Consider the following 120,002-nt stretch of genomic DNA (forward strand, 5'->3'; position numbering starts at 1 on the left):
TAAATAATTAGTTGGATCATGGTCCTAAGATTCATGGGATTTATATTAGAACATGTCACATCCATAAAATAACTAGTTATCATCGTTTAGGATCTCTTTGATGAATTAGAGGCGTCCCAAAACATGTATGAGCTCTTACTATAGCATATATTTGATAGAAAAGTACATAATCCTCTAATTTAAAATGACCATACTCAAAAAATTATCTCTCTTCTTGCAAAATAGTATACCATCTAATACATTGTTTGGAGACAGAGTTTAGTCCAATTCCTAGCCTGTCCATTTTTTGGTTGGCAAAGGCTAGGAGGCCAAAAATTTTGGCTCAAAGAAAGGGTGTCAGAGCTAGCAATCTACACCTTTATATTGAAGAGGCAAGGATTCTCAGCCCAAGGCTAGGTCCTGAGTTTGATCCCTAGTCTACCCAATTTTGAAATACATCAAGGAGTTATCTCATGTTGCAAATCAAAGACATATCAGATAAGGACCAAATATTCCACTTTATGATTATTGAAATCAATGACACATAATGAACTGTCAAGACAAGGAGTTAAGACTCTTACAATAGCTACCATGGAAGCATATAAACTCCTATATTCCAAGAGTGAAGCTAAGGGTGGACTAAGGGGTAATTGTGAGTATGCCAATACACTAGATGTAGCAAAAAGAGAAGAAGTTGCACCATGTTGGATCTGCGTGAAAGCGAAATATGCAAAGAATTGCATGTTCACACAGAGGATGGATTCCATTGAGAAAGTGGACAACCCATTGGTGGGAGTGATGTAGGTTTTGAGTATTATCGTGGAGTCAAGTTTGGTAACAACACAAAATGAAGATGTGATGAAACTAAGCTTTGTGCAGGAAAATGTCAACAAAGGGCCTTTCTTGTAATATTGGACAGTGGTTCGATGCATAAATTCATGAAGGAAGATGCAACAAGGAGACTCAGGTTGCATATTCAGTCAATCTCTTCATTTTCAAGGTATTCAGTTTCAATAAGAAGAAGGTTATGTTCAAGCTCTATACAAGGTTCATATTCGAAGTATGAACTCTTTAGTTGGTCCAAGCTGCCAATTAGTTAATTGTCCATTTTCCAATGTGTAATATCACTGGTATGAGTTATTCATAGTTTTTCCAATCTGAATGTTATGATCCTTCACAAAACATTGACCAAAGGAATTGCCCAAGGCTATAGCAGGTCTGAGTTTCAATGAGTCTCTAGTCTTCCTAACAAATCTGAGCTCTTCAATAGGAAACTGATCACATGAATTCAGGTTAACATCTAAGCTTATATACCTTCCACTATCTGAGATATGTAACATTTCTACAATTCCACAGTCCAAGCTTGATTAGGACTATCCGAGGGTACCACAGTGGCTTATCAAAACTTCTATTTCTCTTGCCAATCCAGGCTTCTCGTGGATTTTGATCTTGAGATTCGGGCCTATAAAACTGATTTCTCTCAAGGTTATGAGGCTCACATATATTATTTCAATTCTATATCCGAGCTTCTAACAACAAGTCCTAGTTTGAAAGGATCATAATAGTATTTTCCCAAAAAAGTATTCGCTTTTATCTCCTCAGCTTATGTCATGCTTGAATCCCTCTTATCTATCTTCTTGTGATGTTCGCTCTTGAGGTTGATGGGAGGAATGACCAATTCCAACTTATATTTATACTAGTTTTTTTACCTTTAATGAAATGACACGTCACTTGGCCAAGGAACATGATCCTACACAATTCATTTTACCAATATTGATTTTTTTAATTTATAAATTCAATTTCTCTCAATCTAAGAGGAGTTAGAAAGCGAGTAATAGCTCATTCAAAAGGGGAAAGTGTCCTCTACAAGATGGTGTCATTTTCATCCTTAACTAAGATCAGTATTCCATCAGTAAAATTATAGTTTGTGAACTGTAATCATTATTTTATCTGTGGCAGACTTTAGGATTTTATCATGATGTTTTCGACAATGTTTAGGGACTCCATATTTTTAATCTCTTAGGCAATTTTGAAAGATGAGCGTTTCTTCACTTGTGTTCTTTATTTATTAGGATTAGGGCATCTTCAAAGGAATCATGGGAATGTAGGGCTTCATTGATATATGCGTGCATTGCATCATTCTAGGGCAAACCATGTACCTAAGAAAATTCACTTCATACTAGGTTAGAGTTTGTCATTATTATGCATCAATGTTCTTAGGAGGGTTTCATGGTATGAGCTTCTTCATCTCACATTACATCATGCATCAACTATTTAGGGCTTGTCATCATATAGATATGGATATAGCTAGGGTTTACATCAGAAATGACTTATACTTCTTAAATGTTGTGAAAACCAACAAACCAGATGTAAATAACCCTATTTTGTTACTTTCATTTATTCCCATGGCATCCATCCAGGTGGAAATCAAGACGGTATTAAAGAGGCAGCATCTGAAACTTGAAATTAAAATGAAATTCAAACGGAGCTACAATAATCTTGGTTGAACCACTAGTAGGTTAAGAATAATTAGTTCACCTCAAATATAATGTATATAATTGAACACATGAATTCAGTTATAACATGAGTAGACATTTAAGGTGAATGATATTACAAAAAAAAAAGGAAAAAAAGTACATCAATAGGTTCTTTACTGAAAGAACCACTGTATGAGAATCCCAAGAAAAATGACAACCATGGTGTATACACAGAGTCGAGACCTATACTGATGCTGATCAATGTTTTCCAGTGGAATGAATGGTGATCCTAAATCATCTCTGGCACCTACATCTACACTTGAGATTGCTCCAACCATTAGATCAATAGACATTTTATGGATCTCCACAAGGTGCTTTATCATAAAAGAATTAAATCGAGCACTCCATATTTTTGCCTCTCTGTAGAGGGGCTTCAAATTGTCTACGCAAACATTGTAGATGCTTTCCATGTGATTACAGATTAAATTTGAGTTTGTCAGTACTGTTATGTAATTCACCCCATTGTGTTTTGCCTCTTTTAACCCTGTAACAAGTGTAATGTAGTATGCTTCATTATTGGTTGTCTTTCCCTGCACTTCCCATATTCTATAAACCACATGATTTTTTGCCCCATTGTGAAGGACAAATTTTAAATATGCTCGACCCGGATTTGGGCGACATGATACTTCAATACACAGTGTCCACTTTTCCACCATTCTGTGAGCTTAGAAGCACTGCATAGTGACAACAACAAAATAGATTCATGTTAGAATACTTTAATATGATAAAATATCCTGATTGAAATTGATTATTTTTATTCTACCTCAAGTTTGAATGCACATCCTTGAAAAATAATAGAAAATCAAATATCAGTGATAAGACTTTGGGCATAAAGAGAGCATATTTATTTTTCTATTAGCATAAAGAGTTAATAATGCATGCTCATGTTAATAATGCATGCATGCTCATGAAAATGAGGATGTAGCATGACAAGAAGAAATGAACCATTTAAAGCAAACCTTGTCATGCTATCAAGGATTCTAAGGATTTCAAAATATCATCTTTTAGTAAGATTGACTAAAGAAACCCTGGAAAATGGTTTTTCCTATTACATTTTCAAAAACATTGCTATATTCAGCGATTCCGATTGCAATTCACTGTTGGTGTTTTCCAGAGCTACTGCTCACATCTTGAAGGAGAGATTGCATTGGGTGGAGGGTTCCGAATAGAGAGAACACTCCTATGCTTATCCAGATCTCCATCAACAAGAGGCAATATCCAGGAAGTCAAATCATGTGTGCTAAATGTTTCCTACTATGGCCACACAGTGTGAATCATCAACTGGTATACTTATTTGACAGGATTGCATCTATGATTTCAACAAACATTTTTGGTTGAAGTGATTCTAATGTCTCCACAAATAGTTAAAACAACTTTCTCTTCTTCCTTTTGATTCTAGCCATTCCAACCTATGGATGGTCTCCATATTTTTTAATTCTAGCCATTCCAACTTACCAGCGCTCCTTCTGCTAGCTAATGCTCTTATGTGATGGACGACAAATAGTAATCCTTCTGCTCCAGGGTGTTGAACCAACATCTCTTGCAACAACCCTAAACCCAAGTGAGTTTAGTTGATTGTGTTTTTCAAAATGCCCTCTAGTATGTTGGAATCTCATGCTTATAACCTCTACTTTTCATGGAATTGGTAAGAATTTTCTTATTTCTTCCATCTAGTTAATCAGAATAAGATCTCTATTGGATCCAAGTAATAATGTCTCAACAATCAATTTGATTTGAGGAGTCAGTGTGATCAATCAATGAGATCTAAGATGGAATGAGTTACATTTATTTAATGTATAAATCTGTGATTCTGAATTAATAAAAAATGAGAGTGTGTGTTTGGTGTTCTCCATTTTTAAACTCTGTCCTTCAGTATTCATGTTTTTGTTTTTCAGCTCTTCATTTTTACATCGTATCAGTGCATATTCTGACCATGCTTCCACTACAATGGTGGTACCAACATTAGCAAAATTAACATCAATTTCTCCTTTTATCTTTTTTTTGGATGAGTGAGCATCTATGGTTAGAAGTATGTCCAACTCATACATGTTTGCTGCAGCTTTTTGGAGGTGATGCTTTCAGCTTATGAAGCTACAAGCTGTCAATGTTGCTCAAGGAGAATGGGTCATGGAGCATTGCAAGTAGTACTAAGCCCAAGCCTTTACCACCACAAGATGTTGTAGAAACTGAAAGGTTAAGAAGTGAAAAGCCCATGCAACTACTGTATTGAATATTGAAAATTCGATTGTAGCTCAAGTAAAAGGGCAAAAGCAGCATATGAAAAATTGAAAACTTTCTATGAGAACAAAGATTGGCCCGTTAATTTTTCAAGTAAAAATGGTAGTAGAGAGCATGTTAGCAGATGTCATTGAGAAACTAGTAGATGATGGGTCCAAATATGAGCAACTAGTAGATGATGGGACCAAATATGAGAAGGAATATAAAATTTGTAAGAATTTTCTTATTTCTTTCATCTAGTTAATCAGAATAATATTTCTATTGGATCTAAGTAATAAGGTCTCAACAATCAATTTGATTTGAGGAGTCAGTGTGATCAATCAATGAGATTTAAGATGGAATGAGTTACATTTATTTAATGTATAAATCTGTGATTCTGAATTAATAAAAAATGAGAGTGTGTGTTTAGTGTTCTCCATTTTTAATCTCCGTCCTTCAGTATTCATGTTTTTTTTTCTTCATGTCTTCATTTTTACATCATATCAGTGCATATTCTGACCATGCTTCCACTACATTGGTGGTAGCAACATTAGAAACATTAAAATCAATTTCTCCTTTTATCTTTTTTTTAGATGAGTAAGCATCTACGGTTGGAAGTATGTCCAACTCATACAAGTCTGTTGCAGCTTTTTGGAGGTGATGCTTTCAGCTTATGAAGCTACAAGCAGTCAATGTTACTCAAGGAAAATGGGTCATGGAGCATTGCAAGTAGTACTAATCCCAAGCCTTTACCACCACAAGATGTTGTAAAAATTGAAAGGTTAAGAAGTGAAAAGCCCATGCAACTACTGTATTGAATATTGAAAAATCGATTGTAGCTCAAGTAAAAGGGAAAAAGAAGCATATGACAAATTGAAAACTTTCTATGAGAACAAAGATTGGCCCGTTAATTTTTCAAGTAAAAATGCTAGTATAGAGCATGTTGGTAGATGTCATTAAGCGACTAGTAGATGATGGGTCCAAATATGAGCAACTAGTAGATGTTGGGTCCAAATATGAGAAGGAATATAAAATTTTAATCCTCCCAGATAGTCCAATACATACAAAGCGAAAGAATGGATATCAAATGCAACACATACAATGAATTGGGAATCTAGTATTGGCAGTTACAATCTCACAAGAATGTAAAATGCAATAATTTTGTCATATTAAGTCGACATCTAGACAAGGATTGTATGAAAAAGTGTACATGAGAAGTAATGCCAAAGCGAATCAAATTAAAATGCGAATTTTACTCAACTCATGGAAAGAACTTTCCCTTTTGCTGGATGCATTGGAACCTATAAAAGCTATACTGTTCTATAGGTTCTTTTAATGCTAAAGTATTCTTTATGTATGATTACTAATTAGCAAGGCATCAAGTTTTGTATCGCGACTCTGTTCCCGAGTGCCATTCTGCCCTTGTAGCTGATTTCTTTCCTGTTACAAAATCCCCCTTGAATTGACCCTTAGCTGATGATGCGTTGAACTTGTTGAGTGAAAAACTCGCAGACTAAACAAAGAACGGAAGCCGCACTCTAGAGGCAATAACAAGAAATATGTTGATAGTTGATCGTAGGCCAAAGTGATTTAGAAATCTATTAGTTCGTAAATGGTAAACAAAATTCTTTTTGTGTGAGTTTTGACAAAAACATTAAATTATTTACAGTGGAGGGCCTCCATTCAGTGAAATATTTGAATTTCTGAACATTTGATTTGGCTCAAAAGTTTGGCACCATTTCGTTTGCAACTATCTTAACCTCAAGCCCATGCCTGGGCAACGATTCTTCTCCCAGCGCACAACAAAACTTTCTTTGTTTCTACCATGGCTTCTTCACCCTTTTGGTCCAAATCAATCAGCTGAAGCTCCGAGGAAAACGCGCGAGTCTGTCGAATATCGATTAGCATCACCCTCAAACATATCTCTAATTGTGGTCTGGCTAAGAAACCATGTATTTAAGAAATATGTTTATTTCTTTTAGTAAAATAAATTTGATATAATAGGTTATGATTTTTTTGGAGTTTACCAATAAAAAATTGGTGGCTAAATCTTGATTTGTGGTTGGAAAATCTAAAATCTAAAATCTGATCATGGTATGCGTAATAGATTAATGCACATTGTCACAGTTTTTCGAATGGTTCAACAGTTCAAGTCTCATAAGCCGAAGGGTTCTTTTGTTCGATGCATAAATTCATAAATTCAGACGAATTTAATTTAAGCACAGAGGTTAATTTACCTTACGCCTGAGGATGCACAGCCTGTCGAGATTGAGCATCGTGAGCGGACCTGCAAGGTGAGCCAACACCGTGAGCAGGAGCGATGTATGCTCGAGAGGGGTTGTAGAGGAGCTTCTTTGATGGGAGCGCGAATGGAGCAAATGGCTCTTTTGGCACGAGCGCTGGTTTGAAAATGCGCCGGCACAACGGGTGCCAGCTTGGAGGTGGTGGGTCAACCCTTCCCGGAAAAGGTATGATGCAATGGGCTATCCCGCTGCTGGATAAACGATGGATGCGGGTATGAAAGGCATGGGCATGCATGGTAAAGGGGGTCTCCATAAGGGCATTTAATGCCCTATGGTAGGCTAGTTAGCTCTTGCCCTTAACAGGCACACACTTAACACTCTGAAAACTTACAGGCGTGCCTTTCACACCACTGTTGCGTCGTAGATGATGTCCTTCAGTCTTATCAGTCACAAACCTAACACTATGAAAACTTGAAATCTGTTAATCCAACAGTGTATAGTCACATCAAATACAATAGGGTACTTCACCAATTGTCAATACAATACAGTGTACAGTCACATCAAATACAATAGGGTACTTCACCAATTGTCAATACAATACAGTGTATAGTGACATCAAATCATGTTATAAAACTCAGTACAGTGCCAGCATTAAATATTTTAGAGCCACCACTGATTGTCCTTGGGTCGGCCCAATTCAAGTTATTCTGAATTATGGAGGTTTCTCGGCCATTTGTGTAACGACCTGCAGTTCGGTTGATATGCGACCGCAGGTGAAGGCTGAAGGAGCGCGCGGGTGAAGGCTAAACGAGCTGCAGTTCAGTGAAAGGTGCAAGCTCCTTGGGTGTGCGATAGTATGTTATGCGCATATGAGGAGTGGGCGAGCATGTATATATGCGTGGAAACATGGGCTTGAACGTATGGAGGCCGACCTACGAACATGAGCAAGGCCGACACATAATAGAGGCATCTGCGATGGAGTAGGGGCGTTGGGGAAGTCAATTGGGTAGCCAAGACTTCGCCCTGCCTTGCATATATATTGAGGAGCGTTGAAGCTCATTTGATCATCACACAACCATCGCTCAACATGTGAGAAGTGCGCAGAACAAGGTGAGGACACAGCAAGAAGAAGGAAAGGCGCAGTTTGGGTAATGCGCCTGTTCTTGGGCGAGGCCGCACGGAGGTGAACGCGTTTCTTGGTTTGGGTAAAGGGTGTGGGTAGAGGAGCGCCCGCCGGTTGGAGTAGGGCGTGCATGGGTGTGTGGTGCCCGGGTTATGCGACGGAGCGCCCGACGGTGAAACGTTGGTGGGCGCCCGGTTTGTGCGACGACTTGGCACGGGTTCTCGGGTGACTCGGGTGAGCGCCCGCCTGTCGTGCAAGTGTGCACGGTGTGACTTTTGGTGAAGTGTTGAGATTGTGAACGGAGGTGTGTCTCGGGCAGAGGCGCTCATGTGTGGAGACTTGGAGGTGCGCCTGAGTTGGGCAAACAACACGATTGTGCGACAAGGTGAACGAAGGGTTGGTGAGTCGTGCGGCGACCGTGTGGAGGTGCCGACGAGCTGGGCAACCGAGTTTGCCGAAGTTGTGAAAATTGGCTGTGTAAATTTGGGGTTTCCCAAGATTTAACTTGTAAAGCTTTGTAACATTGAAGATTGTATAATATATTGATTCGGGCAGACTCATATTGCAGGGAGTTTCCCCTACCTTTATACTGTTATGCATTTCTCTTATATAATGATGTTTATGTGAATGTTATGGGCTTTCACTTATATAAAGGAACACATTAATAATACTTGGTAACAAGAAATAAAACTAAGTATGGAATGTTAGGCGTAGTCTACAATCTAAGTATTGGTGAAAAGGAAACGATTGGTAGTGCCGCACCTCGCTATAAGCGGTTGAAAGACTACCGCAGATGTAGGGGCCTGACAGGTGGTATCAGAGCAGGTTCACAGTGGGTGAATTCGGTGCATGACGAAGAGCTAGTGTCGAGGAGCTGGTGTTGGTGTTGAAGCGGTGAAGCTGATACACACCTGCACTTTGTGACAGTTGGTATCAGAGCTGGTGAACTAAATCAAGGAGTTGATTCTACGAAGACCGAAGACTTGGCAGGGAGCTCAAGTTTTGCAGGTAACAGGTGGAATATCAGGGTGATTCAGGTGAATGGTGAAACAGGTTTAGCAGAGGAGAAGCTTAGTGCTTGGACCAAGTTGAACGACAAGGCATGGCAAGTTTGGAAGAATGCGAAGGGAATCTCTTTCTTACCTTATACAGGTTGAAGCGGATGAAAGAAGAGAACCCCCGGATTCGAAAGGAACTTGAAGTCTTGGAAAAGAATGTTGAAGACGAACTTCTTCAACTTGGTTGGACAATGGAGCAGGATGAAGTTGCAGATTGTGCTGACAAGGAAGAGGAAGTCGTGATGACCAAGGATGTTGCAGATGTGACAACGATGGAGGATGAAATTGAGATTGATCAAGTTGAACTAGGATCATGCAGTTTGCAGACATGGATGGATGAGGATACTCACATGGAGGAACCTCATGATGATGATGTAAGTATTGTTGATACTTGTGTTTCACTTGAGCATTTGGTAGATGGACCATATGCAGGGAAGGGCAAAGTCAGTTTGCCAATGCAGGGGAGCATCTTACCATGGATGCCTATGATGAGACCTTGTATGGAGAAGCAAGGGTTGTTGATTGTTGCAGGACTTGTTGGGGTTGTTTGTGACCTTATGCTAGAAGGTGCAAAGGCCCGTGACAAGGGAGGAACATGATGATCATTGTGGAGGATTGGGTCATGCTTTAGCCACATAGAGAATTGGCTAAGTGTCTGGCATGACTCATGAGCAGATTGAAGGGCACACACTCGAGGTATGATGATACTTGGGTGGACTTCTCATGGCCGAGACCAAGAGAGATAGTCTTGGTGGAACCTTTAGTGGGGGAACTATGATGGAGAAACTCATGTGATGATGATATGGTTGGGTGACCGAGTTCACTAGACCGAAGATTGCAGACTTGGATGGGGATGACCGATTGTTGTGATGGGTCTACTTGGTTGGACTACATGGGCAACTTAGTCATGGACATCAGGTTGGAGACATGGAGCATGGCAGTCTTATGCAGGGACATTGTGCAGGAGCACTTGTAGAGGTGTCACTTATGGGCATCAAATGAGAAGTGCCAAGGCAGGGATGTTGTGCAGGTAGATTTGCTGATGTGACATGGAGATGTTTACTTATGAGCCGATCGAGAGGTTGTGCACTCTTTTACAACAAGTCCATGGACTTGGATGGAGTTGTGAGCAGACTATGGAGCATTCCTGCTACATGGAGAGTAGAGGCATCTTGCAGAGACCTTTGGGCCGATACTTGTATGCTTGCTGAGATGTTGGTTGGAGATGACTCATGGAGCTCATGATGACATGAGGTTGTGACTTCCAGTGAGACTCCATATATGGTGGAATTAGAGGATCTGATGCATTGAGGAGCTGAGGTCAGAGACTTTGATGTAGGATGGGGTGCATACTTTCAAGTACATGTATGGGTATGGCTTGAAAGAGTGACTTGATGTGGAGGATCGATATGAGACACTTTGGAGTAATGGAGTTACAACGATGATGATGCATTGGTGGCAACACTTGGGCATGGGTTGAGCCGAGACTTAACCACTTTTGGACACATGGGAGCTAATTGATCTATGATTAGGGACAACACATGGATAGATGAGACAGGTGTATACTTGTTTCTATGGCAGACTTGAGGGGTGGCACATTGCAGATATGATGGAGGTTGCTTCATGGACTTGGATGTGGCACAACGAGAGTCGAGAGATGATCTCTTCACTTTGAGGAGATGGATGTTTTGCAGATGGAAGATGATGTTGGGGTAGATGTAGCTGATTTCATGCAACACATTAGTACCAGACATCATGGACAACATGTTGCAGATGAGATGAGGACTACTTCATGGACCTGAGCATGGATCACACTTATATGGAGATGGATTCTTCATCGAGTTGAGGATGTGATGGGATGTTCTGAGAAACAACTGATGGTGGCATGAGGATGTGCATTCTCATGGTTTGAGTGTGACAGTTGGACTGATCACCCGACTAGTTCATACATGGGGGTCGACAATGTGCAGAGATGTGTTAGCATTATGTTGGAGTATCATAGCAGCAGTTCACATGAGGACAACACATGATGAGGTCGACACGGGAGGTTGCAGGAAGCATGTAGCTTGGAGATGGAGGGGCCAGCCTTCCACGATGGAGAGCAGCATGTGGAGATTGTGACAGGGTGGTCGATGGTCATGGATTGAGATGATTTCCGATGTATGACATACCGATGGAGTGTATACCTTGGTATGGTGATATTGGTGACAGATGGTTTCCGGGACGAGACATGATGGAGACAGTGGTTCTACATATGATGCAGAGATGTTTGTAGTATGTGGAGGAGTTGACATCATGGATGAGACAGACATTGATGTTGATCTTGGTGGATGGCTACCAGGATGGTATGTTGTCGAGGACGACAACGATTTCAGGTGGAGGAGGATGTAACGACCTGCAGTTCAGTTGATATGCGACCGCGGGTGAAGGCTGAACGAGCGCGCGGGTGAAGGCTGAACGAGCTGCGGTTCGGTGAAAGGTGCGAGCTCCTTGGGTGTGCGATAGTATGTTATGCGCATATGAGGAGTGGGCGAGCATGTATATATGCGTGGAAACATGGGTTTGAACGTATGGAGCCTGACCTACGAACATGAGCAAGGCCAACACATAATAGAGGCATTTTCGATGGAGTAGGGGCGTTGGGAAAGTCGGCTGGGTAGCCAAGACTTCGCCCTGCCTTGCATATATATTGAGGAGCGTTGAATCTCATTCGATCATCACACAACCATCGCCCAACATGTGAGAAGTGCGCAGAACAAGGTGAGGACGCAGCAAGAAGAAGGAAAGGCGCAGTTTGGGTAATGCGCCCGTTCTTGGGCGAGGCCGCACTGAGGTGAACGCGTTTCTTGGTTTGGGTGAAGGGCGCGGGTAGAGGAGCGCCCATCGGTTGGAGTAGGGCGTGCATGGGTGTGTGGCGCTCGGGTTATGCGATGGAGCGCCCGACGGTGAAACGTTGGTGGGCGCCCGGTTTGTGCGACGACTTGGCACGGGTTCTCGGGTGACTCGGGTGAGCGCCCTCCCGTCGTGCAAGTGTGCACGGTGTGACTTTTGGTGAAGTGTTGAGATTGTGAACGGAGGTGTGTCTCGGGCAGAGGCGCCCGTGTGTGGCGACTTGGAGGCGCACCGGAGTTGGGAAAAGAACACAATTGTGCGACGAGGTGAACGAAGGGTTGGTGAGTCATGCGGCGACCATCCGGAGGTGCCGACGAGCTGGGAAACCGAGTTTTCCGAAGTTGTGAAAATTGGCTAAGTGTAAATTTGGGGTTTCCCAAGATTTAACTTGTAAAGCTTTGTAACATTGAAGATTGTATAATATATTGATTCGGGCAGACTCATATTGCAGGGAGTTACCCGTCCCTTTATACTGTTATGCATTTCTCTTGTATAATGTTGTTTATGTGAATGTTATGGGCTTTCACTTGTATAAAGGAACACATTAATAATACTTGGTAACAAGAAATAAAACTAAGTATGGAATGTTAGGCGTAGTCTACAATCATAAGTATTGGTGAAAAGAAAACGATTGGTAGTGCCACACCTCGCTATAAGCGGTTGAAAGACTACCGCAGATGTAGGGGCGTGACAATTTTTGTCTACAATATGTGTCATTTTGTTTTTTGTGTCCCCCGCCCTGCGAAATCCCTTACTAATGTGACATGCACTCTTGAGTGCAGGGGCCACGAGGTCGAGCTCAACAACATGATCTTCAAAGCGAATTTAGTGTCAAGGTTCTTGGTATTGATGTATGGTATCAAAGATTGCAACTAATATTTATATTTGTGTGTAGTTCTAGTTCCATTAATGTCTTGGATGTGGTATATTGGATTTTATATTTGGTTAAATTTAATAGATAATATATATTGTTTTAGTATATTAATAGAATTATATGTTCATTAATATTGATAGTTATTTTTATTTTTTAACTCATAGTTGTACTTTTATTAAACAATAGCTGGCATGCACTACCTTGGACATATATATATATATATATATATATATAAGGGTTTTGCACGCATTTTGTCTGGATTTTGAAAATGGAGTATGACTATGCAGAGGCTTACCATGGGAGACCCTTTGTTCGTGTTTAGATTGTTTTATGTGGATGATAATACAATTTATAACTAATAAAATTAAAATTAATAATATTTAATTTCCTTTTTTGGGTTGCGTTTGAGTTTAAATTAAGATTTGATATTTGGAATGAAGCTGCTGTTAAATACTTATTAAACAAACAAATGATCTTATTTAAGGTTGAGATATTAGCATTACCTAAATATTATTTAAGTTTTTACTATCTCAATTTTTTGTTGCATTTATCACTGTGAAAATTTATTTTTTGTTGTTGTTTTTTTTTTACAGATATAATAATACTTATTTTACATAAGTAATATAAGTATATTGTTAATATTGTCAATATTTATTATATCTATCGATAAAATTAAATTTGAATAGAAAGAATCTCATTGCTTTCTTTCCAATCACTTAAAATAACCCAAACTAATTTATTTATTTACACACTAATAATATTTTTTTTAAATAATATATATTTTTTATAACAATAATAAATTAATCCATATTTATAATAATTACCATAAATTATAATAAATTTTACTATTTCCCAATAATTTAAACAAATCACTTATAAATTAAAACTAACGCATTATATATTCTTCTAAGTTTATAAAAACATCATTTATGCCCTAACAATTTTAATATGTGATTTACAAATCATTCAGACTTTCTATTTTATAAGGTTTGACCATTCTAATTACCATAAACAACCATTCGGAAGCTTTGTAACCAAGCATTTAACTCGGCAATGATCACGGAACGGAAACTGTTTGAATGCCACCCGTGACCCAAGTGCTTACGTATGTGATCAACTTCATTCATTCCTTACAATTTTAATTATAAGAAACCTTCCAAGCACAGATGCCACATGGATGAGGATGACACGTATAGTTTCACGTTCTAATTTAATATTCACGGTATATCTGCCCATTCCATTGAGCCAAGTCCTTTCTTTCAATAATTTTTTGTTTGAAAATATATAAATGAAATTTGCATTATATATGAAAGGTTATCAACCTCAAATCAAATTATTTTTAAACAAACTTTAAAAAACACTAATTCCCTCGAATTTACAATATCAACTTAAAAAGGAGCCCCACTAAAATGAAGAAGGAATTTTCATTTTTAATTTATGGAAATTTATGATTCGCTATGTTAATAAATCCAAAACATTGTTAATGTAAATACACATTTAGATGAAAAGGATTTACATTAAGAATGTTTTGGATTTATTAACATAGTGAATCATAAGTTTCCATAAATTAAAAATGAAAATTTCTTCTTCATTTTAGTGGCGCTTCTTCTTAAGTTGATGTTGTAAATTTGAGGGAGTTAGTGTTTTTTTCAGGTTTGTTTAAAAATAATTTGATTTGAGGTTGATAACCTTTCATATATAATGCAAATTTCATTATATAATTTCAAATAAAAAATTATATTAAGTCAAATTGTGAAAGGCACATGTTTTTAAATAAAAAAAACCACATTAACATGAACAAAACAACCATGATAATTAACAATCTTACATATGTAGGACATTTATACAAAGAACAAAACAACCATGATAATTAACAATCTTACACATGTAGGATATCTATACAACTAGTGTTCACAAATTCTAGTAAGTGATGATACTTACCATGATATTACACCAAGTAAATGATGTCATAAATTTCCAAATGATCATTACCAATTGTAATAGGGTGTATTGTAAATCATTAAATAATCATCGTCAGTTGTATTACGGTATATTGCAACTCATTTTAATTTATGAGTAAAGTGCTCAATATTTATTACAAAATGGGACTAGATTTATGTCATTAAACTTAGAAATCCCTCTCATCTATATTTTAGTAATTCACAAAACTAAAAAAATTCCTTCTCATCTATATTTAAGTAATTCATCCAGTCGAAGAAAACAAGGTTTTCCACAAACCAATTAAGCCTTTAAACATTTTCTTATATCAAACATTTGTGCAGGGTTTCAACCAATTAACATTTCATTGAGTATATATCTACAAATCAGTGATTTTGGGATCAAATCCCACAAAGCAATTCTATACCTGCTCTTCAAATTCCTTCAAGCTTTTGAAAGTAAAACCAATGAATTATCAATATAATTTTACAATAATAAAAAGCAATCATCCGTTAGGCTTGAACCAACATCTCTTCTAGAGAAATTCAACAATTCTAATTTAATAATCCTATCGGCCTCTCTTTGTACCTTTTGGGACAATTGCTAGTATTTATTTGTTCAATTCTATTGTGGATGATAGTTTACATAATCCAACTCTACTTTAGAAGACAACCACAACCATGATATTTTTGAATGTGAATTCCTTTCGATGTATTTTCTTTGGAGTAGGAAGATTCCAAACCTCCAAATGTATAATTAATGTTAGATATAATTCCATCAATTACTTATTTATATAATAAAATATATTTTTATAAACATAAAATGGTTTAGAATTATAATTATAATTGTATACAATACATTTGAATTTTTTATACATTTAATAAATACATTAAACAATCAGTGTTTTGCAATTTTGAATCTTTCATAATCTATTTTTTCTAGTTTTAATTTAACTTTAAATAACTTTCTACAAACATTTAAAATATAAAACAAAAATAAAATAGATTAACTATCTTAATTCAAATAGCTACATATAAGCTTAGAATATTAATAATAATGATCCAATAACCAATTAGTTATTGATTTAATCGAAAGTGTAATGTTCTTATTCTCACACTGAGAGTACAAAAAACCAAAGGAATTCTCTGCTAATCCACTAATTGATTTGTTTACTGTTCCAAAATGTAAGTTTAATTTAAATTCATACTCCCCGGAAATATACACTGAGTACTCAATATTTGGAGTTCAGTGCACTTGAATTCCATCTTTGGAAGGGCTTGGGTTGAATTACACTTGAATTTTTGTGTTTACTGGTGATAACTATATTTTCAGTTTCTATTCATACTTCCTTAAAACACACACTGAGTATTCTACAATTGGAGATTATTACACTTGAATTACAATTGGATATTATTACAATTGAATTTCAATTTTGACAGGGTTTGGGTTGAATTACGCTTAAACTATAGAGCTTAATGGGAGACTTCCAAGAGCGTTACCATTTGCATGTTGTGATAGGCACATGCCACTATGGAAGGGTTTTTTTTGTTTTGCACCCTCAGCAAAATAGTGAAAAAAATATGGAGGGAGAGATGGCCAAATGGAAAACATGAACCCTAACTTTATGTACTAAAAGCATAATACCTAGACCTTGGCTACTCTATAAGGTTGAAAGCAAACATAAGTTCAAGAACGAACCAACAAAACCATAAGTGCACAATCCCACCCTGTAACATAAATGATAAAGAAATATCTTCTAAGCTCTGATTCTCCATATGGCCACTTTTTTGAGACTCAAATAACTCCCTCATGTCTCCATCAATGGACTCTGAATTAGAACTTGGCTTCAGTCCCACATTATCCTCAGAAACAGGGCAAGAATTTGGGTCTGGATCAATGGTGTCACAATGTTGCAAGCCTTGAGCCACATCTAGTCCTTGATGATCCCTTGCAGCCTACACAATAGTCATTCAGGTAATATCTTTTGATAACGTACATGAAAAATATGCCCTCAACCTGCACAAGTCAAGATTGTTCTCTAAAAGAAGACCTACTAAAGACCGATGGCTTCTTACCATGTGCTTCCTTGGCTTCGGGACCTTCTATAGAAGGATCATTACCTTACCCATAAAGCCTTCAACAACATGCCCAATCCCCGAGACTGGTCTCAACTTCGATTAGACCAGGAGCTTGTTCGAGGATGGGGAAGCCATAATGACCCAACTCACCTTATGAAAGGCCACACACTAAGTAGCAGCTCATTGCCTTAATTTATTTTTTCTTAAGCTAGATTGAACCTAGACCAAGGGCATAACTTCTTTTTTTCCAATGTGAAAACATAGGAATAACCATGTAATAACCAAAAATATCACAATCTTCAATTCATCCTTTTTCAAAATTTCCAACCTTAAGTTCATTTTTTTCCATTTTAAAATGTTAATGTTACAACCATCAATAAAGTGGATATTCCTTTACCCAAAAGCGTAAGAGGGCAGATCAATCATATTTAAATTAAATTCTCGTGTAATTTGTATAATTCACGTGTTTACACAACCTTGAGTAATGAAATACAAGTTGTAACAAGCAAACCCTAATGGTGGAAGAAAACCAAAACAAAAATGTGACTTTTACTTCACATGCAGATGGTATGGCCATGCTACTTTATGTTAATTATATAGGAGCCATGATCTCTGAGAATATGGCCCAACTTTAAAGCAGCATGAAGGGTCATGATTTTCCACTTACAGTTAGGTCATGTTTTTCCATTCTACCACTACTGCAAATTATGATTTTGTTCTCCAAAAGAATGCCCCCTGGATCACGGGGCATGTGTTAAGTAGAAGGAACTCTTATCAGTAGATATTTTTGTTGTTTATGAGATTAATTTCACAATCCACCTCCCATTTTGTGGGGTGTGGTACCAGGGAAACAAATTTTACACCATCCAGAAATGTAGGTTACTCAACCATGTTATCCCTTTTTCATTAATGTTCTCATATCTATTTCATATCCACTGGCAAGCAGGTAGCCATAAAGAAGATGATTTCATGTATCCGAGACACCGAGTAGACACCAATGGTTGCAATCTTTCTTGTGGAGTGGATCTAGTCCATGCCCATTCCCCAAATAGTCTAATGAGGAATGACCATCCTTTCTGAATTCGATCAAATATGTTATGTTTAATGATTGCACATTCTTCTTGCCATTGAGTTGTCTGATTGCTTCAAACATGATCTGGTTACTTACAGGCTCCCATTGAAACCAAATAGAAATAAACTCTATCCAAGTTTCCTTATGACACTTCCCTCTAGTTTTCCAGGACCCTCCTATGAATTTTAAGATGTTGAAAGACACATATATGAGATTAAGCTTTTAAATACAATTATACCCTTAAAAATCTTCAAATCCTACCATTTAAGAGGAAAGCATGTTGCAATATTTGAGTCATGAGCTTGTGACCAATTCAAAATAAAAATCACATAGAAGAATTGTTCTATTTTCTTTTCTCACATCTAGTACATAGATGTTTCATCCTATGAATGGAAAGCATTTGTCATGGACTAGTGAGGCCAAAATTATTTGTAGTGAATAGGAGCATAGCTACGCAAAATAGATGGGTTTTCTCAGATTTGAATTGTTGGAGAAACCATTCAACCCATGTCTTCATTACTCTCTGGAATGTGGTTTCGACATCCATCTTCATGTCCACTATATTTCCCTCTTGGAAATAACAACCCCTACAAAAAACTTTTGTCAAAACATTACATTCCTTAAACTTACATGGTTTTTTATCCTAAAAAATGAAATATCAAAAACCATACATACCCTTTAATTATATTTCCATAGTTCCACCAGTGTCCTATGTTGAAAATGAGCACATCCCCATTAGACCATAAATGTAAATTATAATCTAGGGTGTCGACTATCAGCGTGGTTTATACCTCATAAGGAACTCCTCTAGGTGAGCGGCCATGGAAAACTAGAAATGGCGCCCTGTAATACTCTATTGTACAATTGTAATCTACAAATCTGAAGGACAGAAATCCCATGTGTTTTTTTTATGGGATTTCCATTGACTTCATAAATATGTTTCTTGTTCGGAATTGCTTCTACAAGCATGCAAATCAGAGACTCCCATTGGTTCCTCCCAGTGGAATCACCCACAAAAACCACATGTATGTTGTATATCCTCTTCAAGAAACCGCTTATATTGAACCTGAAGTTCAATTCAAAGTGGACATTAAATATATTTAATGAATGTTTAGAAGAATATACGTCCAAAAAAATACAGATACAAACAAATCAATGTTTTCAAACTTATAACCACTCAACATTTATCAACATTGTATATCGGTGCTAAACCTTTTTTCCCATTGAGCATTTTATGAACAATTATCAGATCAATGGCAATTGGTAAACTGGGTGGAAATTTGATGAACGCGCATGAACTCTTGATGACAATGGAATCTAAAAAACATCATATTATTTGCAAAATTCTATTGCTCTCAATGGGGTTGGAGTTTGACGATCAAGGCGGTGGGATGTGATGCCACCCACCAAGGTTCAATTCCCATAGAGAAAGGAATAACCATTGAGATTGGGTGCAAGTTCTGGGTGATTTCAATGGAATAGTGCACTCTATTCTAAAAGCTTAGCTAAATGAAAGCTAAACAGAAGATCCTTGTGTTCAGTGGTTTGTTTCACTTCAAAAACAAAAAGAATCATTTGTCCATAACTTCTAAAATCACCTATATCCTAGAAAGAAAAAAAAATGATACTTTTACTTTGATCTAGCAAAACTCAGAGCTCCAACCAACAAAGCCTGCCTTGCTAAACATCCTTAAATCCCAAGAGAAGCTTAGTCAATCCTAAAATCCTTGGATTATCAAAATATTCACATTTTTCGTTCAGTGGGAAGGAAAATAACCACGTTATCACAGTGGCAGACAAAGCTTAGGGTTCAAATAAAACACCCACAATAGTTCGATGGCTTAGCAGGTCACACCAGTGACTTACAAATAAAAGGGCTACAGTAAGATTATTTCAATCTAGAATTTCATTGAATTGGTAATTTTCGTAGAAATCAAACACGAGAAGGAAAGATTGTTATAATTGGTGTTGGCCTAATAGGGTTTTATAAGCACTAGAGGTCTCTTAGGTGGATGAAAGTGGTCCATTGTTGTGGGTTTAGTATGCAAGGAAAATGGCCATTGGGTCACTCTGTAAATCTATGTAACATGAATAAATAGAACAAATGGACATATGTGTCACAAATTTAATAGAGTCCCTATGGAGAGTGGATCCAAGGACAATTTAATGTTCAGAAAAGGGTATTAGAGGGTGGTTGATACATTGTTGCATAGAAAACAATAATTTCATTTTTTTCCAAAATTACAATTTTTTTTAAATTGCAATTTTGAAAAGTTCATAAAAGCAGAATGTTAAGCCTTAGTTACTAGATTTTGAATTGGATTTTAATCTAAGGCTAACTGCGAGAAGCTCTACACTGAGCATGGTAGTCATCTATGGTCGTGAATTTTATAGACAATCAAATTAACATGCTCAAATTCTTCGAGTCAGTTTCAAGTACTTATGGGATCAATTGCTCATGTCTAGAATACATTTACCTAATGAAAAACTTCATAGAAACAACTAGAGGTGTTGTAATAATTACGAGAAAGAACCCACAAAAATGTGTGAGCGAACAATTATGTGATTTCTAGTGATGTTGCAGGCGAGAAAATAAACTGCCATGATTATTGTTATAACATTGAAAGTAGAGAAGCTTTGAGCTTCTTCTATTTCTTCTCTTTCATCGATGGAACAACGAATAGGGTGTAGGAATATCATGGAAGTCATGCACACGATGCCCGGGGTGAGCATGAGCACAAAAGATGTGATGAAAATTGCCCTGACCATTTTCAAGAAGAGAAGCCTATCAGTTTAATTATTGAAATTATATTTTTATATAAATAAATATAATGTTTAAATCTTTTGAAATATTAATATTAAAATTACAATTATAAAAAAAAAATTGCAAGGTGATAATTTTATAGTCAGTGCAACCAACATTGCCTCTCCAATGATCCTCGAGAGCAAGGGAGGTCAATTCGGCATTAAATTCCATTCCGTGGATCTAAAGTTTTTTCTCTCTTCCATTGTAAACTTTTGTACAAAAAAGTGGTCATCTGGACAGGCAAAAAGAACAGGCCAGTGTCATGGACTACAAAATTGGTTTTCAATAGGATAAAAATTTGGTGCTAAAAGGTGAGGACGAATTCTTTATTTGGTCTATAAATGTTACAATCATTTACCGCGTGATGTTAAGTTCCAAGGGGAATCTCTTGATATATAATCGAATTGGCGGGCTACTCTGACAGAGTTTTGTGTTATATACCTAGGGGGGATAATATGGGGTACCAAGGGAGGTACCCAAGGTAACAATGTAATAATGGGATGGGCAATAGTAATAAATCAGGTGGTTAACCCATATCATGTAAGGGACCACAAGTAGTTAATAATAATGTAATGGGCCCATGGTATTAGTTGATGGTATGAGGGAACCATGGTAATGACCCATGGTATTGTATGTATGAGGCCTATATAGAGGCTAGAGGCTCCAAGTCAAGAAATATAGTGAAGGAATATTGTATGAACAGGCATATCGCTTGTGGAGTGTTCTCCTTCCTTAAGGAGTGAATGTATGGTGTTGCCCTACCTTAAGGGTTTGATCAATAAAGAAGCATTTCTATCTATTTCAATCTTATTATTCTTGAGTTTATTTCTATTCTCATATATTTTGGGTTAGATCTACAACAAGTGGTATCAGATCACTTTCGTGGGCAAACCGTGGAAATTTTTTTTTATTTTTTGCAAGGTTTCGGGGGCGGCGAGTTTGGAGATCAGATCTGTATTTTTTGGTAAAATATCTGCAAAATATAATTTTAGATCTGTATTCTTTGTGAAAAAATAGCCGATTTCAAAAAAAAAATCGGTTGAATCGGAGTCCGGATGAAGGAGATATCGCTGATTTAAAAATCAGTGGGGTTGCAGACAATTTTTCAGGGCAGCGAGTTTGCGGCGCAGATCTGGAAGTTCTGGTGCACGATCTGAAAAATATAATTGTAGATCTGGATTCTTTGAGAAAAATTACCCAATTTCAAAAAAAAAAATCAGTCGAATCGGAGTCCGGATGAGGGAGATATCGCTGATTTAAAATCAGCTCTTTTTTGCAGAAATTTTGGTGACGGCGGGAGAGTTGCAGCACAGATATGAAATTCTAGTGTCTGGATCAAGATTTCTGTCACATGGGTAGATGCAGAATGATTGTTCCATTTATGAAAATAGGTCATAATAGGGATTCTGAGCAATATTGACATAATTGTGACAAATTCAAATTTTCACCATTTTTTTTCAAAACCCTCTTCATGGCTTCTAACAAGGTTCTATTATTTACAGGAAAAGATAATGGTCCTACTATTGAAGAATACATAAAAAAACAGAAGTGGTTATGGAACAACAATTGGAAATGGTGGATAGTGCAGAACTTTAGAGATGAGGCAACCACATGGTGGGGATTACTTAACCAAAAGACGTGTTCCAACCTGTCCGATGAAGAATTTGAAAAATTACTTTTAGACAGATGGTCTCATGCCAGAAAGCAAGATAAGGAGAAACATGTGGGGATATTTCCTACTGGTATATCCTTATTGCAGGTTCATGGATTGATTCAGAAAGAGAAGATCATTGTTTCTATAAATCCTAGTTGCAAGCATAATTTTATCAATGTTAATTTGGTAAAAAAATTGCAAGTTCCAGAAAAACACATTGAAAACACACAGGTGGATGATGAGGATGTTCAATTGTATAAGGATTTGAAGATTTCTATGGATAAGTATGTGTTGCATGGTGATTTTTATGCTTCAGATATGGATAACATGGATGTTGTTTTGGGATACCCTTGGATGGAATTAGTGGGTACTATCAATATTAATGTACAGAAGAAATTCCTGAAGCTCTGGTATAAAAAGAAGAAAATTACATTACAGGATATTTCCATTAATAAACAGGTAGAGTGCAAGGAGGCTGAAGCAGAAGATGTTCCAAGGTCTGACATATTAGATGATGAGCCAGTGATGATAGACAGTCAAACACAAACAGAGGCAGAAGCAGAAAAGGTTACAGGTGCTGATACATCAGAGGAGGGCTCAGTGGTTGAAGTCATATTGGAAAAGAAGACACCACAACAGGCACCACAGCAAGGTGAATTAAAGAAAAAGACATCGTGGGTTAAAACTTCAACATATCATCACCCACATCACCCCGCAAGAAAACAGCCAACAAGATGGCAACCAATTAGCCACAAGGACAACAACCCCCGTATGACGGATAGCGAGGAGCTAAGATCCACCTACTACACATCAACACAGAAGAGCTGCCATGGTCAACTTCCATCTCAAGTGAGCGAGGCACCAGCGAGATCGAGGGTTCACCTTTCTCTTGGATGGCTAGATGCACGTGCATGGTACCAGTGGACTACTCTTTTGAGTAGATCTTATTATTTGTGTTCTTCCCATGTTTCGGGGACGAAACATGCTAAGGGGGGTGGAGTGTTATATACCTAAGGGGGATAATATGGGGTACCAAGGGAGGTACCCAAGGTAACAATGTAATAATGGGATGGGCAATAGTAATAAATAAGGTGGTTAAACCATATCATGTAAGGGACCACAAGTAGTTAATAATAATGTAATGGGCCCATGGTATTAGTTGATGGTATGAGGGAACCATGGTAATGACCCATGGTATTGTATGTATGAGGCCTATATAGAGGCTAGAGACTCCAAGTCAAGGAATATAGTGAAGGAATATTGTATGAACATGCATATGGCTTGTGGAGTGTTCTCCTTCCTTAAGGAGTGAATGTATGGTGTTGCCCTACCTTAAGGGTTTGATCAATAAAGAAGCATTTCTATCTATTTCAATCTTATTATTCTTGGGTTTATTTCTATTCTCTGTTGGAAATAATACTGAGAGGGAGGGGGTGAATTAGTATTATCAAATTCTTATCAATCTATCTTCCTTATTTATACTTTGAATAATTCTTCAAATATTGATCATTACTTTGTATGTCAGTATCATAAAATAATGAGCAGGAATAAGAAAAGCAAATAGTCACACAAAAGAACACCAGATATAAGGTGGAAACCCAATGTGGGTGAAAACCACCTGCTGCAATATGTCTCTATCTTCTTTCAATTAGAAACTCCTTTTACAATGATTTTGTACTGGTGCAGTCCTTTACCAGTACGCAGGCTACAACCTGCAGAGAGCTACAACCCTCTCTCGTTCTCCAGCTTCTCCTGGAAGGGAGCTACAACCCCCTTAGCTCTTGTACTAGCCAAGATACTAGTACGTAGGTGCTGGCCTACTGAAGGCTACAACCTTCTCTTTCTTCCAGGGACCACGTTTCATAAATTTTTAGACTGGATCCATGAACATCAATCAATCATCAAGTATATTTGCATCAAACAATCTCCTTTTCCCAATTAGCACTGAATCAAGTAAACACTTCTCCGACAGCTGTACCCAGAACACAGTAACAGTAACCACACACCAAATTCTGAACCCATAATACTGCAGCAATAGACAGAGGTAGCTAGATCATAATTTAAAGATATATGCTACTTCAACAACCTGAAACCTGCGTGCAGATCTATAAAGGATAATTCCTTCTTTCAAATATTCAGACAATAATTAACCCAGATTGTCAGATTTATAGATCAAGCATGCGCCTCATATAACAGATCAAAATCATGCAAAGATACTATTATTCAAGCATAAAGATTATGACCCATCAAAAGAACTTATCCTTCTTTATGCGCTAAGGTTCCTCCTACATTCAGATCCAGATCTGCACCATAACCCAATCACAAATATTTCAGATCTAGCACTTATTAGATATTCAATTCATTCGATGATGCTTTGCCAAATGATCTCCTTCCTCTTTTATAGTCTTAGGCCTTCCACAATACCACGGTCCAAAACCATAGGATCAAAAAATTGTTGGACTAATACCATGAACCAACCATGAAAGTGCGTGAGATCAACACTTGTGGATGCAATACCACGAGCCAAAACCATAGGATCAAAAACTATAGGACTAATACCATGAACCAACCATGAAAGTGCGTGAGATCAACACTTTTGGATGCAATACCATGGACCAAAACCATAGGATCAAAAAATGTCGGACTAATACCATGAGCCAACCATGAAAGTGCGTGAACTTTCTTCTTCATGAAAGGGACTTTTCTCTGCATGAAAGTGCGTGAACTTTTCTCTACATGAAATAAACTTTTCTCTGCATAAAAGTGTGTGAACTTTTCTCTACATGAAATAAAATTTTCTCTGCATATAAGTGCGTGAACTTTTCTCTACATGAAAGAAACTTTTCTCTGCATAAAAGTGCGTGAACTTTTCTCTACATGAAATAAACGTTTCTCTGCATAAAAGTGCGTGAACTTTTTTTTCTACATGAAATAAACTTTTCTCTGCATATAAGTGCGTGAACTTTGCTGCACTATAATTTATCATCTGAGATGAGTGGGTTGCCATCAAGTACAACATATGTATCATAATGCCAACAATCTCCCCCTTTGGACTTAATGGCAACAACAACCAATCACTCTCCCCCTTTGACATCAAGGGCAAAGGGTTATGCTCCCCCTAAGAACATGCTCCCCCTGACTATAAACCATATCTGTAAAGAAGAACCATAATCCATCAAACACCATAAATGACCATGAAAGAGATAGAGACGTATTGCAGCAATATTCAGACCAGCATCTATGATCTCCTTTTGTACTTCCTCCATAATGCCAACAATGCATGATATGCTCCCCCTGAACCTGTGCCATTCGATCTTTGACCAATCCGCAACCCAGCACATGTACGCATATACTTCAGATGAACCTTGCGTACAACCAACAATCAGAAGAGATTCAACAACAAGATGATGCATCAACAACCCCCAGCTTTTGCCTGAGGTATTCAAAGGTCTCCCTAGGCAATGGTTTGGTGAGTATATTAGCAACCTATTCCTTAGAAGGAACATACTCCAACTTGACCTTTTGTTCAAGCACTTGTTCCCAGAGAAAGTGATACTTGATTGGTATGTGCTTGGTTTTTGAATGCATGACTGGGTTCTTTGAAATGTTGATTGCACTTGTATTATCACATAAGATGGAGATAGGTGGTGTACAAGTGATTTGAAAATCCTGCAAGGTCTGCATCATCCAAAGGAGTTGAGTGCAGCAAGATGCAGCAGCAACATATTCTGCTTCAGCTGTAGACAAGGCAATCGAACTCTGTTTCTTGCTGAACCAAGATACTAATCTAGAACCCATAAAGAATGCACCACCACTTGTGCTCTTCCTGTCATCCACGCTTTCGGCCCAATCTGCATTAGTATAAGCATGAAGTGTGAGATCTGTATCTCTAGGATACCATAAGCCATAATTTTGAGTCCCTTGAAGATATTTGAAGATTCTCTTTACTGCCTGAAGATGAGTTTCCTTTGGATTTTCCTGAAATCTTCCAACTATTCCCACTGCATGCATGATGTTTGGTCGGGTACCTGTAAAATAAAGTAGACTTCCAATCATAGATCTGTAGGTTGGTTGATGTACTGCTGCTGATTCATCATTTTCACTGAGGCTACATCCTGTGACTATGGGTGTACATACTGGTTTTGCATCTTCCATGCCATATTTCTTCAAAATCTGCTTGAGATACTTGGTTTGAGACAAGAAGATCCCTCCTTCCTTTTGTTGGATTTGCAGGCCAAGAAAATATGTCAATTCTCCAAGCAAGGACATTTTGAATTCTTTCTGCATCACCAAGGAAAAGCTTTGACTCATAGATTCTTCATTGCTGCCAAAGATAATGTCATCTACATACACAACAAGTATTAGCAATTTGTCATTTTCAATTTTTATATAAAGATTGCTATCTGATGATCCTTTTGAAAAACCTTGTTGATGAAGATATTTGTCCAAACGATAGTACCAAGCCCTTGGAGCTTGTTTAAGACCATAGAGAGCATTTTTCAATCTGCATACAAGATTTGGATCATTTCCAAGAATGAAACCATCTGGCTGCTCAATTTATACTTCTTCTTCTAAGTCTCCATTCAGAAAGGCTGATTTCACGTCCATTTGAAATACTTTGAACTTTTGAAAGGTTGAGAGAGCAAGGAACATTCGGATGGCCTCAAGTCTTGCAACAGGAGCAAAAGTTTCCTCAAAATCTATTCCTTCTTGCTGCGCATACCCTTTACAAACAAGTCTTGCCTTGTTTCTAATTACTTCCCCATTTTCATTCAACTTATTTTTGAAGACCCATTTTGTCCCTATAACATTCTTATCCTTTGGTCTAGGAACCAACTCCCAAGTGTTGTTCTTTTCGATATGCTCAAGTTCTTCATCCATTGCTTTGACCCAACATTCATCTTTGCATGCCTCTTTTACATTTTGTGGTTCAGTGGAGGAGAGTAATGCCAAATAGCTTGAAGCTTCCGCAATTGTTCTTCTTGTTTGTACACCTGCTTCTTTCTGCCCCAAAATCTGAGATTCTGGATGATTCTTCTGAACGTACCGGGATGGAGTCTTCTCTTCTATCCTTATCTGTTCCTCTGGTGCTTCTTGAGGTTCTTCTTCTTCATCATTCTGTCTTTGAGGGTAGTCTTCATCTTCTTCGATATTTTCATGATTTACTTGCCTAGGAATGTATCCCTTTTCATCAACCACAACATCAATGTTGTCAACAATTCTTCCAAGTCTTTTATTGTAGCACTTATATGCTTTGCTGTGTGGAGAATAACCAGGAAGAATGCCTTCATTTTCTCTAGGTTCAAGTTTGCCAAGTTGCTCATCAGTATTCTTAATATAGCATTTGCTCCCAAAGATTTTGAAGTGCTTTAGCGAAGGAGTCTCACCATACCAGAGCTCATGAGGAGTTTGAGTGCTGTTCACTCGGACATTTGTTTTGTTGAGAATAACAACCGCAACATATGCAGCTTCACCCTAGAACGTTGTGGTAGTTCCAGACTCATCCAGCATAGCACGAGCCATTTGTTGGACTGTTCTATTCATCCTTTCCACCACTCCATTTTGCTGAGGAGTTCTAGCTGTAGAGAATTCTATTCTTATCCCATGTTCTTCACAGAAATCGAAAAATTCATTTGAGGTAAACTCCCCACCTCTGTCAGACCTGAGGCACTTAATTTTGTAACCTGATTCATTTTCAACCAAGGCTGTGAAGGATTTGAATTTCTCGAATGCTTCGTCTTTGTGCTTCATAAGTCCTAACCAAACAAACCTGGAGAAATCGTCAGTGAATAATATCAAGTATTCTTCTCCTCGAGGTGTCCTTTTCCTAAATGGACCACATACATCTGTATGTACTAGCTCAAGAGGCATGTTAGCTGATCCTTCCTTCTCTGGAAAGTTAGTTCTGGTTTGCTTTCCAAACTGACATGATTTGCATATGGTGTTGTCTGAAATTTTGATATCTGGAAGACCACGAACTGCCTGATATTTGCATGCTTTCCTTATTTGTGAAAAACTTAGATGCCCCAACCTCCAGTGCCATAACCAGTGTTCATCATCCTTGCTCAAATAGCATTGTTGTTGTCCTTCTTCAAATATGTATAGATTATTTGGAGTTCTTCTACCTTTGATCATTGTTTCACCTGTATCAAGATCACGAACACGACATCCGTTTGATCTAAATATCACCTCGGTTCCTTGATCACACATATGGCTGACACTTAGAAGATTATGCTTCAATCCATCAACATACAAAACATTTCCAGCTTTGACCTTTTCTTTTAACTGAGCAGTGCCTTTTCCTTTTATAGCTGCAGGAGTATCATTTCCAAAAGAGACTTTCTTTCCCTTTTCTAAAGCAGAATATGATTCAAGTTTTTCTTTATCACCTGTCATATGTTTCGAACATCCACTGTCAATGTACCATAGATTTTCTTGTCCTTCTACATATAATGCTATCCCACATCTTTCTGTTTGTGGTTCCTGTATTCTCCATGTTCTGATGCTTGAGGCTTGTTCCTTTGTCTGCTGAAACCTGCTCCTGCATTCAGAATCTTCATGACCAAAGTTATTGCAAATAGAACATTCAACTTCATTTTCAAGAGCCGAAAAGTTGTTATAGGTCTTTTTTGTAATCCCGATCATACTTCTTTGTTTTTGAGCTTCTCTAGTCATGATTGTTTTATATGCAACACATTGAGATGCTTTGTAACTAAAGTTATGGCAAGAGAAACATTGCCCATTGAAGAAACTTTTGCGATTATCAAATCTACCGGCCAAATGATTGTAATTTCTATTGTCATCCATTCTTGAAGCAAATTGAGAAGATTTTACCTGTGGCTGGTTGTAGCTTTTGTTCATCCTTAAGACAGATTGCCCCTGGTTTACCTGATAGTCTTTGTTCGTTCTTGATGTAATTCGTCCCTGCTTTACCTGGTGATCTCCATTGTGCTTTTGCTCATTCCTTCTTGCTGCATCAAGATAACTCTTTGAGGTGGATGCTTGAGATGTTTCTCCATTATACCCCAGACCTGTCTTGTTTAGCGGAGAACGCTGTACATTGATGATCTCATCCAGAGTTTCAGATCCTTTGACAAACTTAAGATTAATAGCCTTTGTTTTCTCAATTTCTTTTCTAAGGCCAACAATTTCACCTTCTGACTTTTCAAGATATTTTTCTTTTTCATCAATTTGAAATTGTAGAGTATCAATGATCATATTCTTTTCTTCTATACATGTCTTAAGTCTAGAAATCTCTTCATAAAAACTATCCACATCTATAGCATCCATGTAATCATCATCTTCAAATGCCATTAAAAGTTTATAGTCATTACCTCGTTCATCTTCATCACTATTTGAAAGACCATCATTGTCTTCATGAGTGTAGTAGCTTTTCTTATTTGCATTCTGTTTCTTGTTCCATCTGGCAGGTTCCTTTCCTTTGTCAATCTTATCCTTATGAGGACATTTGGCAACATAATGACCTACTCTTCCACAAGCAAAACATTTAAAAGGTAGCTTACCTCTGAACCTTCCAGTACCCCGTTGAAGATTTCTGACAAAATTTGATTCTTCTTCTTCTTCTGGCACGTGACTTGATTCATAGTAGTCTCCTTTGCCTGAAGCCTTAAAAGCAACTTCTCTCCTGTCTGATGGACCTCCTTTTCTCATTTCATGAGCAGTTAGAATTTCGTGTAGCTGAGACATAGTAAGAGTTCGTAGATTTTCCTTTTCTTCTATTGCAGACACTTTAGATTCAAACTTGGGGGACAATGATCTTAGGACTTTTTCAACCACAACAGCCTCTTTTATTTCTTCACCCAAGTTTTTCATACAATTAACAATCTCATCTACCCGAAGGAAATAGTTAGCCACACTTTCATCATTATACATTCTGAGATTCTCATACTGAATCCTGAGGGTTTGAAGTTTTGCACGTTTTACCTGTTCATCTCCTTCGTAGCTCAAAACAATCTTGTCCCATATTTCTTTTGCGGATTTATATTGCATAAACTTCACGAATTCAGATTGAGATAGACATCCTAGAAGAGTATTAACCACCTTTGCATTTGTTTCATATTTCTTCTTCTCAACTGAATCTGTAGGAGTAGCTGATGGAAAAGTATACCCTGTTTCTATAATGTCCCATACTTCTGTACCCAAAGATTGAAGATAAGCAGTAACTCTTACCTTCCAATATACGAAGTTTGTTCCATCAAAAATCGGTGGCCTGATTGATGCTTCCCTCTCGTAGTTGCTCATGATGTTAGATCTTCCTTCAAGCGATCAAGCTTCTTCATAAGGACCTGCTCTGATACCAATTGTTGGAAATAATACTGAGAGGGGGGGGGGTGAATCAGTATTATCAAATTCTTATCAATCTATCTTCCTTATTTATACTTTGAATAATTCTTCAAATATTGATCATTACTTTGTATGTCAGTATCATAAAATAATGAGCAGGAACAAGAAAAGCAAATAGTCACACAAAAGAACATTAGATATAAGGTGGAAACCCAATGTGGGTGAAAACCACCTGCTGCAATATGTCTCTATCTTCTTTCAATTAGAAACTCCTTTTACAATGATTTTGTACTGGTGCAGTCCTTTACCAGTATGCAGGCTACAACCTGCAGAGAGCTACAACCCTCTCTCGTTCTCCAGCTTCTCCTGGAAGGGAGCTACAACCCCCTTAGCTCTTGTACTAGCCAAGATACTAGTATGTAGGTGCTGGCCTACTGAAGGCTACAACCTTCTCTTTCTTCCAGGGACCACGTTTCATAAATTTTCAAGCTGGATCCATGAACATCAAACAATCTCCTTTTCCCAATTAGCACTGAATCAAGTAAACACTTCTCTGACAGTTGTACCCATAACACAGTAATAGTAACCACACACCAAATTCTGAACCCAGAATACTGCAGCAATAGACAAAGGCAGCTAGATCATAATTTAAAGATATACGCTACTTCAACAACCTGAAACCTGTGTGCAGATCTATAAAGGATAATTCCTTCTTTCAAATATTCAGACACTAATTAACCCAGATTGTCAGATTTATAGATCAAGCATGCGCCTCATATAACAGATAAAAATCATGCAAAGATACTATTATTCAAGCATAAAGATTATGACCCATCAAAAGAACTTATCCTTCTTTATGCGCTAAGGTTCCTCCTTCATTCAGATCCAGATCTGCACCATAACCCAATCAAAAATATTTCAGATCTAGCACTTATTAGATATTCAATTCATTCGATGATGCTTTGCCAAATGATCTCCTTCCTCTTTTATAGTCTTAGGCCTTCCACAATACCACGGTCCAAAACCATAGGATCAAAAAAATGTTGGACTAATACCATGAACCAACCATGAAAGTGCGTGAGATCAACACTTTTGGATGCAATACCACGAGCCAAAACCATAGGATCAAAAACTATAGGACTAATACCATGAACCAACCATGAAAGTGCATGAGATCAACACTTTCGGATGCAATACCACGGACCAAAACCATAGGATCAAAAACTGTCGGACTAATACCATGAGCCAACCATGAAAGTGCGTGAACTTTCTTCTTCATGAAAGGGACTTTTCTCTGCATGAATGTGCGTGAACTTTTCTCTACATGAAATAAACTTTTCTCTGCATAAAAGTGCGTGAACTTTTCTCTACATGAAATAAACTTTTCTCTGCATATAAGTGCGTGAACTTTTCTCTACATGAAAGAAACTTTTCTCTGCATAAAAGTGCGTGAACTTTTCTCTACATGAAATAAACTTTTCTCTGCATAAAAGTGCGTGAACTCTTTTTTCTACATGAAATAAACTTTTCTCTGCATATAAGTGCGTGAACTTTGCTGCACTATAATTTATCATCTGAGATGAGTGGGTTGCCATCAAGTACAACATATGTATCATAATGCCAACATTCTCATATATTTTGGGTTAGATCTACAACATTTTGAGAATCGCCTGGATACACTTGTGTCGCAGCTTTTACCATATGTGTTTTGGAGCTTAATATGTTTAGGAAATATAACGATAGGTGTTTATTAAATCAATGGAATTGGGTGTTATGATTTTTTGGGGGGAATTTTTTGGATTTTAATTTTAAATTAAATATTTTAATCTATAATTAGATTTAATTATTTAAATTCATTGTTTTGGAAGAATTCGTACAATATTTAAATCATATAATATTAATAGTTAATGATTAATTTTTTTATCAACTTACTTAGAAAATAATATATATATATATATATATATATATGGAACATTTAATTTGAATTTTACAATTTTAATGATGATCAACATGACAAATGTTTATTCAACCTCACAATTTTAGTTATAATCATACAATTTAGCTTACACTAATTCTAGAAGGGTCCAACAACTCAAACTATGGATTGTTATGCAAATTGTTGTTCAAATCCCGATCAAAGAAAAATAGAACACAAAAATTCATGAGAAAAACCTGAAGCAATCTTTGTCATCAACATAACTTGATTGTAGGTTATATTCAAGTCAATGGAAAGATAAGCACCCAAGGTCAACCATTGAATTTGAAATTGGACCCTATGATCCAACGAAACCTGGCCCTGTATGGCGATGTTGTACGAGTTCTCGATCATGGTTTTATCCAATTTCCAGAAGGCTTCCGATATATCATAATGGAGCTCAACGCGAACATAAAGCTTTATTTGCATACCTCGTTGAGATTGACAGTAGAAAATAATTTCTTCATCGATTTCTTCAATGGTATATGTTTCTTTCCCAACTACTGTGTCCCTTATGATATTGATGCAGCTACGAGGAATCAATTATTTTTCAAGCAGGTATTTGTGTCTGCCACAAGCAAGCTTGGATGAATGCAAGAGCCTCTGCGTGTCCAACTACTATTATGTAGCTGAGTTTTATTGGCAATCTTCTGGATCTTTTTTGCGTTACGAAGAGATCTTATCTATGAGAATCATCTAGGATCGAACCTAGGTAGCGTTCATAAAGGTCATGGATGATTTAGCCTAGCCAATAGAAAAACTTGGAGGTATTATTTCTGGAAGCAGGCACGGAACATCGTCCGCATCAGTTTGGGGGCTCGTCTGTTGTATATAATAATTTTTTATTTTCTCTTTTCCCTACTGTGACACAAGCAAAGGATGAGAAAGGCGGCGACACCCAAAGGCGATGACGGATTGTTGAAGACACTAGAAATATATTGGCGTAGAAATATGTGGAGACCACGATCATGCAGCATGGGGAAAGTTCACAACTGAGATTAAATGTCTTTCACACACCACGGGACATATGTCATCACAGGAAAAAAAGGGTAGATGAAGGTTGGGCTCACCATTTTCAAGAAGAAGCACCTATCAACGTAAATATAATTTTGTATATAAATGTATAATGAATGTTTGATATAATTTTATCAATAATCAAGTTGTGTATAAAATCAATCAAACAATAGATCTCATTGACAATGACTTTTCACATAGCTTGTGCCACATTAATAAGTTAATTGGACAAACACGATTACCATACCACATATGAACGTAACTACATGTTGTTGATAATATCTTTAATAATCATCTCATTGCAAAGTAGAGTGTTATTAATGTGTACATTAATAATTATTCTTGCATATATGTATATGAAATATTACTTATAGAAGAAGTCGTCTTTTTGGGACATTTTTCTATTTAATTTTAACTAAAATCCAACATAGATTTTTAAAAACTTAGGTTTAAGTTGTTTAATATGTAGAATTTGAGTGTGACGAGGGTGTTGAATCTATTTATGCATTCAAAAAAACATTTTAAATAACAAAAATCACATTCTTTATTGAAATTATTTTGTCAAATTTCAGTGAAAAAATCTATTCCATCCATAAGTTAGACTACACATATATATAAACTAAGAACGCGTAAAAGTGCAAGCATGTCGCATTATATAATGCAATGGTCAATTTTCTTGCTATTTTAATTGTGAGTAGTTTTTAAGTGCGACTTTTTGAAAAGTTTTTCGATCTGATTTGTTTAGAATCTGGGAGGGATTCATTGAATCAAAAGTTTTACTGCTGAATTCTTCACAATCGAAGTGTCTGAGGGTTTTTTGAGGGCTTGAAACGATATATCCAGTAAAAAATCTAGTTTAAACAACACAAATAAAGATTTGGACGCAATTTGTTTTGCCGAATTCCGACCAAAAATCCACCGAAAACTCCAAAAAGTTGCACTTAAAGACAACTTCTAATTGTAATTTTTATTAATATAAAGTTGTATTTTTTTTATTGCTTTTGACTCTAATTTTAATTATATTTAAACTAAGCAAGAGTAGGTACATTGTATCCCTTGTTAAAATTTGATGGCTAGTTCATATCTTTCATAGTTTATTAATTAAACTAAGCAGCAACGAACGCTAGCTAGCCGGCCTTGTTGTGAGGCTGCGAGGGTGCTCTCTAAATTTGAAAATGATGTTGAATAGATTAGTTTAACTATTCGATGGTTTTTGTTTGTGGATTTTGTTTAAATTTATGAGAAAATTGTTGAAATTATAATTTTGAATTGTACTCAAGTATAATTTGAGCGTTTTTAAAGAGTGAAAATATATATATATATATATATTAAAATTATATTATAAATACTTTAAAAATACATTTTTTATAAAATTTTATTATAAACAATAGAAAAAAACAATTTTTTTATTGAAAATTATATTTTCAAATGAAAAAAGTAAAATCAAATAACTAAATTGGGCATATAGACAAATATAGATCTCATTAAAACACAGTGAGTTGATACCTTGAGATCATGTAAGAATTAAAACACAACCAACTCAGACCCCAAGATCGTGTCAAATTGGAATATAATTTTCAAATTAAAAAAAAAAAAATCAAAAAGCTAAGTTGGGAAAATACACAAATCTAGATCTCTTTAAAACATAGCTAGTTGAGACCCAAGCTCATGTAAGAATTAAAACACAGCAAGCTCAGACCCCGATATCATGTCATATTGCAATGTAATTAAGGACATCTTGTTGTAGAAACTCAAAAGAACAAATGCACATAAGTTTTCATAGCATAAGCGATATAAAACCCACCAAAAGATGGGAAAACTCAAACAAGAAGCCATATATGAAAGCAATTCTAAAGGGTGGTGCACTAATCCAATCATTAGCTTAATGCATGGACATGGTGATGTATACCATGGATGAAGCTTTTACATTCCCCAATTACTTCAGTGAATTTTCGGTGTCTAGATTTCTGACGGATGTGACTTGCTAGTTGTAGATGGGATGACGGGACGGCGACTAGTTGTTCGAGGGATGGGGAACAATGTTCAATTAAGCCAAGTTTTTTTCAGAGAAGTTCAATTAAGCCAAGTTACTGTTGAATTAACTCACCCATCTAACCTTTTGTATCTCGATGACACCTCGACTCTCATCCATGTCAAGTAGTAACTGGAGCGTGCCCTGTTGAGCAGAGAGTAGGAGTGTAATTCATTGTGAACGAAAATTTAATACCAACATAAAAGATTCGTAGAGGGAATTAGTGGAAATTTCTTGTGTTAGTCTATCCAATACTTCGCACGCCCAAGTCACAAGTAATTTTCTCACAAACTAACCATTAAGAAAAGCTTCCATTTTTTATGTGGTCATGCCTGCTTATTTGTGCAAGACCTTGAGAGTTAGTAAACAATAAACACTAAATAACAAAGCATTAAGATCACATTTTTTGTGTGCATACATTTAAGGTTGTCAGTTAATTCATATTTTTATATTGTTGTTCACATGGTTTTCCATATCCCATGCAAAATACTCGAATGGTTAGCCATATTAATGATGATAAATTAGTAATGTAGTGTAACCGTTGGCATATTTTCTTGGTATATTTATTGGTTCAATTTTTCTAGAAATCAAACAATAATTTTTTTGAAAATGTGTTAAATTATTATTATTTTTAATTTTTTTAGTGCAATAAATTAATACATAGGGCCAAATTAATGAACATTGGTATTTATTTACAAAACGAACTTTCAATAATCCAATATAGGTGTTTCGAACTCATTGTGCATCAGAATTTGGGAGAAGTTGAATTATTGGATAAAATAACCACATTCAAAAATCTTAATTGAAAACTTTATTGCCTCTCGAAAATGTTAAACCTTACCAATAATCTATTTCTTTGTCCCTATATGTATTTCAACTCTTGTATATTCTAATTGTTGTGTATGTATTACAAACTCCTCAATTCTACCCTTATTTCTCCTCAAGATTTTTTTTTTTATTGTCGCACATATCAAAGCCATTTTTACTAGTTTTACTTGCCATCCTTCAAATTTGGGAACATGGAAACTCTTCATGAAAACAATTTCAGGGTCATACACGGCACGATCTTATTTTTATAATGTCTTAGTAATTACAAAAAGAAAAGAAACAACAAATTATACACAGTGGTGAAAGTATTAACAAGGTGTATTTCCATATCGGAGTACATATAATTTTAAAAAAAAAAATATTGAAGTCGAGGTTTACCATGATCACAGTCAGTTGAATTTTCAAGCATTCTAAAATTGCAATTCCTAGTAATATTACGATAAGTATAATTGTTACAGTTGCCAAGTTGTCATAATAATTGTCCATAACTACATTTCTCACCTTCAATAATATTATTCTTTTACATATGTAAATGTGTATCTAAATCATTTGCATTAATAGAAACTAAAATTATAGAAAGAAGGGTTTACCATGAATATTTTCATATTTATAAATGGTTTAAACTTTCCTTTGTTGCGCTCATATATTTTTTTAGTAAGTCGTGGGACATAATGTCCTGTATAAACAAACAAATTAAGATTTTTTAACATGAATTTTACAGTTGAAAACATAATGGGAAGTGTGAATTATTGTTCCCAATTATCTCAGATAAATCCAATCAAAATTTTGTGTTTTCCACTCGCACTTTAAAATTCTGTCATACACTTTAATTTGATGATTAAAGACTAAGGTAGACAACATTTTACAATAATTAAATTTGTATTATTTCAAGATTTTACATTTTAATTCAGAATTTCAAGATTTTTGTCTATTGTCACCCGTATCAAAGCCATGCCCCGCTCCTAATTTAGAGCGACTCCTCACCCGTATAGCTCTCTAGTAAAATACAATTTCATGTTTATACTGAGGAAACCTTTCAAACTAAATGATTGGAAAAGGAGGAAAAGATATAATTATGATCAATGTATTTTTGCAATAACTTTATATAATTAAGGAGATGGATAAAAATACCAGTTCGTTTGTCTCCAATGTCTTTTAAATTTGAGCTCGTGTTTGTATAAGAATATCCCACTCTTGCACGTGAGTGTATGTTGCAACGGTCGGGGCGGTTGGTTCGCTCACCCCCCCGTCGTGATCGAATCCGTGGAGCTGCAAGCTGCAGCATATTCAGACCCATGGAAAATTATCAAAAAATGATATGACGGTTGTCAGCTGAGTTCTGACACGTATTTGTAATATATGTATAAAAAAAGAGGGCCCATAATGCTTCTGTAGGGAACTAGCCCCGCCCATTTGAAAAAAAAAAAAAAAATATCCCACTCCAACAAGAGACTCCAAAAAAAAGTAAATTAGCCACTGCTAATTTTTTAATTTACCCAAACGAATGGTTATGTGAACAAACAATATAACAAGGTGAAGATTATCCAAGCAAAATTTTATTGGGGATCTTGGGAACATTTAGAATTTGATGAAAATGAGTGAAGTTAATTGTTTGACTTTGTTTTTTATTTTATCTATTGAATTTTGAAACATTACTTTTGATTTTATCTATTTAAGTTTGAAATATTCTTGAAACTTAGAAAAGTTAATTATTTGATGTTGACTTTGCCTTTGTTGTTATATATTTAATTTTGAAATATTTTACTTTTATATATTTAATTCTGAAATATTCTTAAAATCTATGATCAAAAAATTAATATTTATAATATTCATAATTCCATAGTACTCATCATTCAAAAAAGTGGGTCAATTTCCTAACATAATTTCAATAACTTCCATTTATTTCATGTAAAAGGATTCAAGTGCAAACCAACGCTTCTCTTATTTAATCAAAATGGGCCTATCTCTTTCGATTCTCCATAGGCTATTGATGAGCATTTTGGACCTACAATTAAACAATATTATAATTATTATTGTCATACTTTAATAACTCATGCTATGTTTGCATGCTAATCATTTTTGGATCAAAAAAAAAAAAATTATACATGGCTCATGAAACAACATGTTTTATTTTTTAAATTTCCATTGTAAATATTAGGAACAACATGGATCATTTATAATTAACAAGAAAGAAATAGATATGAATATTGATTCTTATTTGAAAATGTTTTTATGATGGTTTTAACATCACTATTGTTTACATGTCAATTTATAATGGATACAAGATATGCTTTTGGAAACCCTTTCGGGAGAAAACCCACCTAGAGAGTGAGGTTGCTTCACTCTCTTCCTCTGTCTATAAATTTGCTGCAAGTACAAAGAAGTTAGTCTTGTGGCTCGTGGGCTTCTACGGTGCACAAACCCTCCCTGTGTTCTCTACCTACTATCCCTCTTGGCTACCTTTGCTCAGTTATGGAACAAAATGTTCTCGAAAGGATGTAATGCATCTTCCTCCTAGTGGCCCGATTATAAGACAACCTGATAGCCTACTAATGGTTAAGTTTGACTACATTAACTCTTAACGAGAGTTATAATATAGACTCTTCTAGAGTCTTTTACATCACAAACACCTGGCTAGTCCCTTTTCTATGAATAATGGGGGTTGACATGGCATCCTCCCGAATTATAGGTGTGAAAACTGGAAGGTCAACTTCTAATTGGCATAACCTTTGCATACAGACTCTGACTCATGTGCTTCTTGCGTCATTGGAAATATTTGTGTGTAGAATAGCATGAAAACGTTTGGGGCTAAAGTGACAAAGTTTTAAACCCCAAAAAATGTTGTTTGATGCCTCAAAACGCTCCTGGAAGGTTTTAGACACTGTTTCGCCAAAATGGATCTCGCCGGTAAAAACAGTCGCATGAGCTAATTCCTCCACTTTTTCCACTTCGAATGCATCGAGATGGATGAAAAACAATATAATGTCCAATCTAGATCATTTATATTGTTATAATTTTATCATATTTTTACATTTAATTCTATTTGAGTCACATACTTATATCTATGTATAATCTAACGTTCAGAGTAATGAATATACATCTCCCAAAAGACCTTTGCACATATATGTCGGTGGACGTGATAATCAATGTGTGTGTGAGGTTATTTTGTTGTTATCTATTTTTCTGCATAATTTTCATTTGCATGCATACACTAATTAAAGTTAAATTTACAAATCTAGAGTTTTAATAAAACTGTAATAGTATAGAAATTCATAATTTTAATATATTATTATCATATATGTTGTGACGAACTGTCTAGCGGAATATCCATGACAATTTAAGAATCAATATATAAATATAAACTTATTTTGCAATATGACATTAGATGTGAAGGTGGTTGTAGCATTTGAACCATTTCATTTCCATCTTTCTTAAGACTTTGACCATCTTGTGGGGTTTTCATTGATTCCACTGGTTCAAAAGGCAACACCTGCACCATAAATAAGAAACGACATATAGATTTAAAAAAATTAAATATGTATAATCAAAACAAATCAAAGATAACTATATAAAATATAGAACATCCATTTCTCATCCCATCGTTATAGTAAAACATACCAATTTATATATTAATGCTTTTGTGGAATAAGCTATATGGATTAAAAAATTACTAGCCCAATAACCCCTTGAAATCTTGGTCAGCGTCATAATGGTTGGTAGCTGGAAGTTTGTTGTATATTCAAGTCTATGGATCTATATTTAGCAACCAAACTATGTGGAGATCTCTCTAGGGAATTTTGTTGATTAGGCTATGCATATCAATAACAATGGGAAATTAGTATACAATTTATAATAAAAGTAAATATGATTTAATGTTAAAATGTCTTGAAAAGTAATACATGCAAAAAAATGCATTGAACTATGTAGTCATTGTTATTATTAGTTTCATCAAGGTTTAATATATGGGTATGACCATCTAATCCTTCTTCCCCTACATCATCAAGAACCTTCGTCCTTACTTTCCGTTTTAAAACATTATCTATGCACTTCATTGTGGCATACGTCTACGAGGTAGACTCTGATCCCAACAATGAATTTTTTCACAAAGTTTTTGCTTTGAAGTATCACTGAGTTGATCAAATGTAGCAACTGACTGTGAAAACAAGTTTCAAGGAATTTAGACCATAACAATAAATTTATATTATTAAAAAGCATATGCACATAAATACCAATAAATACTTACAACTAAAACAATTTACATTGACAAATGTTTTATATGCTTGTTGGCGTGCACGACATAACCTTGCATCTAAATCATATTGTATTTTTTCATCTTTCATTTTAACTGCACTTGTTGATTTGGCAGCACATTTAGCATTTGCATCTCTTACCCAACATCTTTGACATGGAGGAATTGGAGGGATATTGTGTATGATAGCACGATAGTGATTAAGGCCAGATAATTTATATTGGATCAGGATCCCAACACAATCATCAACACGACAAGTGAACACTTTCTTGGTGCCTTTGATAGCTACATCCCATTCATGTCTATTGTCCTCCATTTTCTAAATTCCTTGGGTGAAAATGTGAAGTTGGGTTACAATTTTTATGTTTAGAATTTCATTTTTACAATAAAAAGAAACTTGTCAAAAATTTTAGCTTTCTATTACTTATTGGAAATTTTTTATTCACATTTGATATGTCAACTTAGCAATTCTTTACTGTGTGTTCTTTAAAAACCAAGGGATTCATAAAAATTCATGTTTTTTGGCACTAGTGTATTTTTTGTTAACTTGGCATTTTTGAAAAAAAAAGTGTTGCAACAATCTAGACAGACTCTACTTTGATATTGTTATATTTACAAAACTAACTAATGCACATCATAATTACTAGAAATTTTTGAATTGAACCAATACGAAAAACTGCATATTTTGAAGATGTTTAGCATGGTGTCAAGTTTCTCAACATATTAGTTAAAAACTAAAAATCTAAAAATTAGCAGAAATTTTTGGGGACTTCTTGCATAAATTGAATTATATTGGGGTCCATGCTCATAGAGAAAAAAATTGTACATTATTGGTCAATTCCATTTTGATGCCTCTGTTGTCATGGCACGGGACCTTTGATGACATACTGAGCAAATAGCCACTCAAGAGCGGCTCGATATCTGGACTCCACCTATGTTTTTGGGAGATGAGAATACATTCTGGCTCATTCCACTATTCTAAATGATAGGATGAATACTCTCCCTTTTGCAAATATCAATTCAAATGTCTCTCTCCATCCAAAATCCCCTCCTCTAAGAAGCAATCCCATTACACTCTCCGCCTCACCACTAAACAATCACTCCTCTCAACCTTCCCCCAATAATAACATTCTAACGATACCTTGCCCCACACCCTCTATTACATGCCTCATCTCGAACAACATCCATAGCTTTATCTCAAACCCCCAAACTATACCCCCAATTACACGTCGTAACCCAATCATCAAATCTTCCTCATCAATCATACATAAGCCCTTATCAGCACCCTCAAACACAATACCATGCACCCCCCCCCCAGCCCCATATAGTGAATCTTGAAAGGAAATATGTGTCCCCAACAATGACTTAATCACCCGTTGATCAATTTTTCTCTTCCCCTATCAAATTTGGGGCTCCCTCTGGTCGAACATTCTCCCCTTTCTCAGAAGACACGGAGCTAGAAGTCCTAGTTCGGGAGACGCAATTTTCTCTAGAACCACTAACAATTAAAAAATATTTCTTTGATTTGGATGACTCCCATCCCTAGCGTGCTGCCCATAAAAATGTCACCATTCGATGGAAGAAAGGTTCCAAACTCAAAAAAATATCAAACTACACCATTGCCCCATTCAATCTGTTGGAACAATTTCAACAGTCTCTAGTCAACATTGCATAAATCAGTGCCCCTTCATCCTCCCAGACTAGTCACTGGGATCTTATTACCCGAAAAATTCGGGTCCTTGAGCAGATCCCCCCGAACATGACCTTCCATAATGACCATAATGTCACTGAATGTTAGGGGTCTGGGGTCATAGCAAAAATGAAGATCCTTGAAAAGACGATTCCTGAAAATCCTAATTGGCATTCACAATCTTGATATTGTTCTACTACAAGAACAATGAATAACAAAGATAGGATGTGGGGATACTTACTGCAGGATTGTCCAAATTGGAATATATGTGCAATCACTGCAACTAGATTATCTAGGTGAATGGACACAATGTGAAATCCATAAACCTAGAAATTTAAGGCATTCAACATAATAGTGGGTTTACTCATCACGAGGGGTTGAAGAGGCTCCAAAATCCACTTCAAATCATCAATATATATGCACCCTACTCAAATAGAAAGGTGTTATGGAACAACATGGATCACAATGGTTTCCTTGAGCTCAACTCATTGATGCTAGTTGGGGATTTCAACTTCACGGATTCTTCAGAAATATGGGGTTCCCACTATAGCCCTGACTCATTGGGGACATTCTTCAAGAAATTATTCAATCAGAAAAGCCTCCAAGACATCAAACCAGACCCTATTGGACCCACATGGAAAAATTTGCAATGGGGCCCACAAGAAATTGCAAAACAACTTCACTGATTCTATGTACAATAATTGACTGTCAAAAAATTACAGGAATTGAATTTGATGATCCTCTAAATCAAAATCTCAGATCATTTTCCCATTTTGCTAAAATGATCTTGGGGGACAACAACCAAAAACTCAACCTTTCAAATTTAAGCACTTATGGCTGAATAAGTTGGACTTCATCGTCCTTGTCCAGACCTTATGGTAGACACCTTTTGGAGACCATGGCTCCCAGGAAATGGATAAGATCAATTGTAAATTGAGAGCTCTAAAAGAAAGGGTCAGACGATGGGCTCAGAAGAAGAAAAGGGATCTGACTAGAGAGTTAATCTAGATTTAACATCAGGTTAAAAAACTGGAGGACACTTCTAACCTAGCTTACTTCTCTGAACCCATAAAGCAAGAGGTCCTACAACTGGAGATTCGCAGATCATAAATCTTGATAAGACATAGTGAAGAAATGCAACAAAATAGTCATATTATGTGGGTAGAGGAAGGAGATAAGAACAACAAGTTTTTCCATAAACAAATCAAAATGAGGCAACAAAGAAACTCTATATGGAGCATCAAATCAGAATCAAGTGAACAAATTTCAACACAGTAGGAAATCGAAAGGGAGGCAATGAGACACTTTTGCAACATATTCCGCTCCCAAGAACAAGTCCCACTAAACAAGCAGCGGGAAACATGCGACCTATTTCCTTTTTCGCCTAGCATGGGGGACATTAGGAAAATGGACCACCCCATTACACAAGATGAAGTTCTTTCAATCTTAAAATAAATTTCGCAAGGAAAAAGTCCATGTCCAAATGGCTAGACAATGCAACTGTTCATTCGTTTTCAAGAGATCATGATTATTGATCTCACTGAGATGGTGGAGGAATCATGTAGCCTTGGTTTGGTCTCCAATTTTACAAACACTATGTTCATCACCCTGATCCTGAAGGTCCCTCACTCTAGCACCTTCTCTGATTATCGTCCCATCTCTTTGTGCAACACTATCTACAAACTGATCTTGAAAACCATCGCGAACCGACTCAATTTGTTTTTGTCAAAACATATTTATTCTTAATAGTTTGGCTTCCTATAGCATTGACATATCCATGATGTTGTAGTAATCGCACAGGAATGAATTCATTCTATCAAGACCTACCATCTAGACTCCTACCTCATGAATATTGATCTTACCAAGGCTTTTGACTGTGCCGATTGGGAACTACTCTAAATGATCCTACAAAAAAATTGTCTTGGGTTCACTATGATAAATTGGATAAAAGCATGCATCAAGACTACCTTCCTTGCAATAATAATAAATGACTCACCCACATATTTTTTCACAATCTCCATAGGACTCAGACAAGGCTGCAATTTGTCTCCTTTAATGTTCCTCGTCATTATTGATGGTTTGTCTAGAAAACTCGCACATGCTCATGATGATGGTATCATATATGGATGCATAATCATTGATAGGGTCTCCCTATCCCATCTAATGTTTGTGGACGAACTGCTTACAATTGGAAAATCAGAGTCTTTTGAATGGAAGGTTCTCTTCAATACCCTCTCTGATTTTGGACTCACCTCGGGCCTTCTCACGAACCAATTAAAGTCCAATCTGATCTCGAGTGAACCTGATGCAGACCGGACCAAGGAGATTGGCAATATCTTCGAGGGTAAAAGTCACTCACTTGGATAATGGTTTCACTTACTTGGGCTTCTTCCTAAAGCCGGATGGATATAAAAGCAAGGATTGGGATTGGCTTCTTAACAAAATTGGTAAGTGACTAAAAGAGTGGTCTCATCGTTGTATCTCTTTGGGAGGGCGTCTCATTCTTATCAAGTTTGTACTACACAACATTCCCATCTACTGGATGCACATATTCAGACCTCCAAAAGGAGTTATTTGTAATCTCAACGCTAGCATCTCAAGTTTTACATGGGTTGGCACACAACCGAAACACAAATTTCATCTTTCCAATTCAGAGATCCTCAACCTTACGATCAAAAAAGGTTGTTGGGGACTCTTAAGCAAAACCTCTTTCAACTTGGCTTTGCTTCTTAAAAACCTTTGGAGAGTATTTTGCAATGAGTATTTTGGAAACAAATTATCAAGTCAAAATACCTCTAGAACAAAGATCTCATTGAATGGCTTCGCGTTGGTGCCCTGGACCCTCCCAACTACTCGATTTCATGGTGCAACCTCCTACTCACTAATCACTGGTTTTTTGGGAACCTAAAATGGGATGTTGGTATGGGATCCACTCCAAAGATTGGCTTGGACCCCCTATCAGGCTTAACAGGTCCACATATATTATCCCCTGCTCTCATTATTTTTTTGCACAATCAAGGCCTTTTGTGATGAATGACATAGAAAATGAATATCTCTCTTGTGCTACAAATACACATTGGAAAGACACTACATAGCTAGAAATTTTAGTCCCTGTGATTCGGGAATGGTCAACATACATTTCAAATCTTAAACTCTCTAGGATTATGCTATCCACAAAAGCAGACAATTTTATCTAGTTTAGTGGCTAAGAACAGAGAAATGTAATCATAAATGAAGCATATCGGATAATCTTCCAACCTTCAAGGAATATATCACTCCTCTCTTCATTGGCTCAGTGTTGGAAATGGAATTTTTCTCTCAAAAACAAGTGTTTCTCCTGGTTGGTGGCACACAACTAGATTATAACCTAGGAAATACTCTGTAAGAGAGGCTACCGGGGCCCGAGAATATGATTCCTTTTCTTATCAGCTGGAGAGGACATCAACCACCTCTTCCTCCATTGCCCATTTTCCTCTTCTATCTGGACACATGCACTACAACTGACAAACTCCCCTACAGACTGGGACTCCTTTGACATTGCCTCTTGTCTTGGCAGTTGGACTGTGGATCACCCTCAACACAAAACGCTAGCCTTCTTTGTCATCTGAGGTATTTGGCGCTCTATAAATTCTCTCATATTTAAGCATATGAATCCCAACATCTTGAAAACCAGTTGTAAAATCTTCTCTTTCTATCTTCATTACTCTCCATTTAAGTCATCAGTATCTAAATATCCCTCTCCTCCTCAAAACATCTGGCCCTCTTACCTAGTCTACTTCTTTGACGGGGCCTCCTCTTTTGACATTTGTGGTTGTGGCATGGCCATCCATTTAGGACCTGTGAGTTTCTATAGGTTTCACTAGCACTGTGGAATTGGAACTAATATGTGTGTTGAATTACTAGCTCTTTGGAGGGTCCTACACTCCGCTTCTTGGCTTGACATTAGAATTTATATAGTTTTTGGAGACTCCAAATCTATCATCAACTGGGAAAACGACCGAGGCTCCCTAGACTCTCCTAACCTCAACACCCGAAAATGCATAATCAAAACCCTGCTCATGGAGTTCCACTCTATCTCCATAACACACATTTATTGGAGTGAAAATGGTGAAGTGGATCGCTTCTCCAAAGAAGGATGAAACTCGAACACTTCTAAGATAAAATTCAAGTTTTTTGCCTCTGGAACTTATCATAGGTCGGGGTATATTTTGATCTAACTTCTGGAATTTTATTGTATAGCTTGCACTCTGTTCCCTTTCTGTGCAAAATACCTCTATTTTATGATCATTGTAACCAGATAACTCTCTACAGTTTTCATCTCTCTATAATGTATCCTATTACATATTAGAGATCAAATGCATTAGACACAGTGCTTGGTTGTTGATTTATCTTTCACAAGCGATCAGTGAGATTTCCTCTCTGTCAATGTACTTTCTCTTATTATCAATAGAAAGCCTTTTTTTTTGAAAAATAAAATATTAATATGAAATAAAATCAACAATCATTACATTATTTAAAAACTAATTTTAATAATTGAAAATTAATTACAATAATAAAATAAATTAGATAATATTTAGTTTGATTTAAATAATCTAATATTGATTTATTAGTTTCTTTTCTTTTTTTTTGTATATCTTCGATTTACTAGCTATCCTTTTATAAATTTTGAATTAAATTATTTCATTTTTTTTCTCTCCTAATTTTTCATACATTTTATTTTGAATTTTTTGTTTTTTTTTTCAATCCTAATTAAAATTGTCTTGCCACCAAATTAGAATTGTCCTATATAAATTGGTTTGCCTTAAAAAAAATAATTTAAAGTTATATTGTTTTAGGAATATTTAATATAAGGTTATTTCTAAAACTATGATTTAGTTAGTGTATACGATCTTTATTTTGTACATGATAGTATTTTTCTTTCATTTAAATCTTTTGGAGTTGATATTGATCATAGATTTAACTTGACTTATAGTATTGGAAAAAAATAATGGAAGATGGAAAACTTAGTTTGCTCTTAGAAAACAACTTAGTTTTGTCATAATTACCTGCATAATAACTTACTTATGGCTTATGAAGATCGATAAAAGATCAAGATATAAAATCTTATGATTTTCTTTTTATTATGGTAATTTAATAAGGATGAATTGTTAGATATTTAAAGATGACATGTTCGATATCTAAAGATGATGTGCTTGATGCTTAAGGATAACTTGTTTGATATTTGCATGATATGGTTGTGTTAATTGTTAATTGTTGCATTAGAAATTAAGGCAATATAAGTACATCAACAAATTTGAAATATACAAAAAAATTAACAATAATAAATTAAAAAAATATTTATAATAAAAGTTGGACCAATTCAATTTGATTTTTGCGTTAAGATAGTTTGTGTTACGAGTGACAAAACTTTCTAGAGCAACCCCCTTTGTTTCTTATCACAATTACAACACTCACCATTATATTTATCCTCAAGTTCAAAAGAAAAAAATCAAATAAATTCTAGAGCTACCACTTACCATGCATGTTTTGTGTTTTTACATGTGTACATTTTCTTTGGTGCACTCTCACTATGCATGCATATTTATTTTTTGTATTCTCACCATACATACTTTTTGGGTTCTTACTCTCTTATTCCCACCATAGATAAATAAAAGAATTTTAAAATATATATAAAAGAAAACGAAAAAGAAATATATAGATATATATACATATATATATATATATATATATATATATATATATATATATATATATATATATTGGAGCAACTTACCAAATAAAGTTTCGTCCTTAAATGTTAGTATTGAAATGGTAAGGCTCAAACCTTTATCTATTTTTGCAAATTTTATTATAAGACATGTATATTGTACTTTAGAACTTTAGTCATCTTTTTGATAAATTCAAAATTAAAATAAATCTAAATTTACACACACACACACATATATACACTTCATGTACATGAGACATCTATTTTTATCACTAAGAAAAGTTCCATGGTAATGATATGTTAGTCCATGCATGCAACATCGAGTAAGATATAAATATATAGGTAACTTGTAGATTTGATAATCTGTAAATAAAAATAAATAAATCCATTCTCACTACATTTATCAAAAGTAATGTAACATTTATAGAATATAATATCAAATCCACATCATGAATTTAAAAGTCAATTAAGACATTGTCATATACACAAGTCCAAATTCATGTATTTGTATTCAAAATTGGTTCAACTATAAATTTTGCTTTTCTGCAAAATGGATCTCCATTCCCAACATGGATAATGAAAGTTCTGCCAATATAGATGACATAATGGAAAAATGGCATCATCATTGATCTAGAAAATGGGTCTACAAGTCACTCTTGCCACTCTTAGCACTCCTAAGTGCATTTCCAAATTGAAATTGCTGCAACAATTACATTATAGCAAATATCATGGGTATCCTTATTTTGGCTATGAGCTTAATAATCATCGTTACTCTTTTCATCAGGCACACTATCTTCATTTGAGATTTGGTTAACTCTACACTTGAATGAATTCAATTGTTCCTCAATTTTTCTGGGTCGTACAAAACCAACTTCTTTAAAATGTTGCATATGATTGTAATATAATACAACATTTGTTAACAACACATAAATTAACCAATCAACCCATCTATGGCATGCATTGTTCTTCTCACTTAGGTACATTTCCTTGATATACCAATGGTAAGATTTAATTGCATTGTTCATATCTTAATTGGAGCGTGGAAAATTTATGTATGCTTTTGCTCACATATCTGTAGAAAGAAATTTATTAGTTATGCATTAACAACCATACATATGACATTAAAAATAGAGTCATTAAAACCACTTACAAGAAACTTGCATATTTTGATGTTGACTAACCAAGTGGTTTTAAAATATTCCAAAAACTCTTTATGTTCACTGAATTCTTAAAAGAAATTTTCAAATGTCTTTCTTACAAATTCATCATTTTGACATGTGCGCATAACTTCTCTTAAAGCACAAAAAAAAGCAGATTTGGTTTTCCCTTAAACTTTATTTCTAACATTCTCCAACCATGCACGACAAACATGCCACACACATAATAATATTATACACTTGATTGAAGACTTGGAATAACATAAATTTTAGAGAGAATATACATTAATAATATTTTTTCTCTTATAAAAAGAATAAACACATCATCTTAACGGTTCAATTTCACCAGTAGCATCATCTATCATGAAGGCTTGAACATGCCAATTTGGCCGCTCTTTCTTTCCAATGACAAGTTTGGTCGACATCCATTTCGAAATATTAGTTATCGTATTGTGCGATGATATCAACCAAGCTATTGAATAAAGCTCAAAAAGAGGAAATAAAAAATAATAACTTATTCATGAGTAGAAAGGTTAAATTTCTTCTCTATATGATAAGTTAGAGGCAATTTTCTATTGACAATGTCACTCAAGCTAAGAGATGACAGGGGGATAAAGCATTGGAATTGATCTTTCTTTCTATGCTTGGGTGATTGTTATGCCATCACTTCAACAAGTTATAAATGAACCCATCCACCTAATGGAGTGAATGAATAACATTGACCCCAACTCAACAAACATAATATATTTTCTTCTCAACCATCCAATTAACATTCAACTGCTTTATACAATGAATGGGAGAAACGAAATCAAGCCCATAAACTAATTTTTTGAGGTCAAAGAAGCCCTCTAGTGAAATGATAAAGGTCAAAGAAGGCACAACCAATAAGATTTTTCGTCAAGTGCATAAATGTGAGGGAACAACAGTTAAATCTAGTCAAGTAGTCTTAAGAGGGATTGATCTCTCATCACTTTTGATTGAGTGAGAAGTTCCCAATGGGGGGGACTTATTTTTAACCTATCCAACTAACCATATTAGTTAACATCTATTGGAGAAAAGAGAAAAAAAATTAAAAAGACCCACACAATACCATCCGTATTTGCCTATTTTATTAAAACAACAATAAGTTGAAGCATCCTTCATTTAAAAACAATTTCAATCAAGATAGTACTAAGAACTCAAAATATTTTGAAGAGAATGATTACCTCAATGCTAGGGTTGTCAAGGAAAAGGGGAGAATCTCAATGATGTGGTTGGTCATTTGTGGTTTGCTAACAACAATAGACCCCTTGTTCACACTCAATTGTTGTTATTCTTGTGTCATAGCTCTAGAACAAATCAATGCAATGGACTAATGAGAATGGCGGGTTTTAAATAATAAAGAAGGCAGAGAGAAAAGAAGAAAACAGAAAGACGCTCAATCAAGTTTCGGCTAAAAAGAATGTCAAATAATATTACATGTTTTATATGGCTTATTCATTGGCTACCCACCACCCACAAATACCTATTTAAATACTAACCACTAAAAACACTAAACGTTTTTACCATACAACATATATTTTCCTATATTATTCCTTTTTAATTAATCCTTATAAATAAACATTATAATACCATTAAAAATGTAAATTTCAAAAGCATCAAAATTATTTATTATAACCATAAAATCTATAACCTCATTTTTCTTTCTATACAAGGACAAACATCATTTAGAATCCTCCTTAGAGGACCAACAACTACCAACCAAAGTTACAGACAACCCAATAAAACACAATACCATCTTTGAAAATGGTTGACTTGAAATAAAAAAACCTTATTGGTCCTAGTCTTCGCCTAAGACCAATACAATAAGCTAGCTTGTGTTAAGATTGAAAAAAACAAAAATTGTTATTGTCCCTTTTTCCATTATTTTTATCTAAGCTATTTTTCTTAAATGCAACTTATTTTTTTAGCAAAAGGGATACTTCCTTCGGTTAATTCAAATGCAATGTAATTCATTTGCCACAAAGGTTGAATAATACATTGTGCGAGGGATATATACCCTACAAAACTATGGATTGGTGAAAATTGTAAGGGATGGATTGAACTCTTTATAAACCATTTTTCTAATAGTTTTCCTTTGGAGATCGAGTTTTTTACTCAAATTGCTCTGATGGACGGAAGGTTAAAATCAATTCATGGGCCCTCTGACTCATAGCTCAGTTCACTATAGGAATTGAAAAAATTGAATATTGGAGCAAAACAATCCTCCAACATATTGTTCATTGGCATATATTATGGAAACAATTTACAAATCTCTACCACTCAAATAACAAAATTTGAGGAAGCTACCAATTCTTAAATATTGGGATCTCTATTTCAACTACTTGGATGTGGACAAGACAAATTCCATCTAATTTAGTTGATTTAAAAACAAAGGCACTTCAATTTCCGTATGATATATAATAAACATATAGAGTTCACCCTAATCTTTGGAGTTCGAAAATGTAGTAGCCATGTTTGTTGTTCACTCGGTTTTTACAGATCCTCTGTGCCAAATTCCTTAGATTTGGTCGATGCTTTATGCTTTTACGAGTAATTTAACTATACAATCTTCGATTATAATGGATCATGTTGACTATATACTCACTCACATTTATGCAAATTCTACCTTTCATTTTATAAAGAACACTTGATGAAGCGTTTTTAAAATGAGAAACTAACTTTGCCTTACTTGATCAAGCTAAACCTTAAACTAGATCTAGTTGCTTAGGTTTTCATATGGAACATGGTAACTAAGCCCACAATGCCCCTTTTCCTTCTACCGCAAGACAACTACTCACACAATGCCCCTTATCTACACTCAAATGTTGCCATTCTTATGTCATAACTTTGAAACAAATCAATGCATGTACCAGTAAGGTGGGTTTTTAGTAGTGAAAATGGCAAAGAAAAAGAAAGCTCCAAGTAAAATTTTGAATAATAATAGGTATTTCAACACAAATTGGGAAGTGGAAGCAAAAATCACATCACATAATATTATATATTTTATATCCCTTATGCATTCCCTACCCACCTTCTCACTCACAAATACCTATATAGATGCTAACTAAAAACACTACATTTTTAACATACAATAAATATTTTCCTATATTTTTCCTTTTGAATTACTCCTTTCTAAATAAACAAAAAAAAAAAATTTGAGTAATAATGAGTGTTCCAACACAAATTGGAAGGTAGAAGAAAAAAACACATTAAAGGCCAATTGTAAGAATTCAATCGACCACTATTTTTAGAGGCCCAACTCATCTCAGGGCCGACGATGACCAACCAACTTGCTGACCCAATAAGACGTACATAATAGCATCTTTGAAAATTGTTGACTCGAAACGAAACACCCTACCAAATTGTTTTGGTATTGGCCTAGAACTAATCCAGTAAGCTAGCTCAGAAATCATGGTCTCCCATGAAGATTGGCTCAAAATTCATGGTCTCAAGTTACGATTGAAAAATGTCTTGTTATCTTGTTATTGTCCTATTGTCCTTTTTTTAACATTATTTTTATCTAAGAGATTCTTTTGAAATGCAACTATATTTTGTGAGAAAAAATAAACAAAAAAATATTTCCTTAAGTTAATTTGTATGTAATGTACTCCATTAACTACAAAGGTTGAATACATTGTACGAGGGATATGTTGGATTATTGTGTGAATCTCACTCCTTATAAACCATTTTTCTAGCTGCTTACCTTCCCAGATCGGTTTATTGCCTCAAGTTGCTCTAATGGACTGAAGGCTAAAATCAATTCATGGGTTCTCTGCCTCATAGCTTGGTTCACTAAATGAATTGAAAATATTGAATATTGGAGCAAAACAATCCTCTAGCAGCTTCTTCCATTGACCTAAATCAATTTTCCAATCTTTATCACTCAAACAACAAATTTTCAAGGCTTAATTCTACAGATCTAGGAAGCTACCAATCCTTTCATATTTGGATCTCTATTTCAACTCCTTGGATGTTGAGAAGATAAATTCCATCTGATTTGGATGATCTATTGATTTACTAATAAAAATGAAAAAAAAGGCACTTCCAATTTGTGTTTGATATATAACCAAACTATAGAATGCACCCTAATTTTGGTAGTTGCTTTTTTTTTATCCAATGCTTTGTTGTTCACCCGTTTTTTTTTAAATCCATTGTACCAATTTCCCTATATTTGGCTGACTCTTTATGCTTTTGCGAATAATTAACAATGAATCCTATGAGCTACTTATAAATATACGTTGTTGAGAAGGTCCTACGATGGGCAAAGTATAGTTTCTACAGAGAATAGAATACTCTAGAAGCACAGGATCTGGTAGAATTCACCAGGGACTTCCAAATATAGCAATTTTATATTCAAATGGCGATTCAACACATGTTTGAGTTACAATGGTTGTATGACTATTTCTGCAGTTTTTAAAGAGCGGAAATACAATTTCATATGAAAGTGAGTGCTTAGATTTTTGAATCGAACATAATAACTGGGACCCCAATATGCCCATTTTTCCTTGTGAGGCAAGGCAACTACTCACACAATTGGTGACTTATATACACTAATATTACATAGTTTGCAGAAATAATGGTTCCTTCATAGATTTTCACAAGACCATGGTGATTCGACAAAATATTCGGTCAAAAACTATTTTTGAAACTCCCAAGTCAGCAACGACAAAGATTTTAAATGACCATTCATTGTCTTCTCACAAAATATTTACATGAAAACGTAGAACGACCATTCATTCTACCTTCCATTCAGTGGTTTTTTTCTTAATCTCTAGAAAAAAGTGTAAACATGGTAGATAAACACATTTTTTTTTAATCTGTAGAAAGAAGTGTAAACATGGGTAGATAAACACATACCGTTGTGTTTTTTTCTTTTCAATTCTACCCATTCCATTCACAGCTTTGTATTGTGCAGTTTCCAATATTTTGGCCTCCACTAACTGTTCAACGATAATAAATATCTAATACACAAAAGGCTGATAGAACAACTAATTTTTCTATGAGAAAACACTCTAGGTTTCCTTACCTGAATCCCAAAAGTCCCTGGTGAAAATCGCCACGGCGCCATGGATTTCAAAAATGGAACGGTGAAGAGCTTTTACTTTGAAACCTGTAAAAGTCACTCACTTGGATGATGGTTTCACTTACTTGGGCTTCTTCCTAAAGCCAAATGGCTACAAAAGCAAGGATTGGGATTGGCTTCTTAACAAAATTGGTAAGCGACTAAAACAGTGCTCTCACCATTGGATCTCTTTGGGAGGGCATCTCATTCTTATCAAGTCTGTACTACACAACATTCCCATCTACTGGATGCACATATTCAGACTTCCCAAAGGAGTTTCTTGTAATCTCAATGCTAGTGTCTCAAGTTTCATATGGGTTGGCACACAACCAAAACACAAAGTTCATCTTGCCAATATAGAGATCCTCAACGTTACAGTCAAAAAACGCTATCAGGGACTCATAGACATAACCTCTTTCAACTTGGCTTTGCTTCTTAAAAACCTTTGGAGAATAGTGTGCAATTATGGTCTATGGAACCAAATTATGAAGTCAAAATACCTCTAGAACAGAGATCTTATCAAATGGCTTCGTGTTGGTGCTCTGAACCCTCCCAACTTTTCGATTTCATGGCCAACCTCCTCCTCACTAAGCATTGGTTTTTTGGGACCCTGAAATGGGATGTTGGTATGGGATCCACTTCAAATATTGGCCTGGACCCCCTCTCAAGCATAACAAGTCCACATCTATTATCTCAACTCCTCATTATTTTTTTTCAAAATCAAGGCATTTTTGTGATGAATGACAAAGAAAATGAAAATCTATCCTCTCCTACCACTGAACGTTAGAGAGACGCTGCAAAGCTAGAAATTTCAGTCCCTCTGATTCGTGAATGGTCAGCATACATTTCAAATCTTAAACTCTCTGGGATTGTCCTATCCACAAAAGCAAACAAGTTTATCTAGTTCCTTGGCTCACAACAGAGAAAGGTAATTGTAAATGAAGCATATCAGATAATCTTCCAACTTGCAAGCAATATATCACTCCTCTCTTCATTGGCCTTTCCTTATCAGCTGGAGAGGACATCAACCACCTCTTCCTCCACTACCCATTTGGCTCTTCTATCTGGACACATGCACTACAACTGACAAAATCCTCTGCAGATTGGGACTCCTTTGACATTCATCTGGATCACCCTCAACAGAAAACACTAGCCTTCTTTATCATCCTGAGGGATTTTGCGCCCCAGAAAGTTTCTCATCTTTAAGCATGTGAAGCTCGACATCTCAAAAACCAGTTGTAGAATCTTCTCTTTCTATCTTTAGTACTCTCCATTGAAGTCATTGGTCTCTAAATGTCCCTCTCCACCTCAAAAAAGTTGGTCCTCTTACCCAGTTGGCGTCTTTGACAAGGCCTCCTCTTTTGACCTTTGTGGTTGTGGCATGGTCATCCATTCAGGACCTTGGACTTTCTGTAGGTTTCATTGGCACTGTGGAATTGGAACTAATACTTGCGTTGAATTACCAACTCTTTGTGGGTCTCACACTAAGCTTCTTGGCTTGACATTAGAGTTTTTACAATTTTTGGAAACTCAAAATCTATCATCAACTAGGCAAATGATTGAGGCTCCCTAGAATCTCCTAACCTCCACACCTTGAAATGCATAATCAACAACCCGCTCATGGAGTTCCACTATGTCTCCATCACACTCCTTTATCGGAGTGAAAATGGTGAAGTGGATCGCCTCTCCAAGGAAGAACGAATTTCGAACACTCTTGAGATAAAATTCCATTTTTTTTTGCCTTTGAAACTTATCATAGGTCTCGGTATATTTTGATCTAACTTTTGGCATTTTATTGTACATCTTGCGCTCTGTTCCCTTTTTGTGCAAAATACCTCTATGTTATGATCATTGTAACCAAACAACTCTCTACATTTTTCATCTCTCTATAATGTATCCTATTACATATTAGAGATCAAATGTATTAGATACAGTCCTTGATTGTTGCTTTAGCTTTCACAAAGCCATCAATGAGATTTCCTCTCCGTCAATGTACGTTCTCAAAATACCTCTATGTTATGATCATTGTAACCAGACAACTCTCTATAGTTTTCATCTCTCTATAATGTATCCTATTACATATTAGAGATCAAATGTATTAGATACAGTTCTTGATTGTTGATTTAGCTGTCACAAAGCCATTAATGAGATTTCCTCTTTGTCAATGTACGTTCTCTGATTATTAATACAATGTTTTTTTTCTTTTGAAAAAAATACAGTATATTTTGATCTAACTTTTGGCATTTTATTGTACATCTTGCACTATGTTCCCTTTTTGTGCAAAATACCTCTATGTTATGATCATTGTAACCAGACAACTCTCTACAATTTTCATCTCTCTATAATGTATCCTATTACATATTAGAGATCAAATGTACTAGATACAGTTCTTGATTGTTTTAGCTTTCACAAAGCCATCAATGAGATTTCCTCTCTGTCAATGTATGTTCTCTGATTATTAATAATATGAAAGAAAATCAACCATCATTACATTACTTAAAAACTAATTTAATAATTGAAAATTAATTACAATAATAAAATAAATTAGATAATATTTGCTTTGATTTAAATAATCTAATATTTTTATTTTTTATTTTTATTTTATAATCTTTGTTTTATTGTCACCAAATTAGAATTTTCCTATATAAATTAGTTTACCTTAATTTTTTTTAAAGTCATATTGTTTTAAGAAAATTTGATATAGGATTATTTATGAAACTATTATTTAGTTTAGTGCATATGATCTTTATTGTGTACATGATTGTATTTTTCTTTCATATAAATATTTTTGAGTCGACATTAATCATAGATTTAACTTGACTTTTAGTATTTGAAAAAATATAATAGAATATGGAAAACCTAGTTTGCTCTCAAAAAACAACTTAGTTTTGTCATAATTACTTGCCCAATATCTTACTTATGACTTTAGTTTTGTCATAATTACTTGCCCAATATCTTACTTATGGCTTATGAAGGTAGATAAAAGATCAAGATATAGAATCTTCCGATTATTTTTTTATTACAGTAATTTAATAAGGATGATTTGTTAGATATTTAAAGATTAGCACGTTCGATAAAGATGATGTGCTTGATACTTAAGGATAAGGTGTTTGATATTGCATGATATGGTTGTGTTAAATGTTAATTGTTGTATTAACACTTAAGGCAAAAGAAGTACATCCATAAATTTGAAATATACAAAAAAAAAAAAAAAAATTAACAATGATAAACAAAAAATTATTTATAATAAAATTTGGACCAATTCAATTTGATTTTATGTTAAGATAGTTTGTGTTATGAGTGAAAAAACTTACTAAGCAACCCCTTTTGTTTCTTATCACAATTAAAACACTTTAACATTATATTTATGCTCAAGTTCGAAAGAAAAAAATCAAATAAATTATAAAGCTACCACACTTAAATGCATGTTTTGTGTTTTTACAATAGATAAATAAAGGAATGTTAGTATTGAAATGGTAAAAGCTCAAATCTTTATCTATTTTTGCAAATTTTATTATAAGACATGTATATTGTACTTTAAAACTTTAGTCCTTTTTTGATAAATTCAATATATATATATATACACACACACACACACACACAAAATTCATGTACTTCATCTATTATTATAACTACACAAAGTTCCATGGTAATGATATGTTAGTCCATGCATGCAACATCCAATAAGATATAAATATATAGTTACCTTAACTTGCAGATTTGATAATTTATAAATAAAAATAAATAAATCCATTCTCACTACATTTATAAAAAATAATGTAACATTAATAGAATATAACATCAAATCCACATCATGAATTTAAAAGTCAATTAAAACATTGTCATATACACAATTCCAAATTCATGTATTTGTATTCAAAATTGGTTCAACTATAAATTTTTCTTTTCTACAAAATGGATCTTCATTCCCAACATAGATAATGAGAATTCATGCCCATAGAGATGACATAATGGAAAAATAGCATCATCGTTGATCTAGAAAATTGGTCTACAAGTCACTTTTAGCACTCCCAAGTGCATTTCCAAATTGAAATTGCTACAAAAATTACATTATAGAAAATATCATGGGTATCCTTATTTTGGCTATGAACCCAATAATCATCATTACTCTTTTCATCAGGCACACAATCTTCATTTGAGATTTGGTTAGCTCTACACTTGAATGAATTCAGTTGTTCCTCAATTTTTCTGGGTCGTACAAAACCAGCTTCTTTTAAATGTTGCATACACAATCTTCATTTGAGATTTGGTTAGCTCTACACTTGAATGAATTCAATTGTTCCTCAATTTTTCTAGGTCGTACAAAACCAACTTCTTTTAAATGTTGCATATGATTGTAATATAATACCACTTTTGTTAACAACACATAAATTAACCAATCAACCCATCTATGGCATGCATTGTTCTTTTCACTTAGGTACCTTTCCTTGATATGCCAATGGTAAGATTCAATTGCATTGACGCTTTTGCTCACATATCTGTAGAAAGAAATTTATTAGTTATGCATTAGCAACCATACATATGACATGAAAAATAGTCATTAAATCACCTTACAAGAAACTTGCATATTTTGTTGTTGACTAACCAAGTGGTTTTAAAATATTCCAAAAACTCTTTATGTTCATTGAATTCTTAAAAGAACTTTTCAACTTTCTTACAAATTCATTATCTTGACATGTGCACATAATTTCTCTTAAAACACAAAAAATGTGGATTGGGTTTTCCCTTACTTGGACTTTATTTCTAACATTCTCCAACCATGCACGCAATACATGCCACAGATAATAATCTTATACACTTGATTGAAGACCTAGAATAACATAATTTTTAGAGAGGAGATACATTAACAATATTTTTTGTCTCTTACAAAAATAATAAACACATCATCTTAATGCTTCAATTTCGGCAATAGCATCATCTATGATGAAGGCTTGAACATGCCAATATGGTCGCTCTTTCTTTCCAATGGCAAGTTTGGTCGACATCCATTTAGAAATGATAGCTATAGTATTGTGGGATGATATCAACCAAGCTATTGAATAAAGCTCAAAAAGGGGGAATAAAAAATAATATCTTATTCATGAGTAGAAAGGTTAAATTTCTTCTCTATATGATAAGTTAGAGGCAATTTTCTATTGACAATGTCACTCAAGCTAAGAGATGAGTGAGATGACTGGGGGATAAAACATTGGAATTGATCGTTCTTTCTATGGATTGAGTGGATGAATGACATTGACCCCCAACTCAACCAACGTAGTATATTTGCTTCTCAAACATCCAATTAACATTCAACAACTTTATACAATGAATGGGAGGAACGAGGTCAAGCCCATCAACTAATTTTTTGAGGTGAAAGAAGCCTTTTAGTGAAATGACAAAGGTTAAAGAAGGCACAACCAATAAGATTTTTCGTCAAGTGCATAAATGTGAGGGAATAATAGTTAAATCTAGTCAAGTAGTCTTAAGCGGGATTTATCTCTCATGACTTTTGATTGAATGAGAAATTCCCAATGGGGGGACCTTATTTTTAACCTATCCCACTAACCAAATTAGTTAACATCTATTGGAGAAAAGAGAAAAAAAATTAAAAATACCCACACAATACCATCCGTATTTGCCTATTTTATTAAAACAACAATAGGTTGAAGCATCCTTCATTTAAAAAAACTTTCAATCAAGATAATAATAAGAACTCAAAATATTTTAAAGAGAATGATTACCTCAATGCTAGGGTTATCAATGAAGAGGGGAGAATCTCAATGATGTGGTTGGTCATTTGTGGTTCACTAACAACAATAGACCCTTGTTCACACTAAATTGTTGTTATTCTTGTGTCATAGCTTTAGAACAAATCAATGCAATGGACCAATGAGAATGGTGGGTTTTCAATAATAAAGAAGGTAAAGAGAAAAGAAGAAAAAAGAAAAACACTCAATAAAGTTTCGGTTAAAAAAAATGTCAAATAATATTACATGTTTTATATGGCTTATTCATTGGCTACCCACCACCCACAAATGCCTATTTAAATACTAACCACTAAAAACACTAAAACTTTTTACCATACAACATATATTTTCCTATATTATTCCCTTTTTTAATTACTCCTTACAAATAAACATTATAATACCATTAAAAATGTAAATTTCAAAAGCATCAAAATTCTTTATTATAACCATAAAATCTATAACCTCATTTTTCTTTCTATACAAGGAAAAACATCATTTATAATCCTCCTTACAGGACCAACCAAAGTTATGGAAAACCCAATAAAACACAATACCATCTTTGAAAATGGTTGACTCGACAAAAAAAAAAAAAAAAAAAAACCTCACTGGTCCTAGTCTTGGCCTACGACCAATTCAATAAGCTAGCTCGCGCTAAGATTGAAAAAAATATATATTGTTATCGTCCCTTTTTCCATTATTTTAATCTAAGATATTTTTTTAAATGCAACTTATTTTGTTAGCAAAAGGGATACTTCCTTCGGTTAATTCAAATGCAATGTGATTCATTTGACACAAAAGTTGAATAATACATTGTGCGAGGGATATATTCCCTACAAAACTTTCGATTGGTGAAAATGGTAAGGGATGGATTGAACTCCTTATAAACCATTTTTCTAACAATTTTCCTTCGGAGATTGAGTTGTTTACTCAAATTTCTCTAATGGACGAAAGGTTAAAATCAATTCATGGGCCCTCTGCCTCGTAGCCTAGTTCACTAAATGAATTGAAAAAAATTGAATATTGGAGCAAAACAATCCTCTAACATATTGTTTATTGGCATATATTATGGAAACAATTTACAAATCTCTACCACTCAAAGAAGAATACTCTAGAGAAAGCTCTGAATCACAAGAAATTGGGCAAAAAAGAAACAACTCTCAAGACAAGCAGGGAGAAAGTCTCGCCCAACAAATCAATAGTTATGACGATTTGAATACTGCACAAAATAAATCTTCATTTAATAGCAAAGCAGATCTCCTAGACCAAACTTCTTCTCTGACTATCTTCAAAAGGACAAACACAATAGATCGTGAAGCTAAGACACCAATGTCCCAAGAACCAGAAGAGATGAAGGAGATGCAAGATAAAGGAAGTTGGAAGACCGTAGAGAAAAAAAAGAGAGCTACAGAACCAATCTCGCCAACAAAGACGAGGAGCCAGATAATTAAAAACTAAGAAAATTGTAGGTCCGATAGACCAATTTGGTCTCAGTGGACATTAACCATCATCATCATCATCATCATCAACAAAATTTGAGGAAGCTACCAATTCTTGCATATTTGGATCTCTATTTCAACTACTTTGTGGACAAGACAAATTCCATCTAATTTAGGTGATTTAAAAACGAAGGCACTTCAATTTCCGTATGATATATAATTAACATATAGAGTTCACCCTAATCTTTGGAGTTCGAAAAGCTAGTAGCCATGTTTGTTGTTCACTTGGTTTTTGACATACCCATTGTACCAAATTCCTTAGATTTGGTCGATGCTTTATGCTTTCGCTAGCAATTTAACTATACAATCTTCGATTAGAATGGATCCTGTGGACTACTTATAACTATAAGCTATTGCAAAGGTCCTACCATGTGCAAAGTTGAGTGATCTTTTCTAGGTGTTTGACTACTATCCACTCACTCACATTTATGCAAATTATAACTTTCATTTTATAAAAAACCTTTGAGGAAGCATTGTTAAAATGAGAAACTAACTTTGCTTTGACTTGATCAAGCTAAAACTTAAACTAATCTGGTTGCTTAGGTTTTCGTATGGAACATGGTAACTAAGCCCACAATGCCCCTTTTCCTTCTAAGGCAAGACAACTACCCACACAATGCCCCTTATCTACACTCAAATGTTGCCATTCATATGTCATAACATTGAAGCAAATCAATGCATGGAGCAATGAGTAAGGTGGGTTTTTAGTAGTGAAAATGGCAAAGAAAAAGAAAGCTCCAAGTAAAATTTTGAATAATAATAGGTATTTCAACACAAATTGGGAGGTGGAAGCAAAAACCACATCACATAATTTATTATATATTTTATATCCCTTATGCATTCTCTATCCACCTTCTCACTCACAAATACCTATATAGATGTTAACTAAAAACACTACATTTTAACATACAACAAATATTTTCTTATATTTTTCCTTTTGAATTACTCCTTTCTATAAAACACATAAAGAAAGCGAAAAGAAAAATTGAGTAATAATGAGTGTTCCCACACAAATTGGAAGGTAGAAGAAAAAAAACCATTAAAGGCCAATTGTAAGAATTCAATCGACCACTATTTTTAGAGGCAGAACCCATCACGGGTCCGACGTTTCCGACCCAATAAGACGCACATGATACCATATTTGAAAATAGTTAACTTGAAACGAAACACCCTACCAAACTGTTTTGGAATTGGCCTAGAACCAATCCAGTGAGATAGCTCAAAAATCATAGTCTCCCGTGAAGATTGGCTCAAAATTCATGGTCTCAAGTTACGATTGAAAAATGTCTTGTTATCTTGTTATTGTCCTTTTTCTTTTTTAACATTATTTTTATCTAAAGAGTTTCTTTTGAAATGAAACTATACTTCGTCAAAAAAATAAACAAAAGATATTTCCTTAGGTTAATTTGTATGTAATGTACTCCATTAGCTACAAAGGTACAAGGGATATGTTGGATTATCGTGTGAATCTCAGTCCTTATAAACCATTTTTCTAACTGCTTACCTTCCTATATTGGTTTATTGCCTCTAGTTGCTCTAATGGACTGAAGGCTAAAATCAATTCATTGGTTCTCTGCCTCGTAGCTTGGTTCACTAAATGAATTGAAAATATTGAATCTTGGAGCAAAACAATCCTCTAGAAGCTTGTTCCATTGACCTAATCAATTTGCCAATCTTTATCACTCAAACAACAAATTTTCAAGGCTTAATTCTACAAATCTAGGAAGCTACCAATTCCAATTCTTTCCTTTAAATGGTCAACACAAACTTAATGCTAAATTTTTAGCCATTTATTGTTTAAACAATTGAATCTTGATTATTTAATATTTGTAATATTTATTATTTAATATTTTAAATATTTTTTTAATAATTTTTATTTATTATTAAAGTTTTAGTATTTAATATTTGCAGTGTTTGTAATATTTAAATGTTTCACTCTTCATTATTTAATATTAAAAATGATTTTAATGTTTAGTTATGTTTATTAGTACTGATCGAACCCACTAATGTGTGGAAAATTGCCCTCAAAGTCAAGGAGGGCCTTTTCAAATGGCTACTCATGTCTTTCAGGCTAACAAATTCCCTCACAACCTTCATGAGGTTGATGGACGACATCTTACGAGTCTTCACCAACTCATTCGTGGGGGTGTATTTGGATGAAATTCTGATCTTCAACCATAGTTGGAAAGAGCACCTCCACCATATTCGACAGGTCCTCCAAACCCTGCGGCAACACAAGTTGTGCACCAATTTGGAGAATTTCACTTTTGGTATGACTCAGGTTCAATATATGGGATACAATATTGATGAGCGAGGCGTGTATATAGACTCAGCGAAGTTACAAGTCATTCGAGATTGGCCACCCCTAACCACTCTAACATAGCCCTGCAACTTTTTGGGCCTTGCCAACTTCTACCACAAGTTTGTGTTGGGGTTCACGTTACCTGCAACAACCATTTGAGATTGAGACAAATTCCTCCGATTATGTTATTGGTAGAGTTCTTACTCAACAGGGGCATCTAGTGGCATATCATAGGGAGACACTTTCAGACATAGTCTGAATGTATCCCACCTATGACAAAGAGATGTATTCCATTGTGCAAGCCTGCCGACAATGGAAGCATTACATTATGGGGATGGAAATATCCATACACACAAACTAACGACCCCTGCAGTGCATACAGACACAAGGGAAGTTGTAGAATGATCGCCATCAGAAATGGTCCACATACCTGCAACAATTCCATTTGAACATTAAGTACAAAAAGGGAAGCACCAACAACATTGTAGACTTCCTCAGTTGACCACCGATCACGGTGCTAACTAATGTGCTAGACTCTTGTGGGAACGACACGACGAGGTGGTCGCATATTTACAAGAGCGATCCAGAAATAAACAACACATACCAAATGCTCCTAGAAGGCAAGAAAATTACAAATTTTCACCTCCAAGATGCACTGTTATGCGACCTAGGACACCTCTATGTTCCTTCAAGCAAGCGTTCCAAGATGATTTGGGAGGCACACTACAGTGGGTTTGCTGGATATTTTAGGGTAGACAAAACTTTGGCAATGCTACATAAGTATTTTTATTGGCTGAACCTCCAATATGATGTTGGGAAGTACATCAGACCCTACACACTTCCTGTGCCATTCCCAAACCGACCATCAAGAAGAAAGGTCTATATACTCCTCTACCTATTCCTATTCGAACTTGGGAATACATCTCCATGGATTACATGTTGGGCCTTCCTTCTACTAAGCATGGCTGCCAACAACTGTGATTTCATGGTCGTCAACAAATTCTCTAAGATGGCCATTCTGACACCCTCCAAGAAGAGTATCACAGCAGAAACCACTACTAAGCTCTTCTTTGATTGGGTGTGCCTACACTTTTGGATACCACAGTCCATTATCTCAGATCAGGACAACAATTTCCTAAGTACATTTTGGTCAAGTCTCTCTTTTATGTCAATACCAAACTCACTAATTCCACGACTTTCCACCCCCAAACTAATGGCCAAACAAAGGTCGTCAACAAGACAATGGTACACATTTTGCGCATGTACAACTTGAAACATCCATGCACATGGAATGAAATCCTCCTTTATGTCCAGCGCAACAACAACAGAGCTCTCCATAGCTCAATTGGTCATAGCCCTTTCCAAGTGGGATTGGGATTCCATTCACTATGTCCCATTGATGTGCCATACAATCTGCGGCTACTCCAGCAGATTCGGCTCATGTCCAATATGAAGCTGACAAGGCTAACAACTTCATTTAGAGAATTCAACACATCCACCAGCAAGAACATGACATATTGGACAGAGCCAATGCTAAGTACAAGTAGCGTCATGATCAGCATCAAGTGCAACACAAGTTCCAAGTGGGCAACAAAGTTTGGTTACATTGGGAGAAGGAGCGCCTCGCTGGACCCCACCGTAAGCTTCACCAACTCTGATATTGTCCTTACACCATCACTAAGGTTGCAAGGGAAAATTATTTCAAGCTCAGCATTCCACCATTCCTTGACTTGCACCCAGTGTTCAATGTGGACCGCCTTTCATTCTCATTGCAAATAAAGCTCCCAACCATCTTTTAATATCATCTATGGTATTGCATGAAGAAGTCACCCAAGCCATAAGGACACCATTACAATGTTTGTCGAATACCATTAAAGTATAAAGTTGATGCTACATTCAAATCACATAATCATAAGTATTATGTTCAACAACAAAAAAAATCATTTTTATCACTCTAGAAATCAAAAGACTGATAATATGCACCCATGGAAAATTTTAGGGGCTAATATTCACAAGTGAGCCTATTTTCCATGATTCTTCCACAAACATGTTTCGCTGATTTCCATTTTTTATAAAAATGATTCGCCTAAATTTTACAATATAAAATTAATTTACCTTAAAAATTGCCAACATTATATAGATACTATATATAAAACCATTATAAATTTGAATAATTTACAAATATATCAATAAACATTTTATATTTTTCATATTAGGGACTAGTGAGATTCCCCAATGTTTTTAAACTTCAAGATAATTTTTCATCCTTAAAATTTTCCTTGTACACACCCCATACATATTTGTAATAAATATAGAATCCATTGACATAACATTGTTTTGTGAATGTGTCACCATCATGGAATGCATCCAATGTGTTTGTATGCCTATAACAAATGGTATTTTTTGCACAATAACCTGTTTTTTATAGAAAAAGAAACTATCTGGAAACTTATTGTACCAACACTCGACACTTGTTGGATCACTGTTATCCTTGATATATTATTTTTTGTCTAATATTATTGCAGATGTTAGAAATATCCATCCTTGTCATTAAAGTAACCTAATCCACCCCTATGAATAACGCACCAAGTTGGTTCTCCACATTAGAGATTAATTTGTCCCAAACCATTGTGACATTAAAACCATCTTCAACCATCCTTTTGAAACTAGCTCGTAAATCCAAGGATATATGTGGCACATACTTGAACATTTGAGTTCTGCCCACTAGACTCTTCCCCTAAAAGAAAACACTAGATTGATCAAAATATTTACACTCAATGTATGTTATAATAACATCATTTAGAAGCACATAAAGATGGTGCAAGATGAAGTGACATCTACAACCAACGTTCATGCTTTCGCGTGGAATGTTTTTTTGTTGTTGTTGATCCTCTTGGATTATTTATATTTACATCACGTCTTTATTTACATGTCGACCCAGGACCATATGCACACCAATAACTAAAGAAGAGAAATGATAAGAAATTAGAAAACATGTCTACACATTTCGACTTCATTTGAATTTGAATAAGATTTATCTAATTAATTGAACAAATAAAGACTCACATGGCATATTTCATATATGTCTTAATGCGAGCACATACAACATCCTCCACTTTTTAAGATCTAATTGTATTAACAACAAATTGAGTGGGAGCATCTTCATCTAATTTCTCTTCATTTATAAAATCTTTTGGTTGACTACAAGGAATAATAGCAACTTGATCCCCTTCAATTTATGTCTATGTTAGATGTTTAGTAGAAAATTCTATCATAGCTTACGAGTATTGCGTGTCGAGTTCCACAATTTCATCCCACTTTCCCGTAAGCTGTTTTAAATATTTTCCTATTTTCCTATATTGTCTATATATGCATGTTGTTATATATATGTGTTTACAAAAGTCACCCATATACAAATTTCAAAAGTGCATTTATGAAAGTTGATTCCCTATATTTGTTTGCATATCTATATGCATATACACAAGTGCTTTCATACACAAATGGCTTCTTGCATTGAAAGGAACTGATTTTGGGGGAGTTGTTTTCATCTGCTGCGCTTTCCTGGTGGAGACTTACATAGGGCAAGAGGTATGACAATGGAAAGCACATGGGTGAATTTTCTGTGGGGCATCTTCCTTAAAGACACCATAAATTCTCTTTGGGGATTCTTCCTTAAAGACAAAATAATTTGTCAGAGGCACCTCATCCATAAGGCGCATGATGCATAGGACCACCACTAACAAGATAACCACCGGAAGGAAAATGATCAATCAACGAAGGGCTTGATTGTACCACAAGAGGTATAGGGTCAAGAATTCCCCCAGTAGGTATGTGCATACTAGAAACATTGCCCCAATTGGAAACTATCTAGGGGTTACAACTAAGAAGAGGGTTCCAACCAAACAGATTGTTGAAGATAGTCGAACTAATAGCACCGAAATGGGTGATAACTGAATGTCAAGGAGATGATATAAAAAAGTAAGGACATGAAAATGTTGAACACCACCCATAGTAGGTGTAAACTATCTAGGGGTTACAACTAAAAAGAGGGTTCCAACCAAACAGATCATTGAAGGTAGTCGAACTAATAGCACCCAAATGGGCGATAACTGAAGGTCAAGGAGATGATATGAAAAAAGTAAGGACATGAAAATGTTGAACACCACCCATAATAGGTGTAGATGGGATTATTAGACTAGACATAGTTTGAATAGTAGGATAATCAATCAACAATGTTTCATTGGTTGTAAGAGGGGTAAGTACCAGTGGAGAAAAGGTTTCCATAAATACCATGACTCACAATGCATCGATGGATGGTGATGTTCCAGATAGTGACAGGGATCTAGAAAGAAACTAAAGATGAAAGTCATGGTGTAGTATTATCCAAATCAGATTCCATCAAATGCAAGTCAGTAATGTCAATTGCACATGTGGAAAGATGCGCTTTCCTTTGGGTTTGGCAGGTTTTCGAAACCTCCAATGCTAACATAGCTAATGCAAATTGAGGTAGAACATTAACAATGTTGTAGTTGTGCGCTGCTTTTGAATTATGTCTTACACGACATAGTGACATTTCGATCATTCGTCTGATGATTTCTACAACAGGTCGAGTCAATGTCAAAGGTGGCATCGCTGTAGCGTCAGTTGATGTGCAAGGATTGGTTTCTGGAGGGGTTTCGTAATCCTAGTTTCGAGTTTGTAGGAGAACATCTTCTTTGACCATGAAAATGTCACGATTGGTTAGGTCACTGGAACTATCCTCGGTTGGGATTTGATACAATGGTGGGGGGTGCTCGTGTTGGGTTCGCACAACTCCTTAGTATGGGAAAAGATTATGAATCACTGCAGGTTGTTGGTTCGTCCTTATCTACCTTCCTACTTCTCTCATCCTCTTCAACCCTGGGAGTTGTGGCAAATTATGGGTGTAAAGCCCATATTCCCCACAAGTAGCACAAGAGTGATTACTCCTTAGTGTATTATTCTTACTCTAATTTTGTGGTTTATTATTGTTGTGACACTAGTTCTTTGTTTTGTTTTTTTTTTTTTTTAAGGGGGATTTCCCCTATCCGATGTCTGCGGAGGTTGGTTTTGGTTGTTACCCCCTAGGTTCCCCTTTTTGTATTTTCTTTCCTTTATTCTTATTAGCATTTGAAGGGTTTGTTGTTCTCAACTGTTTAAATGACTGTCATTGTCATGGGAAAGAAGGCTACACAAAATTGACCTCCACTAGGTTGAGCCTTGGAGTTGGTCTGTTGGAGTGTTCGGAAAAGGATGGTAAGTGTTCCCTTGTCTCGAGTTAGGGGAAGTTCCTTTGCGACACATGGCGGGTACTGGCCACCCTGCCTGGGAGAATGTTGGTTACCCTAAAAAGTATTGAGAAAGTAAGTTGATTAGGCTAATATCCCATGTTGGTTGAAATTTGAGTTGCAAGTGGATCACCAAATGATGGGAAATAGGTTTGTCCAATGTACACGTTTCCAGTCCGTTGGAAAGTGCTTCCAGGTTCATTTTGGGTGATGGTTTTAATCAAACCGTCTGTAGAATTTGATGCTCCTAGTAAATTTGGCAATATATATATATATATATATATATATATATATATATATATATATATATAATTTAATTTTATAAAACAATTTATTTCATTTTTGTTTATAATATTAAAAAACACAATAATTAAATTAAATATCACAATAAACATTTTCAATCAATTTAAAAAAAAAACACATTTTAAATATTATTTATATTGAAGTTTCTGGATTGAAACGTGCCCCTAGTCCATCCCTCTACTCATCCCTTCCCACACATCCATCGTCTACCTTTCCACCCTCTCATCTAGCGGTCTCCACTCCCCTGTGTCGGTTGACCTTCCTACCACCCCTACCCTCCCCACCCCCTTGTGTCATTTGCGATGTTTTCCTGAGCAGATAAAGTAGTTCATCCAACAGAGGGGTGGGGTCTCCCTACATGTAACCCGTGTTGTTGTTGAGCTTTATTGTTCCGAGGCACTGCCTTCACATGAGACAACCATGGTTTTTTCGCCCCTCACCAAACACTGCCATGATTTCCCCTCCTATGGACATTGTTCCAGCTTCTCTCCTAGGCGGGCACAGAGGAGGTAAACATGTCGCACGAGCCCCATTTTTTGAAGGTTTTTTCCCTGTGGATCCTTTCCAGCATCCACGTTTCCTGAACTCTAATGGATTTTGGCTTTTGATCTTTTTATAGAGGATAAATGCGGCAGGCGACACGAATCTCGATAGTACTGGACCGCTGCCATATTATATGTCACCTACCATTTTTTTCTACGTTTGCATTGGCTGCTTTGAAGAGCTTGGGTCTGTAGCTCAAGGGTTGGCTTTTTCAATTTACTCCTCGCTGTCTCTTGCCACAGGTTTACAAGTTTGGGTTTTGTCCTTGTTGTTTCTCTGCATGGGTGCTTTCTCCTTAGGGTTTGTTGATGCTACGGTTTGCGTGCTTAGGTTTTTTTTGCTTCAAGAAACATAGTGTTTGTTTCTTTCAACTACTTGCATGTCGAAGGTTGCAAACCTTATTTGGGTTTTTAAAAAAACGTTTATGACATATCTTGAATTTTCTGTGTTATGCAGGATTATTTGATTTTTTTAAGGAACACTCATGCCATCTATTGCCCTTGCCGCAAAGAGAAAATTTTACTTTGAAATGTTATTTCCCCTGTCTGATTTCTCGCCCCATGAAATTATTTTATGAATGTTTTTTAATTTCCTCGAAAGCAAAAAATTTTGTTTTATTCATGTGTCAGAGAGAATTTTTTTTGCAAAATGAAAACTAAGGTTCAAATTTTTCCTAAGTTTGGAAAAATAACTCTGGAAGTTTTTTACTCCTCTGCTGGCCTAAATGTTTTTAACCAACAACAATTTTTTGCGGTAATCAAGCTCAATTCTTTTACTGATTTCTATTTCATTTATGTATTAATATCTATTTCCAACTGATAAATTTTTTTGTCTCTATTCCTACATTTTTTCCAAGCCCGGGAAATAAAATCACTAGTTCTGTTGCCGCCAAAAGAAAGGCTTCCCCTCTCAAATAAATGTCTTTCATCGTCAAACTTTTTTATCAATGTTTTCCGACTGAAAGGTAAATTCTACTCCTATAACACGCTTAATTTTTTACCTCACAAGAAATATTTTAGGCAATGGAACTAATTTTATCTCACCAAGATTTTTTTCCTTTTTTTTGAATATCTATTTCCCACTGGTAATTTTTTGTGTCTCCTTGTCGTTAAATTCTTTTTTTCTTTTAACCAACGACAAATTTTTGGGGTAATCAAGATAAAAATTTTGGAGTTGTCTATAATGCGACTTTTTGGAGATTCCGGTGACGGAATCCGGCGGAAGAAATTGAGGTTAAATCTTGATTTGTTGCAGTTAAAATGGTTTTTTAACTGCATATTTGGATTCAGCACCCTCAAAAACCCCTGGGACGCTTTCATTGTGCAGAAACTAAATATCAAACTTGCGATTCCAATAAATTCCTGCCGGATTTCGACCGGAAAAACCCGCCGGAAAAGCTTTCAAAAAGTCGCGTTATAGACTATTTCAAAAATTTTTACCAGTTTCTGTTTCAGTTTTTAAATATATATTTCCAACTACTAATTTTTTTTTGTTTCAATTGCTACATTTTTCCCAAGCTCGGGAAAAAACCGCTAGTTTTTGTTCCCGCAAAAAAAAGGCTTTCACTCTAAAATAAATGTCTTTCACCATCATAAATTTTTTTATTACTATTTTCCATCTGAAAGGTAAATTCTACTCCTCTAACATGCTTAATTTTTTAACTCAGGGAATATTTTAGGCAATGGAACTAATTTTATCTCACCATTTTTTTTCCTTTTTTTAATATCTATTTCCAACTGGTAATTTTTTTGTCTCTCCGATTGTTAAATTGCACGCCTTTTGAACACCATATTTTTTTCTCTCTCAGAAAAAAGAGGCGTTTTTTTCCCTCTCATGCAAAGAAATGTTTTGGTTTTCAATAAATTTCTTTCATTCAAACTTTTTGTTTTAAAGGAACAGTCATGCCATCTCTCACCCTTTTTTTTTGGTGAAAAACACTCATTATTATTATAGCATACGTGTCAACAAAATACATCACCACTACAACAAAATCCAACGTCACAGGCTTAAGAGTTTGCACAAGCCTTGCTCTAAACTCTAAGTGTCTTTTGTTATTGTCAGCACAAAAAGAGCAAAATTACATGTCTCAGAATTACACATTAAGGAGGGGGATTGGGAGGAGATGCGGGAGGTGCACAAAAGAGAGCAACACATTCATGCATATGGTAATCAATGTGCTCCGCCAAAATCTCCAGGGAACAAAGATGATCATTGCTGCATCTGTGTTGATGCCAGATATCTTCCACATATTTCAGGGTCTCATTTTGCATATGTTGGAAGCCATTGATATAAGAAACCAATTTGTTCATGTCCTCGTACCTATGCGCCCTTTGCGTATCAATGTTGAGTTTTATGTTATTCTGTTGGGCTATGATGGAATCCAAGGTGACTAGAGCTTCTATGTAGCTCAAGGAGCAGGCTAGAGACAACCATATCCGTAGCAAAGAGGTGGCTCTCAGTCTACTCAGATTCCAAGCTAGGCTCTCCATACTACGCGCATTCATCCATATGTGGCCCGAAACACCCCCTGTGAGCACGCCCTCTCTCTCAAGGCGTACAACCACCACCACCACCACCACCACCACCACCGACAATACCACAACGGGAAGCGTATTGCCTGACTAGAGAAACACACCACGAAATACTAAATTGACAATACTGAAATAAAGCTCCACTTACTATACCAGAGTCGTTGGACAACGTTAGCCAATTAGTAAAGATCCTGAAGTCCCGAGCACCAGCACCATAACCACGAGCAACAAAGAAGTTGGAAGGCACGCCACAGGTCCCAAGGTCCGCAGAGCTCATACAACACCAAAAAGGGCCCCTAAAGTCGCTCTCCCCAGCAAAATGAAAATCAAGTGAAGCTTACTCGAACCAAAGATAGAGCCAAACTAAGGAAAACTCATTGTCTGCTCCCCACCCACACAATATGGGCCCGAAACCAAATAATTCTTCACGTCGGACAAAGAAATCTTCACCTGTGTCCCATGTACATGCTTGATGCAAGTGCCAATTCCCCTCCCAACTGCATTTGACGATCTTGTCATGTTCTGATGCCGCAAGTGACAGCCTGAGCCAGGGTGCAAACAAACCACACCTCATTCTCTCTGGCACTCTCTCCTCGTCAGCCAATACCTGTGAATGACCTCTTGCATGTCCCTGTGCGATATTAAACACAACTTGTGGGGAGCGAGGTACGGGTTCCAAAGGCCATTCATTGCGTATGAGTGGCACATGGAGGCCTGTTGTGGGGAAAAGTATCCGATGCGGATGACCCTATCCCTACTCTAAAGGTGACAGTCTTTAGCAACAACTGAAAGTAAAGCTCTGATGTTTTCCTTTATGAAAGTACAGAGAGAAGGATGAAAAGGTTAACCAACCTGGTGTCTTTCGCTTAGTCGATCCTTGTCCTCTCTCTTTGTCTCTTGTTCCCAGCTCCTTGCTCTCTTGGCCGGTCCAGCTACACACAGATCCTGCACAAAACAAGAGAGAAAACTACAAGATACATGTACTCATAACTGAAGCATGGATTAGGATGAATCAAATATACATGTAAATACAATACATCAATGCAATACAAGTATATAGGAGAACATGCAAAACTTTATTGATAGAAGTAACAGGGTTCTGAGAAGGTTACAACCAATGATGGCTCCAATCCAGCAGCACCTCCCCAGCAGCAAGAACTCTCCTCTTCACCTCTAGTAAAACAATCACCCAATAGCTCTAACTGTAAACCAACAGCACCTCCTTGCTTTACACAAAATTCCAGCCTCCTTAGACCTCATAGAAGAGCTCTATATATAGGAGAGAAGAAGAGAGGATGAGTCAGCTTGAGGCTGGCATAGAGCTGACTAGTGTCCTCTCCCTCTTCAGTTAATCTTCAGTTCTTGAGTCCACTTGGAGATCCTTGCTTACACATGGTGATCAAGTACCTCTTACTCATCACAGGGCGAATCTTATGAACCAAGTGTCAGTTTGGAAGCTTCCTGGGCAGTTGACACTTTGCAGGATGACTGTGCCACTTGGCCAATCTCGCCCAGCGCAGGTAGCCTTCATTAATCTTGACTTCCAGCGCAGGTACAAGGAGGGACAGTTGCATTCCAGCGCAGAAGCTCAGTGGAGCAGCTGACATGATCCAAAATAAGCCTGTTTTGAAGTGTTTTCAGGTGGAGAACTGATTGGAAGTGCTGCTGTTTGATGAACTTGTTCTTTTAGGGGTAAGAACAACATGTTTAGGGACTGAGGATCCCTGTAATTATCGACATTTCATGCTCCATGATGCGAGGCACAAAAATGTCTATAACAGTTGCCCCCTAAAGTATGAGGTCGTTTATCGGGTGAAATGCTTTATCTAGAGGGTCCGAAGTTCGTTCCAGTGCTGAGGAGGAGCCCTATAATACAATACAATACAATACATTATTTTTCATTCTATTTTCATGATCTAGCTGAGGCGAGCATTCCCATGCTCAGCTTTTATAAATACATTTTGGTACATATGACAGACGATCGTCTGAAGGTAGACTGATAATTTTCTGCTGAAATTATCATCCTTTGAATAGGATGATCATCTGCTGCAATGATGTACATGACAAATGCTTTTATATTTCTTGAATATATATCGCAGCCCGGATGGATGAAACTAGATCCGGGGTCTTCAAACTCGTTCGATCTTCACTCTAAGTACAAGTCGATCCATGTGAGAATTGCGCTGAAGTCGAACATGGAAAGACATCGCTTGATTACCGGTCAATAATGAAAACTGTTAACAAGCGCGAGAGGAATCACCAATAATGACGATGACCCTCAAGGTACTGCAGTACAATTCACGTGGCGTGAATAAAGGACTTGGCGTCGAACGCCACGCAAAATCTTCTGGTCGAAGGTCATTGATGTATACCTGTCGCCGGAAGTGAGAAACTTGCCATTGAGGCATGCAAGCTTCAAAGTACTGATGGGGGTGTTCCTAGATCAACTTCTTGGATAATGAGCTGAAGTCGACAAGAAGCGATCCGTCAAAGGAGGGCCTTAATGAATCCCACATCAATGACACGGAACGGAGCTAATGACTTTAGTGGAGGTGAAAACAAACTGTGACATATGATTCAGGGTGGCGATCATGAATGGATGAAGGATAATGTATGGCAGTGGATGGGACACGGTTGACACTTTCAGAATGACCCCTCTTGAACATATAACGACACTGATGCGATGGATCGGTAGCATTACCCCAAATGTGGATGGTTTGGCGAGGACCATGGTGATGAGACCGGTGAATGAAACAACCCAACCCGATGTGGTACGGAAGAAAAGTGTCATGTTCAAGAGTGACTTGCTACCATTAAACTTTGATGTTCTCCCAATTTTTCCCCAGTCATTTCTGACCAGTACCTCTTTATTTTTGTCAAGCTTGAGGAGGATAACATATGCTTGTTCTATAACTTGCCCTTCGGGCAAGCCCATCGCTATGATTTAACGAGCCTAGCGATAGGGAAACTCGTTCTCGTCTAAAGACAAGTTTGTCGCTATTTAATCATTTTAACGAGTCTAACGACAAGGAAAACTCGGTCCTTTTCATTTTTAGAGAGTCTGAAAAGGTACAGAAAGTCAACTCCATAATTCCTTTTTCGTCAGCAAATCCCTTAAGTCCGAAAAAGTATAAAACAATACAGAAGGGATGGCTGTTCGGTACTTTTAACGAGCCGAACAAGACAAGCGCTCGATCCTTTTGTGCAATAATCCCTCAGGTCCAAAAAGATTAAAATTTAGAGGAGGGATAGCGTTCCGGTCATTTAACGAGCTGGAAGGCCAAAACTCGGCAAACTTTTCATATTTTACGAGTCAGTGAAAAGAGCTGAAAGAAGACTCGTCTTTTGAGGAACGAGTGATAAACAGGGATAGCTACAGATTCCAGGTACAGGTTGGAATTTTCCAATCACGGCAGTGTTACAAGGATGGCTAGGTGAAATCACTCTTCGCAGCTGTTTCTCAAAAGAGGTAAACACACAAATGGAAGTGAATGATCGGCCAAATGAACGGTGGAGGTGATGGATGAAAACACGATCAAGGTTCTTATCGCTGATGAATTTACGATCTCAAAAGGTTATTTACCGGTTCATTTTTTTCATGAGCTTGAACTCTGGGGGAAACTTTTGCTCACACTTTTCTATTTTTTAACGAGCATAGATTCAGTCATAAAACTGCTCGAATTTGCGTTTATTTTTTAACGAGCATGAACTATATGCTAAAACTGCTCGATATACCAGTCATATGAAGAACGCCTCTCGTAAGGACCAATTTTTATAGAGCTTATGCCTTACCACAGCTATGCTCTTTTTTGGCAAATTTTACTTTTGCCCCACAGGCTTCTTTCATGCAAGTTTGGAAACGGCTAATCTTAAAACCAGATAAATAACCGCCCCTAGCTTGCACTTCAGAAGGTTTGCATGCCCCCAGGTATAGGATAGAATTTCGAGGCTACCCCTCCTCTCCCCTACCTCTGCTTTTCTTTGGGTGTTCACAGTTACTTGTCATCTTGCCAATCAAATGCTAACGATACTTGTCTTCTCGTTATTTTAAGGGGTCTCGCCCACTTTTAATAAACAGCTATTTGTGACAATAGAAGAACACTACTCAAAGACAAAACATTGGTATTATTGAGGGAGGCTTGCCTCTTTCTTATTATTCCAAAGACGGTTCGATTTGCTGCCGCAAATCAATCTCTTTCTTCGGCGGTGTCTATCATTGTGTTGTCCAAAGATGGTTACCCTCTGTCACAACAATACGGTCTCCTTCTTCGTAGACTGCCCCTGCTTATCCTTCAAAACATATGTTTCGATGGGCGAGGCTTGAATTTAAAGATGGTGACTACTTGTTGTAATAAGGGAATTCCTACTTGGGCATTGCCCACTTTTTAGACAAAGGTGAATGATTCCCAAACACATAACTTTAACAAAAGATCATTATTCCAGAACAACCCCACTTCCTACGGACGGGGTACGGACTAGTCATGTTCTTCTGCGGAAATTCTGTCTTATACCCGGAGTTTCTTCTGCCCGAAGCAGACCAGGGTGCATGCCCCCTGGGTCCTAGTCTTTCTTTCCGAATCACTCGCGCTCATCGGGAAGGAGGACTGGGGGCGGAGGCGAATCTTGAGTGAACAGACCATTTAGGATTGGTATTTGACTATTTGCGATGCGAGATCCCGGAAATGAAAGTTGGTCTACGAGCTTGACCACCCTTCCTTCGTGTGGAAAACACATTACTCTAAAGAGTGAGGAGACTATCGCTTCCATGCAATAAATATAGTCGCGTCCAAGGAGTAGGTTATAATCCAAGGGTCCTTGAACTACCAACACGTTCATCCTGACGGTCTTCCCTTTCAATGTAACATGTACATCGGGGAGGATCCCTAATGGTCGACTGGTTCCTTTATCAAAACCTGAGAGATTTCTCAACTCAGGTAAAAGCGCTGGGGAACCCAGTGCTTTCCAAGCAACAGAGGAAAGGATACTCACAGACGCCCCTTCATCAATGATAGTACCAGCCATAATCATTCTATAGATCTGGACAATGATTCTGAATGGTGTACTGGCTGGTAACCGGGGTCTGCCTAGTTGATTCCAATCAAAGGATACAACCAGGTTGCTTGGCGGTGGGACCGAATATACCGCCGGATATGACTCTGATGATGTTCCTTCCTGCGATAAAGGAATGGACGCATTGCCCTGATGCTCATCGGAGTCGGTGCTGATGAAAAGAACCTGGATGGTGTCATCCTTGTTCTCATCAGTGAGGGTGTCGCATGAAGATGACTCTTCGGCGACGGTGCCATTTGAAGACGGGTCTTCAATGACAGAGTCATTGGACGATAGAACCTCTGAAGGAAGAACCGGGCCAACTGCCGTATCAACCTTTAGACTTTCGTCTGGTCTAGATTCAGTGGGTTCATTCTCAATGACCGACACTTCAGCTGACCACTTGAGTGGTTCAACTGGATTTTCAACTATCGAGGGATTAGGCGTGAGTTTTCGATATCCAGGTGGAAGTTGCACCGGTGACACCGGGCGATCTTCCAAAACTCTCTTGGCCTCATCTAAGAATGGACATTTGTGGATGGCATGATGACCTTCACACAATAGACAGGGTGATCTTGGTCCCCTTCTTCGTCCTTCACTCTCGCTAGTTGACGGAATGCAATCAACTTGACAACCAGAGGTTGATGCTACCGGATTGTGCAACCTTGGGGACCAGTCCCTTAGTATCCGGGGAATACAAGGACAATCACGATGGAAGTGGATCCCTTTGCAAATGACACATGGCGTTTTAGGCACGGTCGGTGCAGTGTGTGGGTTTTTGTCAGCTTTCTTCTGCTTGCCCCCAGTCGCCTTCGCCAGAGGCTCCTTCTGCTTCTTTTCTTTCTTCTTCTTTTCCTTCTTCTCCTTGGGAGGCTGACTTTTGCCAGCTCTACCTTGCGAAGATGAAGGATCAGAGGAAGTGTCATAAGAAGTGGAAGGCTAGTGGGTAGTTCTAGATTGTTCTGACTGTTGATTCGACTGCTCAGGATTAGTGGCGATCTGGACTACATTAGTTGAAAAGAGCAATACAGGAAGGCCATTGTCAATCCTGGAAGCGACAATGTAGCCATATGAGGCGCACCAACATCTCCCCAAGAGGAGAAGGGATTTGGACTTCCGCCAAGGTTACTTCCTTGGTTGGTGGGCTCCATACTTTTCAACTGAAAGATCAACGTGGGAATAATAGGTGATTATGTTCCGCTTAAAATAAATTTTATTAACGACGCTTTTAGACACAAACTTGCTTTTTCATGTTTTAAGAGTCGAGAAAAAGCTAAAGATGACTCTAGTCGCCTTCGATGTATTAACGAGCCCGAAGTGACAAATGTTCGGTTGGACTTTTTCAGTTATAGAGTTTGAAAAAGGCCAAAAGAAACTGCTCTGGAGATCTAGGCAGAGGGTGTGCCAAACCTTTCGCGAAACCACAGAATACGTTTTACGGTACGGGTGGTCGATCTTCGTGAATGTTGTGTTCACTGCATCGCGATCAGTAGGGCGGCCGACACGGTTTCCTAAGGATAAAGGATAAAAGCCTATAGGGGTCTCCCAATATACGCGACGGTACGCGGGAGCTCAAGTCCGTGTTAGTGCCACCGACTCTCAGGAGGAATCACCCACCTTCGTAGAGATCGACAGTCACTATGTTTAACGACGCCGGAACACGTCTCTACCTAGACCTCTAGATGTTTGCGTTAAATTCCAAAGCGTTGTTATGTAAATTGAGTTTATTTTAATGTTGATCTTTCTTAACAGTTTGCCTTTCAGGTTCGCCACGAGATGTATATATACAACTTCCTATATGCAATCTAAGAATGAGAAGCAAATCTTTTCAATCTTTCAACTTTGAAAACCTTAATCTACTTGAGGGAAAAGAAAGACACAACTTTTTCCACAGATCAAAGAACACACACTAAAATGCACATCTTCCTAAATCGTCAAGCATACAGTCAAATGCAAAATGCACAATGCATGTATTTCTTTTCGTTATCCTTAATGTTGATGCTAGACAAAAAGGAAACTGTTGTATGATTTTGAATCTAATTTCAAGTAGAAATAAACAAGCTTGTCCACAATCAAAAAGACACCTTATGATAGACTTGCTTAAAAACACAGGAAATGTATAGATTCAAACCATGAAATGCAAAGCAAACAAACTCAAACAGCCATGAACAGCGATAAAACTAGCTCTTAAGATCACAAAGACACTTTTACAGTTCAGGATCTAAGAGGTCACAACTATACTGGTTCGCTTTTCACAATGGGAAACTGTAATTGCAACAAGAAATACTGAAAGAACATTCATAGTTTCATCACACAACTGAGGCGGAATAATGTCAAGGAGAAGTGGTCTACAGCAAGTACAATGACCAGCAAGCAATCAGCAAAAAATTCAGTGAAAACAGGGCCAAGACACAATGGGAAAACTGAGCAAGACAAAGGCTAACTGGACCAGCGCAGGCCCTGGTCTGTCAGTTTGACTCTCAGCGCAGTTCCCGAAGGGAGTACCTGCGCTGTAATGCAGACTGCCTGTGGACAGCCTGCACTGACTCACGAGAGTTTCGTCTACAAAGAATTCCGGGTCATAAAAAGCTCAAAAATGCACTGTTTTTGCTGAAATAAAAAGCTATAGGTCAAGTACAGGCTAAGGGATGATCAAGAGGATGAAGATCTATCACAAAGAGTAAAGAGTCTTTTGTAGATTAGCTCTTTAAATCTTGAATTTGCTCAGCAAATAAGCAAGAGTAGCAGTCCCTCTACTTCGCTTTTGATATAGTCAAAAGCTTTTCGATTTGGTACTCTTTTCTTCAAGAAATGAATAGCAAAATACTACAAACACCAACAAGATACTAGGCTCCCCAGCGGAGTCGCCAATTTGTTGGGGGGAAAAGTATCCGATGCGGATGACCCTATCCCTACTCTAAAGGTGACAGTCTTTAGCAACAACTGAAAGTAAAGCTCTGATGTTTTCCTTTATGAAAGTACAGAGAGAAGGATGAAAAGGTTAACCAACCTGGTGTCTTTCGCTTAGTCGATCCTTGTCCTCTCTCTTTGTCTCTTGTTCCCAGCTCCTTGCTCTCTTGGCCGGTCCAGCTACACACAGATCCTGCACAAAACAAGAGAGCAAACTACAAGATACATGTACTCATAACTGAAGCATGGATTAGGATGAATCAAATATACATGTAAATACAATACATCAATGCAATACAAGTATATAGGAGAACATGCAAAACTTTATTGATAGAAGTAACAGGGTTCTGAGAAGGTTACAACCAATGATGGCTCCAATCCAGCAGCACCTCCCCAGCAGCAAGAACTCTCCTCTTCACCTCTAGTAAAACAATCACCCAATAGCTCTAACTGTAAACCAACAGCACCTCCTTGCTTTACACAAAATTCCAGCCTCCTTAGACCTCATAGAAGAGCTCTATATATAGGAGAGAAGAAGAGAGGATGAGTCAGCTTGAGGCTGGCATAGAGCTGACTAGTGTCCTCTCCCTCTTCAGTTAATCTTCAGTGCTTGAGTCCACTTGGAGATCCTTGCTTACACATGGTGATCAAGTACCTCTTACTCATCACAGGGCGAATCTTATGAACCAAGTGTCAGTTTGGAAGCTTCCTGGGCAGTTGACACTTTGCAGGTGACTGTGCCACTTGGCCAATCTCGCCCAGCGCAGGTAGCCTTCATTAATCTTGACTTCCAGCGCAGGTACAAGGAGGGACAGTTGCATTCCAGCGCAGAAGCTCAGTGGAGCAGCTGACATGATCCAAAATAAGCCTGTTTTGAAGTGTTTTCAGGTGGAGAACTGATTGGAAGTGCTGCTGTTTGATGAACTTGTTCTTTTAGGGGTAAGAACAACATGTTTAGGGACTGAGGATCCCTGTAATTATCGACATTTCATCCTCCATGATGCGAGGCACAAAAATGTCTATAACAAGGCCCTTCTGGCTCCACGTTCCAAGCCACCACCAACTAGCCCCCTAAATGATCACCTCCATCGGGGACTTCAAGATCAACCTTTAACAATGATTGAAAAGACTAAAGTTCTCCAAGGTCCAAATCAACCTTTGATTTAATATCCACCCATGTCGTCCTAAATTCTCTCTGTGAAGTAGTCTCGCCATGGTTGGCCAACCAATCTGCTACTTTATTACCCTCCCGAAACACATGGTTGGTAATGACCCACTGAAAAGAGGTTAGGGTTTATTGGATGCAGGAGAGTTGAGATTCTAAGCACCAGTGTCCATCCACTTTCTGGGGAGAGATGTTGTTGATAATCCTTTGGACCATATAAACAATAAGGCGTGAGTCTCCCACTATTTTGATCCTCCCATAGCAACGCTGAGAGGCCACGCTAATACCCACCTCGAGTCTAGTCATTTCCACCACATTGTTTGTCATTACACCACAGGAACTTGAGTATATTGCACATGGGTAGCCGAAAAAGTCACGAAGTAGTCCCAAAGGGTACTTCCCAAACCAAACGAGTCAAGATTTCCCTTAGAAACCCCATCAATTTGATCCTTCCACAACAACGCTGAGAGACCAGGCTAATACCCACCTCAAGTCTAGTGATTTCCACCACATTCTTTGTCATTACACCATAGGAACTTGAGTATATTGCACATGGGTAGCCGGAGGAGTCACAAAGGAGACCCAGAGGGTACTTCCAAAACCAATCGAGTCAGGGTTTCCCTTAGAAAGCCCATCAAAATTAAGCTGGATACAACCATCTAGGGGTGGGAGGAAACTGGAGGGGGAAAGGGCAGGAGAAGGTCTTGGAGTAGGAGCCTTGTGATAAACCAAGTTGAACGAGAGATTCAACAGAGATAGAATCTGAGAAGTAGGAGGTCCTGCATCCCAATCTGTTTGATACCATTTTTCTGCTAGTATGGTTTCCCATATGTTGGAAGTCGCCTGGATCCGAATATGAGCATTTGTTGATATTTTCCCTTCAAAAATGGCTCAGTTTATCTCTTTCCAGGTGTTTCAAAGAAGCAAGCCCAAAGTGAGCCACCAAGCTCGACTCACCATAGGATTGGAAAACTGATGAGTTGGCCAGCCTTCAAGAAACTCTCGAATGTCTTCTGGGTGGCAATATATTGGGCCGAAAAGAATGCACACCTAGTCCCATACGTCAGGTGTCATGATACATCCCTCGAAGAGATGGCACAGGGATTCTTCTGGCTTCTAGCATAAAGGACTAATCGATGGACCAACAAAGTCGTGCTTCTAGATTCTATCCAAGGTAAGTACATGCTTGTGGCCAAATAGCCAACAAAAGTGCGCTACCTTTGGGCATAAGTTACTGCTCCATATTTCCTGCCAGAAAGGGATATCCCAATGGATCATGGGATTATCCCTGATGAGGAAGGATTCCTTGATAGAGAAAAATCCAGTAGTAGAGAGGACCCATCGGAGCTTATTCGTCTCTTGTGATACATGGGCAGGTCACTATGAAAGATGGGCACCCAGTCGCTCACAGGTCCTGTGAGGAATATCCAGTAGCCACTCTACATCTGACTTCCATCTCCTCCATCCCTAATCATCGATGTCTTCGATCCAGTAGTCTGCCACCTGAGTGGATGAGATTGATTGGAAAAAAGGCATAAGATCTTAAAGGGACTAATCCTGATCCAAAAAAGGGAACTGTTGCAAGGAGTCCCACCCAAAATACGAAAGACTATACATTTCTTGACTTCATAAAAGAAATAGTTGTGGATCAGATCACTATTATTATTTGCAAGATTCCAAATTGTCGAACCCATACTCAAAAGAGGTTCGCGGATGAGGGCTTCCTGGGATTTCCCTTGTCCATATTTGTGGGTCCGGTTTGTTTTCCAAATATCATCTCCAGCATAGCTTGGCTTCAAGGGTGGTGTTGAGTACTGCAGGGTCCCTCAAACTAAGGCCTCCTAGAGACTTCGGGAGGTAGAGCTTATGCCAAGCAACAGGCCGTTGTTTCTAGTCCATCGAGGCTCCGCTCCATAGGAATCATCTGAATATTGCCATTATCTCAGAAATATACATTTGGGGGAAGGGAGGGAGGACAATTGATACATCAGCATGGCTTGTAGTACATATTTCAAAAGGGTTGCTCTTCCAGTTTAGTTGAGGACATGGAAGTTTAGTTCGACAACTTCTTGGATATCTTGAGCAGAGATCTTTCCATAGAGCAATGTGGAGGGAATTAAAAATAAGAGGAACCCCAAGATATTTAGAGGGAAGAGATCTGACGGTGAAGCCTAGAACTCTATCCAGGCAATATTAAACTGTCATGGGTGTATGGAATAAATAAATACTCGATTTGTCCTTGTTTAGGAGCATACCTGAAGCATTTTGGAAGTCCACCAGAATGTTGTTCAACTAGGCAGCTTCCATGATAGTAGCCTTACCAAATAAAATATTATCATCCACAAAAGGTTGGTGTGTCATATGAACATTAGTTCTATGCAGGTTTATTTTGTCCAACAAGTTTCATTGCTTGGCGACTTTTATCATTCTTCCCAAGCCCTCTGCTTCAATGATAAAGAGGAATGGGGATATGGGGTCCCCTTGACAGATTCCTCTAGAAGGTCTGAAGGTTTTCGAGGGGGATCCATTGATCAGGATTGAAAAAGGAGGGATGGATATGAGGGATCTAATCCAATGGATCAATTCATCGGAAAATCCAAAATCCTAGAGGATTGCCAATAGATAATCCCAATTCAAGCGGTCATAGGATTTTGATAGATCCAGTATTAGCAACATACCTCTTATTTTGTGGACTTGCAAGGAATGGATGGTCTCATGGTTCGAGACAATACCATCCAGGATTTGGTGTCCTTCAACAAAACTCTATTGTTCCTGGCTGATAATGTGATGGAGGATAGGTTTCAAACGTCTGACACGAATAGTGGAGAGGTGTTTATAAAATGAAATTTCATAAGGAGATTGGTCTAAAATCACTGCGAGACAAGACCCACTGGGCTCTAGGAATGAGTGTAAAGCAGATGTCTCAAGACCCGACAAGATTTGACGAAGACGACAGGATTCCTCCACCAGATCTTTAGATGTCTTGACTTAATAAGGACCAACTGAAGAACTCAATGGTGAATCTGTGAGGATGAAGAGATTTATTGGAGGGCATGGCCTTGACCACTTCTTCCACTTCAGAAAGCATGATTGGACTAAGCAAGGCATTGTTCTGAGCAGGAGAGACCATGGAAGGGATATGCTGCATGATGATCTAGATGGCTTCAAATCTATCATAGCCTTCGTCTCGCAATAAGGAGAGGTAGGTCTTCAATTATTTCTCAATATCTTCTTGGTGTTCATAGCGAATGCCAATAGATCCTTGATGTTGAGTGATTAGGTTACGTTAGCGATGATTGATCATGGATCTATGAAAAAATTTAGAGTTGCGCTCACCCTCCCGCAGCCACTGTATGTGCGATTTCTAACGCTATAAGTTCTCTTCTTGAAGTGTTCTTTCTTATAACTCTCATATCAAGTGCCCCACTTCATCCACAATCTATGGGGATCAGTCGTCCTGTATTATTGTCCACTCAACTTCCTCCAATCGAGCTTACAACTTATGTTTCTCCTCGAAAATGTTGCCAAACTCCTCGCGGTTCTAGGTTTAGATTTTGAGTTTCAACACCTGGAGTTTCTTTTGAAAGGATTGTATATTATTGCTTGGAGGATCTTCGATCGTGGTATAACAAGTTTCAAGCTTCTCTAAAAGAGTGGGGTAATGCTGCCATAATATTTCAAATCGAAAGGGCTTTCTCCAAGGAGAAACCTCTGTAGTCATCGTCAGATTGATGGGCTGGTGGTCTGATCCAAGGGAGGGTAAGATATTGATTTCAACATTTGGATCTTGTAAAATAATATGTACTGAAAGGAGAAGGCGATCCAACCGGTTGCCACTTGGTTCTGTCCACCTCGTCTATTATTCCACGTGTGAAGGTCGTGTTTGGGGAGAATGTCAACCAAGTGGAGATATTCTATGCCATCATTTCTAGCTTATACTTAGCAATCGTTTCCTATAGGGATCAGATCTTACTTGGGCTATTGAAGCCCTGGATGTTTCAGGAGGTTATCTTCATTGGAAAGGAGGGACAAATCTAGGAAAGTAATCAGTCAGTTGTCCCATCTACCCCGATTCATCATTAACTCCCCTGCTTCGTGGATCAGGTCTTTAGTCACCTTCCTTCCCTTCTTGCCCTTCTATGAACCCCTTAGATATACAATGGTGAGGGCCAATAAGTTGTTGTCTTTTCCTGTACCACGCAGATATGGATCTTGTTTTCTGATCTAGTTTCCCATTGAGAGTAGAGATGGCCAAAGTGTGACAAATGATACCATGGAATGCCTTTTGACATCTGATTTGATCCAAGTTTTGAAGATCTCCAACAAATTTATGCTCTTCTATACCTAATCTATTGTTTTTCTCTTCCACTTCCAAGATTTTGCTAATATGTGTGAGGACTTCTTTGACCTGTTGGTCATCCTCAGTGTGATCTGGAATTTTCTCTTAGTGGCCATCTTATCCACTGGGAGAACAAATTGCTTATCAAATTCCATTTATTGAATGATCTCCTTTGAGGACGAAAGGGCTTCCATCGCATTCTCCAAATCTAGATCTAGGGTTGCTAAGGCAGCAAAAGGATTGTTGGAACTCGGGGTCGTTGGTGTTGTCGAGACCTTGGGGGTCATCTTCGAATGAGGCTGAAGGGCCACTGCGAAGTGTCTTGTGGGGATCAATTCAGGTAAGGGCGGTGCCCCCACAACCTGTTGGAACCCTTCTTCATTTTGGCGCTGAGCGGAAAACTTGGCTTCCTCCGCGATTATCAGAGGGAAATCTCGGAATAGATGGCCATATTCATGGCACCACCGACAATGGAAAGGGACATGTTCATAATCGAGAGGCTAGATCCAGGTGGAATCATAGTAAATCAACTCAATGGTCTCTAGAAATGGTTGAGAAATGGTCATATGCACACAGATCCAGTGGAAAATTGCATGATAGCGTCGTTTTGTAATCACAAATATTTTGAAAAATTAGCCAATGGAGTTTCTTATGCCTTCCAATATATCATGTTACCACACAGATCCAGTGGAAAATTGCATGATAGCGTCGTTTTGTAATCACAAATATTTTGAAAAATTAGCCAATGGAGTTTCGTGTGCCTTCCAGTATATCATGTTACCAAAAATCGTTTGGTAACATGTATAATAACACCCAGACCAGAGCCACTTGAATTCTTCCTTATCGGGGTTATAGCATTCCTCCAAGTACCTGAGGAGTAGTCTCGCACTGCCCATGAAATATGGCCCATTTTCAAATATGTGTTTTCTGTCCTCGAGAGCCTCGAAAATGATTGTGAAAAATCCTTTTTCTCGAAGATAGCTGGAATTGTCCTCGGGGTACCCATTTGTGTTGGATCCACACTAATATGTCTTGCTCCTTGGGCCAAATACCCATAAATTTGCAAATCATGGCGTGATCTCTCATATAGTGGGGGGCTTGCTCCAAGGGGATGTTAGGGATTACAAACTTGGAACTGGTTACTTCTTTAGGCAAGCAGCGGCTTCTCCCTTCTCTTGCTTTCCATTGCGCCCCCATGGCTGGGGTTTCTTCAATACCTAATGAAACAACCATGACATCTGCATGATTCCGCCCATGGATGAATATGGTGTGGTTCACTACGTCCCCTCACGTAGAGGCGGGGGACCATTCATTGTTGCACCTTCAATCTACACGTACGATCCGAAAAGTCTAATACGCTACGTTCGAATCAGATAAGTTCAGATCCGTCAGGGAGGTACTCAGTCGACAGGGTTCATAAACCCTAGCAGCGCTTCCCTTTGGACCCATCTCTCACCCTTTCCGCAAAGAGAAAAAATACCTTTAAATGTTGTTTCCCTTTTCTGTTTTCTCACCCCACTAAATTATTTTCAGAATGTTTTGATTTCCTTGAAAGAATTTTTTTTTTTAATTATGTGTCAAACTGCATTTTTTTCACATAATAAAAGTTATGTTCATAATTTTTTTATGTTTCGAAAAATTTCTTTCATTTGAACTGTTTTTTCTTTTGTGTTTTGTCTATTCCTTCCTCAACGATTTTTTTGTTTTCGCCCTCACACAAATAATTTGTTCAAATATTTAATTTTTTCGCATAATAAAGCTATGTTCATAATTTTTTAAGTTTTGAAAAATTTCTTTCTTTTGAACTATTCTTCTATTTTTTCCTTGTGTTTTCTCTATTCTTGCCTCAAACGATTTTTTTTTGCCCTGCCTCAAATAATTTTTTCAAATATTTAAAATTTCCCTTTTTTTGGCCCTCCCTAAAATAATTTTTTCAAATATTTAAAATTTCCTTAATAATATGTTATCACGATGTCCACCTAAGCAAAAAAAAATATGTTCTTCAAAAGTAAGAAGACTTGTCTTCTCATTTCTCCATTATTATTTGAGCTCTGTATTAACGGAAAAATACGATAAACAAGCTCTTCCCCCATCTGGGAGATAAGAGATGCAAAATCTAAGGAAAAATCCATGTCGAGTGTTCTCCTACCAATATGATTATAAATCCATGTCGAGTGTTCTCCTACCAATATGATTATTTACAATCAGCTTTCCTGATTATTATAGAAAGATGTGAGTTACTGTCGAGGTTGGATGGAGTAGAAAGTTTTATGTTTGGTGTTTCTATTAAAAGAAACAATGATATAAATATAAATAAAATAGTTATATAAATAAACAAAGGCCATGAAAATTTTCTATATTTTCTAATTTGGTAATACTTGCTGGGTAAATTTTCTTCCCTCTCGCAAATCTTTATCACCATCTATAATTTCATTTTTACTAGACATGCCTTCTCTCTAAATCAATTCCTCATTGCTCTCTGTCGGTACTTACAATCCATATGACCATTTATTTGGGAAAAAAGCAATCCCTGAAATGCATTCTTGTTTCTCCCCTCCCCTATTCTATGTGCTTTATTTTTCTATATGTTAACAAATTCCCTTGAACCTTTTTCATGTTAAACGCCCACTTCCTATTGCTAAATTTCTGCTTACAATGCAGCTGTAAGAAAAATAATTTTTTCTTCCCATGGGAAAAGAAAAACATAGGAAGGCTCGCTGACCTTCTTAGCCCACGGAATAGCAAAAGAAAATCTCTGCAATTCGACATGACTGGAAATTGGCACTGTCCGAATTCAACCTGACCATCATGGCCAATGACCCAAAAATGCTACACAAATGATTCTGAGAATGCAGAACAAATGAACATGCAGAAAGATGTTGTTCCGGAACGCCGCTTTGCCAATATAATTTCCTACCACCTCAATTGTTTTAGTTTCCACTTGCCCTAATGAAATCGAGCCATCTTCCAATACAGCAGAAGCAACGACCTTCTTGTCCCCGGCACTTGGTATTTGCGTTTCGAATCGAAACTAACAATTTCATTAGCGTTGTATATTCAACGGTTTCAATTTCTAATATATCATGCTTATAAATTTCAATTAATGCTTGTACTTTTTTTTCCAGATATATGTTTGTTCAAATTTATTGACAATATCTCAATTTTTCATATTCAAATTATTTTTAAATATTTCATATTCAATATGTAAAGTTTTACTACATTCCTACAATTTTTTCCAAGCCTAGGAAAAAACAATCGCTAGTTTTTGTTCTCGCCAAAACAAAGGCTTCTGCTCTAAAATAAATGTCTTTCACCATCAAATTTGTTTATCACTGTTTTCCAGCTGAAAGGTAAATTCTACTCCTCTAACACGGCTTCATTTTTTTAACTCACTCGAAATATTTTAGGCAATGGAACTAATTTTATCTCGCCAAGTTTTTCTTTTTTTTGAATATGTATTTCCAATTGGTAATTTTTTTGTCTTTGTTGTCATTAAACTCTAAATTTTTATAACCAACGACAAATTTTCAGGGTAATCTAGCTAAATTCTTTTAACAATTTTTAATTCAATTTTTTTTAATATCTATTTCCAACTGCTAAAATTTTGTCTCTATTCCTACGTTTTTTCCAACACGAAAAAAAAAAAAAAAAAAAAAAAAATAATCGCTAGTTTTTGTTCTCGCCAAAACAAAGGATTCCACTCTAAAATAAATGTCTTTCACCGTCATAGATTTGTTTGTTACAATTTTCTGGCTAAAAGGTTAATTCCACTCCTCTAACACGTTTAATTTTTCAACTCATAGGAAAGGTTAATTCCACTCCTCTTACTAATATGTTGTCACGATGTCCTCCTATCCTAAGCAAAAATTTACGTTGGCAGGAGTTATTTGTTCTTGAAAAGCAAGAATACTTGTCTTCTCCTTTCTCGATTATTATTTGAGTTCAGTATTAACAAACAATGACAGTTGAACAAGGAGGCCCCAAGGATATCCAACAGGGCCTGGAAAATGAACACTACTGGGCCACATAAGGCGCATGATGCATAGGACCACCACTGACAAGATCACAACTATCTGAGCACGACTTTGTCAGCATCCCAAAGAATTTCCAAACCCCCCGCGACCCCGATTCCTTCTATGGACATTGCTTCACTGTTCTTCCAACATTGTTGGTTGTTCTCAATAATTTTATCTTCATTCATTTTGGTTTCTTGTAAAAGGACAATTTCTGGCTTATACTTATCAATCTTTTCTTGGGCTATTGAAGCCCTAGATGTTTCATGAGGTGATCTTCATTGGAAAGGGGGGACACATCTAGGAAAGTAATCAATCAGTTGTCCCATCTACCCCGAATTAATTAGTAACTCCCTTCCTTCGTGGATCAGGTCTTTAGTCGACTTCCTTCCCTTCTTACCCTTTTTCGAACCCCTCAGATCTACAATGTTGAGGGCCAAACAAGTTGTTGTCTTTTCCTATACCCCATAGATATGAATCCAATTTTCCTAATCTAGTTGCCCATTGAGAGTAGAGATAGCCAAAGTGCGACAACTAATTCCCTGGAATACCATTGACATCTGATTTGATCCAAGTTTTTAAGATCTCTAGCATTTTTTGCTCTTCTACACCTAATCTATTGTTTTTCTATTCCACTTCCAAGATTTTGCTAATATGGGTGAGGACTTCTTTGCCCTGTTGGTCATCCTCGATGTGATCTGACATTTTCTCTTGGTGGCCATCTTATCCACTACGAGAACAAGTTGCTTATCAACTTCCATATATTAAATTATCTCCTTTGAGGACGAAAGGGCTTCCATTCCATGCTCCAAATCTGGATCTAGGTTTGCTAAGGCAACAAAAGGATTGTTGGAACTAGGGGTCGTCGAGGTTGTCGAGACCTTGGGGGTCGTCCTCGACCAAGGCTGAGGGGCCTCCTCAGCCACTGGGTGACGCTGCGAAGTGTCTTGTGGGGATCGATTTGGGTAAGGGCAGTGCCCCCCAACCTGTTGGAACCCTTCTTCATTTCGGCATTGAGCGACAAACTTAGCTTCCTTCATAGGGAAATCACAAAATAAATGGCCATATTCATGTTCATAACCGAGAGGTTGGATCCAAGGGGAATCATAGTAAATCAGCTCGATAGACTCCGACAATGGTTGAAAAATATTCAGATGCACACAGATCCAGTTGAAAATTGCATGATAGCGTTGTTTTGTAATCTCGGATATTTTGACAAATTAGCCAATTAAGTTTCCTATGCCTTCCAATATATCATGTTACCAGAAATCATCTTGTAACAAGGATACTCACACCTAGATCGGAGCCACTTTGAATTATTCCTTATCAAGGTTATAAGAATCCTCCAAGGATAGTCTCGCACTGCCCATGGAAAATGGCCCATTTTAAAAGATGTGTTTTATGTTCTCGAGACCCTCGAAAATGATTATGAAAAATCCTTTTACTCGAAGACCAAGCTAAAATTATCCTCGAGGTGCCCATTTGTGTTCTATCCACCCCAATATGTCTTGCACCTTGGGCCAAATACCCATAAATTTGCAAATGATGGCGCAATCTTTCATATAGTGGGGGGCTTGCTCCAGGGAGATGTTAGGGATTACAAACTTGGGACTGGTCGCTGCTTTAAGAAAGCACCGGCTTCTCCCTTCTCTCGCTTGCAATTGCGCCCCCATGGTCGGAGTTTCTTCAATAAATGATGCAACAACGACGGCCTCTGCATGATTCTTTTGCCCATGGATGAACTAGGTGCGATTCACTACGTCCTTGAAGGACTGTGTCTATTGAAGATAATGGAAAATATCCTATAATAGGTAGAGTTGGTTCACATAACCTCAAGATAGAAATTAGTTTCTATTTCTTAGGATGTTGTTCTAACTTCCCTAAAACCGTGTTTTCTATTTAATGTGTAATGTGCATGAACAATGTAGAGTGTTCTGCAGACCCAGACTCTTCTGGTTCAGACTCTCGTTTGTAGCCCTGACAAGTGGGTTTTTTAATTCTTTAATACAAACAAACATTGCCATTTTTATCATGGTATCAGAGCGTCAGCGCTGAGGAACCTGTACGCTCGCTGATGGGTGGTTCTTTGAGTCGAGATCATCGCAATTGTGAGGAGGATAGCTGCAACAATTCCGAGATCGTTGTTGGTTCTAGTGTACCTCTACTATGAGGGCACTGTAGCTCCTTCGCGCATAATCTTTAACTTTTTTGTCACAGGAAAGACATGTAAAGCTGCGACAACGTTGCAAAAAAGACAGGCATATCTACGACAATTGTGTAAGCCAAGAACAAGGCTGTAGCTGTCAGAGAAGTTGCGTGGGGAAGCCAAGAACAAGGCTGTAACTGACAACAAAAAGTTGTCTGAAGGTTGAGAAGGAAGCCATAGTGATCTGCGAGTGTGCTGCGAGATCAAATAACATTGAAGAATAGTGATCTGTCTCTGTCACAGATCTGGGGTAAATTTAACATCTTCTACCTATCGAATTTTTTTATTTCTAAATCGCCAAGACGAATAACAATATATTTGAAGCATGCATGAAAGAGCATAACAAGCTCGATGGTTCCAATTATGCAAATTGGAAGTTCAAGATGCAAACTCTGCTAGAAGCGCAGAGTGCTTGGACAATTGTGAATGGAGATGAGCCGAAGCCCACGGTTGGATCAGCATTGATCCCAGATTGGGAGAAACGAGAAAGTAGAGCAAGGACAATGTTAAAGATGTCAGTGAAAGACTACATTATACCGCACATCAGAGAAGGTAAGTAAGCTAACAATATCTGAGGAATTCTTAAGGAATTGTATGAGATCAGGAATTCAAATTGCCTTCTGTTCCTCAAAAGTAAGATCATCTCCCTGAAGATGGAGGAGAATGAAACAATTGCTTCATTCGTAACAAAGATCAAGGATCTAAAGAACAAACTAGCACACATTGGTCATACAATCGACGAGCACTCCTTAAAGACAAAGCACCATATATGTCTCGAAAGCGCATCAATTATTGCTAGGGAAGAGCAACATCAGAAACGAAAGATCAGAGAAGCGCTTGAAATCATCAAACATCCTCATAATCTGAACAGAGATAATGGCGTGGATATTAGCGGGAGCTGGCTTCCCTTGATCAAGGAAATGAAAAGCGTAAGCACTTCCGCCCGTAATAGGTAAAGGCCTCAAGCAGGTAAGTTATCCCTCTCCTTTCTTGTGTCTTTAGTCTTTGTTTTCATTTAAATCGAGGTATAGGATTTTGGTAAAATTCTAGAATATTCTAACCCTAGATATTATTTCCCTTTTGGTCCCTAGGTTAAAATCTATTTCTTATAAAATTTCCCCTGGGTTGAACATTAATCTCCTTTAAAATCATTATTATATATAAAAACAAATTAATATTAATAATAACATTATTAATAAGAACTATTATTAATAATTTTATAATTAATAAATAATATAATTGATATAAATAAATAAATAATTAATATTAATTAATATATTAATAATCATATTATAATTAATAATATATTAATAATAATTTAATTAATATATTGAGGAATTATTTTATAATTATAAATAATAATATATAATTAAATAATTAAGAATAATAATTAATATAATCATTATAATTAATATTAACTAATATATTAACAATAATATAATTTAATATAATTAATTAATATTAATAATAATAATTTATTACATAATTAAAATAATTAACATTAATAATAATAATATATTATTATTATTATTATTATTAATATAATTAATAATATTATTACCCCAGGTTTATTCTCATTAGAATTATTCCTTCCTAGGTATAAAATTAAATTAATTTCATAACAAAATTAATTCTTTAACAAATTTATTTAATATTAATAATATAAGTAATATGATTAGTTTTATAATTAATAATATGGTTAATATAATTAAATATTAATTAATTAATAAATTAATAATAATAATATATAATTAATATAATTAATAATAATTAGTATTAATAATATATTAATAATATTTTAATTAATATATTTAGGATTAATAATATATTAAAAAACAATAAATAATTAATATAATTAATTAATAACATTAATTAATATTATTAATATAATTATTAATAATTAATTAATTAATATAATAATATTAATATTATTATAATCAATTTAATTAATATTAATAATATAATTAATTAGTATTATTAATATTATTAATAATTTAATTAAATTATTTGGTTATTATTTTCTTATTAAGATTAATATTAATTATCATATCAAAATAAATTTTTTTAAAATTTTTTTAACATATTATAAAAATTAAAAATAAAAATTAAATAAAAATAAAAATAATAAAGTTATTAATTCAGCCGACTTGTTTGTTTTCATAATCGTTTCATCCTCATCACTATTTATTACCTCTCCGCTGCTCTTCTATCATCATCATTCTCTCATCCTGAAGATGGATCCCACTTGGGATTCGAAACGTCGATCCAAAAATGATAAAACTGTGGATTCTCCGGTCAATTATTTAAAAGATACAGATCTTGTAACCATTACAATGAATGGTGTCACTGATGATTATCAAATGTTCATCTCTGGAATAAATGCCAGAGAAAAGATCCCACATTTTGAAGAGCTAAAAGGTATACTGATGCAAGCATTTTGAAGAGCTAAAAGGTATACTGATGCAAGAAGAAGAGAGGAGATAGACTTTGAAGCCCCAGAGTGCCAATCTTGCCTTAATGGCGAAGAAGAACTTCTACAAAGGGAAAGGGAGTACACAACAACAAAACGAAGGAAGTTAACAAAAACAACTAAATCAGACCCAAGGTATTGCATCCGAATAAAAACTACTTTGAAACTAAATGTTTCTATTGCAGAAAATTGGGTTATATTGCCAGGGAGTATAGGAAAAAGAAATATCATGAAAAAAAACAAAAGCCAAAAAGACATGCAAGTCATCTCGCGAATGGTGATCAGTTGTAGAATTTCAGATTGTTCATGGCAAATCGTGATGAAAATGTTGATGCAAACATCTGATGTGTAGATTCAAGAGTGTCAACACACATGACAGGGAATAAGCACTGGCTAGAGGATTTTAAATAAACCAACGCACAGAAGTCATCAAAGAAAAGAATGTGGGAAAGTTTCTGTCATTCTATCTAATGGTAATATGAAACAAATTTATAATGTTATGTATGTCCCTGGCATAACAAAGAACTTGATTTTTGTATCCATGATTACAGATCAAGATTTAAAAATTGAATTTTTAAAATCTAACTGTTATATTAAAGATCTGCTAGATGGCATGAAAACAATTGCTACAGGGATCCGAATAGGAGGTCTGTACAAGTTGGATGTGAGACCTGCACCAATTTGAGCATTGACAGCAGTGAGCCTCACTACAAAAGAGCTTTGAAGCAATGAGTACTGGAGTTTATTTGAAAAATAGGAGTTCTACAAAAAGTCTTGAGTCTAAAACTCTTTTGAAGCATTATATGGATATAAGCATGCAGTAAAACACTTAAGAATATTTAGATCTAAAGCATTTGCCCAAATTCCAAAGGAAAACGGAAGAAAATTATATTCAAAAGCCATCAAATGTACTTTTATAGGGTATTGTTCGTCATATAAAGCATACAGATTATTTAATCCCTCTACTCACAAGATCTTTGTTAGTAGAGATGTTAAATTCCATGCGCAGGATCATGAAGAACCTGATGAGCACTATGAGGAATGGGACATTCTGTACTTTGAGGAAAAAGAAGCAGAGAATAGTCAAGGTCAGCAGCAAATAAAGAAAGAGGATGAACAATAGCAGCGACAGTAGCAACAGTAGCAGGAAGAAAAAGTCTCGAGTCTAAAACTCTTTTGAAGCATTATATGGATATAAGCCTAGAGTAAAACACTTAAGAATATTTAGATCTAAAGCATTTGCCCAAATTCCAAAGGAAGACAAAAGAAAATTATATTCAGAAGCCATCAGATGTACTTTTATAGAGTATTGTTTGTCATATAAAGCATACAGATTATTTAATACCTCTACTCACAAGATCTTTGTTAGTAGAGATGTTAAATTCCATGTGAGGAATGGGACATTCCGTACTTTGAGGAAGAAGAATCAGAGAATAGTCACGGTCAGCAGCAAACAAAGGCAGAGGATGAACAACAGCAGCAATAGCAACAACAACAGTAGCAACAGGAAAAAAAGTAAATGATGATCAAATAAGGTTTGAAACCACCACCCCACCACTCAGGGGATCAGGTAGGAAAGCTCAAATGCCTGCAAGATATAGGGAAAATGATTTTATAACTAATATGATAAATGTGTTTGAACCGTCTAGTTATAAAGAAGCAAATGCATGTAGTGAATGGAAAACAACACTTGGGAATTGGTCAAACTTCCTAGAGGAAAATAGACTTAGGTTGTAAATGGTTATATAAACCGAAGATTAATACAAATCGAACCATAGAAAAACTAAAAGCTAGGTTGGTAGCAAAGGGGTACTCACAGAAAGACAGGATAGACTATGAAGAAACCTTCACCCCTGTAGCTAAATTGAACACCATCATAATGTTAATCACTTTAGCTACTAAGAAACATTGGATGACGCACCAAATAGATGTAAAATCTGCATTTTTGAATGGAGAACTAAAAGAATAGGTTTATCCAGAGCAACCGGAAGGGTTTGTCCAGAAAGGAAAAGAACATTTAGTCTATAGATTGAAGAAAGCACTTTATGGACTAAAACAAGCTCCCAGGTCGTGGTATGAGAAAATTGAATCATTTTTTCTACAAGCTAACTATAATAAAAGTAAGAATGACCCTAATCTTTACACCATGAAATATAAACAAGGGTACATAGTGTTGATTTCATTATATGTAAATGATTTGATAATTACAGGTGATGCTACATATCTAATTGATGAAATCAAGCAACAGATATCACAAATGTTTGAGATGAAGCACCTTGGTGAACTCAGACACTGTTTAGGTCTTGAAATCTGGAGAGATTTAGGTCAAACATTTTTGTCCCAAGCAAAGTACGTCAAGGGCCTGTTAGAAAAGTTTAGGATGGATCAATGTAAGCTGACACCAGTACCATTGCAACAAAACATCAAATTGCAGTGTGACGATGGCTCAAAAGCAGCGGATGCAACACTTTATAGACAATTGGTTGAGAGTCTAATCCACCTAACCACCACTAGACTTGATTTGGCTTATGCAGTCAGTGTGCTAAGCCAATTTATGTCTAAGCCACTTGAAAGTCATTGGAATGCAGCGAGGAGTGTTTTGAAGTATCTACAAGGTACTGTAGATTATGGAATTATTTACACCGACTCTTCTGATGTTAGATTGGAAGGATTTGCAAATTCAAATTCGGTAGGAAATGTAGATGATTGCAGATCTATAACAGGTTATGCATTCAGTCTTGGATCCGAGGTGATCACATTGAGCAACAAGAAGCAAAATATCAAGCCAAGTGTGCAGCAACGTCTGAGGCGATTTAGTTGCGGAGACTTCTGCAGGATGTTGGGGAAGAACAAACAATCGCAACAACAATCAGATGCGACAATCAGAGTTCAATCAAGCTGACCAATAATTCAATGTTTCACAAAAACACTGAACATATTGATACTCAATTCCACTTTGTCAAAGAGAAAGTGCAATCCAAAGAAATTCATCTAGAATAGTGTAATACATGTGATAATGTTGCAAACATTTTCACTACGCCTCTTAGAAAAGTTAAGTTTCAAATGTTTAAGGAGATGTTAGACATATATGTGAACCCATTCTCCATTAAGGGGGAGTATTGAAGATAATGGAAAATATCCTAGAATAGGTAGAGTTGGTTCACGTAACCTCAAAATATGAATTAATTTCTATTTCTTAGAATGTTGTTCTAACTTCCCTAAAACCATGTTTTCTATTTAATGTGTAATGTGCATAAACAATGTAGAGCGTTCTGCAGAGCTAGATTCTCCTGGTTCAGACTCTCTTTCGTAGAGCTGACCAGTAGGTTTTTTAATTCTTTAATACAAACATTGCCATTTTTATCAATGTCCCCGGGTTCAATCTACCAGAGCGATCACAAACCCTAGCAAAGCTTCCCTTTTACCCCCATCTCTCACCCTTTCCGCAAAGAGAAAAAATAATTTTAAATGTTATTTCCCTTATCTGTTTTCTGGCCCCACTATATTATTTTCAAAATGTTTTATTTTCAAAATGTTTTGATTTTCCTTGAAAGCAAAGTTATGTTATTTAATTGTGTCAAACCCGCAATTTTTTTCGCATAATAAAAGTTATGTTCATAATTTTTTCAAGTTTCGAAAAATTTCTTCATTTGAACTATTTTTTTCTTTTCTGTTTTTTCTATACCTGCCTCAAGTTTTGAAAATTTTATTTCATTTGAACTATTTTTTTCTTTTTGTGTTTTCTCTATTCGTGCCTCGACGGTTTTTTTTCGCCCTCCCCTAATAATTTTTTCAAATATTTAAAATTTCGTTAATAATATGTTATCACGTTGTCCTCTCAGAAGCAAAAAGACTTGTTTCTCCTTTCTCCATTATTGTTTGAGTTTATTTGTTCTTCAAAAGCAAAAAGACTTGTCTTCTCCTTTCTCCATTATTGTTTGAGTTTAGTATTAACAAAAATGTAAGATAAACAAGCTCTTCCCCTATCTGGGAGAGAAGTAATGCAAAATCTAAAGAAAAATCCATGTCAGAGTGTTCTCCTACCAATCTGATTATTACGATCGGCGTTCTTGATTATTATAGAAAGATGTGAGTTACTGATGAGGTTGGATGCACTGGAAAAAGTTTTATGTTGAGTGTTTCTATTAAAAGAAACAAAGAAATAAATATAAATAAAATAGGTATATAAATAAACAAAAGCCATAGAAATTTTCTAAATATTTTAATTTGGTTTATTTGAGAAATAAATATAAATAGAATAGTTACATAAATAAACAAAAGCCATGAAATTTTTTTAAATATTTTAATTTGGTTTATTTATATGGTTTGGGAGCATCTCTCCTATTAGTTGCAAATCTTTGCCACTATCTATAATTTCATTGTTGCCCGACATTCCCTCTCTCTAAATCATTTAGATGTTGTTCCGGAACGCCCCCTTGGACAATATAATTTCCTACCACCTCAATTGTTTTAGTTTCCACTTGCCCTAATGAAATCGAGCCATCTTCCAATACAGCAGAAGCAATGACCTTCTTGTCCGCAACAAGTTTGTTTTTTCCTTCTTTTTTTTTAAATATGTATTTCCATTGTCTCTGTTTTCATTAAATTCTAAATTTTTATAACCAACGGCAAATTTTCAGGGTAATCTAGCTAATTTTTTTATTAATTTCTAATTCATTTTTTTTAAATATCTATTTCATTAAATTCTAAATTTTTATAACCAACGGCAAATTTTCAGGGTAATCTAGCTAATTTTTTTACTAATTTCTAATTCATTTCTTTTAAATATCTATTTAAAACTGCTAAAATTCTTGTCTCTGTTTCTAAATTTGGTTTGTTTACATCAGTTGGGTGAATTTCTTTCCTATAAATTGCAAATATTACCGCTATCTACAATTTCATTATTATTAGACATGCCCTCTCTCTAAACCAATTCCTTCTCGGTGTCTGATACTTACAGTTTATATGACCATTTATTTGGGAAAAAAATCCATGAAATGCATACCTGTTTCTCGCTTGTTCTCTGTGTTTTATTTTTCTAGGTTAACAAATTCCTTTAAACCTTTTTCCTATTAAACTCACTGTCTACTGCTAAATTTCTATATGACCATTTATTTGGAGTTAAAAATCTATGAAATGCATTCTTGTTTCTCCCATATCCTATGTGTTTTATTTTTCTATCAGGTTAACAAATTCCTTTAAACTTTTTTTCTATTAAACTCTCATGATCTACTGTTAAATGTCTATTTACAATGTCACTGTAAAATAAATATTTTTTTCTTAGTAAATTATATTGCACAACAAAAACATAAAAAAGCTCAATGAACTTTTTAGCCTACTAAACAACAAAAACAAATCTCTACAATTCGACCCAACTAACAGTCCGCACAGAATTTGACCCGACCATCAATCGCCAATGACCTGAAATGTTACGCAAACAACCATGACCTAGAAATGTTAGGCAAACAACCATGAGAAAGCGGAACAAAGGAACATGCACAAAGATGTTCTAAAACGCTGCTCTGCGAATATAATTTACCACCACCTCGATCTTTTTAGTTTCCACTTCCCTTTTTCTTCCACCCGCACTAATGAAATCGAGCAATCTTCCAAGAGAGCACAAGCAACGCCTCCTTGCCCCAACACTTCCTTTTTACATTTTCCAAAAAAAATATTACCTGGTATATCCAAATATTTCAATTTCTATTATATCATGCTTATAAATTTGGATTAATGCAAATAATTTTTTCTTTTATCAAATATATTTTTTCCAAATTTATTGCGATATTAAATCTAATATATTTAAATATATTAAATTCAATATCTCAATTTTTAATATTGAATTTATTTTTAAATATTTCATATTTCATAATTAAAAATTTTAATGAACATTTCATTATAATAAAACATTTTACAATAAATATTTTATATTTAGAGTCTTTTACAAAATTTCTCCATATATATCTTTCTCATATCATATTTTAAATATTTTGTTCTTTTAAAATTTAATTTTTCATATTTTATATTAAAGTTCTCGTTATTTAATATCCTCTCAATTTTTCATTATAATAAAACATTTTACAATAAATATTTTATATTTAAAGTCTTTTACAAAATTTCTCCATATATATCTTTCTCATATCATATTTTAAATATTTTGTTCTTTTAAAATTTAATTTTTCATATTTTATATTAAAGTTCTCGTTATTTAATATCCTCTTAATTTTCAAAAAACAATGCACTTTTCTAATATTTTTTTATCATATATAACTTTATTTAATTTTAATAATTTCATAATTTTTTCTATATCTATTTTTTTATTTTTTAAAATATATTTTTTCAGTGTTACTTGGGAGCGATTTTTTTCAAATTTATTGCGATATTAAATCTAATATATTTAAATATATTAAATCCATTATCTCAATTTTTAATATTCAATTTATTTTTAAATATTTCATATTTCATAATTAAGTATTTTAATGAACATTTCATTATATAATAAATCATTTTTCAATAAACATTTCATATTTAACCTTTTTTACAAAATTTCTCCATATATATTTTAATAAATCGTTTTTCAATAAATATTTCATATTTAACCTCTTTTACAAAATTTCTCAATATATATTTTTCTCAATATCATATTTTAAATATTTTGTTCTTTTAAAATTTAATTTTTCCTATTTTATATAAAAGTTCTCCTTATTTAATATCTTCTAAATTTTCAAAAAACAATGCATATTTCTAATATTTTTTATCATATATAACTCTATTTTATTTTAATACTTTCATAATTTTTTTTATATCTATTTTTTTAAGATATATTTTTTCAATGTTACTTGGGAGCGGGAGCGACCATTTTCAGAAGCTCCGGGTTTGGAATGAATCCGGGAGCGATTTTTTAAAAATATATATATATATTTTTTAATTTTTGATACATATATGTCACCAAAAATACGTAGAATGATGAATTAGATATAAAAAACATAAAAAAAAACATAGATTGATCATTGAACCATATCACATCAATCATCTAGATTCTAGAAATTATAATTTTCATCAACCATGTCCACAAGTTAGTAAAATACATATTACAACTGCAACATAACGAGTCTCGTGAATCATGATTTATCAAATTCAATAAGTTTCAACTTCAAGCTTTCAAAATTGAAAATTCAATATATAACATTTATCATCAATGATCATTGATCACCGAAGTTGTACTTGTAAGCTAAGTTTAACGATTAACCATTACAAGAAGTAATATCTTAGATATTTCTAAGTCCTAACTTCTCACTGTTAACATGAAATGAAATGTTATAAAATAAAACATGAATAATGAAATGAAATGAAACAACTTTAGTCTTTCACGAAGCATCATATTCATAATTCACAATCATTACCAATGAGTTATAATTGCCAACTTCAAACTTCAAATTTTCATTGTCACAGTCATATATTGTTTACAAAAAATATCATTATGATATGGAAGAGTCAAGAGTCAAGGACTCAAAACTCAACAGTTATGAAAACTAAAATCTAATAGAAACTAGAAAAGACAAGTAAACTGTAAATCTACATGTGGCCCTTGCCACGAGAATCTCTAGGAGTAGAAGCAGGTCGTGGTGGTATTCTATGAGTCTCCCACACAGACCGACGACCAGAACTAGAACCTCCCCGTGAGGGTGTAGATGGAGGTGCCGACAGCAAAGGAACAAGACTCGGACCTCGAGCACTGCTATTGGATGGTGGAGGTGGAGGTGGCATCGCTGCTGCAGCAGCAGTAGCGGCTTCATCTTCATCCCTTATAAGTTCCTCTTCTAGTTCTTCAAGATGCACTATACCATCCTCCAAATTGTCATCCTCTCAGTGATTGTCCCAAAGCAGGTCGTGGTGGTCTTCTAGGAGTCTCCCACACAAACCGACGACTAGAACTAGAACCTCCACGTGAGGGTGTAGATGGAGGTGCCGACAGCAAAGGAACAAGACTCGGACCTCGAGCACTGCTATTGGATGGTGGAGGTGGAGGTGGCATCGCTGCTGCAGCAGCTTCATCTTCATCCCTTATAAGTTCCTCTTCTAGTTCTTCAAGATGTACTATACCATCCTCCAAATTGTCATCCTCTGGGTGATTGTCCCAAATTCTATATGTGGGATCCTCATAAGCCCGATCACAATAATGACTCAACAACCTCAACCTTCCCTGTCAGCTGCATTTGTAGCCCTTTCCTTTAATATCTGCCATCCATTTAGAAATATTAGCTATACAAGTCATGATATGACCCAGGTTATTGAATAAAGCTCAAAAATGGGAAATCAAAAATAATGTCTTATTCATGGGTAGAAAGGTTAGATTCTTCTTTATATGATAAGTTAAGAGAGGATTTTCTGTTGACAATGTCACTCAATCTGAGGGATGATGAAGGATAAAGCATTGGGATTGATCTTTCTTTCTCAATCTATGGGATGATGAAGGATAAAGCATTGGGATTGATCTTTCTTTCTTTACTTTGGTGATTGTTGAGTGAATGAATGACATTACCCCCAACTCAACCAACATATATTCGCTTGTTGACCATCCAAGTAACATTCAAGTGCTCTATACAATGAATGGGAGGAACAAAATCAAGCTCATCAACTAGTTTTTTTAAGTCAAATTTTTTTTAAGTGAAATGACAAAAAGGTCAAAAAAATAAAATAAAAAAGCATAACCAATAAGGGTTTAGATAAGTGCAAAATTGAGAGGGAATATCAAGAAAATCTAGTCAAGTCACCTTAAAATGGATTGATCTCTCATGACTCTTGAGTAAGAAAGTCCCAATGAGAACCGTATTTTTATGGCATCAAACTAACCATATTAACTAACCTTTATTTGAGAGAAGAGTTAAAAAAATTAAAAGAGGCCAACAATACCATCATTATTTATCTATTTTATCAAAAGAGCAATAGGTTTAGGTATCCCCTGAATTTAAAAACCATTTAAATCAAGATAGTATTATAAACCTAAAAAGATTGATTACATCAATGCTAAGATCAATTTAAAAACCATTTCAATCAAGATAGCATTATAAACTTAAAAAGATTGATTACATCAATGCTAAGATCAATTTAAAAACCATTTCAATCAAGACAATATTACAAACTCAATATTTTAAAAAGAAGGATTACAGGCATGGTAAGGTTGTCAATGAAAAGGGGAGAATCTCAACAATGTTGTAAACACTTGTAGATAGTCAATTATTATCATTCTTGTGTCAATGCAATGGACCAATAAAAATGGTGGGTTTTCAATAATAACATTACAAAGAAAATAAAAAATAATTAAAAAAACACTACATAAAATTTATAAACTTCAATTGAAAAATTAAGATGCCAAATAATATTACATGTTTTATATAACTTATTCATTCATTACCCACCTTATGACCCTATGAACTGCCACTTACCTATGCACTAACAACTGAAAGCACTTTCGTTTTTACCATTAAATTTTTTTTTTTTTAATTACTCCTTGTGAATAAGCATTCTAATACCACTAAAAATGTAAATTTCAAAAGCCTCAAAATCTTTTATTACACATAAAACCTATACAGTCATTTTCCTTGTTATATACCGTCATTTTCCTTTATATAACAAGGACAGGCCGCTAATAACCCTCCTTAAGAGTACCAAGGACCCCATAGTTACCAAGTTTGGCCATACCAACAAAAAAAAAATCATAAATCCGTTGATTCCAGCCCAAAAAAATCATAAATTCGTTGATTTGGTTTGATACAGCGAATAATCCGTATTCGATAATGTCTTGTCGCTCATAGATTCCAATTCCAATGGACTCAAAGCTTTCCACTGGCGGCAGTGGATTGTCACTTCCATTCAAGGTTCCAAAGTCCACTGCTATTTGTGCCTCAGCCAGTTTAAACACAAAAAGGAGAAAAGGCAAAGATCCAGCATATTAATCGTCCACATAAAAACGTGACATACGATACTTAATTAATTTGCCAAAGAAAGTGGTAATTAATGAATAATTCTGTGTAGTATGAAATATGTAATGATTATTTTATAGAGGTCCTGGACTTGCCCAACGGAGAATACAAGATTGGAGTTGCCTCCAACGGGGAATACAAGATTGGAGTTGCCTTGCCCAACCTGCCTTGGTTAGTGAAAATAATGTAGAGAAAGGTAAAATTAGTTTGGATTGTGTAGTTTTCATGGAAAATTAAAATAATACAGCTAAAGACAGAGTTAATTCAAGATACTTTGTGATGATCCCGGGTAACATGTAAATATAGAATGTTACTATGGTAAGAAACTAATGTGAGTTGTTAATTATTGTTTACTGAATGACATTATTTATTTATGAAATTTAATATATTGGGATATGTGTCCTGAAACGCTGGCAGCCTCTTGGTGGAGGGTTTTTTTAAAAGAAAAGAATCAGTTATGAAACTGAAAAAACTACCTCTCACACAGGAAAAGTCCTGGGAAGGAAAACCCCTAGGTTGTTGGGACAGACGGGGGGAGAAGATTCCAAGAGAGGAAAGAGAAAGAGAGAAAGGGTTAAGTCTGGTAAAGACCAGATAACCCAAGCACAGAGGTGCATGAGTCTTGTTGAGGGCTGCAGGCCTGCAAGACAGCTCGGGGGGAGAATCCAACGTGACATGGATCTCAAGGTTGGGAGGATAAGAGCAAGTATGATTGCAGGTGAACTTCTGGAGTAAGAACTCCTGTAACTGATTGACCAGGTACGAGCTATTTACAAAATTAGACAACGGTAAATAGAATACTGAAGTACATAGATAGAGTACAGTTGAACCTGAGTTTCTCTTAATTAGCTAAATGCAAAGGGAAAATAACAGTGGGTGTCTGTAAAATAGAAACAGTACGTACAGCTCAAATAAACATCTGGAAATTAGTTATTTAAGACCGTAAATGAGATAATCATTTGCTGTAAACAATTCAGGTTATTTATATATATATATAACAGTATGAAACCCTAGTGTGGTCTTGAAAGACCACAGTATAAATGAACAGCATTACACGGCACGGTATCCAGCTACGGCATGGCGCCTAGCCAGAACAGTGAAAGATACATTTGAAACTATCAGAACAGTAGAGAGATATAGTTGAAATACCCGTGCTGTAAATATTGATAACGAAGCAGTAAATAGACAAGAAACAAAACAGACCCCTGTACCAAGGGTTCGAATATATCATTACATTTTAATCATGTATGAAAGCAATCAACTGGGTTATCATGCTATGCTACGCCAGGACTCATCCGGCTAAACGCACCAGTAAACCCTTACAAATAATAACTGAAAGTCAAACATTGTGTCATTTCAGGGTATAACGCAGCCGTGGAAAACGGCCGCGTACCCTGTGTTGGTATAGCTATATATATAACGAAACCAATGCATATGATTGCTTACTAAACTCTGTAACGAATCAAAGGCATATGATTGCATAATAAACCCTGTAACGAACCAAATGCGTATGACTGCTTAGAAAACCTTATAGCACATTAACTCACGGTAACCAGAGAAATAACATTAAACTTAGCATTAAACGAGCTGAAAGCATGCTATTCTAAACAAGATGGATGGCGTATAAGGCAATGACGGCTTTGATACAACTCGACAGAGCATAGAAATGTAAACATTGTATCCACAGAGGAATAAAGGAAATGCAATAACATTAAGCCATATGATTAACCCCTGATGGGTACAACAAAAACAACATATATTGAAGGACCTAAGAACTGATAAGTGCCATATAAATGTTCATAAATCAAAAATGACGAGCTGAGAAGTTCTATTAAACATTTAAAAGCATGAGAAACAATTTTGGGTAAATATACAGACTTCGATTTAAACCAGTTCAGGCATGGAGGCCGTGAACCTTTAACCAAATGTACATACAACAATCGGCATATATGCCAGGAGCCACATTCTACTTAAGCCTGAATAAGTTAAATGAAATACAGGTTCCGGCATGAAGTGGCCGACCGCAAATCGTAACCTAGGGTTTGGAACGATTGCAGAACCTGAGACATATAAAGCAAAGAGTGCCATGAGACACTTCTTTGGCCAAGAGATCGACGCTAAATCAAAACTCTGATGCATAACCTTTCTCAAATAGGGGAAAATCTCAGTTCCGCATCTAACCTAGGTAAGAGAACATACCTGTGAGCGATTTGAGACAGCACAGTCATTCCGCAAGCAGTAGGAGGCCGTCGATGCGAACTCACCTGTGCATTGACAATTATACCATAGTTAGCTCATGAGCAGTCAATCCAAACTAACAAGTTCTGAGGAAATGAACGCACTGTATACACATACATGAACAGTCGAATAGTATGCAGGCGGCAACAGTTGTATTATACCTGAAGCAGCGAAGTAAAACCTGATAGGCGTTGCAGAGGAGGACCGCTGAGCTGGGGAGTGTTCGGCCTCACCAGACTTGCACAAATGAACCAAACCAAAAGACTCGGTGGTATATGAATCACCCACCAAACCCTTGGGCGATTCTGAGCCCTTAGATGTAGGTATTGAATCTCCATCGTCCATTCAAGCGGGAGTCTGGCGCGAAAACCCACAGCGAGTCAACCGAGGAGTCACATGGCTTCACGCCGGATCCACGCCACCTGGCAAAGGGTTGGTGAAGTGGTTTAAGTTTCCGTCAACCACCTGGCGCCGGAGCTGGTTAGGGAAACAATCCGGTGATGATCCGACCGTGACTTAACATTAACTTCCAAAGTTTACCAAACGATAACACCATATAGTATTATGTCAGGAGTGAGACATATGTATTGTTAAGGTTTGGTTTATATGATAGCGCATAACACTTAATAACGATGCCTCTGAATACCTGTTTCCTTCGCTGAGTAGATGGGTGGATTAAGGGTAATTAAGCCATGTAAAAAAAAAATTATTATTATTACATATTTATCGATGGGATCGTGACAATGTGGTATCAGAGCTAAAGTTTCAATACTGTGGCCTCTGGAGCAGTAAGATCCAGCTGCATGGAAGATCATCTTATATATATATAAGGAAGAATTAATTCAGCTAATTGATGTCCTTGTTTATTTCATTAGGAGGTAATTACAGAGACGATAATCAGCTAACAGTCAACAATAAAAGTAGAGGAAATGCAGGGAGCTGACAGCATTCTTCGGGAAAATCCAGAGCTGTGGGTACAGCTTGGTGAGGAGACACGCAGTACCAATCTGGCGATATTAGAAACTGTTCAAGAACTGAAAAATGAGATGGCACGTCTGCGAGAAGACAATGCGCGATTGACAGTGGAGCAGGAAAGAATACTGAAGAGTTTGTCGGACAGACAAAATCCACCGTTAGCCAATCCCAGTGCAGAACAGCAAAGGGCAACTGAAGAACGAAATTACCCGACTGCACCTGAAATCTCAGAGGAAAAGGAGGACCATTCTGACAACATATTAGAGCAACAGACCTCAAAGCGACAGAAAATGGAATTACAGGGGGAATTCCGAAAAATTAAACCTCCACATTTCGATGGGGAGCAGGAAGAAGCGGCAGAAGCTTGGTTAATTAACATGAACAAGTATTTCCAGCTGTATGAGTATGATCAGAATCTGAAGGCGCGGCTGGCCATCTTCCAGCTACAAGGCAAAGCAACCCTGTGGTGGGAAGAAACTAAGATTGTAAAAGAGTTGAGTGAGCAGAACATAACATGGGGAAAGTTTCAGAAATACTTCAAGGAGAGATATCTAACCGAGCGTTTCTATGATCAGAAGGCACGGGAATTCCATGATTTACGACTAGGACAGCAGTCTATGGATGAGTTCATTAACCGTTTCACTTCCCTGCTTCGCTATGTGCCATATATCAAGGAGGAGAAGGCCAAGGTGCAGAGATTTGTGAGCAGCTTACCAGCCTATATAAGAGAACGAATTGAGTTTGACAATCCCAGAACAATGGATGAGGCGATTCGTAAGGCAAGAATCTGTTACCAGCAGAACAAACAGAAGGGAGACATTTCAAACAAAAGATGGAATGAAAGGAAGGGTAACAGAATTGCTGGTAATAATAAAGGGAGTCGTGGTAATGGCAGCAAGGGTGCTGGTAAGGGACAGATTAACAGAAATGTAACAAAGGGTACTTTCCGGACTAAGCCAAGTGAAAGCAGGATCAGTGAGCCACCTGCCAGGTCGGACATCGAAGGGATGACCAGACCTCCAGTCCAATGCTGGGGTTGTGGAGGACCGCACTATGTTAAGAACTGCCTGCAGCGGAAAGGAGTGGACCAGATATCTCAGATCCACGAAGCATCGACCGTTGGGGAAGTGGCGCGCAGCGTACCAAGAATTAACGTAGCCTTGGATGACCGTCAAGCGGAGTACCAGCCGACCATGGTGGAGTTTGAAGGTAAAATTTCAAATCTTTCTATAGCTGTTCTTATTGACCCAGGAGCTACTTTAAGTTATGTTAGCCCAAAAATAGTAGAACAGTGTAAGTTACCATCTGAAAGGTTCAGGAATCCATGGCTAGTACAGCTAGCTACGGGAGCTAAGAGACGAGTCTTAGCCAAAATTAGTAATTGCTCTTTAAGCATAGCTGGACAGTCAATAACAACAGATTTGAATGTACTTCCATTGGGTTCCTACGACGTCCTGATTGGGATGGATTGGCTGGAAAAACACTGGTCACTGGTAAACTGCAAGACCAAAACTATCTACTATAAGGATGACTTGGGAAAGCAGCAGGAGTTGCAGGGAATTAAACACCCTGTACAGATCCGACCTATTACTGCATCCCAGCTAGCTAAATGTCTCAGAAAGAAATGTCAAATTTACGCTATTCAAGTTGGTTATGCAAACCAGAAAGACAAAACATCTGCACTGGACAATATTCCGGTAGTACAGGAATTTGCAGATGTTTTTCCTGAAGAGGTACCAGGACTACCCCCAAAAAGGGATATAGATTTCACTATAGAGCTAACACCAGGAGCAGCACCGGTGTCACGGGAACCGTACCGAATGAGCGTACCAGAGTTAACAGAATTAAAAATGCAATTGCAAGCGCTGTTGGATAAGAATTATATCCGCCCCAGCGTATCACCGTGGGGAGCTCCAGTATTATTTGTTAAAAAGAAAGATGGGACTCTCCGTATGTGCATAGACTATCGTCAGCTGAATAAGCTCACGATAAAAAATAAATACCCCTTGCCTCGGATAGATGAACTCTTTGATCAAGTGAAGGGGGCAAAAGTATTTTCCAAGATCGATTTGCGATCTGGTTATCATCAGATCAGGATTAAAGAAGAGGACATTGCCAAAACCGCCTTCAGAACACGCTACGGGCACTACGAATTTGTGGTGCTGCCTTTTGGTTTGACCAATGCACCTGCCACCTTTATGTGTTTGATGAACAGCACGTTTCACAGGTTTTTGGACAAGTTCGTGCTGATATTTATTGATGATATTCTGATATATTCTCGTTCCCAAGAGGAACACGAAGAGCACCTTAGGACGGTGTTGCAAACTCTTCGAGAACATCAGCTATACGCTAAGTTTAGTAAATGTGACTTTTTCAAGGAGGAAATCCAATATTTGGGCCATGTGATTACTAAAGAAGGAATTGCAGTAGATCCTGAGAAGATAAAAACTATCATGGAATGGCCCATACCCAAGGATGTAGCTGATATCAGATCCTTTATGGGACTAGCTGGCTATTACAGAAGATTTGTGGAAGGTTTCTCAAGGATAGCCTACCCTATCACTTCCGTACAGAAAAAGATGAAGGTATTTAAGTGGACACCGGAATGTCAGCAGAGCTTTGATCGGTTGAAGCATTTACTCACCACCGCACCCATCTTGAGTATAGTTGATCCTAATAAGGATTACGTGGTGTGTACCGACGCCAGTAAGGAGGGTGTGGGAGGAGTATTAATGCAGGAAGGGAAAGTAATTGCGTATGAATCGAGAAAACTAAAAGAGCATGAGCAGAAATACTCTGCTTACGATCTAGAGTTAACAGCTGTTATTCATGCGCTGAAAATGTGGCGACATTACCTCCTGGGGAGGAAATTTCTGTTGTTAACAGATCACCACAGTTTGACAAATTACTTCAGCCAACCTACCCTGAATGCAAGACAAGGTCGTTGGGCAGATTTCCTAAGTGGATTCGATTTCGAGATTAAGCATTTAAAAGGCAAAGAAAACTGGGTGGCTGATGCATTAAGTCGAAAGGTACAATGTTTATGTGAACTTTCAGTCAGCAAATGGCGGAACTCGCTGATTGAGCAAATAAAAACCGCAGCAAGTCAAGATGCTGAATACCAACAATTAAAACAACAGGTACAGCAATTAGTTAATGGAAGATTACAGCAAGGATATACACTAGATGATGCTGGAATGTTGTATTTTAATAAAAAATTGTATGTACCTGACTCGAATGACCTTAAAACTCTGATTTTGGACGAGTTCCATATCAGCCATTACATTGGCCACCCAGGATACCAAAAGATGGTCACTGCACTTAGGAAGGAATATTATTGGCCAGGAATGAAGAAGCAGGTAGTTGAGTACTTGGCGCGGTGTTTGGAGTGCCAGCAGATTAAGGCAGAACATCTGCATCCGGCGGAGCTGTTACAGCCTTTGCCTATTCCGGAATGGAAATGGGAAACCATTTCCATGGATTTCATAACCGGTTTGCCACGAACAAAGAAAAGCAATGATTCCATCATGGTGGTGGTTGATAAGTTGAGTAAAGCGGCACACTTCATACCTGTGCAGTCCACTTATAAGGCGGTGCAAATTGCTCACATTTTTATGCAAAATGTGTTCCGATTGCATGGACTGCCGAAAGTAATTATATCAGACCGCGATGTAAAGTTCACATCCACTTTTTGGAGGACATTGTTCGCTGAGTTGGGAACTCAGCTGAACTTTAGCACGGCCTATCACCCGCAGACCGATGGTCAAACTGAGCGAGTGAATCAGATGTTGGAAGATATGTTGAGGGCGTATGTGATGCTGAAACCAAACCAATGGGAAGAGTATTTACACCTGGTCGAATTCGCATATAATAACGGATATCACACGTCAACACAGCTAAGTCCCTTTGAGGTCCTGTATGGGCGAAAATGTCGCACACCCTCAAGTTGGGGTGGACCCGAGGATAAGCTGAGTTTGGGTCCGGAAATGCTTAAAGAAATGGAAGACATGGTGAAAAAGGTGCGTGCCAATTTAAAGGCTGCACAGGACAGACATAAAAGTTTTGTGGACGGGAAAAGAAGATTCAAAGAATATCAGGTTGGTGACCATGTGTTTGTGAGGATCCAAGCCAAAAGAAGCACACTGCAGTGGAGCGGATGCGCCAAGCTGGCTCCTCGGTACTTTGGACCTTTTCAGATCTTGGCTAGAGTGGGGCCGGTGGCTTACCAACTCGTCTTGCCAAGTCATATTAAGATTCACAATGTTTTCCACGTTTCTGTTCTAAAGAAATATGTATACGACCCTAAACATGTGATCAGATGGCAAGATGTTCAGGTAAGAATTAATCCGGTTGTTTTGATTATGCAGATATACTCAACAGAAACTGACTGAAGGTATTGATTGTCTGCAGGTCGAACCGGAAGGCGAGGTTCTGGTCGAACCACAAAGCATTCTCGACCGGAGAGAAGTGCGGCTGCGAAAACGGGTTATTACCCAAGTTAAAGTGTTGTGGCAGCACTATGGGCCTGAGGAGGCTACTTGGGAAGACGAGGAACTCATTAGAAAAGTTTACCCAGACTTATTTAAAGGGAATAGACATCGGGACTATGTCCAATCCCAGGGGGGGGAGATGTGATGATCCCGGGTAACATGTAAATATAGAATGTTACTATGGTAAGAAACTAATGTGAGTTGTTAATTATTGTTTACTGAATGACATTATTTATTTATGAAATTTAATATATTGGGATATATGTCCTGAAATGCTGGCAGCCTCTTGGTGGAGGATTTTTTTAAAAGAAAAGAATCAGTTATGAAACTGAAAAAACTACCTCTCACACAGGAAAAGTCCTGGGAAGGAAAACCCCTGGGCTGTTGGGACAGACGGGGGGAGAAGATTCCAAGAGAGGAAAGAGAAAGAGAGAAAGGGTTAAGTCTGGTAAAGACCAGATAACCCAAGCACAAAGGTGCATGAGTCTTGTTGAGGTCTACAGGCCTGCAAGACAGCTCGGGGGGAGAATCCAACGTGACATGGATCTCAAGGTTGGGAGGATAAGAGCAAGTATGATTGCAGGTGAACTTCTGGAGTAAGAACTCCTGTAACTGATTGACCAGGTACGAGCTATTTACAAAATTAGACAACGGTAAATAGAATATTGAAGTACATAGATAGAGTACAGTTGAACCTGAGTTTGTCTTAATTAGCTAAATGCAAAGGGAAAATAACAATGGGTGTCTGTAAAATAGAAACAGTACGTACAGCTCAAATAAACATCTGGAAATTAGTTATTTAAGACCGAAAACGAGATAATCATTTGCTGTAAACAATTCAGGTTATTTATATATATATATATATAACAGTATGAAACCCTAGTGTGGCACTGAAAGACCACAGTATAAATGAACAGCATTACACGGCACGGTATCCAGCTACGGCATGGCGCCTAGCCAGAATAGTGAAAGATACATTTGAAACTATCAGAACAGTAGAGAGATATAGTTGAAATACCCGTGCTGTAAATATTGATAACGAAGCAGTAAATAGACAAGAAACAAAAGAGACCCCTGTACCAAGGGTTAGAATATATCATTACATTTTAATCATGTATGAAAGCAATCAACTGGGTTATCATGCTATGCTACGCCAGGACTCATCCGGCTAAACGCACCAGTAAACCCTTACAAATAATAACTGAAAGTCAAACATTGTGTCATTTCAGGGTATAACGCAGCCGTGGAAAACAGCCGCGTACCCTGTGTTGGTATAGCTATATATATAACGAAACTAATGCATATGATTGCTTACTAAACTCTGTAACGAATCAAAGGCATATGATTGCATAATAAACCCTGTAACGAACCAAATGCGTATGATTGCTTAGAAAACCTTATAGCACATTAACTCACGGTAACCAGAGAAATAACATTAAACTTAGCATTAAACGAGCTGAAAGCATGCTATTCTAAACAAGATGGATGGCGTATAAGGCAATGACGGCTTTGATACAACTCGACAGAGCATAGAAATGTAAACATTGTATCCACAGAGGAATAAAGGAAATGCAATAACATTAAGCCATATGATTAACCCCTGATGGGTACAGCAAAAACAACATATATTGAAGGACCTGAGAACCGATAAGTGCCATATAAATGTTCATAAATAAAAAACGACGAGCTGAGAAGTTCTATTAAACATTTAAAAGCATGAGAAACAATTTGGGGTAAATATACAGACTTCGATTTAAACCAGTTCAGGCATGGAGGCCGTGAACCCTTAACCAAATGTACATACAACAATCGGCATATATGCCAGGAGCCACATTCTACTTAAGCCTGAATAAGTTAAATGAAATACAGGTTCCGGCATGAAGTGGCCGACCGCAAATCGTAACCTAGGGTTTGGAACGATTGCAGAACCTGAGACATATAAAACAGAGAGCGCCATGAGACACTTCTCTGGCCAAGAGATCGACGCTAAATCAAAACTCTGATGCATAACCTTTCTCAAATAGGGGAAAATCTCAGTTCCGCATCTAACCTAGGTAAGAGAACATACCTGTGAGCGATTTGAGACAGCACAGTCATTCCGCAAGCGGTAGGAGGCCGTCGATGCGAACTCACCTGTGCATTGACAATTATACCATAGTTAGCTCATGAGCAGTCAATCCAAACTAACAAGTTCTGAGGAAATGAACGCACTGTATACACATACATGAACAGTCGAATAGTATGCAGGCAGCAACAGTTGTATTATACCTGAAGCAGTGAAGTAAAACCTGATAGGCGTTGCAGAGGAGGACCGCTGAGCTGGGGAGTGTTCGGTCTCACCAGACTTGCACAAATGAACCAAACCAAAAGACTCGGTGGTATATGAATCACCCACCAAACCCTTGGGCGATTCTGAGCCCTTAGATGTAGGTATTGAATCTCCATCGTCCATTCAAGCGGGAGTCTGGCGCGAAAACCCACAGCGAGTCAACAGAGGAGTCACATGGCTTCACGCCGGATCCACGCCACCTGGCAAAGGGTTGGTGAAGTGGTTTAAGTTTCCGTCAACCACCTGGCGTCGGAGCTGGTTAGGGAAACAATCCGATGATGATCCGACCGTGACTTAACATTAACTTCCAAAGTTTACCAAACGATAACACCATATAGTATTATGTCAGGAGTGAGACATATGTATTGTTAAGGTTTGGTTTATATGATAGCGCATAACACTTAATAACGATGCCTCTGAATACCTGTTTCCTTCGCTGAGTAGATGGGTGGATTAAGGGTAATTAAGCCATGTAAAAAAAAATTTATTATTATTACATATTTATCGATGGGATCGTGACATACTTGGATGGAAAACTTGATATGTAATCTACATAGACCAACTCCCAAGGCTTCTTATGGTAGCTAGAGCGTAATAATGCAGCTAAAGACAAAGTTAATTCAAGATACTTGGATGGAAAACTTGATATGTAATCCACGTAGACTAACTCCCAAGGCTTCTTATGGTAGCTAGAGTGTGCTTCTTGATGGTTGGTTTAACAATGGTACAAGTATTGCCCAATATCTGTTGAAGGTACACATCGCTGATTGGAAAGATCTATCAATGGACTATAGAGTGTACAACACTTTCTTCTTGATGTTTGGTTTAATAATGACACATGGTTGGTTTAATAATGACAGAAGTATTGCACAATATCTGTTTAGGATAGACAATAGCTGATTGGAAAGAACTATCAATGGACTATAACTTTTGACCCGCCCACCAAATTTCTAAAGAAATTGTTTAGGGTCTCAAAATGGCCCTGTAAGTTTGGTTCACAAAAATCATAAAAAAATTCCAAAAATATAAAGAATTATTGTGATAGTGTTAGAGGTGGATGGCCACCGATATCCAAGGGATAATAGTCTTTAACATTTCATTTTCCAGAATCCCACTGACATAGAATTATGAATAACAAAAAAATCATATGGTTTCATTTTCCAGAATCCCACTAACATAGAATTATGAACATAATTATGAACATAAAAAATCATATGGTTTCTCTAGATTCATCAAGATCATTGATATAAGATGATCATCATTATTTGAAAATTCCTTTCTACATTCACATAATTATTCACATAATTTTAAATATAATGTAGCTAAAGACAAAGTTAATGCGAGAATTAGCTTTTATAATTTTTTAAAGATTAATTAGCAAATTAGTAATACTCATTTTAAATAAATATAATGCAGCTAAAGACAAAGTTAATGCGAGAATTAGCTTTTACAATTTTTTAAAGATTAATTAGCAAATTAGTAATTCTAGTATGAAAAACAAAAAAAATATAAAATGGCAAAAACAATTTGCTATAATATATATATATATATATATATATCAAAAATTATAAAATAGCAAATTAGTTGAAAACCAATAACTAAAAAATTATAAAATAACTCTTGTACAAAAAATTATATATATAACTCTTAAATTATAAAATAGCGAATTAGTTGAAAACCAATAAAGAAAAAATTATAAAATAACTCTTGTATAAAAAATTATAGATAGATATAATTCTTACTTTACCAAAAATTATAAAATAGCAAATTAGTTGAAAACCAACAACTCTGATATAAAAAATAAGAAAAAATTTATAAAATAGCAAATTAGTTGAAAACCAATAACTCTTGTATAAAAAATAAGAAAAAATTATAAAATAACTGTTGTATAAAAAATAAGAAAAAATTATAAAATAACTGTTGAACCAATAACTCTTGTATAAAAAATAAGAAAAAATTATAAAATAACTGTTGTATAGAAAATAAGAAAAAATTATAAAATAACTGTTGTATAGAAAATAAGAAAAAATTATAAAATAACTGTTGTATAAAAAATAAGAAAAAATTATAAAATAACTGTTGTATAAAAAATAAGAAAAAATTATAAAATAACTGATGTATAAAAAATAACTTTTCCAAAAATTATAAAATAGCAAATTGGTTGAAACCAATAACTCTTGTATAAAAAATAAAAAATGATAACTTGTATAAAAAATAAAAAATAATAACTTCTATATAAGGAAGAAAAAAATAAAACTCCAAGTTTAATATTAGAAAAAAAAATTATAAAATTATAAAATCGCTAACCTTAATTGCAAATCCATAATCCATCTTTTTGTGAGTGAAAAATTTAATAAATTATAATTACAGTTTGTAATCCATATTTTTGTGAGTGAAAAATTTAATAAATTATAATTACAGTTTGGAATATAATGATGGTGCATGTACATATATAAAGTATTTGCAGACGTATAATATCTCATTTTTTTCGTATTTTATATTATCTATTTTTTAATCAAATTCGGATTCAAATTTGGTAATTACTAAGAAAACCAACAAAAGTTACCGACCACCCAAAAAGAGACGATACTATTTCTGAAAAGATGCTCGACTAGAAACGAAAAACCTTACCAAACTGAATTTGTCCTTGGCCTAGGACCAATCCAATAAAGCAGTAGCTCAAGACGTTAAGATTTGGAAAATAAAAAAAAAATCTTCTGTACCAAATATTGTTACAATGCCTTTTTCCATTTTTTTTTTTCCAAAGATTTTTTTTTTAAATTAAACCAAATATTGTTACCATGCCTTTTTCCATTAATTTTTTTTTAAGATTTTTTAAATTAACCTTTTTTCCATTAATTTTTTTTTTTAATTAACGTATTCCGTTTTTCCATTAATTTTTTTTTTAATTAAATTATTCCGTTAACGTTAATGGAAGGATACTTACTTCGGTTAATTCATATGCAATGTGATTCATTTGCCACAAACGTTGAATAGTACTTTGTGCGATGGATATATTGCCTGCCTACAAAACTATGGCTTGTAATGTGGTGAAAATTGTAATGGATGGAGTGAATCTCACTCCTTATAATCCATTTTTCTAATGGTTGGCCTTTGGAGATCGGATTGTTTTCTCAAGTTGCTTTAATGGACGAAAGGTTAAAATCAATTCATGGTTCCCGCTGCCTCGTAGCTTGGTTCACCAAATGAATTTAAAAGATATTGAGTATTTAGAGTAAGACTATCATCGACAGCTTGTGAAACGATCAACATTGACATTATCCTGAACAAAATAACACAATTTTACATCTACCACTCAAATACCAAAATTTCTGCGCTTCTGTCTACAGAACTAAGAACTAAGAGGCTATAAATTCTTACAATTTGGAGCTCTATTTCAACTGCTTGGACGTGGACGATAGCCAAAGCTGACTGATCTTGCTAGGTTTGACCGCTATTCGCTCATTCACATTTATGCAAATTCTAACTTTCATTTTATAAAGAACCTTTGACCAAGAGCTGTTAACCGAAGCGAATGACCCACTAAAACTATGGACATAAAATGAAAAACTAACTTGGCCTTTACTCACAGTAACATAAACTACATCTGGGACCGGAACAACAAAAAAAGCTGAGAACGCTGCATCTTTCCAACGAATGGTCAATATCGCTACTGCCACTCGCGGCCTGCTTTCCTTGAGGCAACGCAATTGCTCACACAATGGATGACTTATATACTCTATCATTACATAGTTTGCAGAAATAATGGTTATTCATAGGTTTCACAAGACCTTGTCTGTTCCACAAAAGGTTCAGTCAACCACTATTTTTCAAACGTCAACCTCAGCAACAAGTAAATTTAAGACGACCATTCATTGTCTTCTTACAAAATATTTACATGAAAACGTAAGCAGTATACACCATGTGTTTCTTTCCCATTCTACCGGCCATTAAGTGATTTATTTTCATAATATAAGAAGAGAAATGTAAACATACCCTGGTTTTTTTTCTTTTCAATTCTACCCATTCCATACAGCTCTGTCCTGTACCGTCTCCAACATTTTCGCCTCCACTAACTGTATAGCCATAACAAATATTTATTACACAAAAGGCGAACAATGCAGCTAATTTTTCTAAGAGAAAACCGTAGAAGTGTTTTACCTGAATTCCAGAAGTCCCTGGTACACACAGCCATGGCGCCATGGATTTCAGAAATTTTATTTTGAAACACTGGTGATGCCGATTCAAATGATAACGAGTGAAATGAAAAGATACTGTTAGAGAGAGATATAGATGGTGGGTGTCACCGGTCTTAACAGTCACACACTTTAACACTCTGAAAACTTACAGGCGTGCCTTTCACGCCACTGCCGCGTCGCACAGGTGATGTCCTTCAGTCTTATCAGTCACAAACCTAACACTATGAAAACTTGAAATCTGTCAATCCAACAGTGTACAGTCACATCAAATACAATAGGGTACACCACCAATTGTCACTACAATACAGTGTATAGTCACATCAAATCATGTTTTAAAACTCAGTACAGTGCCAGCATTAAATATTTTAGAGCCGCCACCGATTGCGGACTTAATGGGGATGATAGGTAATGGAGGATGATATACAGTGCGTTAAATTTAAATTGTTCTCCAAGCTAACACCCTGTATACCACCCATGATAAGACACGGCCCTGGGCTATGGACTGTTGTGTAAAATTGCTGGGATGATCTAATCCGTGTGCAGAACAGATGGATCCGCCGACATCGGTTTCGTGTATGGAGGTTGTCCATGGGTCGGTCCAATTCAAGTTATTCCGAATTGCCGGAGGTTTCTCGGTCATTTGTGCCTGGGATATGTGTCATTTTGTTTTTTGTGTTGCCCCGGCCCCCGAAACCCCTCACTAATGTGAAATGCACTCTTGAGAGTAGGGGCCACGAGGTCGAGCTCAACAACATGATCTTCAAAGCGAATTGGTGTCAGGGTTCTTGGTATTGATGTATAGTATCAAAGATGGCCACTAATATTTATATTTGTGTGTAGTGCTAGTTCCATTAATGTATTGGATATGGTATATTGGATTTTATATTTGGTTAAATTT

General features: G+C 36.4%; 1 long non-coding RNA gene and 1 pseudogene across 2 annotated transcripts; both read right to left on the reverse strand.

The window, feature by feature from the left end:
- Nucleotides 1-17,831: 17,831 nt before the first annotated feature.
- On the reverse strand, nt 17,832-54,516 carry LOC149253198 (protein trichome birefringence-like 11; annotated as a pseudogene).
- Nucleotides 54,517-58,482: 3,966 nt separating this feature from the next.
- On the reverse strand, nt 58,483-119,408 carry LOC149253199 (uncharacterized). Of its 2 annotated transcripts, XR_016266144.1 has the most exons (4): nt 119,067-119,408; nt 118,902-118,981; nt 114,645-114,709; nt 114,270-114,505 (listed from the first exon to the last, which is right to left on the reverse strand). It is a non-coding gene; the product is annotated as an uncharacterized LOC149253199 (long non-coding RNA). The 2 variants fall into 2 exon arrangements; XR_016266145.1 differs by lacking the exons at nt 114,270-114,505; nt 114,645-114,709 and adding an exon at nt 58,483-59,009 and having other exon boundaries at nt 119,067-119,124.
- Nucleotides 119,409-120,002: the final 594 nt, after the last annotated feature.

Source organism: Pinus tabuliformis, chromosome 7, assembly GCF_031772625.1.
Source record: "Pinus tabuliformis cultivar Carrire ecotype Pingquan chromosome 7, CPIR1, whole genome shotgun sequence".
NCBI lineage: Eukaryota > Viridiplantae > Streptophyta > Pinopsida > Pinales > Pinaceae > Pinus > Pinus tabuliformis.